This window comes from Gordionus sp. m RMFG-2023, chromosome 1, assembly GCF_954871325.1.
Source record: "Gordionus sp. m RMFG-2023 chromosome 1, tfGorSpeb1-WG-v2, whole genome shotgun sequence".
NCBI lineage: Eukaryota > Metazoa > Nematomorpha > Gordioida > Chordodea > Parachordodidae > Gordionus > Gordionus sp. m RMFG-2023.
The window spans coordinates 49,862,337-49,980,838 of NC_088775.1; the positions used below are offsets into that span (position 1 = coordinate 49,862,337).

A 118,502-nucleotide genomic window follows, 5' to 3' on the forward strand; every position below is an offset into this window, starting at 1 on the left:
AATTATTCGCCATATTTTTTGGGGGGGAAGTCCAAGAAAATTTAATAGGAATTTTAAATTTACAGTGTCTTTCTGCTGAAAGTATTACTGCTTGAATTTTATAGCAACTTAATGAGTTAAATATTAATTCACCGAATATAAAAAGCCAGACATATGATGGTACAAACTTTATGCCTGGCCAAAATAGAGAGTGCAAACCTTACTTCAAAAAAATATTAATAAAAATTCTTTTTATACATTACTACAACCACAAGTTGCATGTTGTGGGTCAAAATTTGTATGATAATATCGTTATAATTTCTAATAATATATCCAATGCATTGTATAATTTTTTTAGGTGTTTTAACGTATCCAATAAATATATAGGCCATACTCTTAAGAGACTTTTGACCAAAGGTAAACAAGTCATTTAGAAACATCATCATTTATGAGAATTTTAAGGCTATTGGTTAAGTATTATTTTACTTCTACTAGAACTCTTAATTCAGAGGTTTCCACTCATGATTCAGTCGAAGTCACTGGTCTTTTATCTCAATGTGTTAATATAAATTACGTTATATTAGCCATTATAATTCATGAGATATTAATAACAACTACTAAATAAGAAGCGATAATTATTTGATTAATTAGAATTATGGCTGAAAAACTTTTAGCAAAATTTAATCTCATTCCCCAAAAATCATCAAGGGTACGTAAAACGCCTATAAATTTTCAAGATTTTTTAGTCGATACCAAATTACAATTTGATTGTGAAAAAGACTCCTATTGGAGTTCTTTAAAAAGGAATTATGAAATTATTGATAATTTAGTTTATCGTTTTTTCGATAGATTTTCACAAGATGATTATAATCTTCTTTCATGTTTTAATACATTGTCCCCCTTTGACCTTGATTATTTTATATCAGATAAATGGCCCCATTAAAATCATTATTAAACTCAAATATGGAAACATTACATCATTAAATGAAGATAACAAAATAATTATTAGCATCAGAAGTTAAAGAAAAACATAATTTAGAAAACATCCTAAATATTGTGTATAAAAAAATATCATCGTGCATTTAAAGAATTGTATAAATGCTACTCAGCAGCCATAATCATTGGGGTATCAACGGCTTCTTGTGAGGCCTCGTTCTCTACATTAAGAGAGTTCTATCAAGCACTAGAGACGATGAAGTATCAACCAATGACATTAATACTATAGACTGCCGATTAATATATTTGAAGTGGCAAAAATTGAAGTGACTGGTGGCCATTTTGTGTTTGTATCTTTTACGAAAGAACCATATAATAATTTCATAAATTTCAGGTATATTTTTATTCTGTTTATATTTATAATATATATATATATTCTAATTAAACACCAATTTATTATTTACCTTATATATTATAGTATATATGAATCAAATAAAGGTCACTACTGAATATGAAGAAAAGAAAGTTAGATGTGATATCTGTTTACATTCCCTAATTAATAATTCCGCAAACGACAATAATTATACATTAATAAAAATTAAGAATTATGATTGATAATACCATCCCAAAGCGTGTCAAATTTATGCAAAATAACAGAGAGCTCATTCAGGGCTTTTGAAAAAGTAGATGAAATAACCAAAAGACATGCTGTTAAAAAAATAGAATGTCTAATATTGTCAAAAATATTAGGCACAAATATCCTTAGTGACATGCAAGATCATATGTTTGATCAAGAGGCAGGGTTAAGTCATTATCAAATTATAATAAGACTTATAATAACAAGGTATATATAATATTTACTTGATATTAATAAAAATTTATTTTCAGATACCTGCACATAAGAATGCATCATTTTGGTAATAAAGTAAATCAAAAATTACAATTAAATATCAGGCAAAAACTAAACAAGGCTATACTTTTTCAAGGGCAATAAACCAAGTAATATAAAAATATGTTATTTAACTTAAATATTTATAGGTGAAGAACAAATTATCTGAAAATTTCTAATGACTTTATTGGTTATAATAAATTAATTTTATTAGACATAAATATAACATATATATATTATTTGTATTTATTATTGATTTATAAGATTAATATTTTCTTTTCGCGATACATATTAATTATAATAATACAATTATTTTATTTGATGTAAATATAACATAATATATATTATTTGTATTTTTCATGATATATATTTACATTATTGATTTTTATACTTTAGTGAATTAAATTTAAATAAAGAAATATATTTAGAAATGGATAGTTTATATTTATTAAGGAATAACATAATTATAAGCAAAAATAAAACATAAAAGACATAAGACATAAATTATAAAAATACAAAAGAAATCTAGAATTGATTTCTATAAAAAAAATATTCATGTATTTTTGAATTAATCTGGCTTCTAGGAAACCTGCATGTTATAATTTATTATTCATTATTTTGTTACTTTTAGAAGATGCTTTGGAAAATTAAAAATTGTTGGTATTGCTCCCTCTCTTAATTGAACATGATTTGTAACAGATGGAATAAATGAATCTGGTGTAAAATGCTTTGAAAATAATTTACTATATTTTGTTACATTGTAGTTCTCTCTCTTCACAGCATGGGTCCACTTTTGTAATAATATTTTATCTTTCATAGGAAATCTGCCATAAATAATTTTTACAATAGAATAATTAATTTGAGATATTATACTTATGAAAGGAAATTTTGCTTCCTCAGCAATATACTACCATTTTAAATCTTTTAGTAATTAAAAAATATTAAATTGAATTCTTATAAAAGATATTCATTATTAATAATAAATTGCAAATGTTAATAAAGAGCAGAAATATTTCAAGTAAAATATTCAGTAGTGACCTTTATTTGATTCATATATACTATAATATATAAGGTAAATAATAAATTGGTGTTTAATTAGAATATATATATATATATATATTATAAATATAAACATAATAAAAATATACCTGAAATTTATGAAATTATCATATACTTCTTTCGTAAAAGATACAAACACAAAATGGCCACCAGTCACTTCAATTTTTGCCACTTCAAATTTGATTTTAGCATTACAATCGGCAGTCTATAGTATTAATGTCATTGGTATCAACGTAAGAAAAATTTAGTATTGATGGCTTATGAAATAAAAATAACACATAAATTATCCTTTGGTTCATTTATGTTAAAATTTAAAAATAAAAATGGTCGTATTCTATTATAATATTATTTTGTATATTCATATTATAGTATTATTATCTCTATTCATATTATAGTATTATTTTGTATTCATATTACATTATTAAATTTTTAATAAAAATAGGAAAAAATTTCTATGAATCCTTAATTATTTGTTTTATTTAAAAAAAATAATGGCCCCCTCAAATAAGCAGCTGGCCCCCTAGCTAAAAATTCCTGGATACGGCCCTGTTTAGAAGGGACTAAATTAATGATTTATATAAATAATTATAAGATTTATATTTTATAAATAATTAGACAATATTGTAAAATTCTAAAATACAATTTGCTCATTTTGGAGTTCCAGGTGCTCCATCAAAATATGAATGATTAAATTATTCAATATAAATGAATATAAAAAACAAAGAATGCTATAGATGTAATTTACTTATCAAAATTTAAAGCAGTAGTCCAACCTGAATTCATAGCTAGCCCGAATTCCGAAGTATACAAAATAGTTTTCGTTAACTGTGAATGGTGGGCTAAAGACGCAACGTTATCATTTTAATTTAGCTTATTATAACCGCTTACTGCTTAGTGACGTAAAACTGATTGATAAATTAATCAGATAGTAAATAAATATTAGCTCAACCCAGATATCGCATGTGTAGGAATCAAGGTCAACTAATAAATCTAATAAATAATATATCCTTAAAACCTGGGTTTTTAGTGCATAATTCTTATAAAATAAGACTTCCAGGATTAATCTAAGACAAGGTAGCATAAAATATTATATTCATATGATAAATTTTTTAAACAAATTCTAAGCTGAAGAATCATTATATAAACTTATTAAGATAAAAAAAAAGTAAAAGGTCATCATTGAATCAATCTTTCAACCTATTTTTATAAAATATTATTTATAAATAATATTTTCCTAAAAATAAATGTAAAAATAAAATAAACTTTCAGCCCGGTGTAGTATTGAAAATCAATATCATCCAAAATCAATACGGTATTGATTCTACAATATTGTAAAATCAATACCTTATTGATAATTTATGACCGAACTCAATTTTTACGAATAAAATCTAAAATATAATTTTCAAATCTTTAAATCGACATTTATAAATGAATCGACAATTATAAATTAGCATACCACAAAATTTTATAGATTCTCATTCAATCAATATGGTACATTAAATTTGTTTGAATTTATAATATCATTTATATAACTTTGAATCAACAACCCTCACTTGTCTGTGATTAGCTTAAGCTTTTGTCTATTAAAATTTTAAGGTTTGAGATCCCAATAATACGATGGTAAATGAAGAAATTTATTTAAAATTTTCTGCAGGATGGAGTTCAATAAACAATATAATTTTAAGTTTAACCATAAGAAAAGAATTATTAAAAATAATGAGTAAACAAATAAAAATTATATTGGATATCAAGAATTGTAAAATAAATAAATTCCCTGAAAAAATTATATAAAAGAGTAGAAAATCATTTTTATAATAAGGCCAAGCTTATTGAAAATAAAATCAACTTATGCAATGTAAATTCAGCTATCATAGCTTGTTCCAGTGATACTATGGCCCCCAATAATGATAAAACTTTAATGGCCATGCAATCCAAACATCCTCAAGATTTTTCACAATTGATCCTCACACCATCTAATAATCCCATTCCACTAACCGAGATGAAAATCTTGGATGCAATCATGGCATTCAAAAAAGATTTTTCTGGTGGCATTGATGGCCTTCGAGCCATTTACCTTCAAGATATAATTAAACCAACTTTACCCTTATATCAAAATACCCTTACACAATTTACCATAATGCTCAATCATATCTTTCATAATAATATACCTAATTCCATTCAGCATATTTTTGGAGCCCGTTTAATATCATTAAATAAAATCAATGGGGTCATCGACCTATTGCAATAGGGTCACTCTTCCGGCGAATACTTTCCAAAATAATTTGCTCTCATATAAAATCTAACCTATTCAATCTATTACAACCAACCCAGCTTGGTTTTAATGTTCCTGAAGGATGTAAGGCTGCATCCCACTCGACACGTGTCATCCTCCATAATACACATGATCAATGTCTTCTCAAAATCGACCCACATAATGCCTTCAATTCCCTTAGGAGAGAACATTTTATACCCTCTTTTTGTGAAATTATCCCAGATTATACAACATATATCGCTGCATGTTACAACCAACCCACCTTTTTAAAATTTAATTATTCTATCATTCTCTCTAAATCATCCAACAAGGAGACCCTTTAGGTCCGGCATTATTCTGCCAGGGCATTCAATTAATTATCATTTGTGATCTTAAATTAAATGTATGGTACCTGGACGATGGCACACTAACAGGCCCTTATAACGAAATCATAAAAATTCCATCAATTATAAATCACTTAGCCCCTATTACAGGACTGTCACTAAACCCTCATAAGTGTGAATTTTATTCCCCTTCTGAATAGGACTGCCCACCCGAAAATTTTATTTCAATGGACAAAGCTAACTTTACCCATCTAGGTTCACCCATTGGAGGGGAAAATGCTATATCTCATTTCAGAGATGAATTCTTAGTCAAATTCAATAGATTGAGAAATATTTTAAAACATTTGCCTGCTCATCAGGCTTTTTATTTACTTAAAATTTTTTTATTCATCCCAAAGATTTTACATACCCGTTCATCAACAATCTTCACTTCCCCCGAAATATTATTAAATCTCGAAGTCCATTTAAAAAATACTCTTGAATCTATTTTAAACATCAAATTCTCATCACTATCCTGGATGCAAGCTACCCTTCCACCAAAATTAAGAGGTAGAGGTAACCAATCCCCCCCCCCCCCACCATATCCTTGAGCATTTCAACCTTTCTATCCTCTGTTGCCACATTGATTTACACTTGGGACTTGGATATCATCGATCCACATCATACGGTAGCATTAGACCTCTGGAGAAAAATGCCCCAAACTGCCCATATCCAAATTCTATAAGACAAAGAGACTGGAATTTGCCATTGATACAGCATTGCGTCGAATACTTACACTCCAAAGCTGTTCAAAGAAAATTTCCATTTCTTTTTCTCCACCCAAACCCAACCCCAAGTATATATACACGAAGAACTCAGAATAGCTATTGGTCTTCGCTTAGGCTGTAAAATCCTAACGCCTACATCATGTGCCTTATGTGAAACTCACATTGAAAGTCTTGGACACTACCCCCTACACTGTCTCTCTAAAGGCAGACTTTCTAGATACTCTGTTATTAATTCAATCATCAGTAGAACCCTGAAATTCACAAATATTCCCTCTACGCTGGACTGGCCTTAGCTTCGATAATCAAACCAGACTGGATGGAATGACGATAGTCCCTTGGGACCAAGGCTTGCCCTTCGCTTGGAATTATACATACATAGATCTTTTTGCCACATCTTTTTCTGCCAACTCCATCACGAAAGAGGAGAATACAAAAATCAATAAATATTGCCACCTTAATAATGTTTTGTTCGTTCCGGTAGTCTCAGACACCTGTGGATCATTTGGACCCCAAGCCATAAAATTATTCAAAACAATAGGGCAAAGGTTACGTTTAATCACAGGTGATCCAAAAGAAGGCTTCTACCTTCGATAAAGAATATCAATTGAAATCTGTCGTTCTAACTGCATATCAGTGGCGTAGACAAGGGGGGGGTTTGGGGTTGAAACCCCCCCATCACCCCTCAAAAAAAAATTTTTTTTTAAAAAATTTTTATTAAATTTTATTTAACTGTTTCAATTTAGAAATAAAATAAATAATATATACGATATTAAAATGAAATATATTTTTATGAACTAATAAAATATTAAATAACAATTAAATATATATTGTAAATATATTTTTATTGTTTAATTAGATATTTTAAATTTAATAATAAAATTTAAATTGTTAAACTAAATTTAGATAGTTTTTAAAATTTTTATTTAATTCCCACATGGATATAAGAAAATTTTTACTAAATAAAGGTATATTTAAATTGATTTAGAAAATTAATGTAATTTGATTTAGAAATAACAAAATCCTCAAATGACGATGGTAATGGTATTCACTTTTATAATATCTTTTATTTAAATCTTGCAATTAGAAATACAACCAACATACTCAGGGAAATAAAATGAGTTAGCTAAAATAAAATCATCAAATGATAAATTATCATTTATAAGTTCTCTTAATTTTTTATAATTAGAAAAATTATGTATTATTAAAGAATATGAGCTCTCAGTTGATTTGGCTGGAAAATCATCAAATGATGGTATGGTATTTTATAATATAATTGAGTTCTATTTTTTTATTTGTAAATTATATTTTCATTTGAGTTATTAAAATTTTGCAATGTGCTTTATTTAGTTATAACCCTTTTTTATATGAAAAGCTCATCATTTTGATTATTGTAAATTCCCAAATAATCTTTAGATATTACAACATTCACAGGCAGAGTTGGGCAGTATTGTGAAAACTTGTATCTTAGATAAAAACAAATAATTTCTTTCTATGTCTTACCCTGTCTTTTAAATTTGTAATAGATAACTTGAATCTTTATTTAAGATATATTTTTAATAAACTATATTCTTTTCTTGTTGTGCTGCTCAGGTCTGAACTCTACAATTCACATTGAAATATATATTTTAAAATTTAAAAAAAAATATAGAAAATCAATGTCCTCAAAAGTATATTTCATTATACTTAAAATTTCAGTTTAAAAATGATAATGAAAAATTGTTGGCTGTGGAAAATATTTGGGCACCTGACAAATGCTATAAATTTCCATTGTCTTTGGATAAAAATAACATTTCAAACATCGTGGCTTAACAAATATAAGTGGCTTGCTTATTCAGCTAATGAAAAGGGAGCTTTTTGTAAAGTGTGCGTCATTTTTTCAACAAGATATGCTGGACCCGGGTTACAAAAACTCAAAACATTGGTAAGTCAAGTAAATACAAGATGGAAAGATGCTCTTGAAAATTTTAATTATCATTGAGATATCTGATGCTTTAAAAGCCATCTCTATGAATCAAAAGATATCAATATCTAATGTATTGAATAAAAAAAAAATTTGATATTGTTACAACCAACAGAGCCAGAATAATTATAATAATTGATGCAATCATTTGGCTAGGGAGGCAGGGCTTAGCATCAAGATCTCATAGAGTATCAGCTGGCCCCTTAACACTTTCATCTTCTCATAATGAAGGGAATTTTAAGGAATTGCTGAAACTTTTATGCAACAATAATGATAATTATATAAAGCTTTTTGAAAGCTCGGCTAAAAATGCCACCTACCTTAGTCCATGCATTCAAAATGAAATAATATCCATATGCAATAAGTTTATATTGAAAGAAATTTCTACAAAAGTGAAAGCATCACCATTTTTTAGTGTTCTGGGGGGATGAGACATCGGATGTTGGTAACATAGAGCAATTATCCATAGCAATAAGGTTTATTGATATGGAATCAGGTCATTATAATGAAGGAACTCTTTGTTCAATTTATTGATTTACATGACACTAAATCAGAGACGATAGCCAAAGAAATTTTAGCATCCATTCAAGATCTAGATTTAAATTAAATCTAATGAGAGGCCAGGGATATGATGGAGCTCCCTCAATGAGTGGTCATGTTAAGGGAGTGCAGTCAAGAATTAGAGAGCTTTATAGCACCGCTTTATATGTTCACTGCAGCTCACATTGCCTAAATTTGATGATATCCAAGGCATGTGAAATTCGAGACATCCGGAACAGTTTACGTAAAATTTTTTTTAATTTAATTGGAATTTATTAGATTTTACTATGTATTATAGATATCCTTTTATAATTTAATATATTTTTCAATCGTCGGTTTGTGACTTTTTCACACCACCCAAAAGAGACAGTTATTTATCCGAACATTTGATGATATTGATTCAAATAATCCAAAAAAAAAACTAAAAAGATTTTGCCCAACTAGGTTTATCGAAAGACAACAATCAGTGAGACTCTTCATAGAAAGTTATTTTTGCAGCACTTGAATCCTACGTATCCAGCAAAGAAAAGGATTCCTCAGATGCTGAAAATTTTTTACAGGCGATTACGAAGCCACAATTTTTAATATCAATTCAATGTGTATATTTTTAATTTAATTATACTTATGATTTTAGCAAAATACTTCAAAAAATTAATTTGGATTTAAGAGAGGTTATGAATAGGGCAAAGGATATTGTTGAAATATTAACAAATATCAGAGAAAATGTGGATGAAAATTTCATGATATTTACAAGAAAGTAAAGGAGATCGCTAATTTGTTTGGGATTGAAATTTTTAAACCTAGAGTAGTTTCTAGACAGTCAAATCGCTTAAATATTGATGCCTCTTCGATTGAGGATTTTTATAAAATAAATATTTTTATTCCCCTTATTGACACATTTTTATTTCAATTAAAAGAAAGATTTATTAGTCATAATTTTATTTTAAAAAGTTTTTATTTTCTTCTGCCGGTTGAGTCTGAATTGTTGATTACACATGAAACGCGAGAGGATATTAAGAAAATCTCAGAGTTTTATTCTGATGATTTATCAGGATCATATGATAAGTTACTTTGTGATGTCGAATTTTGGTATAAAAATCTTGACAGAATAGAGTACTCTTTGAGACCTAAAAATGCTTTGCAGGCTCTTTCCATGTGTATTTGCACTTTAGATTCCCTGCCAAATATCAAAACATTACTTTTTATTTTAGCTACTTTACCGATTAGTACCTGCACCAATGAAAGGTCTTTTTCAACTTTGAAAAGGTTAAAAACCTATTTAAGAAATAGCACCGGTGAAAACCGTTTAAATGGATTAGCCCTTTTAAATATTTATAAGGAGATTATTCTAGATAAAAATTTGATTCTAGATGAATTAGCCAAATCTCAGAGAAAAGTAGACCTCTCTTTATAAATTCAAATCTATGATTATCATATTTTCTTAATTATAAAATTTTTATATGCAAAACTTAATTATAATGGATTCTTAGTCATAATATTTATGTATTTTTAATAAAAGTATTGCTTTTGCAATAAGAAATATTTATAGATTATTTTGTATTAATTATAATTGTTAAATTATATTTTTTAAAATACCGTACAAGAATTACTTATATTTTATTGAATTATATATTTTTTAAATATAGTTATTTACAATAAATTTTTAATATAATAATCTACATAAAAATTTCTACATTTTGAAATTTATTTTATTGTATATTATCATTAAAATAAATGCATAGTTAAATAAAGAGATTTTATTTATACTACTAAAATTTAAAAAAGAATTATTTTTAACACTCAATCAGGCATATTGAGTGATCTTAAAAAATGTAAGGTTCGGGGAGCAAATTTTTTTCTTTCTAAACTATATGGATTAATTTACAATTGACTAAACATAGATTAAATTTTTAGAATAATGTTTTCAGTGTTCAGTCGCTTATTAATCATAAATTTAGCCAAAATTATTACTAACATTTTTTTTATACATGCTTGTTACTATAGTGATTAGACACTAATAAAGCACATAATATTGCCAATATTTAAAAGTAGAGTTAGGGGGCTTCGCACCCCAAAAATTCAATGCATTTTTTCAATAACGCTATAAATTTATTTTTTATAGGCTTTCTTGGAAGTTTTTTCAATGGCCATTGAAGCTTGGATGTATAATTGTAGAAAGAACATATTGATTTTCATATAAATATGTTCAAATCTTTAAAAAAATAAAATATATTGATAGTGATAGGTTTAATACCTTTTATTAATCCCATTTAATACTGTGTCTCTATCAATGGCTGTCCATATTTTAAGCAGTTTATTGGGGTCAAATAGCCTAAATGCATTTTTTCTTAAATTTAATGATTTTACTTAGTTATATTATATAAAATAAAATAATTAATATACAATCAAATGTCGTTTTAAATTGAAATTTGAAGATTTTGAAACTGATATTATACTTTTTGGGGACATTTCATTCGGTAAGTATTGAATTAGTTCCTTCTATATAGGATGTTACTATAAAATATTTATCATATTTGGGCCATGGTAATGCCAATTCATCTGATTTTAAATTTTCAGAATCAGATGATGATGAATAATAATATCCATGTTTATGCTAATCTATTAAATTAAAATATAAACAATAATATTCTAATTAATAAACATTAATTTGCTAATCGTGTGACACAGTTTATTTTAAGCCTTTTATTTATATAGATAATACAATACAAATTGATACTATAAAAAATTTGTGTAAATAATATTTGAGAATATACTATATTAATTAATAATAAAATAAATGATATAATATACTATAATGATATAAAAAAAACAAACAAGAATATTATTATTAATTGGAAAATATATTTGTAACGGTGTTATAAAAAGTATTGAGGTTAAGAAGGATCATCTTGTGGAAAGAGACTGCCTATGAAGCTAATATAATTAGCCTTGTGTATTGCAATGGCGAGCCTTTGTCTTAAGAAGAAGAAGTTATCTTTAAATAACTATAACACAAACTTCTTTATATCTTATCTACTATGAATGCTACCTTTATAAATCTTTTTTTTAAATTTTAGATCTTATATTCCTATACAATTTTCTATCATAATCTTATCAATATACAAAAATTAGTTAGAAATTTAAATGAGCTACCGTAAAATAATTTTTCTTTTTCAACCTACAACTTTAAAAATAATTCTAAATCTCTTTCTTCTCCAAATTTAATTTTAAACGATAAATTTTCTTCTTTTGTTTTTCCCAATACTTTAAATTTTAATTATAATTCTTGATTTTTATTAAACTATTTTTCTTACTTCTTTATTTTTCGAATTTTCGCCTTAGAATGCAGTTTGACAACCCTTCTTGTTCCCATGTAACCATTGCCTTAGACTGAATGTTGAAGTTGCCCAGGTACACATCCACGCATCAGCACCATTGTAAAAAATGAATGTCCCTTAAAGAAAAATAATTAAATATATATAATCATAACTTTTTTGCATAATTATAAATAAAATAATAATAATTATATAGTGAAAACATAATAAAATTAAAGTTAAAAAATGAAATTTTAAAAGAAAAATTAAAAAGAAAGAGATTCAAAATTAAATTATACGCGAAAAATAAGAAAATGAACAACTTCAATTGTTAAACTTTTTGTAATAAAATATTACAACAATAATTACATTTTAAATTTCGATAATAGTCAATCCGCACCTATTATTATTTTTAATAAAGTTTTTTAAATAATACACCAACTTGCGGATTTACTATTATTGAAATATTTAATTATTATTATTTTTAATATAATTATATTAAAGGATTTAATATTTATTATGAGATAAAAGAAATACAAATATATTCATTTATTATTGAATTGATCCTCACATTAAGTTGCATATCAAAATTTTGTTTAATAAATGGAGTATAATTATTTTTAAAATCATGTCAACATTATCTATAACTTGACCATATGTTTTTATTAGTTTATCTTTAATTTAGATTTAAGAATTTTGATTTCCCAGGTAAAGAAGACCTGAAGAATTTTTTTCTCCAAATATGGTTTTCCATTTTACAGAACCTTACCAGGTTACTAAATATAATTCTTAATGGACCCCTTCCACCACCTATCATTCCTATTCTCTTTGGTGCCCGGCTTATAGCCCTCAAAAAAAGGACGGAGGTATTCGCCCAATTGCTGTTGGGTCGTTCTTCCGAGATCATTTTTACGAATAAAGGAATCCCTTTCTTCATTCCTGTCGCAACTTTAACTAGGCTTTGGTGTTCCTGGAGGCTCTAAAATTTCCGCTCGCCTTGCTCATTTAACTATAGCTAACAGTATACCAGATGACGTGGTCCTAAAACTGGATTTCAACAATGCATTTAATACAATAAAACGCCAACCCTCTCCCCTCTTTTGCAGCCAATATCCCGAATACTCTACTTACATCCTCCAAGCTATTCGAGCCATAATTTATTAAAATTCAATACCAATATAATCGAATCTCAAGAGGGAATTCAACAAGGAGACCCCTTAGGCCCAGCCCTCTTTTGCAATGGGATCCACAAGATAATCCAGGAAATTTAATCTAAATCTAACCTTACCTTAAATTCCTGGTATCTTGATGACGGCATTGTCTCGGGCAACCTCTCCACAATCACATCCCTCCCCCTTATCATTGAGAATAACAGAACTATCTCTCAACCTCCCCAAATGTGAGATTTGCTTCCTAAATCTAGTTTCTATCCCTTCAGACATGGCATATCACGTCATCAACAGAGACGAGATGACACATCTTGGATCATCCATAGGAGGTGAAAAGGCCATTGAAACATCTTTAAACAAATCCCTTAACAATTTATCCAAATCAGTGTTGTTAAAATAGCGCGCTACTTTTTTCAGCAGCGGTAGCTTTAGCTGGCTACTTTTTTTAGAAAATAACGATAGCCGTATCTCGCTACTTTCAATTTTACATATTAAATACATCTAAAAAATATTTTTTATTAAATCTAAAATTATAATCCTTTTATTTAATTTAATTTAATTTTGAAATTTAAATTTATATTTAAAAATATTATAAATCTAGTTATTAAAAATGTCTGAGATTGTTGAAGATAGCGAAATTTCTTTGGAAAATGAGAAAAATATAGATTATCCTTTCTATAATATTAATATATAGTATTAATATAAAATTCAAAATTAATATATTATTAATTACCTTGTGTATAATAATTATATTTTTAAATCTTTATTTACCAAAATTTAATGCTATTTTAATATTTTTTTATAAATGAATCTAAATCTCAGATAAATTTAAATTCTGAAAATTAAAAAGGTATTCTTCTTTTTTTATAAATACAATCGCTTTATATAAATTAGATTTCCAGATCTGTATGATGATGATAATGTAATAGCTGCTATCGTTCATCCTAGTTTCAAGTTAAATTGGCCATACAATAATTTAACTGAATCTAAAGGGCAACTTGATAGGCTGATGGTAACGTTAAAAAATGCCATGCCTAACCACGATACTAATACTATAGCAAGATCGAAACCGCTACCTTCCATAGATGATTTTTTTGAAAAAATAATAATAATATTATTGAATCTCTAGATGCTTTTTTTAAATCTAAAAATAATCATTTAAATATTTTTATAATTTTTTTCATATAAAAAGTGTGTTTATTAAATTTAATACTGCGTTGCGCTCAAGTGCTAGTGATGAACGATTATTTAGTATCCCAAAGCTTATACTTCTGATCATCGCTCTAGATTTGGGGATGACACTACCGAAATGTTATTATTATTAAAGTGCAATAATAAATAAATTATATATATATGTCGTAATTTTTAAAGGGATCATGACTATCCGGGATCTTCACGGGATTTAAAGGGATCCCTTTAAAATTTCAATTTTTTAAAGGATAAAGAACTATACGGTATTATCACTGGGGCAGAGATTGACCTCCAGTTGAATAAATCTTTTGATTAGCTATCGAATGATACCCTATACAATACATATCTTATATCATAAGGCCAAAAAAAACAAAATTGAAAATTAAAAAGGCAATGAAACTCGTGGAAAACGTTTTTAAAATAAGATTCCTCTTTATCACGATTAAAACCCCCAAACATCACTCTTGTGCTTGCCACAATCTTAATTTAGTGTATTATCATTCCTTAATTATCAACCCTAATTTTTTAGTTATCCCTTTAAATCCCGTTAAGATCCCGGATAGTCATGATCCCTTTAAAAATTACGACATATATATATGTAACAAATTATAGTCATGTTTTTTATACCAATATTTTATTTGTGGAAATAAAGTTACGTAAAAAATATTTAAAAAAAAATCAAAATAGCGTAAAAAGTAGCAATAACGAGCTACTCATTTGAAAACGATAGCGGTAGCGCACTACTTTTAAAAGTAGCGTTTAACAACACTGATCCAAATTAAATACATTATTTAATTACCTCCCACCCCATCAATCTTTTTTTTTAATAAAAAATTATTTCAATATACCTAAAATCCTTTACGCCATGAGATCCTCTCCGATCTTTAAATGCCGCGACTTGGTCATTTCCCGTGAAACGAAAATTAAGGGTCTTCTTGAAAACTTATATTAAACCTTAAATTTTCCAATTCATCTTAGCTAGGCCACCCTTCCCAGCAAGTCTGGTGGTATTGGTATCCGATCCCCGATCAACTTTCCCTCTCAGCCTTTATCTCATCTCGTCTTGCTGCTCAATCATCATCGATAATGGAACCACTCCTTTAGATACTGACCTCTCGCAGGCCTTCACCTTTTGGGATAGCAACTGCTTACCTACCCTTTGTCGTCCAGCTTCCAGCATTTAAAAAGAAAGGGATGCTCCTCTGATCGCCCGTTCCATTGAATATCCTATTTCGAACAGGCCCTTTGAGGACAATCCCCATTTCCAATCTTAGCCTCCTCTTGACTGGCGAACCCATAGCTCTCCGCCTTGGCTGTAATGCTCTGGTTCATCGACTGATCTCCTCGAATCGAAGGCTTACCATCTCTTGCACTACAAGTTCTCCCATGGACGACAACCGCGTCATAAATCTATTAACAACATCCTAGCTGCTCTTAAAAAGTTAGTATTCCATCCACCCTCGAACCAGTGGGCCTCTCAAACGAAAACACCATACGCCATATCTCTCATTCCCTGGACCAATGGTCTCCCACTTGCTTGGGACTATACCTGTGTCGATTTTGCCGCCAAGTCCAACCTCTGCCATCGAAAAGACCGAAATCTAAAAAAAACAAATATGCTTGCCTCACCAACACCGTGTTTATCCCAATCGTTACCAATACCCTAGGCATGTTCGGAAGTGATGCTCTCAATTTCATTAAAACCATAGGAAAAAAATGAGGAAGATCTCAGGGGACCCCAATGAAAGATATACCTTTGTCAGCAGATTTCCAGGGAAAAATGCCGGTCAATTTTTTAAGCATTCACTCTTCTCTAGGGTGATTTGTACCCTTAAAAAAATTTTTTTTTCTTAGTTCTCTCATATATATATTTTTTTTCATATATGCTTATTTGTTTTTTAATATATATTTTTTTAATTATAATTTGTAAAAGAAAAATTTGTGAAAATTTGTTTTATCGTGAAAAAAAAAAATATATATATATCTAATAATTTAATTTTTATAAGTTATTTATATCATAAGTAAATGAATCTTACTCCAATTAATAGAGATATCAAAAATTTTTAACTAAGCATTTGCAGTTTACCTTAGCATTTGCAGTTTACCTAGGAATTTGTAGTTTAATCAAACCGCAATAAATAATTTTAATTATCTTATGTGAGACTTAATAAAATAATTGAATCCACAAGCCCCCCCCCCCCCCCGGTTTGGGACTTATTGGCGCAAAATATGAATTTTACTAGAATCAATATTGAGAAAAAAGTAATAAATATTTTAAAAATTTATTAATGTATGAGGTTAGGTTGGGCTATCTCATGGTATTTTGTAAATTTAAACGCAACAGTTATTTTCGGACCTATGATGATTTTAGCAAAAATTGCGCATACCTGGTATATTAAATAAGTTTGAAGTGCTTTAAAATACAAATACCTCATTATGTAATATAAGAAATATTTATTATTTAAACAAAATATTTCTCACAAAACTTTGTAAAAATAATTTTTATAAATTTAAAATGTTTAGTAGTCTTAGAAATTCCTCTTTATTTAATAATCATAACATTCACACAAATTCATCAACAATATTTGATAATTCCTATTTATCTAATAATTCTTTTTCCATACCAGCACTTTCGCAATCTGACATAAGTTCTAATTCTACAATAATAAACCTTTCACACTCACGCTAATTGAAACCTAAAAAGAGAATATAATTATTGATAAAGAGAAAATCGAAATAATAACAAAATTGTTATCATCACCTGAAATGGAAAAAACGTAGATAAAGGACATTGCCAAATATAACAATATGTAAATAGCTTCGGTAGGGGAGACCGGGGCTATTTAAGAAACTTTTGATTTAGAAGCCATATAATTGTGAAAATAATACTTTTCACAAAAATAACTATATGAGTGGGAACCCCCATCATTAGGAAATAATTTTATTATGCTAGACAATTTTGCCCCAAGCATTTCTCCGAACAAATTTAACGAGAATCATCCTTTGTCCGGATTTGTCCCAAGATCGGGTCCCGGACACAATCGGGACGGGATATTTATGAACTAATGTTTATTGGCTTTATTTAAAATCCAAAATTATATAATTAGACTTTATTAATAAAATTTAACAATACTTTAGGCCCATCATTGACCAAATATTTGATAAGGTTCTAAAAGATACTTTGTACTCGTGCATTTTTAAAATTTTGTTATAATCTTTATTAGTAATACTAAATTTTCACATTTTAGAAAAATTATAGAAAAATTTGAATGATGAAAACATTTATAGTGTCCGATAATTAGCTCGTCCGGCATATCCCCGGGGGTAGTATCTACATAAATGCGATCAGTATCAAATAAATCTTTGTTCAAAATCTTGAAAGTTCAAAGTTGTTTGCAATATCAATTTTAATGTATAGAACATAAATAAATTAATTTTAAACATAAAAATCTAGAACACTTTTTTTTATATTTAATTATTAAAAGAGGTTTTTGCATTAAAATTTTTCCAAAGTGGCCGAAGCTAATTTTTTTCTTCCACAAATTAACTTTTTATATAAACCTATTTTAGTTATAAATTATAAGCACCAAAGTCTAGGCGCGTACACAGCGGGGGGGGGGGGCAAAGCCAAAAAATGCAGATGCCGGATATATTTTTCAAAAATGTTTTTGTTTAAATTAATTTATATTTGTTAATATTTATTCCTAAATATTTAGTTGCATTTATTATCACATTCATCTACTAAGTTATTTTATCAATAAATTCGATTTCAAGTTTTCCGACGTGATATTTACTTATTATTTTCAAATTTTTAGTGACGTAATATTTATCTACCATTATCAAATTTCTAGTCAAATAATAATTATTTCTGAAACTCCTTGTCCAACAGGGCGAAAGAAATTGCAAGTTGTCCAACAAGATAGAGTCTTCACCATCAAGCAGTAACAGCTTTTATGGAGTTAGAAGAGCCGATTATTTGCTATTACTGAAATATCACAATGGCCTGAAAGAAATATTTCCTCAGAAGCAAGAAAATTAGATATAATACTTATTCCAAATTTTTTTTTTCTCATTAGAATGTATTATTTAATTATACAACTATATGTAATACTTTTCAAAAACATGACATTGACTTGATTAAGAAGATGAGAATAGCGGAGAGCATTTCATTAGAACTCAAGGAAAGTAGAGGTGTTTTTTTTAAAAAATTTCGGGCCCGACCTGATTATATTTAAAAAATTAAAATAAGGCCGGCAAGGGGGTCGGGCCTGCAGGTCTCTGATAAACATACCAAGAGTACAACTTCTGAAAGTAGATTGAAAGGTTTGGATCTTTTGAATAATTGAAAAATTAGCTCAATCCCAACGAAGATTGGATTTTACATGTAAATAATAACATACAAAATACAATTATTCCTAAGAAACTTTTTGTGTATTAATTTATATTTCCAACATTTAAATTTTTTATATATATAAATTTTAAAGGTTCAAAAAATTCAAATTTCTATTTTGGGTCATTTAAGTGATTCATATAGTGGTTATATTCACTTTATATTTTATAATTCACATTTATTTTATAGTTTTTTTATACCGCCAATTATCTCCGTTTAATATTTTTTAATTCACATTTATCTTATAGTTTTTTATGTGACGGTTTATACATATATTCCTGCGTACGCACCTGCCAAAGTCAAATAGTTTTTAAATACGAAGCCTGTCCAGATTTCCCCCATGACCAAAATAGCCTCAGTACACAATTTAGTGGACATCTTATCGATGGCTATAAAAATCGTATTGAATATATTCTGCCATATTCACCTCTACTTATTCCTATTGAAAACTTTTTAAGGGTCATGAAAAACATATATAGGTCTATAAATCCAAGGCAAACAATAGTGATTCGTGAGTAATGTTACTTCGATATTAAATCGGTACGTAGGATTTAACAAACTTTTATAATCATATGCATAATTATATGGTACTTGGTTTTTGAGGACAACCAATCAATTAAACGTAATATAAGTTTATATCTATTAATATTTTAAATATATTTTTATCTTTTCTCTATTTATGAAAAATAAAAGATGTCAATTTCGGAACACTTAAACTTAACAATAAAACGAGAATACAATTTTAAAAAATAAAATTTTTGACAAAATTAAATTATTATATAAATTATTATTCTTACTATTAAAATATGTATTGCATTTTACTTGTAATAGATTATATATACAAAATAAAATAGAAAATAAATTTGAAATTTATATTTTCTAAATTTTAAAAATTAATATTTTATTAATTGGTTTGGGATTCGTAAACTAAATTTTTTTAGAAAGGATGGGTTGTATCTCTTCAAATAAATAATTTTTATATTTCATTCTTCCGATGACTTTATATAGAAAAAAGCAATAGAATCGCAAACGGAAAAGAATGTTATATTAATTTTTTTACAAAAATTTTATTTTTATAAATTTCTTCAGATTTTTATATTTTTAAAATTAAAATAAGGTTTATAATTTGAAAAAAATATTCATTTGAACTATTTTTTTTCCATTACATAAATGAGGTATTTGTATTTTTTAAGCACTTCAAGCCTATTTAATATATCACTTAATAGTCTTTGTTTTAAAGGTATCTATATATATAAATCAAATTTAGCCAATAGTATTCCTTTAAAAAATATTCGTCCAATAAAAATCATCATAACTTATTCGGTCTAATGATAATATCAAAACATTCATTCACTTAACTTACCATTAACATCTCATAGATCATAAACATATATACTAAAATTCTTACAGTTGAGATATTCATTTTTCAAAAGTATAACTTAATTTTTAACAAATTTTATCTAGATAAATAAAATCTAAAAACTCTGGAGAACATTGTACAAGGAGTGCTTTGTGCCATCCATTATAAATATTCCCACAATCTAATAAATATTTTATACAATTATAAACCTTTGTTACAATCTTTAAAAAAATTGAAAGTGGTCCGAGCAAAAATTGGGATGAGTATTAAATAAATTCCCATTGGGCCTGAAAATATTGTTATTTGCAGACCTATGGTGGTAAATGCATGGAAAAATAAAAGTGGCAGACGCATATCATTTATAAATGGATTCTTTGGCAGAGGTAAAATCCATTGATCTGCTTTTCCGATGTTATCCTGACTAGAGGTGTGCAATGGACAGGTTTTGTGCACCTTCCTGCTCATTTATTTAAAAATTTTGTTTAACTTACCTGTCTAATGTTTAAAAATATTTGGCTCTTTATGTATTATTTTAATGTTTTTTTTACTAAAACTTAAAATTATGAAATTAAAAAATAATAAAAAAATTTAATTTTTTATTAAAATCTATATACAAATATGATAAAATATTATTATTCAAAAATTAACATTATAATATAGAGAATATAATAAAATATATCATATATCAGTTTAAGTTAAAAAAAAAAGATTGATACAAATGTAGATTTTTATAAAAAGAAAAAAACATATTTTTTTAAAAAAAGGAAAAATATGAAATGGCGAGGTCGGGCCATGATGTTTTAAATATTTGATAATTAGATCTAATTATAGATATGGTAATTTTCTACTTGAGTTAATAAAATGGAGGAAGGTATGATTTTTTTATTGATTTGTATATTAGCTGCTATGGGAACAAAGTGATTATCACACATTAGGTGTGTGTATTTTATATTTTTTAGAGATTCGGTTCTGTTAAGGGGGATCATGGGAATTATTAGATGGAGCCATGGGATTAATGCAGGTAAAATCTCACATTAAAGGCTTTCCCATGAAAAAAAGGTACGACGGTTTTACCATCAGAGCGTTTTTTATCTAAAAAGAATGTGGGTTCTAAAATACAGGGAAAATTGGCTTTATTTAAAAAAGAAGCTATTATTGCATTTTTTTATCATGTCGTCTCTGATTTTTGATATAAATTTACAATGGACAGCGTGTCTCCCATACGCGTCTGCCGATTGATTGCATTTAATGCTAATATAATGGTTTAGAAAAGGTACTCCCAAGAGTAAATTGATTGCATAACGAAAAGCGTCGTTATCTATTAGCTAGTTATTTATAATGCTGGGATATGAATCTTATCATTCTTGGCCAGAGTTGTTGAAATTAACAGATTTTAGGAGGGATTTATATTGGTGATCATCGCTCAAGTTGAGTTAAGCTAAGGAACGAGATACCAATCCTTGATCCCAATCTTTTTGATTCGTTGAATCTGGTGGGGCTGTGTTTGGTAAGACATTAATATTCCAACAACGTAAGGCTTCATCTAATAAATTATCTTTGTCGATGGTAATAATTTGCGAAGTAATGTCTTTTACTGATAAGGTTGATGAGATGAAGGAAACAAGTGCTACACTTAATGCCGATCTTAGGCCTAGTCCTCCGGATTTAAATGGAGAGTTGCCTGAAGCCATGAGTTAGAATCGAGTTTGATGTTTAACTCTGTCATCATTTATAGAATAATTTGTTCATATTCTTTTAAAAGAATTTCAAAAGAGAAGGCACCAGATGTTTTTAAACAATACTGGATTTGTGGTATTAAAAGGGCGTTTTTAAGAATGTAATATGTTTGATGGATGGGTAATTTTTTTATGATCGATAGTTTGGGGTATAGTGATTGAAGGTGATTATTTAAAAAATTAAAAACTCCCTCTGCACCTCCCAATGGGGCTCATAATATACTGAAATCTTGTAAGGGTGTCCATCTAAAGTTATCTAATATGGTGTCTGTTGGAGGCGGAGAAGGATAAATTTCGCATTTATTTATATAGGATAAATTAAGTTCATCAAAGTGTGATTATATCTAGACAATTCTGGATTGAAGAAATGGTCCCCGATATAGTACAATTGTCAAGGTACCAAACGTGTAGATTGAGTTTGCATGAAAGAGCGATATCACTTATTAGGTGTTTAAGGGTATAGCAAAAAAGTAGTGGTCCTAATGGGTCACCCTGTTGGAGGCCTTCTGCAGAATTAATAATATAATCATTAAATTTGAGTAAGGAAGGAATGCCATAGCTAAGATGGATGTATTTGTGTCAGGGAATGTTTCAAAGAAAGTATCGATCATTTTATTCCTATTAATTGAATTAAAGGCATTGGATATGTCTAGTTTTGCTATATAATCTTCAGGTTTGAGGTTAGATAAAACTAGTCGACTGCAATGAATTGCAGCTTCACCGCCTCCTTTTACTCCAAATCCCACTTGGTAAGATTTGAGTCGATTACAAATAATTTTTGAAATGGTTCGTCGGTAGAAAATTCAAATAACTATTGGGCGCACTTTATTTTCAGCTTTTTCAAGCGCAATTAGTTGAGCACCAAAGATTATTGGTGCTAGTTTATGTGGTAATTTCCCATTGATAATAAGATTAAATATTTTCGTTAAAGAATTAAGTAGAAATTCGGAACTGTCTAAATCCAAGAGGTCAATAATAAATGAGGGTCGATGGTAATCCAGTCCTGGAGCAGAATCGTTTAAAAGATTTAATAGCGGTTAAGGCTTTTCCGGGAGTGATATTTATCTTTGAATATATTATAGGCAGTATTTGAGGAGTGTATTTGGGCTTGGATGTTTTTCTAAAAGTTGATTTCTTGTGGTGATATTATCGGGTGCTAAAGTGTTTGCGCTAGCTAGAGCTGAGAGCTCCTTTTAGATTGAAATTATTAATAAAAAATAATATATAATAATAAATAGAAGTCAGTTGCTCATTTTGCCTGAAATATATTTCAAATTCACCTGCCCATTATTTTAGAAATATTTTTTAACCCTCCCACTCACCAACCCAATATCCTTTAGTCTATCCCCAGAATAGGTGGGTTTAAGTTAGGCAAAACCCTCTAGCAAGAAATATTTTTTAGGTTTTAAATTGCAAATGAATGTATAAAAATTCATTTAGGAATATTTTTTTTACTGAGCATATAAATATAATTTTTACAAAAATTCATATGTTCCGATTATATTATATTAAAAGTAATGAATATATCAGAGACCTGTAGGTAGCATTTACACAACCTGCCTTGGATTTTTTTAAAAAATATTTTTGGAATGGCCTGGTCTGGACTTTTTTAAAATATATTTTATTTATTTTCATTTTTATAGATAACAATGGCTATTTAAAATATACAGCCCGACCTGGTTTAAAATTTTTAGGCCCGGCCCGGGTATATTTAAAAAAAATAAAAATATGGCCTGACACCTGTACCTGTATCAAAATATATTTTCTTATAATAAAGATCATTTTGATTAATGGATCCATATCACGAGAAGATGCAAACTTATTCAAAACCTTGTGGATAACATTTTACCAAGGAATGCTTTGTGGCTTCCATTGATAATAATAAAACCCTTATAGAAGGATACATTCTCACAATCTAATAGATATTTACATTTCATATGATTACGCGCTGATGTCCCGATGTCCCACAAGTGGCAATACTATTCTCCTCAATTTGATGATGGATAAATCAGAAATAACCCTATATGAGGTAATCAGAAATTTAACTGAACAAATATTTAAAACATGCTTGAATACACTTTTTTTAATATTAATTCCCTTATTTTTTTAATTTTTATTTATGTAATCAATAATCTGCTAGATGAGGGTTTTGTATATTGTTGTCATGGACATAGATTTTGGATTTGGACTTATTAAGAATGAGTCTTTTAAAATTGGCTTCAAGAAATTGAAAACCAATTATTTTAGGAAGACCATCACAGATTGTTCCTTTATCAAGATACCAAATATTTATATCCAAATAAATTTAGATTTAAGATAATGGATGAGATAATGAATAGGTAAAATAAACGAGGACGTGTGCCCCCTGCTGGATCCTTAAGTCAGAATCTATGACATGTGGAATGATACATTATTTCTCTAGGAATTTTGAATAAACAGGAAATTTGGGTTAAAAACAATTTATGAAATGTTCACGTAATTTGCTATTGAAAGCATTTTTAAAGTCTACTTTGATCATGTTAAGAGGAGGGTTTTGGATATAATACAAATGGCATGTGAAGCTATTTTGCCTTCTCTCGACACTAAATCCTGATTGATACATATACTTAATAAGTTAAGACCCTGGGTTTTGACCCGTGGCTATTATTTTTGCTAATAATCTTTAATTAGTCCATTGTAATGGAGTTGATACCACCATAGTGTTTGTGAGATAATCAGGTTTGCCCCCATAATTGATTCGAATCTATAATGGCAGGTCTTTTTTAAATGAGTATTTAGCAGAGTTGTTAATCGCTACTTTTAAAAGTAGCGTTACCGCTATCGCTATTTATCAAAAAATTAGCGCGCTACCGCTTATCGCTATTTTTCAAAAAAGTAGCGCGCTATTAGCTACTATTTTTTAAAAGTAGCTTTAGCTACTTTTTAAGCTACTTTTTATAAAAAAAAATTAGAAACAAATTTGTTTTATTTTTTGCTTATAATGTTATTGTATAGTAAATATATAAAAATAAACATTTATAAATATTAAAATATAGTTAGTTTTGATTATAAAAAATTTTATGTAATAAAAATAAATATTTATGGTAATTTGTTGCATTTTATAAGTTTTTACCTTGTGTTATGTGTCTAACTATCTGCCGTGGTACATATATATGATATCTCTGATAACTCTACTATTAGAGCATCTTTCATCACTTTAAAGTTATTTGCTATTTTATTCATTAGTGTCTGGCCACATAAAATTGTTGTACCAGTGGATAGATTTTTAATCATCATAGTAAATGATGGATTAGCAACCAAAGTCATTGGCTGAACTGTATCAGTTATAAAATCAACAATAACTATCAGCAAATTTCTGAGAAATATTGGCATTTGTATTATTAATCAATTTGGTTTGAATTGAATTAGTCTTTTTGGGTAGAGTCGCCTATATCAAAATATTTAGATGTTTCTCCATTTCCTTAAAACTATTGGCATGAACAGTCTTATAAAATAAATACTATTAGAATGTAAAAATGACAATTTACCTTTAGGTGTTTCTTGATATTAACTAGATTGATTTATGATATATTTTTTCTACATTTTAAACAAATAAATTTGGAGCTAGTTTAGGTTTTAATATTTATTTAAAAAATTTTTCAAATCTAGGGAATAGGAAATTTGTATTATAGCTATTAAGAACATTTCCTTCCTGGTATCTTCCATTTCATTAATATCATTGTCTGAATCACTTTCAACGATTTGGATATCCATAGGCGATGACATTTTAAATTATTAACACGTGATTTAGGTTTATAATACAAATGAAAATATAAATTACAAATTGAAAATATATTTCAATTTCAATAATTATGATATTATATTTAAATTTTCATGTATATACTTACCTTCATTATATTTTTTGAAAGTAGCTAAGTAGTGCGCTAAAAAATTAAATAATTACAAAAAAAGTATCCGATATTAGCTATCGCTACTTTAACAACTCTGGTATTTAGGAAGGTTTTTAATGCATTTAAATGATTCATTGAGATGAATGTAGATTTTATACGAAATGAGAAGGCAAAACCATTGTATCTGGATGTGGAAAATTTGTTAAAAGAATTGATAAATATCATAACTCACAAATCATATTTTTTTTATTTCATATTTTCCATAATATATTTGGCCTTTTTTCTAAAAATTTAAAAAAATCTTGGAAGAATGAATACAGATAATCTATTCCTCTCATTTGACTATTCTGATTCATCCATCGTCAAATAAAGGTATAATTTATTATTTATCCATAGGGAAAAATTTTTGATTCCTCGTCATTCTTGACGGGCTATCAGCTAATAGTAAATATTTGTATAATTTTTATTTCTCATTGTTCCTGCTCAATAAAATTAGCTATTGAAAGTATAGTCATTTATATTATGGCAATACAAAAATTAATAATATTTTTATAATATCCGTCCTTAACCTCATACCCATATTATATTTTTATTTAAACTCTGATATCTCATGATTTGTGATCCTTCGCCATGTTATTCAGCACTATTTGTGATTCATGGGAATTTCTGATACCGCACCATTTGTAATTCCCTGGCTACACTCCCTCCGGCCGAAGGCTGGACATATCAAAAAATAAAAATAAATATTTTCTCAACATTCAATTCTAAATTGAACTCATATTCAAGTAAATTCAATTCTAATGGGTCATATGACGTGAAACCCAACAAAATCGACTAACATTGCAAAATAAAGTTGGTCATTATATTATATATTAAAATTCTTATATTTTCTTACATTTTAGATTATATCTATTTTAGCTTCTGATGAAATTCCAACTATTTCTAGAGAATTGAACCTAATATTGACTCCTCTAGGTTTAATGCATTAATATTTTTTAAATTTTTCTTTTGCTTTTATTTTGGAAAACAGACCCTTATGCCTATCGCTTTATGGTCAGACAGGATGATAAAAATATTATTTTAAGATCCTATACACTTTTGCACCAATTTAACCTGGACAGTTATGCCAAACATTAAACGCTTCGATTTACGTAATAATCAGTCCAAATTAAGCGCAGAACTCTATCAAGTCATTCAATGCTGACACTTTTGGCAGAAGAATCATTTTGCATTCTTCTTTAAATCAGCTTTATCGGGACGCAATAGCTACTGTACATAGCTTTAGTAAGGTGTCATCATTCAGTACTTTCACCTGCAACCAGCGTCTACATAACAGGATATTCATTGGATGCAAACCCCTCTCAAAAATCGCTGCAACCCTAAATAGGATGAAATTATGCGTGAATTATTTCCTAATCAGACTCAAAACGACCTCCCAATTTAGTTTGTGGCTTTTTTCATCAAAAATTAAAATGTCAGAAAGGATTTGCTCTAAATTTTAACAGATGCGCAAAATAATAATTAGTCCTCATTATTTTTTTAAAAAATTAGCCTAAATTTATATGGATTGACAAGAAAAACAAATTTCTTAAAAAATATATAAATAAATTGCAAATAAGTTTCATTAATATTGAATGGCATTTATGTAATTTAAATATATACCATTTTTTGTTTCTTAATATAAAGATATAGTCCTTATCAAATTCTTTAATAAATAATTTCTGAAGGGAAGACATACACTAAATTTATTTGAAAAAAAACAATAAACCAATAAATAAACAACAATTTATTTTCTATATATAATTTTAATTGATCAAAGTACAAAAAAATCATTTATTTATTTCATGGATAATAAATAATGATGCAAACATTAATCATTCAGCATATAAAAAATCAATTTTATCTGTAGAATTGTTGCAATGGAAGCAATTTCAATATATATTTTTCTCCATAACTTAAATTTGGGGGTTATCTCCAATAAAACGAGGTAATATTTGTTATTTCTTATAAAATATACTAGGATATACCTAATTTTATCATGATTCTCTAATAAGTGGTTTGCCCGGGCTTTCCCAGTTTTCCTAATTACGAATTAACTTCTTTTTTTTATATGTATAGGAGTTAATCAGTAAACTAACTGGTAAATCGGAGATTTGCCCTTCATTTGATGATAATTAATTGGAAATCTAACTATCTCCGCGCTTGAGAAAAATTTTTCAAAATTATTATGAATTAGGCTGGGCTTGGAAAATATTCCTCAAAATTAATATGGGCTTAAACCTGGCAAGGGAAAATCTTTTACAAATCATTATGGGCCAGGCTTGGGAAAAATTTAAAATTATTTTGAGTTGGACCAGAGTTGAGAAAAAATTTTCAAAATTATTATGTGTTGGGCTAAGCTTGCGAAATTTTTTAAAAAATTATTAAGGTCTTGGACACTTGGAAATTTTTAATATATATATGGACCAGACATTGGCCTAAATAATTTTTTTGCAGGCCTTGGCCGGTTCTGATCAAAAAACCAAGGACCATGCTAATTCTGATGGCATTTTTAAATGCAATATGAATTTTTTAAAATTTTATTTTGGTTCTAAACTATCAAAATTATTATAATATTTGACAGGACTTGGGGAAATTTTTTCAAAATTATTCTGGGCTTGGACCCGGCTTGGGATATTTTCATATTAAATATTAACCATAGATAATCAGTAATATTTTAAAAAAGAATTTTGATATGGGGTAAAAGCTAATGTAAATATATTTTGATTCAAAAAATGGTATTCACTCTTAGTTTTAATGAAATGGACTTAACCTGAATGGTAGGGGGAGGTGGTAAAAAGAATAAAAATTGGATATGATTTTTAAATAAAAGGTAACATCCATCGTAAAAGAACGAATAAAATTCTCATTCCCCATCATTTTTGACGGGCTATCTACTAGTTACCAAATAAAACACTTGCAACCCTATATCATCAAATCAAATCACATTGATCATACATTGACTTAAGTGCCATAAAATATTTTTTATTATTATATTTACTTATGTTATAGGTTAAATTTAATATTATAAAATAACGTTTCCTAGATTTTAAATAAAAATTTTATAAACAGGTATTATTTATTAATTTTTCTAAAAAAAATTTTTGATTATATTTAAAAAAAATTGGATAATGACAATAAATATATTATGTAAGGTATTAATATTTATTTAAAAAAATATATTATTTATTTATTTCTATTTTTCGTTATTAATAATTTAAACAAAATAATGTTTTCTATATATATAATATAATTTTATTTTTATTGAAATATATTGATTTTTTAGAATGAAACCATTTTTAAAGAAAGTTTGAACATTTTCATCTATTTTATTTACGTATAAAACAATTAAAATATTAAGAAATCAAAATTTTTTAATAAAAATTTCGGACTTTTTCAAGGGTTAGAAAAGGTGCCCAAGAGGAATTATAGCGTTATGGATTGTTCTTCATCTGATAGCGATCATTCTTTTATCAGTATAAAAGACGGTGCTATAAATTCGAATCTAGATAATGCCAAACAAAATTTAGTTTTTTCTGATGTACTGGAAAACAATGATCATAATGAAAATACTAAAGTGGAAAATACTAAATACAAGAAAATTATAAACTGGAAGCCAACCATTTCTCAGTCTATTGATGATAAAGTATGCATGCAATTCAACATTTTTCATGTGATTTATTGATATAATTTTTTTTAAAAAAATTTAAAATAGGGTAGGTTGGGTTTTGTAAAAAATAATTTTTAAAATGATATCATTTTTACTTCCCAGACCGGATTTGATTTGTCGTACTCTGAAATAAATCCTCAATATTTTTATTGTAAATATTTTTAAAAAACCCACAATGTTCAAAAAGTGTTGTATACTGATATCTATTAGTGTTTTTATGTTATGTATTTACATCCAGAATTTATATAATTTTTAATCATAAAAAATAAGTTGACATATACTGAAAAATATATTTTAAAAAAATCAGCCAATCTTAAATAAAATCTTAATTTTACCGATAAACTTGTTTTCTATTTCTATTGGATTCATATTTTTTATAGTATATATTTGAATCAACAAATTTGAAAATAATTTTCATTTAAAAAATTATCGATTGTTTTCATTATCATCTTTATATGAATTTAATTCTCTGGCCATGAATAATGAATTATGATACTACTAGATTACGAAATAGATTATGGCTTATAATATATTTATTTCTAAGGCAATTTTTGTGTGTGATTGTTTTATTATTGTTTAGTTAATTTTTTTTAAAGGGATATAATCATTTTCAATCACTATAAACATTGTTTCAATTTTATCTTCATTTTAAAGATAAGATAAAATACATATCATTTCTAGGCTAAAATTTAGATCATAAAAAATAAAGAAATTTACCAATTATTCTCATAAGGAAGGATAATTATTAATAATTATACTATAATCAATCACACTTATCAAAAATCGAATATCGTATTTTCAAATATCAAGGTATATTAAATTTAAAATTATTTGATAAGGAAATACCGGTTTCACGTCATTACAGAGATTACAGAGAATGTATTTTACAGAGAAACTTTTATAGAGAAAACAAAAATAGAGAATGTACTTATAGAGAAAACAATTATAGAGAATGTCGTTTATAGAGAATAATTTTATAGAGAATAATTTTATAGAGAATAATTTTATAGAGAATAATTTTATAGAGAATAATTTTATAGAGAATAATTTTATAGAGAATAATTTTATAGAGAATAATTTTATAGAGAATAATTTTATAGAGAATAATTTTATAGAGAATAATTTTATAGAGAATAATTTTATAGAGAATAATTTTATAGAGAATAATTTTATAGAGAATAATTTTATAGAGAATAATTTTATAGAGAATAATTTTATAGAGAATAATTTTATAGAGAATAATTTTATAGAGAATAATTTTATAGAGAATAATTTTATAGAGAATAATTTTATAGAGAATAATTTTATAGAGAATAATTTTATAGAGAATAATTTTATAGAGAATAATTTTATAGAGAATAATTTTATAGAGAATAATTTTATAGAGAATAATTTTATAGAGAATAATTTTATAGAGAATAATTTTATAGAGAATAATTTTACAGAGAATGATTTTATAGAGAATGATTTTACAGAGAATGATTTTATAGAGAATGATTTTATAGAGAATGTATTTTATAGAGAATTATTTTATAATGAATGTATTTTATAGAATTATTTTATAAAGAATGTATTTAATAGGGAATTATTTTATAGAGAATTATTTTATAATGAATGTATTTTATAGAATTATTTTATAAAGAATATTATTTAATAGAGAATTATTTTATAAAGAATTTTATTTAAGAATATGATTATTTTATAAAAAATATATATAGTCATAGGAAAAGAAATTACAGCATTTGATTACCTTATATAAGAGAATAATTGGGTAGTTTTTGAATTATTACAATCGGTACAGAAAATTAATTGTTTATCTTTGCACAAAGCTTTTCGATTATTAGCTGAATTAATGGTAGAACAAAACTTAGACATGATTTGTAAGGAAAATCATATACCAAAAGAATATAAAAATTTTTTACAAATTTAAATTTATTATTTATTATATTTATTTAAATTAAGTAACTAGTTACTTTTGGCAGTTACTTTTGGCAGTTACTTTCTAAAAAATGTAGCTAGCTAAAGTTACGATTTTGTAAATATAACTAGTTATAAATATTTTTTAGCTAAAATGTAGCTAGTTAATGGTAACCACTTAATTTGACAAAACTAATGTAGAGATTTTCATTTATAAGCTTTTTTTATCTTCAGCAAAATTTATTTAGTCTTTATATTATTATTCTTCCTAAAAATTTTCAATTATAGATGGGATACTCCGATAATCTATTCTTAAGTTAAAAGTTATTTGCCACTAAGAGATAAACAAATTTTGACATGATTTGTGGAATTTTACGAAATTTATTTTTAAAGATAAGAATACAAAATAAAATATATAGTGTTGTTAAAAGTTACTTTGGCAATGTGACTTAAAGAATATGTTTAATACTATTTGTATGTGAAGTTTTTATAAGATAAACCTTGATAATATACTGAGCTTAGCAATATTCATTTCGAAATATCAAATATATTTTTATTCATAAAAATCCAAATAAACATAGTATAAATAATATACCAATATAAAAAAATACAATTATATGATTAAATTAAACATTTAAATTTAAATTATGGGATAAAGCCCTTAAATAATTCAGCATGGTTCTCCAATAAAAATCTTCAACAATTAGAAAAATCCTTTTGGATCTTTCGCGATATTCTTTCTTTGACAGCGGAGCCAATAGTCCTAAAGAATATTGTTCCAATTTGTAACAATTCAGGCTATCTTCGTCTTTGAGAGCTAAAAATTAAAATCCTAAAACTTATAATATAATATAATTACTAACTTTTTATAAATTTCCAGATAGTTGAATGATGGGAACTTATATGAGACGAAAAACTTCTATGCCAGTCCTCTACTGAATTATTTGTATTCGGTTCAAGAGATAGTGTCGATTCGTAGCAATTCCATAGAGTAGAGAAATGCTAAATATTGGCGACTTCCTCTCCATCGTTATCATTTTTCCAATCCACGCCTCTTCAAAGTATTCTATCAAGGGGGAGAGAATATCCCTATTTTCTTGATAAAATTTAGAGGCCATAATTCCTCGAATCCATGAATTACATCTCAATTGGTACATATGCCAGTGACATTAACATTTTTATGTACATAGCAAAATTTGTTTTGGTTTTGTATGCATTGCAAATTAGCGTATTTTTTTGAAACCGTGCGCCATATGCATTGAGACTGATGAAACAGGCATCCGCGCAAAAGTAACTGGCTACTTAATTTATATATATTTCAATATATATAATTAAATAATAAATTTAAATTTGTAAATTTTTTTAACATTCTTTTACTAATTTTATTTTGTACTTATCTTTAAAAATAAATTTCGTAAAATTCCTTACAAATCATGTCAAAATTTTATTCTACCATTAATTCATCTAATAATCGAAAAACCTCGCTTATATAAGGTAATTCTAATATTTAAAATTATGTAAAATACTATAACTTTTTTTTCCTATGACTATTTGTAACATTTTTTTATAAAATAATCATATCTTTAAATAAAATTCTTTATAAAATAATTCTCTATAAAATACATTCTTTATAAAATAATTCTCTATATAAAATAATTCTCTATAAAATCATTCTCTGTAAAATCATTCTCTATAAAATTATTCTCTATAAAATCATTCTCTGTAAAATCATTCTCTATAAAATTATTCTCTATAAAATCATTCTCTATAAATTAATTCTCTGTAAAATCATTCTCTATATACGACATTCTCTATAAATGACATTCTCTATAATTGTTTTCTCTATAAATAAATTCTCTGTATACATTCTCTATAAAATAATTCTCTCAAACGTGTCTCTATAATTGTTTTCTCTATAAAAAATTCTCTGTAAAATACATTCTCTCTAAAATAATTCTCTATTAAAATAATACTCTAAAAAGTTTCTCTATAATTGTTTTCATTGTAATGGTTTCTCTGTAATGACGCGATACCGGAAATACCTGCCCCACACTATCCCTGGTCTCACTTACTATAGATATATTTAATTTTTTAATAAAATTTTTTAATAAAATTTTCAAATAATATATTTAATTATAAATTATATTAAAAAAACAGGACGCTTCCTAATATATGCTACAATTCTTATGGGATCAATGTTTGTTTTTTATTTCCAAATTTAAGGCGCACTTAATATTAGTATATTATTTTACTAAACAATTCCTGATCCTTAGCACTTGAGACTAAGAAATTATCGAATGTAATCGTTTTCAATTTTATCCATCTTATTTTTGTAATCGATTATGGAAATATTTCTTATTTCTCCAATAATTTCCTAAATAAGAAGTATGTAAGTTTAAGAGCTGATTCTTTCAGGAGTTTGGTGGGCTTGTGGGCTTTGGGCTTAAGCATTAATATCAGAATTTTTATTTGACTTATAATTCTATTACTTCTCTGTGATATGCGAAATTGATTAAAATTAATAAGTAAACCTTCATACCACAAAAACTCACACGATAGAGTAGGAGGGTTCCCCTGGACCACCATTTAGATATGATATTTTGAATCTAATTAATTTGTAGTTTTCATTTATAATATATATTAAATAAACTCTAATTTTGTGACTTATTTTGTTATTTTAAGATTTTATTACTATTATAAAATTTATGACAGCTATTGCAAAGAGAACAAAACTTAAAAATTATTTTAAAATGCCTAATATGATGTAAAAAAACATATAAATAAAATAATAATGATGATTTATTTAAGGTTCAAATATTAATACATAATTTTTTTCTTAAATATATTTTTCAAATAAAGCTTTTAAGATTATTTTAAAAAAATATATAATTTTTAATTAATTGAAATAATGGATAAAAAAAGGGCTCATTTAGTTTAATATTAATAAATCAATGCTAATAGAAATAAAAAGGTTAAAGGCATGATTAAGTGTGGTCCATGCGACTCCACACCAAAAAACCAGTTATAGCTCATGAACTAACAAACAAAATTAATTGTGGACCTATATTACCTAAAAATATTAAGCTGCTAATAGATTCAGTCAAAATAACAAAATATTTTTAAGTAATAACGTTATTTAATTACTGAGGACTGCATAATCCTACCTGTGCTAAGAAGGATTATGGCATTAAATATTAACATAAACTATATTTCTTCTATATTATTTGCAGAGTGTCGAACCTTTTGAAATATAGCCCAGGAAGAAAATATTATAAAGGTTTAGGTTATGTTCAGGTTAAGGAATTGAATTTTACAAAGGTTTAAGTTCGGTTCAGGCTCAAAAACCTTTAAATTAAAGTTCATAAAGGTTGAGAAATTATAATTTTTTTTTATACGGTGTCAAATATATAGGATTATTGTTACAGAACACCATATCGGTAAAAAATCACATATTAAAATGATATTTAAAATTGGTTAAAATAAAAGGAATCTAGATAAAGTCAAATGACTGTTGTTGGAGAGTGAAGTTTTAACATGAACAATTTACCTACATCTTGTGTTCTGTAACAAACGCCTATATATAACTGTAAAAATATTTTGAACCTGTACAGATATCGTTATTGTTATTGTAACTAATAGATAGACCTCGGATTACTATCCATCTTCTTTTCCAATATGAAAAATAATCAGTGTTGTATTTATTTTGGCTTTTGTTATTTTATCCCAATTGCAATAAGGGGGTTGGGATAATTATTTTGACTCGAATTAATAGAAGAAAATAAATTATACACCATTAAACCATGAACGAGTACCTAAATTACATATCATTGTATAGGATATAACATAGTTCTGTCATTTTCGACATGCGCAGAAGTCATTTTTTAGTTTTATTTTCCTTGATCTTATGGAAGAACATAGTTGGGAAAAAGGAGTATTAAGTTTCTTTATTTTAATCCTGCATTTTAGATAAAAATATTATAGTTATAAATTATCGATAATATAATATATAGTAGAGGACGCCGTGCCCGAGGCTTTCGGTAGGTAAAAACTAAGTCGGGTTAAAGTGCTCATGGCAGGAAACATTGGCGTCCCTACTAGAATTAGCGCCTCCAATTGTTTAGTCAACTTTAACGGAGGTGATATAAAAATATTATATATATTTTTCAAAAGAGTAGCCAAGGGGAAATTTTAAATAGCTAATTAGATAGGGTAAACGGGGATTTGAAGACGAGGGCAAAAATCCCCCCCCACCCCCCATATCATGGAAATCAAACTGAAATCAGCCCAAACCAGCTCAAATAGAGCACAAATCAATCCTACCTATAAACATTTAAAAATTCAATAATAAAGTCATATAAAAAGTAAATTAGTTTAAGATTTTTAGTTTCGAAAATTTAAAATTTAGACACTTTTCCACCAAATTTTTTAATTGGAATAAATCACAAAAAGCTAATTGCACAAATCGAACTGAAAACGGCAAAAACCAGCCCACACTATTTCCATTCATAGAATTTTAAAATTATAAAATGACGGGGGTTAGGCCTTTCTGACAAACTAATAAAAAAAATTTTAAAAAGTTAAAGAATCGTTAGAAAGAACAAATAAGTTTCTATCATTTTCAATTAAAAAAAATTTTTTTTATTTTTCCTCGCCAAATATTTAAATTGGACAAAACAGCACTAATTAATCCCATTCATAAAATTTTACAATCATAAAAAGGTGGGGCCAATTAAACGTTAGACGTTAAGGTTAGTATTCTAAGCGCTTCAGACAAGCTGAGATAGAAATATTTTAAAAACATGATTAGAAAAAACAAATGAGTCCTTATCATTTTCAATCTAAAATTTTATTTAAATAATAATTAAAGAATACATTTCCCCACAATTTTTAAATGTGTTAAAAACGGTAATTATATAAATCAAACTAAAAAAAGCATAACACAACCCACAAACTCGTTTATAAAATTATTAAATTACAAAATGGTGGGGCCAAGTCCAAAGTAAATTTTACTAGTTTGGCCTAACTTTCTGATACATAAATCATAAAATTAATTATAGCATCGATGGGAAGAACAAATTAATTTCTATCATCTCCAACTTCACGGTACGTTTTAATATTTGGTCTAGCATTCTGATACATGAGTCAAGATAAAATATAGCATCGATAGGAAGAAAAAATTAATCCCTATCATCTCCATCATAAATATTTTTTTAAAATATACCACGATAATGGTATCATCGCAGGCCCCTTTTCCCAAAATATTGAAAGTTTCTTGTATTATCAATAATTTATAACAGGACTCAATACTTATCTTATCAAAATGAGAGCTCTGCTCTCCGCCTTACCTTTCTCCTAAAGATGAACTATCTTTCAACCTAATCCACAGATCGGAACTAACCCACTTAGGAGCAGGGGCCCGGTGAACTGAAATGAACCTCCTAAACCATTATAAACCTTTATAAATATCTGAACCGTAACCGAACCGATATAATTATTTTTTGAAAAATTTAGACTGGGGTTAGGTGAACTGATTTTTACAAAATTGTTTATAGCTCCTGGGTTTTTTTAGATAATATAAAAAGCAATATATGATTGGATACCTAAAACTATACTCTATAAAGGTGCCTTATAAAAAAATTCTAGAATATAATCATTTTTTTGAAATTTTATTTTTTGTAAAAGTCGTAAATTTGCCCAACAAGCCCCAATAGCGGGGTGAGGCAAACCACTTCAAGGGGCTTCCTAAACCAATGGTTTTTTTAGGCCATAATAAATTGAAATGTATTTTTATTTATTAATAATGATACATATACTATAATTTTATTGTTAAAAATATAATACATATAAATTGAAGCTAATTATATATAAAAATTGAAACTTAATTTTGGTTAATTTAATACACATTTTGGACATATAAAAAATTTATCAAAATTAGCACATGTACCATGTGCCCATTCGTGGCATTCTGCACTGGTATCACTCTTCACCATTATGATGTTTGATATATTCCAGCTTACAACAAACACAAATATCTTTGTGAATAATTTTTTTCACTATTTTTCTCTTGTTAATATTTTCTTTTTCCATTATTTTCTTTTCTTTCTCAATTAATTTCTTTTTATAAGGAGATGATGTAAATATCTCTGCTCTCCTTTTAACTCTCTTGACTCTTTCCTTTTTGGGATGAGGCAAGGATATTGATAAATTGCACGATGGTCCAGGAATATTATCTAAATGAACATAAGACGTAGATGGAGTATCATTACATATATCTAAGTTTTTATTAGTATTTAAAATATCTTTTAATACCAAAGATACTGAGCTTATTCTAATAATGGGCTTTTTGGAAGTTCACATATAGAATCTCCATAAACTGAGGCCACATAATCTTCTTTATTGAATATATCTGTATTCAGTGGATATATTCCACATGCTTTAAAACCATTTGATATATTGAGAGGTGATGCTGCTAAAGGCAAGACAATAACTGATGGAATATCATAAATTGTAAATAATTTTCCTGGATGACTAAGCATCCAGGAATGAAGTGCATTATTGTAATATTTTTTGAGAGGCCCAAAAGCAGACCTATCAAGAGGCTATAATTTATGGGTGCAGTGGGGTGGCAAAGATAATAGAATTATTCCCGTATCTATACAAAATTTGACAGCTGAATAGAAGTGATGTGATATATGATTGTCAAGGATTAATAACAGTTTGGACATTGGAGTACACCGAGTGTGTTTAGAAAAATGTTTCAAAAAAATAATAAAATCCTCCTATTGCATCAGAGCCAGATGGACCATCTCTAACAAAATAATCATAATATTTTTTCCTGGGAAAAAGAAACATTAGAGGAGATGCATGGCCAATTGCATTTACTGATAGAGCTAATGTTATTAAGGTACCCCTTTTTGCAGAAGTCATAGATCCTACCTGTTTTTCCCCTTTTGTGCAATTATCTTGGATGGGGTTTGAACTGTGGTAAGTCCAGTTTCATCCATGTTGTAAATTGCCATAGATTCTAATTTATGTTCATCTAATATTCCTAAATATTAAATGTAAACATTTACTTAACAAATCATTTAATAAACTTTTATATAAATCAAAAAAGTATAGAACATTTTCTTCATTAAATCCAGTTGCCCTAGCCATACTTGTAGCTTCAGGGGATCTTAAGGAGAGAGTAGGATTTCTTGACATAAATCCTAAATACCAGTCATGGCCAGCCATTGAATTGTCCTTCCAAGATTTAGGAAATTTTTTCTTCATATTTACTGCCATTTGGTAGGCTAATATTTTTATCTAAAAAACAATATAAAATAATGAAGAATAAACTATACCTTTTTAATTAAAAGGCCATAAAAAATTTGACTAGATTGAATCAGATATTTAGTTATATCTCCCTCTTCTTCTTCTGTGAATATCCTCTTTTTATTATTTTGTCCTACACTAGTAAGTATGCCACTTTCTTGATATCTCTTATAATACCTCATAAAGTTTGATCTAGGAATACCTAAAATAAAAATGTCATATAAAATATATAATTATTTAATTATAAGTTTAACATTTAAGAACATAAAATTTAAAAATGATAATCTCTTTACCATTACCATTTAGATTTTATTAGCATATTCTCTATTATTAAATATTGCTAAAATTTGATTTTAATGTTTAAGAATTACATAAAATTAATACAATAATACTATATTTCATCTAAATTGTAATCAATCTAAAATATAAGATCATTTATAAATTACATTTAATAAAAATATTTACATAATTTCTATTATTAAATATTGCTAAAAATTGATTATATTGTTTAATATTGTGATTATATCTTAAAAATAAGACAGATAATGTAGATAAATTTACCTGTAAGTTGGCTAGTCTTCCTTGTTGATTTACAATTTTCATATACCCTAATAGCCTAATTACAATTATAATATTAATTCATTAAATTTTTATATACTTCTAAATAATTATCAATATTAAATGATTCTCCTATATTAATTTTTTTGGATTTATATTTTCGCACCATATCGAATAATGTAATAATTGCTAAAAAAAATTATTGAAATGGATTGACATGTATGGTTTAGCAAGCCCCGCTAGCTCTAAATTTACTAATCATGATTGAAATATTATATAGACATAATAAATATTCATAAAACTTTCCCAAATTATAGAAGAGTGTTTAAACTTTGCCATAAAATTTAATTTATATATAAATGAATATATATTTTAATAAAAATTAAAATTCTGTCATGTAAAAATCTTTAGAAAATTTCATCAAAATTTTATTTCTTAAATAAAATTTTTAATAATTAATCATTTCAAAAGATTTTTTGTCTATAGATGTAAACTAATAAAATCTATATTAGGATAAAATTTTAACCTTCTAGTGTTTATAATTTTAAAATAATATTAAATGGTTTGCCAAGCCCCACACCTAACCCCAGTCTCCCCCAAATATTTTTGAAAAATAAATATTTTACTGTGTTATTTATATAATTATATACTGGTACATTATTTTCGCTGATATCATTTCTCTATTCAAATTATTTAATTAAAATTTGAAATCGCAAAATTATTTTGCATAATAAAAATCAGAGACACCGGGCCGGGCCTGATTTTTTTGAAAAAATACCCGGGCCGAACCGTATATTTTATAACCAAATATTTTAATCGCCATTATTAGCTATAAAAATTAAAAATAAATAAAAATTATTTAAAAAAAAGGCCGGGCCTGATAATAAAACACATGCTGGGCCGAAAAAAAATTTTTGAAAAAAAAAATCCAAGCCGTACAAATGGTACTTCTGCAGTCTTAAAAATGATAATATTTTTATATAATTTATAAAGCTTGTAATATGAATTGTTCAAGAGTTGATTAAATTTTCCGATACTTTTTTAAATTTTATATGAAAAATTTCAGATATTTGTTAAAAATCAATAAAATATAAGGTAGTATCTTTTTTTTTAAAAAGTATCTAAGATTCTTTTTTTTAAAAAAACTCTAATTAGTCAAAATCAAATGATATCAAAATAAAATAATACGAAATAGTGTTGATAACCACTCGATTTGAGGCAATTTTTAAAAACGGCTAACTCAATATTTTTGCCAGAAAAATATTGCCTAAGCTTCGCGATTCCGCGAGTATATATCTAAACTTTTGTGTAGTGTTGTTAAAAGGCTCGATTTGAGCCAATTTTTAAAAAAGGCTAACTCAATATTTTACAGAAAAATATTCCCCAAGCCTCTAGATTTCGCTAATAGGTGTTAGGACTTTTGTGCCATCTATGGGCAAACTCTTCAGGCTTGTTGCAATATTATTCTTGATAAAATATTGAGTTAGCTGTTTTTAAAAATCGGCAAATCAATCCCTTTAACAACACTAATGCCAAATAAAGATATAATTGTATATTTTTTAAAACTGTATATTATAATAATGAAAATAATATCAGAAAAATAAATCAAATTACTTAGTCAAAGAATTTAACAATAAATCCTCATTATTTTTTAATATTATCCAAAACAATCTGTCATTACCTCTAATTCGACATTATTTTCTGCATTATTTGAACAAAATGTGCTACTTTAAAATAAAAGTAATTGATATTTTTTCTAATAACGAATTTGTTTGCGCATTTACTTACACATTATTTCTAAGAATAAATAATGTTTTGTTAATTAATAAATCTTAAAGGTGTTTTTTTTTCTTTCGTATACCATAACAATTTTTAAAATAGGGGTGAGAAATAATATTTAAAAATGCAGTTTTAAAATCAATATCAAATTCATAAATATCTTTTTTGAGATTTTTATAGTGAAATAGCTAATGGCTGGCAAAAATGAAAATCAATTTGAAATAATTTTTTGACAACATAATTAATTGTGTCTCCTCCTGCTATTATAATTTTACTCTGTAAAGGGAACAAATTTATTTTAAAAAGATTATAAATAATTAAATCATAATTCAATTTAACATTTTTTGGCCTTTTCTAGTTTTTCAATATTTATTTCATATTTTATTCAATTTTAGATGATATTAAACATCGTTTTCATTATCAATCATTAATATAAAAGTTTATTAAATTTGAAAAATTTCCAAATTTAACAAATAAATGATATAGAATATGAAATGGAAATCATTATAAATCTGATTTTAAATAAATTTATTTAATATGCTTTTTGATGCTTAGCGAAAGGTGAGTTTGCAGAGTTATTTTTAAATTTGTGGCATTCTTCACACTTTTCAGTTATTTTATTATTGGTATATTGGGTGACTTCAAAAATGTTCCATTTAATATACTTAGCTTATATTTGTTCCTTGTGCTTTGTTTCAGATTCTATAATTATATCTTCACCAACTTCTTCTATATCATTACATCATCCATAATTTTTGAGCTAAATAAAATCATACAAAATGATAATATATTATTCATTTAAATTTTAAAATACTATTAAATTAAATTTTAACTATAAGAATAAATTAAATAATTTTTTTCAAAGTATCTGTAGTATCTTTTTGAATGAAAAAATAATTAAGATGCAGATATTTTTAAATAATTGTATCCTTGATATAAGTTATTTTCAAAAAGTTAAAATAAGATACATAATACGCGATGCTGCCTAAGCCAAACCCTGGAATGGTTAGATATGAAAGTTACATTTAACTTATAACTAGTTATTTTTTTAAATAAATATAGCTTGTAACTAGTACAAGTTACAGTAGATATAATTATTTTGAAACAATATAGTAATAAATATAAATTATTTTTCTTTATAAAGGAAAATTAATTTCAAGCATTATTAATTATGTTATGCTATGTATTAGATATCAACTCAGCTCTTAAAGCTATTTTAAATTTATCAATTTATATTTACTTATGGCCAAGCGCGTTCTGTTGATATTTATTTTATTTTTTTAATATAAACCATTAAGGAAATTCTAGATTCTGCTATTTCTAAGCAAAATTGGAAGGGCATACTAATATCCCTCCTGGTAATTTTAACAGTCTGTTTTTTGATTCTGCTTGCTATCATCTTAGTAACCCCAAGTAAATATCTTTTAAATTTTAATTCATATAGTATAGTTGGTTGAAATATAATTTTAAATTATTTTTACACAAATTATTTGTAAATATCGGTAAAATGCATTCGATTTACAATATTTGACTGAATAAAAGTTATAGATACCAGACCAGTATCATCAACCTTTTGAGAATAGTTCAAAGCCGATACTCTCAATTTTATTAAGGGAAATGTGCCATAAATGACCATATTTGATGACTGGTCACCACCCTTTAACTTCTTATCTGGACAGATTTCTCTCAAAATTGGTCAAAATGTGTATATTTATGATATGTATCTTACATAAGTTCATAATAGAGCAATCTAATAAAAAGATATTTTAAATAAATTTTATTACCTCTTTCTAGAAAAATCACGTTACTTATTTTTTTTGTTTGATGATTATGATTAATGATATTTATATAAATCCTTAGGCATTAACCATTATTCGCGCTGTATAATAGACAGGTGAGTATTGTTTGTCATGTATTGACTGGCCACAATTTATAACATTCATATTGAAATGAAAAGCTCGTGCAAAGCAACATTTGGTGAAATTTCAAATGATGAACAAACTTAAGAATGTTTAACAAAAAGCAGTGGCGTAGCCAGGATTGATCCATGGATGGGGGGGGGGGTTCAATTTTTTGGGGGGCTTCGCCCCCAAACCGCATTTTCCAATTTTGTGCTTTATTGGTGTCTAACCACTATAGTAGCCAGCATAAATGAAAAAAATATTAGTAACAAAATTTTGGCCAAATTTATGATTAATACGCGACTGAAAGCATTATTCTGAAAATTTTATCAATGTTTAGTCAATTGTAAATTAATTCAATCCATTCGGTGTAGAAAGAGAAGAATAAAATCGCCTCTCAAACCTCCCATTTTTTATGATCACTCAATATATCTTATTCTATGTTAAAAATAATTATTTTAATTAAATTTTTGCATATAACAAAATTTTTCAGAGAATTTCATTATAGATTTTATTTATTATTAAAATACTTTAGTATAAATAACACCCCTTTAATTAACTATGTATTTATTTTAATGATAATATACAATAAAATAAATTTTACAGATTATATTAAAAATTTATTCTAAATAACTATATTTAAAAAAAATAGAATTACAATAAAATATGAGTAATTCTTGTGCGGTATTTAAAAAAATCTTATTTAACAATTATAATATAATTAATATAAAACATAAATAATTCTTATTAGAGATCCTCAAAAGTAGGAAAATCGGGATCAGGCTGGGTCGGGCCTAATATTATTTAAAAAAATTCGGGCCGGGTTGGGTCGGGCCTTGGAAATTTTTTTAAATATATCTAAGTGTATCAATATGTTAAATTTTTTAAGTAAAATAAAAATATTTGATTTTATTTATACAAACTAGACACCATATAACATATATCTTTTATTTTGAGTAATAATAAAAATGAATTTCTATATTTAAATAAATTCGGGCCAGACTGACAAAACTTTTTTTAAAAAAATTTAGGGTTCGGGCCGGCAAAACTTTTTTAAAATAATTTCGGGCCTGCTTGAAAAATTAGACCCGATGCAGATTACTAATTTTTAGTGCAAATGCAATATTTTTATTAAAAATAGTATAATATATAAATATTATGACTAAGAATTCATTATAATTACGTTATGAATATAAAAATTTTATGACTAAGATCATATTATAATAATATAGCAATTTTATAATTTGAATTTATAAAGATAGGTCTACTTTTCTGTAAGATGTGGTTAATTCATCTAGAATCAAATTTTTATCTAGAATAATCTCCTTATAAATATTTAATATTGTGAATCCATTTAAACGGCTTTCACCGGTGCCATTTCTTAAATAGGTTTTTAACCTTTTCAAAGTTGAAAAAGACCCGGTAAGGTAGCTAAGATAAAAAGCAATGTTTTGATATTAGGCAGGGAATCTAAAGTGCAATTATACATGGAAAGAGCCTGCAAAGCATATTTTGGTCTCAAAGAGTACTCTATTCTGTCAAAATTTTTATACCAAAATTCGACATCACAAAGTAATTTATCATACGATCCTGATAATTCATCAGAATAAAACTCTGAGATTTTCTTAATATCCTCTCGCGTTTAAAGTGTATTTAGACTCAACCAGCAAAAGAAAATAAAAGCTGTTTAAAATAAAATTGTGATTAATAAATAATGTGTCATTAAGGAGAGTAAAAATATTTATTTTATAAAAATCCTCAATCGTAGATGCATTAATATTTAAGCGATTGGACTATCTATAAACTACTCTAGGTTTAAAATTTTTAATCCCAAACATATTAGCGATCACCTTTACTTTCTCATTATATTTACCAAATTAAATGATTTTTTTTTTATTTAAAAATTATAAAAAATTAATTAAAATTTTTAAAACTGTCTAATTAGTTTAACAATATAAATTTTATTATTAAATTTATAAATATCTAATTTAACTATGCCAGAAAAAATTTACAATATATTTTATTTTTATTGTTATTTAATATTTTACATATAAATTTTAATATATATTTTTAAACCATGTTATAATTTAAAATTCTTATTTGTTTTTTAAATATTTCATTTTCATATCGTATATAATTTTATTTATAAATTGAAACCATTTTTTATATAAAATTATTTGCAATAAGAAAAAAATTTTAAAAATAAATTTACTAAAAAAGTTTTTAGAATTTTTTTTTAAATTAAAAAATTATTTTTTCGGTGGTTATGGGGGGGGGGGTTAAACCCCCCCCATCTTCTCTACGCCACTGACAAAAAGATAACTAAGATATTTATATATAATATTATCATTAAATAGTTGATGATCTTGAGACTATAATTAATTTTTTATATACCTAAAATATGAAGAAATATTAACATAGGTCTATATTTTTTTTTCCGTTCAAAACACTTTTTTCTTTTTTAATCGTAAGAATAAGAATAATTTTTATTTCTTTTTTTTCTAAAAAAATATAAAACGTATTTTTATTTCTTTTTTTTCTCTCTATCTATTTAATTAATGCAAAAAATAAAATAATTTTTTCTAATTTATAAAATAGCAATTTTCTTTTAATATATCACAAGAATGAATGCGCAAAAAAAATCAAAAAAAATATTAATCACAATAAAATGCTTATTATACAAAATGACTCCACGCTAACACGATACACATAACACGCCCCCACTAAATGAAAACCCAACTTCGCCTTTCACCTCTCACCCGGCATACCTATCGTCCCTTTATGGTGTTTTATGAATTTATACGATTGTTAGTGTCTTAAGTTCCTTTGTGTGTCGCTATTGTCGATTTCTCGTAGAAATTATCTTAGTTCGACGTGGCTTCATTTATCTTTTGTACAATCTATTAACTATTTTGCTAAATCAACCATTATATGGTTGATTCCCTTATTATTATTATTATCAATCACCCCGCTATTTTTATTATTATTATCAATCACCTTGGTATTGAGCTATAAAAGATACTTTTTAAATGGATCTAGATACAGATACATTGTCTTAAAAGTTATCTAGATCCATACATCGTCTAAAAGGTTATCTTGATACAGATACAATTTTTAAAATGTATCTAGATTAGGCCTATTCAAAAATAATTCGAATAATTCGAATCTAATCGAATAATTACGAATACGAATAATAAATTATTTGTTGTATCTGAATACGAATAATCATTTATTCGATTCGAATAAAACGAATTATTCGTAATATTTAATAAATTCTTTAATAAATCTAACATTTGTCATTTCTATTTGTTGACCTGCCAATCTGACAGGTGATGTGTTTGTGTTTATAAAAATTCTAGCACATTTTTATTTGCCACATTTTTTGAATCTCACGAAAAGTTTATTTTTTGAATCTCATAATAAATTATATTAAAAATTACATAAACCAGAGGTATATAAAAATATATTACATCTCTACAATAATTATTGTTAGCTAGCTTAATTATGTTAGAGGAGAATGCTTCTGATGAAATTATGCTTGAAGTTGAAGATGAGAAAATTTCCTCACAAAAGAGAGCAATCATATGGGATCAATATCAAATCCTTAAAGGTGAAAAGGCTGCCTGCAATCATTGCAAGAGTATTATAAAATGTAAAGGCAAAACACTCCTCTTATTAATCATTATAATAGGTTTCATTCACACCTTAGTAAAAAAAATAATAAAATAGACCTTTTTTTAAAGTCTACACCAAATTCTTCAAAAAAAATTAATTTTAAGGATAATTTATTAAAATTATTGATAAATAATAATATACCTTTTAAAATTATTAATTCAAATGATTTTAAAAATTTTATAAGTGATGATTGTTCTGTAAAATCAATATGCTCCAATACTCTTAAATTGCACATGTATAATATATTTGCAGAAAAAGAACAGTTGAGGAAAAATATATAAAAATAAAAGTCAGATTAATTTTTCTGACATTTGGACTAGCAACACAGGTTCCTTTTTTAGGGCTAACAGCCCATTTTATTGATGATAGTTTTAAAATAAATAACGTAATTTTGGATGTCAGTTCAATAAATGAAACACATTCAAGTGAAAATATATTTAAAGCCTTTGTTAAAATAATTAAAAATTATAATTTAGAGAATAAATTTTTTTATATAACTTTAGATAATGCAACTAATAATAAAACATTTATTGCTACATTTTCTTTAAAATATCCATTAATAAAAATAGGGCACATATGATGCTTTGCCCATGTAATTAATTTAATATCCAAAGAAATTTTAAAAATTTTAGATCCTTTAATTCTAAAACTAAGAAACATTATTAGAATGATTCGTATGTGGTGGAAGGCAAATGCATATCGGATCCCCATACTCTCGAAAATGGCAAGGGATTATCTATCTATACAAGGAACATCAACTGCTTGTGAAAGGCTTTTCTCAGTTGGAACTAATTTATTGTCAAAAAACCGCATGTCATATAAGAAAGAAAATAAAAGAAAAACTATTTGCCGTAAAAATGGCTTAAATTATAAATTAAATTAATTATATACATTTTAATTTTGTTTATAACTTGATTATATATTATTTATTATCAGATTATTGATTACATATTATTATAATGTTTTCTGTTTAAAATCAAATTTGTAATAAAAAAATTTGTCAATATATTTGAGTATGATTTATTTTATTAAAAAAATTTATTCGAAATATTAGAATAATTCGAATCGAATACAAATAGTAGATTTTATTATTCGTACAAATTCAAATAGTAAATTATTCGATTGGTTAAAACAAATCGAATAGGAATAATGCACTATTCGATTCGAATTCGTTTTTGAATAGGCCTAATCTAGATACAGCTACAATTTTTAATACTCTTATATAAGCTTTGCATAAACCTAAATTAGGATTCTATTGTGAAAATGTATGAAATGAGCTGAAAACATTATTGACTAGATATCGCATTTATCAAAATATAACTAAAGTAATGATTTTCAGATTTTAATATAATAATATAATATATGAAAATTTATGATTAAATGATTATAAATAATTATTAGATTTCAGTAATAAAATATTTTCAAAATTTTGGTCATTAAAGCATCCTCGTTAATCCGTGAAGACATTTTTAGCTACACTAAAATGCCTTTCTACTGGAGCACTTGAAGGGATTGTGTTGTTATATTTTATGAATACAATTTTATATCAGGATATTTATTCTCTTAAAATACTAAAATCTGGAAATTCATTTTTAAAATTTGATAAGTATCAAAATTTAAATCATTATTAACAATCATATCTGCTGCTGTGAGGTACTAAAAATATAGGATATTAAATTAATTGTTTTTTTTCGTAGGTTATTTGTTTGCAATCAGTTGAAGACCTTGATAATTCATCAACTAATCTTTGTATTAATTGTTTCAGTGTTTGATTTTTTCTCTTAAAATTAAAAATTACAATCGTAAACATTTATTTAGTATCTATAGCCTTAAATGTTTTACAATGTTGCAAGTTGAGATAATGCTAACTGAAATTTTTGTATTTTTTAGTAGATATGGCAAACATTTTACTATTAGAGATTTGTTTTATTTATTTTGAGATATTATTTTAAAATATGCTCAATAAATTGGGCATGAAAAAATGTCTGAACTTGTTGCATTGATTATTACTTCTTCCTCTTCCTCTTCCTCTTCCTCTTCCTCTTCATCACTATTAATATTAATCTAAAATACTTTTTAAAATTAGTATAATAAAATAAAATTAACTAATTCCATTGAAAATAAAAATGGCAGATTTCTTGAGTTGCATTGTAATATTAAAATTTGTCTGGTTTATTGATAAACTCTGACATAATATTTAATGTTAATGAATATTTATATCTATTTTTTTATATATGTTTTAATATTTTATACATATATATATAATTTGTAGCCTTAATATTTTTTAATATATATATATCGAAATTATATGCTCATATGAAATAAAATAAATTTTGAATTCAAGTATTTTTGTTTATTATATAAAAAGCGTTAAATAAAATTATATCAAAATGTATCTTAAAAAGTATCTAAAAACCGATACAGATATGTCCAAAAAAATTTCTAGATACAGATATTTTAATCAAAAATCTATCTATACCGATACCACATTTTTATATCTAGATACTTTAACAACTGATATTTATAATAAAATTCTTAAATAATACATTATAGCCAGTTAATACATAGCATATGGCCAGTCAATATATACCATGTTTTAACTGGTCAGCAAAACAACTTTCACATATTCTCATCTAGCTCATAAATTAGTATAGATAAAGCTTTGATTCAAATTTTATTTTAAAGATTAAGAATTGGGCTACACATTTATATAAAATTTGTTTGAACCCAAATCGTAATGCCTTTTTTTGATAAAAGCAAAAACATGGCCATTTATGGAACATCTCCCCTACACCTCAAGTTTTTTGAAAGACTTGATATTAGACCAGATAAATGTTTTGGGTAGTAGAACAGCACCGTAAATGATTTGAGAGTAGTAATGGGGATAGTAACAACTTTCTTTATCCCACAAGGAAAAATAAATTTTTTCAAACCACTTTGTTTTGGACCAGATAAAAGGTTTTGGGCAAGAGATGAGTATTATAAAATCTCTCGGAATAATTTGAAATGAATAATATGATTTTTATTATTCTACGAGAGAAAGAATTAAATTGACAAACTAAATCTTATTATGCAGTTTAATACCAAGTTATTAAAAAAATTGTATTTCGGAAGAAAAGATATTTCCACTATTTATTAACTACTCCTAAAGGTTTTGCTAAAATTATTTATTATCAAAAAATTTTATCGGTATCCTAAATTATGCTATTTAAATTTTTTATTTTTCCTCGTGGAGTCAAGAAAATGAACACAATCAACTATAAGTACTCTTAAAAGATTTGTAGTATAATAATACTGCCTATTTCTTTTTATCCGTTCCAAAAACATGTTTTTAGAAAAATATTGTTTTAACCCTCGTGTATGGATTGAGAAATTTCCACTATCAATCGAAAAAATTTAATAATACTAATTTAAAACCAATATTTTTAATAAAATATTTTTTTCACAGCCATGATAATTATCTTAAATTAATGGGCAATTCTTAAAACAAGCTTATTCGTGATAAGTCAAAGATGGAAGGTCCCCATTATGTCTAAGAGTGAATACTATTATTTAAATCAAAATGTATAAATTACCTTTTATTTGTTACTCATATCAAATTTTTGAATTCTAACCCCCCCTCCTCCAGACCAGGTTTAACCCACTAAGACAAAGGGAGAATTCTATTATTTGAGTCGAAATATATTTTAATTAGCTTTTATTTGATACCCATATCAATAATTTGTGTTGATAAAAATATTCCTGACCCCCCAAGAACAAGACCCGACTACTTAGAGTGATAATTATAATTGCAATAAAAAGATATTTTAATTGCCTAATTCGATACCCATATTAAATTTGTATTTTTTACCCCCACCTTCTCTCACCCCTAACCAAGTTCAACCCATTAAACCCAAGAGTGAATACTTCAGGTTAAAATATATTTAAATTAGCTTTTATTTGATACCCATTTTGTGTTGATTAAAATATTACTGACCCACTAGACCTAGACTCGCCCATTAAGGAGAAAATGTTGATCCTTTTTTGATAGATTCTTTTGATTAGGTATCGATTGATACCTATGTGGAACATATCTACTTTCACTAGACCCCAAAAAGACAATTTTAAAAATAAATTATTAGAAATATAATTTGAGAATCCGTGTGACAAAAGCTTTTTATTATATAAGCGATGACAATACACATCTAATCGCATCACATCTTAAAATATAAATATATATTTATTATGGATTTTAAATATTTAGATAATTGATTTAATTAAAAAAAATTACATAATAAATCTTCATTTTACTGATTTTGATAACAAAAATCTAATTTATCTATTTCAATAATAAAAGTTATTGATAATCTCATTATTTTGACACATCTTTAATATAAATAATATTTAGAACATGTGAATGAACCATCAAAATCTCCGCTATCATTTCAAGATTTTCTGAAATTAGAATTCGAATTAAAATCTATTCATTATAAGTGGATATCAGGTAATATTTTATTAAATATATCAAAAAATGAAAAGTCCCGATCAGAAAGGGAATTTCGGTGGCCTTAATATTTCTGCGGTACACTTCTGCCATATGTCAGATGTAGTGTTGATAAATGGCTCGTTTTGAGCCGATTTTTAAAAACGGCTGATTCAATATTTTATCCAGAAAAATATTACGCAAGCCTGAAGATTTTGCTCATAGAAGGAACAGACATGTATTATCGAAATCTCGAGGCTTAGACAATATTTTTCTGGCTAAAATATTAAGTTAACCGTTTTAAAAAATCGGCTCAAAATGAGCCGTTTAACAACACTAGTCAGATAAGTTAACCCTAATCCCATATGAGAAAGGTTTGCCCCTAGAATGTCAAATACCAAAACTGCTTTGACCGGCAGAAAAGGTGGAATCAAACAAATATCCAGCCTCAAATAACGTTTTTTGGTACTTGTGGGCATTTTCAGACTTTGTGATTTTGGGAACTAGGCCATATCTTTTTAAAAAATAATATGGAAAAAATATGTCTACTATCTATGGGGATTTTATTTTTTTAAATGTCTTATACAAAACACAAGGGTAGAAGTATATAAAGAGAAAATCTTAAATGATTTTAAAAGAAATTAGAGAAATAGAATGATTTTAAAAGAAGTTAGAGAAATAGAATGATTTTAAAAGGAGTTAGAGAAATAGAATGATTTTAATAAACATGAATTTAATTAAATGTATAAAATTGATTTAAAAAAGATAGATATAAACAAGAAATCATAGAAAGATTATAAGATTAAAAGAGAAGGAAGAAGTATTTTTAATTATAAATGATAAAAAAAATAAAAACAAAAATTGCATTATAAAAAGAAATGGACGATTAAAAGAAAATTATATATGGTAGGTTATGTGTGATAAAAATTTTGATAATAAAAATATAAGAACATCGAAGAGGGATAACAAATATTATATAATATATTACAATTAAGAGAAAATCTAATACAGGATAAGAGAAATAGAAAGATTCTAATAAATGAAAATAAAAGAAAAGTTAACAAAAGAGAAAATTTACAAAAAATTCGAAGATTTTCTGCAATAACTAATGATCAAAAATTATAGAAGATATTAGGAAAGAAATAATAATTTTTGAGAAATATATTATAGGACAAAAGATTGATAAAGTTGAAAATGAGATCGAGAATATATAAAATATTAAATTTAGAAAATTGGCATATAGAAATATGGACAAAAAATTAGAAATAGAAAGAAGATGATTAAAAATTCAAGAATAAAAATAATGATGATTTACACTTTTTTGAATAGAAGTTTTCTTTTTTTGATTTAACATTTTTCTTTGTCATATAGGGCTTGTTTTTTCTTTATGATCTTTTTCTTCGAGAAGATTTTTTTCTCTTTTATTCAACATTTTTATTACCCTTTGATACTTTCTTAATTAAACTTTTCACTTCCTTGTTTGGAATATTTCATGACAAAAAATGATTTAAAAAGATAGCAAAATAGGTCACAAAGTGCGCAGAATTCACAAACTACGCAAAATGTAATAATAATTAAATAAGGCAAAATGAAGAAAATCTAAAGAAAAAAAAGTATTGAAAAATTTAATTAAAATAAAAATGAATCATAGACACTCATAATCTTTCAGAAAATTGAAGAAAATTTAATTCTATTTAAAATTTTAAAAAAATCAAAAAAGTACTCATATCTTGGTTACTTACTCAAATAAAGAAATATTAGAGGAGGTATTTTGCTATATTACGCAACATTTAAATGATTCAATTAAGCTGAAATCGTGCTTTCTGAATTGTTGCATTAATTTTTTTGAATGCTTTTCTGCTATTTTGAGTAACTTTATCCAGCCTTTTGCATGTTTTTCTGAGGCCTTGCGTATTTTTGTGTCATCTTGCTTCATTTAGCCTGTTTTTATGTGATTCTACTAATTATTGGCATTTTGCATACTCTTCTGAAGTTTTGGGTAATTTTGCTTCATTTTGCTTGCAGCATAAAATTCTCATACTTTCTGCATTATTATATCCTTTGAGTCATTTTACAGGCTTTTTTAAAATTAACGTCATTTCCTGCTCTTTTATATTATTTTGAATTGTGCCATTTTACATACTCTTCTAAATATTTGCGTCACTTTCCATTATTTAAAAAATCCAATGCAAAAATCGTAATAGACATCAATAAACGCGTGGAAGGAAAAGTAAATTTCCATAATATATAATTTATATTTACAACAAAAAATTATTGATACTAAATATAATCATATAATTATTTCAACTACTGAAATTGTAGAAAATAAATTATATCACCTGTAGATAATGATATCATTTAAAAGAAGCATGAGCTGAACTACTCATTCTTCGATTAATTAATTTTACATATATAATCCTATTATAATATCAAATATTAAATAAAAGTGTATCCATTAAAAAATTAATATATTGTAGTTTAAGGCTTATATCTTATTCAAAATAATTTGTTCACATTTTAAAATTTTTAGCCAATTTGGAACATTTTTACAAATTCCTCAAAATTTCCCAAAATCCCTTGTAATTTTCCAAAATTCTCGGAAAATTCCCTATATTTTTACGATATACTCATTTGCGTGCTTTTCTAAATATGATTCATTTTTATTTTAATTCAATTTTTTAAAACATTTTTTTGTTTTTCTTCTTTTTTTGCCTCATTTTTGATCTTTTCCGATATTTCCTTTCATTTCAACTTTTTTATATTGATACTTTAATTTAAAATAAATATTTCTTTTGATTTCTTCAGGTTTATCTCATTTTTAAAAATTTTTATTGGGTTTTCCTCCCTATTATTTCATATTTTGTTCTTATTCGATTTATTTTCATTTTTTTAAATATTATTTTTGATTCTCTTTTGTTTTAACGTAATCGGTATATTTTTAATGTTTAAATTTTTATACCATTTTTTTTATTTTACTCAATTTTTGGTGACTTTTATTTTCTTGTTACTCCCTTAATTGTCCTTTTTCGATTTAATTTTGTTAACCGCTTTTTCAGAATACCTTAATTTGATTCCTTTTTATGTTAGCTAGATTTTTAGTACACTTTTATATCAAAATATATTTGAAAAATATTTTGGCAATAAACAAATTTAAAAAAGTTTTAAAATGACCATAATGACAATTGTCAGTTGTCATTTTTGTGGATTATATTAGCATTTAAATAATACCAAAATGAATTTAAAATATCATTATTTTGGCAAAAAAAATGTTTTTCAGAAAATAAGGTAACTGTGAAAAAAAGTCACCAAAAATTGCAAATACTAAATGAAAGAGAATATAAAAAAATAGGCAAAAAAAGGAAAATCGATCTCAAAAATTAATATAAAAGATAATAATCTAAAAATAAGTTGATTTCGATTTTAAAAAAATTGTTAGAAAATACTAAAAAATTAAATTCAAAAATATTCAAAAATTAAGTTGAAATAGTCGTTTTTGCGTCAATTTGCGTGCTTTCTAAAAATTTGCATTAGGTTTACCTCATTTTTCCTCTTTTTCTGAAATCTACATTTTGTGTGCTTTTCTGAAACTTTGTAATTTTGCTTGTTTTTAATTAGCATTTTTGCATACGTGCTTATCTGTAATTCTAGGTTCTTGCGTCATTATGAGTGTTTTTATAAAATTTAGCACCATATTGGCTTTTTTGTGATTTTGTTTAATTTTGAGCACCTTTTGCATCATATATTTTTTGAAATTTTGCCCATTTTTTGCGCTTTTGTGCTTTCTTTTATTTCCTACTTTTTGCTTAGTTTCGTTATTTGCGTGCTTTTTATATCATTTTGCATATTTATTGCCTCTTAGGTAATATTAGTAAGGTCCTCTTCCTTTATGGATCGTAACTTTTGCCTTTTTCGACAAATAATTTATTGTTTGGTTTACCAATCGATATTTTCTATCCGATCTTTCAGCTGTGCGATAAACACACCCATCTTATTAGGCTTTTGATATGCCCTTCAAATTATTTTCAGAAATTATAATTAGTTTTAATTTAATGCAATTATTTAGATAACCAGTTCGCTTACCACGATCAAAATCTTGGAATACAAGTGTTCAATACTTCAAATAGAATATATAAAACTGTTGTTAATAACCAATTTTTGGTAATAATTATGGATTAAGTTAATATATTATTTTATGAAGTTCAATATAATTACTGAATATTTTTATATAATAGAAATCTTCAAACATAAACGGTTTCGATTTTTCGATGGACTTGAAGTATATCCTTTTAGAATACGATAAAAAATCGGTAAAGTTTTTTTATTTCAAAATTGTTGAAAATGTACAACACAGGTTGAGAAAATTTTTCAAAAAATATACCATTTAAATATAGATACAAATATGTTTTAAAAGAATGTATTTCAAATAGAAAAACTAAATACCTATGAAAAAAATTCGAAAAAAGTATTTATAAAAATAAATTATAGTTTTTGCAAGTCGATTTCACCACTATTAATTTTTTTTTATATTAATCTTTTTCTAAAATTCTAATAATTATGTTCAAAGAATTATTATAACATAATATAAAAAAATAGTAAAATAAAGCAAACATAACAAAACTCTATTAAATCACATATAAAATAGAAAAATTTGGATATTTCATAATTAACTTGTTGGCATACGCCAAAACGAATTACTTTCAGATTTAAATTATTGGTATATTCAGTTTTTCTTCCATTTCCCTCTTTGGGGGAAATCGCCTTATCTACCTAAATATTTTTTAAATGCCCACCTCCTTTCTCCTTACCGCTATTCGTTTATCTAAACGTTTTTTAAGTGTTTTTTTGGTTGTTATTTTTAAAAATTTTTAATCTTCATTTTTTCCCCAATAATATTTAACTAAATTTAAACTCATTAATTTTTTACCATCACCATAAAATATCGAATATTCTAAGTAGTGCTGTAAACATTACTACAAAAAAGAAACGCGTTACCGTTACTCGTTACCATTTTACAAAAAGAACGAGCGTTACCGACTTTTCAAAAAAGTAACGGGCTACTCGTTACTTAAAAAAATTAAATATTATATATAATGCAAAAATATTTATTTTTTTCCGACAATATATAATAAAATAAAACTATACAAAAAGAACATATAAGATAACATCTTTTTATAATAAAATTTTCATATATAATTATAATATGATTATGAATATACAAAAATAATATATTATAAGATAACATCTTTATGTAACAATTTTTATTTATTTTTAACAACAATTGATTTTCAAAATTTCAGATAAACATGAGCGCTTAGTACTCAACACAGCTTTCGCCGTGCTAAACACATGTTCAATTGGCGCAGAGGATGGGAGAGTGTTGTTATATTTAATAAACAAAAATTTCAATTCGGGGAATTAATTAAAAATATTCAAGGAAATATCTTTATTTTGAAAAAAGCTTGAAAGATCATCTTCATAGAGATCTTCATTCATTTCCTCATCAAAAAAAAATTTATCATTATCTGAAAAAATTCTAGTGTGTGTTAGTAAAGGAATCATGTTCTTTCTTTATCAATTTCTTTTCTCAAACTGGAAATAAGTTCCAGCATTCTTCCTTTATGACCTCTAATTTTATCCAAGGCCAATCCAATTTAAATAGTGGGTGAATTATTGCCGATAGTATATATTCATCATCATAGATGTGTTTGAATCTATTGAAAATATGATAGTCAAAATATAAATTATAAGCAATATTTGAACAATATACCTTTTATCTATGCCTTCCAGGATTAAATCAATAAGCGGCTTACAACTTAAAATTTTTTACAGCCAATTTTTTAAGTTTTGATATTATAATGGTTATAGTGGGAGTGAGATATCCCAAAGCATATTTTCTTCGCTGTCTGCCATAGCTATCGGTTCCATAACCTATAAAATCATATATATACATTTTAATTAACACTAACCATACAATATTCATCTATGAACGACTTATCGTTATCTGAAAATCTCTGTAATCCAGATTTGTCGCAAGATTCATCAAATTTTTGGTAATTCACCTTAATAAGACTATTTATTAATTTTACAGAGTTATCGAAAGAATTCCATCTTGTTATAACAGGTTTAATCAAATATCTTCCCATATTTTCCTTAAAAATGGCTGCACAGTTAGAAGATTGCCCATGTTTATTCCACAAAAGCTTACATTTAGAAAATGTAATTTTTGAAATAGTTTTATAATGAACAGAAGTGGTTGATATGAATTAAAACTCGGCTTAAATTATTAATATTAAGAATTAAAAAATAAATAAAAGTAATTTTGTAATATAATAAAATATGTTTTTCTTTTTATTGATATTTTTTAAGAAAAAATATGTAACGAGTATAGTAACGTTTTGCATTACCGTTACTCAAAAAAAGAAACGTGTTACCGTTACTCGTTACCTTTAGATGAAGAGAATGGCGTTCCTTTTCTTCAAAAAAAGGAACGTCGTTAGTAACGACGTTACTTTTAAGACGTTAATTCACAGCACTAATTCTAAGTAATATAAAAGACAAATTAAAATGATATGGTTGGTTATATTGTAAGTTATTTTATGATATTCGACTATATAAAAAATTACTTGTAATAAGCTATTATATGATTAGTTTATATATAGTAAATGTTTTAATAACCTCTTCCTTTCTTTTTTTATAGTTCATATAATTTTGTTTATAAATTATAAAAAGACCAAATATTACAATAACTACCTAATCCATAAATTTTTTGTAGTAGGGGAAACCGAGGTTATATTGTACATAAAAAAATTTATGTGCTATAATAAATAGATGTAGTAAATTTTCCAAAATGTTTAGTTTTATTCTTTACGTATATCTCTACGGAAATAATATTTAAGAAAATAATATTTTATTTTTTTATTAATTATAAAATTTAAAAAAATGAAAATTTAACCTTTATAAAAAACATCCGATGTACATCTTACCCTTTTACGGTGCTTGTCGCAGTGCTTTATTTTTAGATTTTAAAATTTTTTTTATATAAAAATGCTAATCTTAAATTAATATATGAAATTAATTGTCAAATGTTGAATTTATAAGGTTTATCTATATTATATATATCACAAAAGAACTTGCTGCAACCTAAAAACTGTCATATAATTTGCACAATTCTCTTCATATTGTCATTTGTGACGTTACCCGTCAACTCAAGGTTTCTGACGTTCTTATAAATATAGTTGAATTTTTTTTTGTTCAAAATAATCCCTGCTTAAAAAATACACACCCAGTCAAATCCTGCCCAGGGGTCGCATTTAATTAAAATTAATTTTAAGATATTAAATTACCATAAATATTATCAATATTTTTATACATGATAAAATTGAGATTACTTTATAATATTGAATTGATATTTAGTTTGAGTAACTTTTATGTAAATTTTATTAGTAAAAAAATTAAAAAGTAACTTTTAACATGCAAAAATTTAAATTCGTGATTAAAACTTTTTACGACCATATTTCTGCTACTGGAGTTGTTAAAATAAAAACATCACACTTTATGAGTTATCACTTCTATGAAATATAATAGGTCTGTTATTTTTGCACTAATTGTTATCATTGGAAGCAGTTTGGATTTATTAAGAATGAGTCTTTTAAAATTGGCTTCAAAGAAATTTAAACTTCAATTATTTTATTTTTGATGAGATCACGAATACCAAAGTAAAATAAGAGAGGACATGTGATTACTCCCCCACCCCTGCTGGATCCTTTTATCAGAGTCTATGACATGTAAGCTGAATAAAGGAGAGTTTTAATGTCACAGTATGTCTAGGAATTTAGGAGTTAAACATTTAATGAAATATTCTCGAAATTTATTATTAAAATCATTTTTAAAGTATACCTTGATAATATCAATGCTAGGAAGAGGATACTGATTATAATATGAAATTTATGCTATTTTGACTTCTCCCTTAACATTTAATATATCTAATAAATTAAGACCCTTGATTTGACCCATGGCTATTATTTTTGCTGATAATCTTCTAAATAGCCAATTGCAATGATGGATACCACCACAAAGTTTATCTCAACTACACTGGTGGTACCCACCCCATTGCAATGAGCTATTATTCATTGTTAGGATTTGATAATAGGTCTTTTAAAATACTTTACCCTTATGAGAGCAATTCTTGAATCTGCCATCTGAGGGTTTTTCCGAAAAAAAAATCATTGAGTAAAAAAGAAAATTCTGATTCCCCATCATTCTTGACGGGTTATCATCTAGTTTTTATATAATTTTATTTTTAATTTTTTCATACGTTTTTACTTTTATGGTTATAAATTATGATTTATCATGAATAAACCAATGGATTTCTAAAAAACCAGTTTTTACAATAACATTTATCAAAAAGATATAATATAAAAATAATTAACTATTGTAAAAATTCACATTTTGATAAATGTAGAAAATGAATTATATAAATTAAACAATTTATAAGAAAATAAAATAACAAAAATATTTCCGCCAGGTGAAGCATTTTTTTAAATTCAATTTGTATATTTTTTATATAACAAAAATAGTGGTTTTATTTACAACAGAATATGAATATATATTTTATAAGATAAAATGATATAAATTAAAAATTCATGTAAAAGTTTTTTTAATTATTTTGGAAGAAAAGATAAATTGATAAATTACAAAATGAAAGAAAAATTATATATAACACTATATAATTCATGAAAACATAAAAATTTATAAGAAAATAGGTAAATATGTTTTATAAAGCTTTCTTTCATCGCAAAATGATGAAATAAAATGTTTTTAATCTAGGAACTACGAGTTTAATTAATCTTTGAAAATGACTAAGGGATCATCCCGATCTAGAAAACCACATTAATAAAGTGAGGATAAAAAAATAATAGAAAAAAAAGTCAGAGATATTAATATGTATGCAAATTAAAAAAATAGTCAAAAATAATATTAATTAAAATTACTCATGATACTATATATTATAACATCCTTATTTTTGCTGAACAAAAAAGCTTTTTCATGAATTTTTAATTTATGTCATTTTATATTATAAAATATATACATTTCATTTCATAAAAACGGAGATGGAACTGCAAGTTCCCAAAAAACATATAACTATATTTTAGGATGATAATTTTAATAGTTCCTACATCAGAACACAAATAATATTATTTTTTAAAGCAAAATATTCAAATTAGAGATCTGCAAAAGTAGAAAATCGGGTTCGGGCTAGGTCGGGCCTAATATTTAAAAAAAATTGGGCCGGGTCAAATCTTGGAATTTTTTTAAATATATCAATTTTAAGTTGAATTTTTTATGTTAAATAAAAATATTTGATTTTATTTTTAGAAACTAGATGTCATATAACATATATCTTTATATTGAGTAATTATAAAAATTAATTTCTATATTTAAATAAATTCGGGCCGGGGTAAATTTTTTTTAAAAAAATCTCGGGTTCGGGCAAACCAAACATTTTTAGGACCGGACCGGAAAAACTCTTTTAAAAAAATTGGGCTAGCCCGGGCTTGAAAAATTAAACCCGATGCAGATCACTAATTCAAATTACTATTAACCACTATTTTTGATATATACAAGGGTTTCCCATTCAAAAAAGGATAAGTCCCAATCAAAAAAGGGAAAGTTTCAATCATAAAAGGAAAAGGTCCGATCAAAAAAGGAAAAGGTCCAAACAAAAAAGGAAAAGGTTCAATCAAAAAAGGAAATGGTCCAAACAAAAAAGGAAAAGTGTCAATCAAAAAAGGAAAATTCCCAAAAAGAAAGGAAAAAGTCCGATCAAAAAAGGAAAAGTGTCAAACAAAAAAGAAAAAATCAAAAAAGGAAAAGTGTCAATCGAAAAAGAAAAATTCCCAAAAGAAATGGAAAAGTGTCAATCAAAAAAGAAAAATCCCACATATAAAAGGAAAATCGTAATTTTTTTAAATTTTTTTAAATTTTTTTTAAAAAAATTATTAATTTTTCAATTTTTCTTATATTTTTATTTATTTTTGTCATTCCTTCTTATTTTATTTAACTTTTTGCGATTTCTTTACTTTATTTGTATCTTTTCTTAATTTTTTTTTCTTACTATATTTTTTCTCAATTTTTTTTCTTCTCATTTTTGATAATTCTTTTGTATTTTTAAAAATAATTTATAAATTTAGGTCCAACAATTCTTTACGTTTTTTTTTCATCTTACATATGTCGTAATTTTTAAAGGGTCATAACTATCCGGGATCTACACGGGATTCGGCATTATCACGTTTGAATCATGATATAGTCTTATTTTAAAAAGCGTTTTCGCGCGTTTCGTTTTTTAATTTTATAGTTATTCATTAATTCTCAATGTTGTTTTTTTTGGCCTTATGAAATATGATATGTCTAATATAGGGTATAAATCGATAGCTAATCAAAAGATCTATTCAACTGGAGGTCAATCTCTCCCCCGTAATGGGCGAGTCTTGGTCTGGGGGATCAGGAATATTTTTATAAACAAATTATTGATATTGGTATCAAATAAAAGCTAATTTAAATATCTTTTGACTCTAAGCATTCATTCTTGGTCTTGATGAGTATGACTTGGTCTGGGGGGTGGGTGGGGGGGGGGGTAAAAAATAAGTTTTTATGATATGGGTATCAAATAAAAGCTAATAAAAATATTCCTGTCCCCCCCCCCCCAAACCTACACCCGCCCTCTATTGATTATTATTATTACAATAAAAAAATATTTTTGTTAGCTTTTATTTGATACCCATATCAAAAAAAATTATTTTTTACACCCCACCCCCCAGACCAAGTCATACCCACCCAATGAAGACTTTTAGTCAAACGATATTAAATTTAGCTTTTAATTGATACCCATATCAAAAAAAATTATTTTTTACACCTCCCCCCCTTCACCCTCAGACCAAGTCATACCCATCCAGACCAAGAATGAAGATTTTCAGTCAAACCATATTAAAATTAGCTTTTATTTGATACCCATATCGATATTTTGTTTTGATACCACCTAGACCAGCCCATTATGGGGGAAAGATTGACTTCCAGTTGAATAGATCCTTTTATTAGCTATCGATTGATACCCTATATTAGACATATCTTATTTCATAAGGCCAAAAAAAACAACATTGAAAATTAATGAATAACAATAAAAATTAAAAAACGAAACGAAACACGTGAAAACGCTTTTTAAAATAAAACTACATCATGATTCAAATGTGATAATGCCGTATATTTCTTTATCCTTTAAAAAATTGATATTTTAAAGGGATCCCTTTAAATCCCGTGAAGATCCAGGATAGTTATGATCCCTTTAAAAATTACGATATATGTATGATAAAAATACGTAAAGAATTGTTGGACCTAAATTTATAAATTATTTTTAAAAATACAAAAGAATTACAGGGTTTCCCATCCAAAAAAGGAAAAGTGTCAAACAAAAAAGGAAAAAGTTCAATCAAAAAAGGAAAAGGTCCGATCAAAAAAGGAAAATTGTCAATCAAAAAAGGAAAAGTCCCAAAGGTTAAGGAAAAAGTCCAATCAAAAAAGGAAAAGTCTCAAACAAAAAAGGAAAAGGTTCAATCAAAAAAGGAAAAGTGTCAAACAAAAAAGGAAAAGGTCCAATCAAAAAGGAAAAGTGTCAATCGAAAAAGGAAAATTCCCAAAAGAAAAGGAAAAGGGTCAATCAAAAAAGGAAAATTCCCATTCAAAAAAGGAAAATGGTAATTTTTTAAAAAAAATATATAAACTTTTCAATTTTTCTTAAATTTATTTATTTTTTGTCATTCCTTCTTATTTTATTCCTAACTTTTTGATATTTCTTTACTTTATTTGTATCTTTTCTCAATTTATTTTTCTTACTATATCTTTTCTCTATTTCTTTTCTTCTCATTTTTGATAATTCTTTTTTTAAATTATATTATTTTTTTGGCAGACTATTTTTTACATACATATTTATAATTAAAATATTAAATTAATCGTTTGGTTATAATAAATAAATTTGAACTGTAATACCAAACGATATGTAAATTAATAAATATAATCATTTTAAAATTCTTATATTTTTAAAATTTTAATATATTCAAAACGCATTTATTCTTTTTAGCAAGTAAATAATTATTTTATAATTTAATTATCTTTTAAACTATTTTGATTTATGAAAAATAGAACGCAAATGAGGTAAATTTTATAATCTTTTTCACTTCCATTTGTTGAGTATATACTTTAAAAATAAATTTTTTTGTTTTAAAAAATAAAATTATGAAGATATGGTAAAAAGGGGAAAAAATATTAACAGTGAAACAAAAGCTCTAATAATTGACGCGTTAAAAAAAGATAGTATCAAAAATATAGCATCATGTTTTAAAGTAAGCTATAACACAGTGACAAATATTAAATACTCTCATCTCACAAATGGAATAAAATATAGCTTACCCAAAGGAGGTTCACGCGCACGCAAGAAATTAAATAAAGAGCAGGAAGAATATATATTAAATTGTATAAATTTGGAATGCACTTTATCCTTAAAAAGGTTATGTGAAATCATTAAAGAAAGATATGATGTGGAAATATCAAAAAATACGGTATCAAGGTTACTCTCAGGATTTAGGTACAGCTTTAAAAGAGTATCATTACGTTCAGTTAGAGAAAATAACGAATCAAATATAGAGATTCGCAAAGAATACGCCAATTGGTTTGTAGATGTAGCATATATGAAGGAAAAATTTATATTTATCGATGAGAGCGGGTTTTCAATATCAATGAGGCGATTATATGGATATTCCCAAATAAATAAAAAGGCAATTAAAAATGTTCAAGGAACAAAGACAATAAATTACACTATCATGGCGGCTCTCACAATTGCAGGAATATTTCGATTCGAAGTTCTTGATGGCCCTTGCAATGCTATATATTTTAGCAACTTTATAAATGAAATATTAAATCATTTTGAAGAATCTAACATGATTAATATGATTTTTGTGATGGATAATGTTCCATTTCATCACAATCATTCAATTAGGGAATCGATCGAAAGAAAAGGACATACATTGAAATATTTACCACCCTACAGTCCGTATCTTAATCCTATTGAGAATGTGTTTTTTCAATGGAAGGATTTTGTCAGAAATCAAAATCCTAGTAACGAGGAAGAATTAATTCGTTATATAGAACATGGAGAAAAAGGAATATCTGAAGAAAATGCAAAAAATTATTTTAGAAATATGGAGACATATATCCCAAAATGTAGAAGGGGAGAAAATATTAATGATTAATATAAATTTTTGTTTCGTACTATATTAAATATATATCGTAATTGTAATTAAATAATTTCATATGTAAAAAATTATAATAAAAAAATTGCTGCCAAAAATTTAGTGAAAATTAAATATACTTAAAAGAATTATCAAAAATGGGAAGAAAAAAATTGAGAAAAGATACAAATAAAATAAAGAAATCGCAAAAAGTTAGAAATAAAATAAGAAGGAATGACAAAAATAAATAAATTTAAGAAAAATTGAAAAGTTTATATATTTTTTTAAAAAAATTACGATTTTCCTTTTTTGAATTGGAATTTTCCTTTTTTGATTGACCCTTTTCCTTTTCTTTTGGGAATTTTCCTTTTTCGATTGACACTTTTCCTTTTTTGATTGGACCTTTTTCTTTTTTGTTTGACATTTTTCCTTTTTTGATTGAACCTTTTCCTTTTTTGTTTGACACTTTTCCTTTTTTGATTGGACTTTTTCCTTAACCTTTGGGACTTTTCCTATTTTGATTGACAATTTTCCTTTTTTGATTGTACTTTTTCCTTTTTTGTTTGACACTTTTCCTTTTTTGATTGAACCCTTTCCTTTTTTGATTGGAACTTTTCCTTTTTTGGATGGGAAACCTTGTATCAAAAATGAGAAGAAAAAAATTGAGAAAAAATATAGTAAGAAAAATAAATTGAGAAAAGATACAAATAAAGTAAGGAAATCGCAAAAAGTTAGAAATAAAATAAGAAGAAATGACAAAAATAAATAAAAATTATAGTTTTTTTTTAAAAAAATTTCGATTTTCCTTTTTTGAATGGGAATTTTCCTTTTTTGATTGACACTTTTCCTTTTCTTTTGGGAATTTTCCTTTTTCGATTGACACTTTTCCTTTTTTGATTAGACCTTTTCATTTTTGTTTGACTTGATCGGACTTTTTCCTTTCTTTTTGGGAATTTTCCTTTTTTGTTTGACACTTTTCCTTTTTTGTTTGGACCTTTTCCTATTTTGATTGAACCTTTCCTTTTTTGATTGGGACTTTTCATTTTTTGAATGGGTAACCTTGTAAAAATATTCAAATTAAATTTTAAAAAATGTTCCATCTTGTGGATATTCTTTTATTACTTTATTGTCTTATTATATATTATTACTATAAAAAAAATTTAATTTATATTTATATCTTTTTGAAAAATATTTTATCTTACAATTTACATTAGAGACCTGCAGGCCCGGCCCTAAACCCGGCCGTATTTTAAATTTTTTAAATATACCTGGGCCGGGCCGGGCCTAAAAAATTTTTTTTAAACATATCCGGGCCGGGCCGGGCCGGGCCTAAGATTATTAAACCCGGGCCGGGCCGGGCCTTAATATTTTTTATAAAAATTTTTACATTATGAGTTAATGGTTATAAGATTATATTATATTACAGTTATGATTAAAATAATATATTGGGTGATGGCTAACACTACCTAACACCCACAGATCGATCTAATTATTAATTTCCTGCAAATTTATTCTAAGTATTAATATATTTTTTAAAATTCATATCTAAATTTTTACAACATATTTTACCAAAACAATCAAATAAAGGAATATCTTAAAGCCCCAATATTCAAGTATTATTAATATATTTTTTTATAATTCATATCTAAATTTTTAGAATATATTTTAGCAAAACAATCAAATAAAGGAATATCACTTCTTGAAGTTTGTAACACCTTTCAAAGCGAAAAAGGAGAAATAAAATTGATTTTACTTAATATAAAGCATTTTTTAATTGAAAAATTTATTTTACACAAGTATCATTTTATTTCTCTTTTTCTCTGTCCCAAATTCAAGCAATTACGTATGTAGTCAGGGGCAGATCGCAAGATGACGGAAAACTATATAAAAGATTATATTAAATTACAAGAGGCTCAGGAAGTAAATGAAATACCATCGACCAGTCAAATTACGACTGTTAAACAAACTGAATCGTTTTATGACAAATGGGGCGATGGTAATTCTGTTAATATGTCAATACCCGATGATGAATATTATAATTACATAAATAAAAAAATAGATGAAACATTTAAGGTGGATAATTTGTTAGAGTGGTGGGCGGCTCATCAAAGCGAATTTCCAATTTTAGCAAAATTGGCAATTCCTGCTTCAAGTGCAAGCTGTGAGTGGAATTTTTCTACTACTGGAAGAATTCTTGAAGAAAGAAGAAGTAATCTTCAACCTGAAAAGGTAGATATGTTTCTCTTTCTTCATGATAATTTGTGAATTTTTAATATCTTTCTTGAGTATAGGGTTTCGTCAATCATGCTGGTTTTTTACTTTGCAAACTGTCAAATATTTATTGCATTTATTATATTTACCTTGAGTCATAAAAGTTTTTAATCCAACATTTTTCATTATTCTTTTTTACAATATTATATAATACAATTATCTTCTTTTGTTAAAAATTTATATTATAAAATAAATTATATTAATATTGTGCAATTAGATTATATTTTCAAAATACTATTTATTATACATGCATTTTTTTTAATAGCGATTTATTTTTATTTTATAAATTAAATAGTAAATTAAATACAATATATTATATTCTCAAAATATTTTCCATTTTTATAAATTAAATATTAGTTTTATTTTTTTTTAAATGCAATATAAAATATAGTATATGCTCAAAATATTATTACCATTTTTATGAATATTAGTTTTATTTTTATAAATGCAATATAAAATATAGTATATGCTCAAAATATCCATTTTTATAAATAACAGTTTTATAATTTTTATAAATTCAATATAATATTCTCAAAATATTAGCTTTTTACATGTATTTTTTAAATAATAAGCGATAATATTCGCTGAAAAATATGGTAAAATACCTCATAGGTGAATTTTTGTATATACCAGGTCGAATATAATTTTAAAAAATTCCGAAGCCTTAATTTTTTAAATCCGGGCCGGGCCGGGCCGTAAAAAATTTTTTTTAAAAATATCCGGGCCGGGCCGTTAAAAATTTTTTTAAAAAATTTCCGGGCCGGGCCTAAAAAATTTAAAACCGGGCCGGGTCTGGCCGTGCAAATGGTACCTCTGCAGGTCTCTGATTTACATTTATATGCGATTTATATTAAAAAAATCATAAATATAAAATATTTAACGTTAAAATCATTTTAAACCTTATTAAAAAAAGGTTGCTGTTTGTTTTTACAACATTATAGAATTTAGTGTTAAGCAGTTTACGGTAATATAAGTCTATGATTATAATAAAATTTAGCCATAACATAAATAAAAATTAAAACATTTTTATAATTTTAAATATATTTTGGAATAATAAAATACTTCGTTCACTGCATTTTTTTTTATATTTCATGTAATTTGATATAAGTCACAAATTAACCAAAGATATAATATAAATATAAAAAAAATATTTTATAAGTATACATTACCAGTTTAAACTAACCTTGTTTCAAGCCCCACTAAATAACATCTAAACATAAATGTTCATAAAACTTTTTGTTATTTGCTATAAAATTTAAATTATTTATTAATATCTTGCACAAAATTTCCAAATTTGACAATATTTATTTATCATATAAAATTCATTTGATCAATTATTTAAAAATACTATTTTTTGTATAGATGCACACCATTATGATCTATATTATATAAAATTTAAATGTCCTAGCATCTTAAAAATGGGATTAAATAGTTTGGCATACCTCACAGTTTAACTAGCCGCGGTCTCCCCTACACAAAAAGTTACATTAAAAAAATATTCATTCATTAATTAATATGATAAAATAAATTATTTATATAGATATTTCGATTCAGCTATTCAGCTAAATATCTAATATATGACGTAGAAGATGGGTATGATACAAACAAATTCATGATAAATAATAATTATATATTATTTTAAAAAAAGTCAAGTGAACGCTCTAGGTCCTCAATACCCATCACAAGATATAGATGTAAATTTGCGATGCATTATCTGGTCTCCTGAAGGACATGCTTTAGTAAAATATTTACTTATTTTCAATTTATTGCATGTTTAACAATTTAATTTATCGGTGTTATTATAAAAGTTCATGCATAAGTAGGGTAAACCGGGAATAAATGGCCTCAGAGAAAATGGTTAAAATATGTATTAACCAAAACTCTATTTATTTTGTTGGAAAAAATTAAATTACAATATATAATAAAATTAATGTTTAATAATGCTATCAAATATATATTATAATAATATGTTATTACAAGGTAAGTTATAATAATAGTTTTAAAAAATATAATATTTATAAATCACAATTATATAAAGTCATCAATTCTTGTTATTTTTTATTGATTTAGATTTAAGTTTCCTTTTAGCGTTAACATTATAATAGCAGCAAAATGGCCAAAGTCTATCCTATGCATAGGATATTCAATTAGGGGGTTTCGGATATTGAAAAAATAAAACTGAGATAGTTATATTTTAGATAGTTATATTTTACTATGTTTATGGCTAATCTTTGGCAGATAGAATCCCTCGTTGGGATTCTTGGTCCTAGCAGAGATCCGTTTTCCCAGCTATTTAAGGAAGGCCAGGGCACGAGAGCCGAACGACGTTAGAGTAGTGGCGATTAATGGTAAGAATGTATAATTAGCGGGAAGAGATGGCGAATATTTATTCGCCTCGGCATCTAGTATGGCATCTCTATTTATATTGGAAGGGGCAAGAGGATCGATGCATGAGAAATCCCAGGTTAGGAATTTCCCCCTCTTCCAAGAGATCATAGTCGAACCATCGGGCCGCTTACCATCGGAATTGTAAAGGCCAGTAGGTTCGAGGGTTGATGGGATGTCGGCAGATTTTAAGGCCCTGGCAATGGTATCATTGCATTTTGAATGCCTAATGAATTTGCCTCTACAGTGCTTGCAGTGTAGAGAGTGACGGCCTTTGGAGTTGAGACGTTTGACAGAGGATACAGTGATAAGGCATTACCATATCGCAATTAAGTCTAAGACCGATGGCGTGACGTAGTTCATAATTGCTTAGGAGCTGGTCAAGGTTTCGCGATAGGAAAGTCTCAAGAAATTCGTATCCACTACCTGCGGAAATGGAGAAGTGTAGAGAATGGTCCTCTGGTTAGCTCCTCGATTTAAGGAATGCAACGGAGTTACCAACTAGAGGTTTATCCCAATTCTTAGTGGACTATGGAGGATCGACTAATTAGAGGGACTTCCATAGATCAATTGCCTGTAGGAGTAAGGGGTCAGGAAGTTTTGTGAGTGTTTGTTTGATGGGCTCGAAGGACAAGGAGGATATGAACGCACTAACGGAAAGTAGGGAAGGTGACCTTATGACAATGGCGCCGGATTTGGTTGGTAAGTTAGCCTGTAACCATGATAATTCCCCAAATTTAAGATTTAGTATATCTTCTGTAAGGCGTTTAATCTTCAGTTCGTGTGTAGCGAGGTTGACGTCATATTGAAAGATCCGTGACGATCGGAGTGTATATCTTGGAATTAGAAAGTAGTTCTTTAATAAGAAGAAAGCTTGGTGAGCTTGGAGGAGAGATAGAGTATCGCGCATAAGGGATATCTCTCATAAAATATCAGCAAAGAACTTGATAAAGGACTCGTCTTTACCTACTGGAGATCCGAGATTTAAAGCGTTCAATGGTGTATGATTGAACATAGTGTCATGGTTAAGATCGATGATCCCAAGAGGGCAATATTCGCTTTTGTCTTGATTGACTCGAATTCGCAAACTTTTCTCGCTGGATTTTATTATATGAATTGCCTTCATAACATCAATAGGTGGGCCGCCTAGTATACCATCGTCGATATACCAGTTATAAAGATTTAGCTTGCATTGGTCATTAATGCCTCGTATTAGACTATTAATGCCCAGACAGAACAAAAAAAGGAACCTAGAGGGTCACCTTTTGTATCCCATCGCAAGAAGGAATCAATCTATCTCCGAAATGAAGATGCGAGGGATTAGCATAACAATCGAAGATAAATTGTGAGTATTCTGGGTAGAGGGTAAGAATAGGATTTAGAAAAGCTCCAAGCCTTGGAGAATTAAAGGCGTTCGAGAAGTCTATTTTGACTAAGATATCGTTGGTGAGGTCCGTTTGCAGATACATCCGAATTTAATATCAATGTATGGCCAATCGGTTTATAGAATAAAATTAAAATCAAATCTCTATCCATTATAGTTCTCGAGAATATTGTTAAATGGCTCAATTTCAGCCGATTTTTAAAAATGAGTAACACAATCGAGATTTCTCTTTGTAACTCTTGTGTCAGCCATGAGCCAAATCTTCAATTTTGCATAATATCTGGATAAAATATTAAGTTAGCCATTTTTAAAAATCGGTTCAAATTAGTGCTGTAAAATCGAACGTGTTCTCGTTCAACGTTCATTGGCAAAAATCGAACACGTTCACGTTCGTTCAAAATTTTATGATATATATTTTTTTAACCGTGTTTATCCCAATTGTTACCAATACCCTCGGCATGTTCGGAAGTGTTGCTCTCAATTTCATCAAAACTATTGGAAAAAAATGAGGCAGATCTCAGGGGACCCCAATGAAGGATTTTACTTTCGCCACCCAATTTTTTTAAGCATTCACTCTTCTCTAGAATGATTTGTTCCCTTTTTTTTAAAAATTTTTTTTTTTTACTCTTTTATACATACATATTTTTTAATTCATTTTTAATATATTATTAGTTTTTATATATATATTTTTTTAATTATAATTCGTAAATGAAAAATTTGTGAAATTTGTTATTTAAATAAAGTATCTCATCCATTAAAAATAAAAAAATAAAATAAATGTCTTATATTTTTTAAAACTATATATTAGCCATGTTAAATAATAATATAGTTTTATTTTGATAATATAATTATAAATACAATATAATATAGCAAATAAAAAGATTTTTTATTTATAAACTTAATAATTTTTAATAATTATTTAAAAATTTTCTTCTGATAGACAGGAACGAATGGCAGTTAATACGGCATTAACTATACTAAAAACGCGATCTACAGGGGCAGATGAGGGGATTGCGGTATTAAATTTAATAAACATCCCTTTTAACGTGGGGAATTTATTAAAAACATTTATTGTTTTGTTCCTTGCTTCAAAAAATTGAGATATGCCATCATCCTCTACTTCCTCGTCAAAAAAAAGGCTATATCGAAATTAACCGTTCTTGCATTATCATTTCTAGGGTTTTCAATGCATTTTCCCAATAACGCTATAAGTTTACTTTTAATAGGTTTGTTCTGTGAAAGTTGTATCCATGGCCATTGAAGCTTGAATACTGGATGTATAATTGCAGAAAGAACATATTGATCTTCATATATATCTTCAAATCTTTAAAAAAATGAAATATATGTAATTAATTTAATAGATAGTTTAATACCTTTTATCAATCCCATTTAATACTGCGTCTATCAAAGGTTGGGCATATTTGAGGTCCCTAATTTTATTTAATTTTAAAATAACTATCTTATTATTGGGGTCAAATAGCCCAAATGCATTTTTTCGTCAAATTTAATAATTTTACTTAATTATATTGTATAAAATAAAATAATTAATATTACAATCAAATGTCGTTTTAAATTGTAACCAATATTTGACACTAATATAATACTTTTTGGGCTCATTTTACACTTGGTAAGTATTAAATTAGTTCCTTCAATATAGGATGTTACTGTAAAATATTTATCATATTTGGTTATGGTAATATTAATTCATCTGATTTTGAATTTTCTGAATCAGAAAATGATGATGAAATAATAATATCCATGATTATGCTAATCTAGTAAATTAAAATATAAACTATAATATTCAGATTAATAAACTATAATAATGACGTAATAAAAAAAGTGAAATGTTAAAAAGGAAAAACAGCTGATTATAAAATATAAAAATATTTTCTTAAAAAATTCGGATTAATATTAAATTTTTCAAATAAATAAAAATAAAAAGTGTTTATAAAATTGAACGAACGTTAAATTCGAACGCGTTCGTCATAAAAAACGAACTTCGTTCACTAACGCGTTCAGTTCGTTTACAACACTAGTTCAAATCAATCTGTCTAACAACACTATTTTCGATCTACATAATTTAATGTAAAAAATATTTTGGGGCTAGTCATCTCAGGCAAGATGTTCAATGATCATTTAAAAAATAATTAACACTAATATTAAAAATAACATTATTGAATCACTCGACAAATTTTGTAGTTTCCATTTTATTACATATATTTTAATTGATAAAAATTAACAGATGTATAATTTTGAATATATTTATTATATTAAAAGAAATTTGTAAATATAACATCATTATTCGTAGATTTTTTTATGTTTGAATTTATTTTAAAAGAAAAAAAAGGAATATCAATGTAAATTAATTATAAGGTATCACCATTAGCGGCAATACATCTTTAAATATATTTTTTTATAATTAAATTTAAGATACCTTTATATAAATGTTACCGCGAATGACGGATCAAATTTTTTGGGATACTGTGAAAATATCGCAATGATATCACTACTATATATCACTGTTTACCGTATATACTACGATAAATTTAAAAATAATTTATATGATCCCAACTCAGCACTGTAGAAATTTAACACTTAAACAAATTATTGAATTAAGACCCTACAAAAAATACCTCAATTTTAGAAATAGGTTTAAATTCTTAAGGAGCAAAGTTAAGAATGTTCCTATTAGAGGTTTAAATTATTTTGAAAATTGAGGTATTTTTGTATGGTGGTTGTCCAGTGTCTTTTTGGGGGACTTTTGTCAGGATTATTCAGGTCTTTTATCCAGGACATTTCTATATGTCCATTATTCCTTAATCTTAAAGACATTTATAATAAGATTATATTCAAATTTATAAATTTAACTGATTTAAAATATAGAATTAAAATTTCAATGATCGAACACAATTTTGTTGTTTTAAATTTTATTGTAACCTAATACCATTCAATATATCTTCGATCTAGAATTAGAGTGATCTACTTGCAATTTTAATATTTTTGAGTAAGGATTAAGAAATGGATTTTAATTGATTAATTTCTAATAAATATATAAATAAATATTTAAAATATGAATTTTTAGATATGTTAGAGCACTGTCAATTTCAGGCTATTTTCATAATTTTTGCTATCTATTTATGATATTATCATATTTTATAATCACTTGTTGAACACAAATTTAAAAAAAATTACGATAAAGTATGCAAGGAAAAGATTATTAATTAAGTATTGGCATAATTTTTTATTCAGCTAATTATTATTTCTAAGAATAAATTAGAATCACAGTCAGCCTGCCGAATTTGGGCTCTTGTAACAGGTTACTCCCTAATTTGACCAAAATCTTGAGTCCCAATTAAATTCAGACTAACTTCTATTGGAAAATGCCTTGATAAATTGGATAACTTTCTACTAAAAAGTAAGCAGATTTTTAATTTTTTGTCCCTTTGCGCAAAAACTTCCATAAAGTGGGCAATTCATAAGTTTAGCTTGCTCCATTTGCATTTTTATTTTATCAAATAAAATTTTTCAGGCTATCATTTGGAAGTAATATTATGAATTACTTTTCAATTCTTTACTAAGTCTTTTTACATTTGAATCTAAACTTTCGAATCGTTTTTCACAGTTTTGATAATTTTACACGTGAACTATATATTAATTATGGTAACTAATCTTAAACACAATTTTATAAAAAGATTATAATTAATAAATTACTTTACTAAGATTTAAGAAAATTGAATAAAGAGTTCAATATGATACTAAACACAATTTTATTGTTTTAGAGTATTCTATATATATAAATCAATATATGTTAAAGTATAAAATTAAGGCATATATCATGTATATAAATAGCAAATAAATAAATCAACATCTAGCACACTTAGAATGATCCCATTCTATATACTTAGTTGATTTAAGCCATTCTTGTCCTTTCCTACTTTGGAATACTCTTTCTAGCATATTATACTGACAATCCTCTTTATTATTATTTTCTATTTCTTCTCATTGGGTTTAATTATACTTTTTACTAATATGTATTTGTATAGTGACGATGTTAATATTTCTGATCTTTTTCTATTACTGTCTGTTTATTGGACAAGGTTTTATTAATTGTGGATCAAAATTACTTTATTCCAAAATTTGTCATTCATTTATTTTCATTAGCACTTTAAAACGAATGAATAAATTTGCTATGGCTACTCAACACCAGATCAATCTGTGCATTTATAAATTATTTTTAAATTAGTTAGCGTCAATGTGTTATTTTCGGCAATGTACACATTGCCTGATTTTTTTAGGCAATGTGTTACGGTGGTAGGCAGGGTGAATTAGTTATTTAGAATGTATTATTTTTGTAATATTATATTATTAATAATATTTTATTTATTATTAATAATTTTTTAAGATTATTATTTTACTTAATTTATAGATAATATAAATATAATATTTTTATAAAATGATTTTTGATCGCTAATTTTTAATATTATTTTTTACGTATTTTTTTCTGATATATCTTTTGATCGCTAATTTTTAATATTATTTTTAAATATTTTTTAAGATTATTTTTTAAGATTATTTTTTACGTATTTTTTTCTGATATATATTTTGATCGCTAATTTTTAAGATTATTTTTTACGTATTTTTTTCTGATATATCTTTTGATCGCTAATTTTTAATATTATTTTTAAATATTTTTTAAGATTTTTACGTATTTTTTTCTGATATATCTTTTGATCGCTAATTTTTAATATTATTTTTAAATATTTTTAAGATTATTTTTTACGTATTTTTTTCTGATATATCTTTTGATCGCTAATTTTTAATATTATTTCTAAGATTATTTTTTACGTATTTTTTTCTGATATATCTTTTGATCGCTAATTTTAATATAATTTTTAAGATTATTTTTTACGTATTTTTTTCGGATATATCTTTTGATCGCTAATTTTTAATATTATTTTTAAATATTTTTTAAGATTATTTTTTACGTATTTTTTTCTGATATATCTTTTGATCGCTAATTTTTAATATTCTTTTTAAATATTTTTTAAGATTATTTTTTACGTATCTTTTTCTCTCTTTTGATCGCTAATTGAGTTTTTTTAAAGTAAATAGGTAAAAATATGTTTTGTAAACATGTTAAATTAATATTTCAGTTAAATTGTACTATAGAAAAGTGACAATTGTCATAATCGATATTTTTTAACTTCTTTGAGTTTTTTTAAAGTAAATAGGGGAAAATATGTTTTGTAAACATGTTAAATTAATATTTCATTTAAGTGTACTATAGAAAAGTGACAATGGCATAATCGTTATTTTTGAACTTTTTTTAGTTTTTTTAAGGAAATAGGTAAAAATATGTTTTGTAAACATGTTAAATTAATATTTCAGTGAAAGTGAACTATGGAAAAGTGACAGTTGTCATAATCGATATTTTTGAACTTTTTTGAGTTTTTTTAAAGTAAATAGGTAAAAATATGTTTTGTAAACATGTTAAATTAATATTTCAGTTAAAGTGTACTATAGAAAAGTGACAATTGTCATAATCGTTATTTTTGAACTTTTTTGAATTTTTTTAAAGTAAATAGGTAAAAATATATATTGTAAACAAGATAAATTAAAATTTCAGTTAAGATGTACCATAGAAAAGTGACAATTGTCATAATCGTTATTTTTGAACTTTTCTGAATTTTTTTAAAGTAAATAGGTAAAATATATATATTGTAAACAAGTTAAATTAAAATTTCAGTGAAGATATACCATAGAAAAGTGACAATTGTCATAATCGTTATTTTTGAACTTTTCTGAATTTTTTTAAATTAAATATCTAAAAATATATATTGTAAACAAGTTAAATTAAAATTTCAGTGAAGATACATAGAAAAGTGACAATTGTCATAATCGTTATTTTTGAACTATTTTGAATTTTTTTAAAGTAAATAGGTAAAAATATATATTGTAAACAAGATAAATTAAAATTTCAGTGAAGTGTTAAATTAATTTCAGTGAAGTTGTATCTTAGAAAAATGACAATTGTCATAATCGTTATTTTTGAACTTTTTTAAAATAAATAGCGAAAAATATAACTCTATAAAAATTTCGGTGAGATTTATTATGATTGTGTTAATGACTAAAATAATAAAAAATTCTACTATTATAATTAAACTTTACTCTTCACAGCAATCAGAAAGTTTTTAACATAATGTATAATAGCTCGCAGAATATAATTAAGCATTTTTTAAATTAATTTACTTTTTCTAAATATGTTTACTCGGAAATATTAAATTTTTCAAATACGAACGTTAAATTCGAAACCCCCTCCCCCCCCCCCCCCCGTTTATACGCTAGAAAATAAATTACTAATTTATTTTACGGCTAAATTTTTTGTCAAAATACATTTTTATGCCATATTCTTAACAGAAATCTGGTAGCAAGCCTTCCCTATAAGATCTTGCAAAATTTTGTCTCTTGAAAATATAAAAAACAACATTTTTATTAATTTTTATTTTCACAATATAAATATAAAACAATCATTTTTTATTTTCAACAATATAAATATAAAATAATCATATTTTATTTTCACAATATAAATATAAAACAATTATTTATTTTGGCATGTATTATTTGTAAAATGACAATGAGAATTGCAAGACACATTAGACGCCTTGCATTTACACCTATTTGTCATGCAATTTTGTTTACATTGACAATGTTTAAAACCTTGACCAGATCCTATAAGATATGCCAACCATTGTTCTAAAGGTATAATGATTAGGTGGCACATCTCCAATGTTAATGAAATTATTTTTTGCTAGGTCTGATAAATATCCGCGACTAGTTCCTAATTTATAAAATCCTTCTGTGGATTTATCCGTAATTACTGCCAACAACATTTCGTGATCCAGTCTCCCTTGATCGACAGATGGAATTGGCAATAATACGGAATCACCTATTTCTCCAGGTTTTAGTTTTTTATCGCTAGCCCTTTTCATTCTTTTAGCTTGCACAATTAGACCATCTTTCGAAATTTGCCTAATTTTGTTGATCGCATTAATATGTTCTTGAATAGTATCGTCTTCGGTAGCTATAAATAATATTTGAATAATTTTTTAAAAAAATATGATTATGTAAAAAATTAGATGGCGAAAATTGAAATGTAATGTACGATTCTAAAGAAATATAGAAGAAAAATTTTAAATATTTTCTCATCATATAAAATAAAAAGCTCGCCGATAATTTCTCCCCCATTATCTTTAGATTAACAAAATTAGTTTTCAAAAAAAGTATTATATAAACTTGGGATATAATGATTCATTTTCCCAATTTATCAAGTATTTATGTTCAATATTGCAAAAAATTAATTCTTACTTCAAGAAAGCGCGCTAAAACATCTAATATATTCAAATGAATTAGATAATAAGGGTATTTAAAAAAATATATAAAATTTCATGAATATTTTTCTTTAGGTTTTTCAATTGGCCCAGCGCTGAAATTCAACTTCCGTCAATTACGTTATCACAATTTTTAAATTAATAAATTATAACTTACTTATAAAAAATAGATATTCAGACGATTATTACATAATTCATTTTGTAAAAATGTTTTTATGAAATTTTTATGTTTTAGGTCCCATCGATGAAATAAACTCAGAATCAGGGTCAGAAATAATGAATACAATCTGCCATTATAAACAAAATTGCATGACAAATAGATGTAAATGCAAGGCGTCTAATGTGTCTTGTAATTCTCAGTGTCATTTTATAAATAATATATGCAAAAATAAATGATTATTATATTTATATTTTGAAAATAAAAAATGATTATTTTATATTTATATTGAATTATATTGAAAATAAAAAATGTGTTTTTTTTATTGTCAAAAGATAAAATCTTGCAAAATCATATAGAAAAGGCTTGCTACCAGATTTTTGGTAAGAATATGGCGTAAAAATGTATTTTAACATAAAATATTTTAGCGTATAAACGGGGGGGGGGGAGTAAAAATCCCGACCCATTTGGTAAATATTATTTAAAAATTATAAACTATTTACCCATATGAAAAAACTAAAAATGTGTATATGATGTCATAAAAATAATAAGAAAATATTAAAAATAACGACCTTAAAAAATTTGTGAGAAATTTTTAAAAAAGGAGTATAAGTCTAATAAAATTTAAAATATAAACTGGCCAAAGGCCTTCAAAGAGGGAGTCTAACATTATTTTATTAAATTATGTAAAAAAATTACCCAAAGGTTTTCAACCTCTAGCAAAAATCTTAGATACACTTGTAATGTTTTGCATATAATTAGTTATTGTTTAAAATATTCCAATAAACTTGTAATTTTAGATAGTTCATTAAAGTGAACAAATATCTAAAATATATTTATTTATAGATTTTTAATAAATATGTCAAAGATATTATAGTTAGTTGATATACAAAATAACCTATATTTAGTAAACATATTTTGAAAAAGTAAATTAATTTAAAATTAATTATACATATGCGAGCTATTATTCATTATGTTAAAAACCTTTCTGATTGCTGTGAAGAGTAAAGTTTAATTATAATAGTGGAATTTTTTATTATTTTAGTCATATACCGAAATTTTTATATCTAGAGTTTTTATAAAATCAAGGAACGATTTGCAGGAAAAAAACTCATCATTAATTTTGATTATAATAATTAAAAGCGAATTAAGGAATTTTGTTTATAACTATATGACAATTGTCACTTTTATATGGTATATCTTCACTGAAATTTTAATTAAACTTGTTTACAATATTTTTACCTATTTACTTTACAAAAATTCAAAAAAGTTCAAAAATAACGATTATGACAATTGTCACTTTTCTATGGTACATCTTCACTGAATTTTAATTTAACTTGTTTACAATATATATTTTTAGCTATTTATTTTAAAAAAATTCAGAAAAGTTCAAAAATAACGATTATGACAATTGTCACTTTTCTATGGTACATCTTCACTGAAATTTTAATTTATCTTGTTTACAATATATATTTTTACCTATTTACTTTAAAAAAATTCAAAAAAGTTCAAAAATAACGATTATGACAATTGTCACTTTTCTGTACATCTTCACTGAAGTTTTAATTTAACTTGTTTACAATATATATTTTTACTTATTTACTTTAAAAAAATTCAAAATAGTTCAAAAATAACGATTATGATAATTGTCACTTTTCTGTACATCTTCACTGAAGTTTTAATTTAACTTGTTTACAATATATATTTTTACTTATTTACTTTAAAAAAATTCAAAATAGTTCAAAAATAACGATTATGACAATTGTCACTTTTCTATGGTACATCTTCACTGAAATTTTAATTTAACTTGTTTACAATATATATTTTTAGCTATTTATTTTAATAAAATTCAGAAAAGTTCAAAAATAACGATTATGACAATTGTCACTTTTCTGTACATCTTCACTGAAGTTTTAATTTAACTTGTTTACAATATATATTTTTACTTATTTACTTTAAAAAAATTCAAAATAGTTCAAAAATAACGATTATGACAATTGTCACTTTTCTATGGTACATCTTCACTGAAATTTTAATTATACTTGTTTACAATATATATTTTTAGCTATTTATTTTAAAAAAATTCAGAAAAGTTCAAAAATAACGATTATGACAATTGTCACTTTTCTATGGTACATCTTCACTGAAATTTTAATTTAACTTGTTTACAATATATATTTTTACCTATTTACTTTAAAAAAATTCAAAAAAGTTCAAAAATAACGATTATGACAATTGTCACTTTTCTATGGTACATCTTCACTGAAATTTTAATTTATCTTGTTTACAATATATATTTCTACCTATTTACTTTAAAAAAACTCAAAAAATTTCAAAAATAACGATTATGACAATTCCCTTTTCTATGGTACATCTTAACTGAAATTTTAATATAACATGTTTACAAAACATATTTTTACCTAAACAGAAAAAAAAGTACTATTTTAAAAATCCTTTAAAAAAAATATATATTCAAAAATATTTATGATTAAAAGATGTACCAGAAAAAAAGTACGTAAAAAATTAAAATATTGATATTTACGATCAAAGATGTATCAGATAAAAAGTACCTAAAAAATTTATATATAAAAAATCATATAAAAAATCATTTAAAAAATTTATTTTTAAAACAATTATCAATCAAAAATATTAAAAATAATAATATAACAAATTAAAAAAAATTATTCAAAAATATATTCAAAATCCTTTAATAAAAATATATTCAAAAATATTTACGATCAAAAGATGTACCAGAAAAAAGTACGTAAAAAATTAATATATAAAAATATTTATATAAATCTCGAAAAAATATAAAAAAAACATTGACAATCTTTAAAATATTACTTAAAAATATATCTAATAAAATCTTTAAATTATAAAAATAATAAATTTATAAATAATAAATTCCTCTCAAATAAATATTAAATTAATATTAATTAAATAATAAATTAATCTCTCAAATAAATAATAAATTTATTAATTTATAAAATAAAATACATTGCCTAAATAACTAATTCACCCTGCCTACCACCGTAACACATTGCCTAAAAAAATCAGGCAATCGAAAATAACACATTGACGCTAACACAATTTTGAGGCAAAATAAATTTAATTTATATTCAGTTAAGTGGGTATGACCACTCAACTCCTAAGGCCACATATTCCTGGTCTCACAAATGTTCATCAATATGAGATAAATAATTGGATGTAGTGCCAGAGAGCAAAGCTATACAGAAGCTTTTTAGCCTCCTTACAAAAAAAATCTATTGTTTGGAAATATTCTGAAGTTAGTATCTATTCCAAATGTTTTTTTTTTCAATTTGATTTTAAAAATTCTCATAACTCTCATTGTAAATAGTCACAATGAGTCTTGCCAATTATTAATAAGAGAATGACCGTTGACAATACGAAATCTTCTTTAATTAAATTTGTTTATATATTTTATGTTTCAGCATTGGTGATAATTGACTTGAAATCTTTTATTTCGTATGTAAAAGTCAAATTCACGAGGTCAATATTAGGCATGAGCATAACTACCTAAAAATTACAATTAATTCTAATAATTTGTTAATAATTATATCGTGATTGTTTAGGGTATTTATAATTACATAATTCCTATTTCTTAATTGATAAGGATTAAAATAACGATGAAATTTTTTTCCCTTATTATTTCCTTAAAATTTTATATTCTCTGAAATGATTTTTGATTGCCATAGAATTCACTATATTCTAAAATTTTTACATAATGATCATCTTATCTTTTTTAAACAGTAATTTTATGGCCAATTTATATTTTAAAAAAAATTTAAGCATTTTAAATATAAATTAGCAAATTATAACTAGGCTCAGAAATCATGTATATTCTTACTTATTTAATATATATCCTTATCATTTTTTATCCCCTCCAAAATTGATAAATATGGATATCTAGCTTCATTTTGCCAATTATTAGATTATGTTATAAATACGTAAATGGGATAAAAAAAAATCTTAATCCCAAATTTACTCAACACGTAATCCAAAACTTGCATACAAATATATTACCCTTCCTCAATTAGATTTGATATAACTTCTCTAGTCTGTTAATAGGATTAGGATACGAATAGTTGGATTCTCATCTTAATCGTAAACTATGCAATCTCTTGCCAGCTGGCTAGGATGTGACATAGTCTAACCGCTTATCTCATAAACGGTAAGATTGGATCTTTAAGGCGAAGCATGAAACTGTTCATTTAATAAGGGTCGATACCAACGTCACATCTCAATAATCTTATTATTATAGACTCCTAGTAATTCATACGCAGAACATTTTTAAACCAATCGCTCTGTCATAAGAGGAAGTCTGAGACCAGTAGGGGGAAATCTTTTGACAATGAGAAAAATATCTTATGTGATGTATCACTGCATTTCCAATAAAAATCTAAACATCTAAAAATAGGTGGAATCAAAAAATAAATATAATAAACCTAATAATTATATTTCTAATCAGATAGTTTTGTCCACCATTATACATTTTTTTCAACAAAAAATTCTAAAATTTTTATCTTAGATATTAAAAATTTTATCAGTAAACCAATGAAATTTCTAATCCTTTTCAATGCAGATTGAGGCTTTTAATACGAACGTCGGATTAAATATGATTTGTTACACAAATCCCATATATACTTCTAAATTATATGTAGATATATATTAAATTTACTTTGAATCAACTCACGAAGTTTTTTTAAAACGACAAAGGACTTCGCATCGTATCATACACTGGGGAGACATCCCATAATTAAGTGGGCACTCCACCGCCCTATAGAGAGCATTTTCAGTGCAGTGGATTTGCATCCACTGTTTGGCAGTAATTTATTCTACTGTCATAACCCATTTAATTTAGAGACTGACGATACCTCTTGTGGATAAGCTAGCATCCACAATTGATAGTAATATACCTTACTATCAAGGTAAGATTTAAGTAGATTATATATAGTATTAATGTATTATTATAGAAATGTATGAATAAAAAAGGAATATATTACGATGGTAGAGGTAGTAAAATTATAGGGTGCAAAGTTTAATAATAAATTGAAAATCTTTGATTGGGATTGGGTAGTTGTATATTGGGAAAAAAAGGAGAGTGTATGATTGTTTAAGTGTTTGTAGAATAATTATTTTTGTTTATTATTAATTAGTTTATTTGTTTATATATTAATATTAATTGTTATTTTTTTATAATTTAATTTTTATAATAATATTTATTTATATTGTATATTTTTATATATTATTACACATATGGTAGCCAGAATTTTCCTAAGGGGGGGGGGGGGGATTAAAATTTTTTAGGAGCTGCGCCCCCAGACCCATTTCGGGTGAGCCTTGGGCCTGTTTTTGCCCAAGCCTTCGGCCGGGTTTCCTTAGTCTAGATATATAGTCATAAAATGTTTTTACAAGATAGGAGGTTATATAAAATATATTTTTATTTGTTTATATAAAATATAATAAATTACTTGTATATGTCGTAATTTTTAAAGGGATCATGACTATCCGGGATCTTCACGGGATTTAAAAGGATCCCTTTAAAATTTCAATTTTTTAAATGATAAAGAACTATACGGTATTATCACTTGGGCAGAGATTGACCTCCAGTTGAATAAATCTTTTGATTAGCTATCGAATGATACCCTATACTAGACATATCTTATATCATAAGGCCAAAAAAACAAAATGAAATTTAAAAACGCAACGAAACTCGTGGAAAACGCTTTTAAAATAAGATTCCTCTTTATCACGATTAAAACGTGATAATCCCGTATTATCATTCCTTAATTATCAACCATAATTTTTTAGTTATCCCTTTAAATCCCATGAAGATCCCGGATAGTCATGATCCCTTTAAAAATTACGACATATATACATTAATTTAAAAGCATGTTAATAAATTATTCCAAACAAGTATATAAAAAGTAAATAGACATATAGTTGATAGTAAATAGACATATAGTTGATATTCTTCTATTATATAGAAGTTACAAAATATTAGGTAAAATTCTGCTTTTACAGACATATTTGACAGTTATAGAATATATTACAGTTAATATATTAATAAACTTTACTAATCAATGCTTTTGATAATAAATATAAGTAACAATTTGCATTCAATTATTTAACGTATTTAAAATAAATGATATTAAAAATTAACCTTCATATTATTCATCCCACAATAGATGCACATTATTAGATATTAACGATACTGAAATATAGAATTATTTTTTTCATTTACATTTTAAAAGATATTTTCTGATGTCTTTATCAATATTTTATAGTCTTCTGCAAAATATATAATTCACTATTGGTAAAAATTATTTGATTGATAATTGATAAAATTAGATATAATATTCCGCTGTTTGTATTGTGCCTTAATTTTTTTTATTTAATATAATTTAATTTTATCAATAGTTTTTGTTGTAATAATACAACTTAAATGTTTCGCATGATCAATTTGTTGTATTTTATTTTATATAATGTACTTAAAGTTGTTGATGTTATCATATAGTTCGCGTCATTTTTATTCAGTTACATTTACGTTTAATATACTTTTTGACAAATGTTTCACTTATGGCGAAAAGAGATATATATATTTCAATAATACATTAATTTAATATATATTTTTGTCAGATATATTTAGATTGTAATAATATATTAAATGTTGATAATTGTATAACGTGATTGGAAACAATTGATTTACATTATATATATAAAAAGAGATTATTTTTATAAGAAGAATTATTCTTTATAAATTCTTTAAATAAAGACGATTTGTCATCATATATTCTAAACCATTCTCACATTATTATTACAAGTTTTCCCGCTTGTAATAGTTTATAATTATATTTTACTTTTATTAAGATAAATAAATTAAAGATACTCACTTTATAAAAAATTATATTTGATATATTATATTATTTAGTAATTTTATGAATCTATTATTAGTAATTATAATACATTTCACTTTTGTCTTAAGACTTATCTTTGGCTTATGTTTCAATTCTTAAAAAACATTTTTGGTTTCACTATTTTTTTATATACATGCTTTTCACCAAAAAATAATGAATTATGATGAATAGTTTTAGTTTAAAAAAATATTAACTTTTACATTCTTTCTTTCAAATTATTGTTTAAGATATATGCATACATTCTTGGGGAACAGGGAGTGGAAGGAGGATTAGGAGGATACTTTTTATTAGCTTAAAATGATATAAAGCGTGACCATACCACGGTTTATAGTAGGTGTAGTATTGTCTCAATAAATGGCTTCACGATCAACCTCGCAGCCCTTTGAATCACAATAATTCAATATGATTGACATCATATTGATGTTTAAGATGTATGACATATAATATTGTCATAAGATAACATATAAAACTAAATATATAATCTACGAATCTACATTCAACCATTACTTGATTGACATTGAATATTCTATAAAGTTTTTTGTACATATAATGTAAAAGTGCACAATTACAACAATATGTACTTTGTTTTTATGTTTAATTAAATATAATATAACCTATATAATTTTAATATTTAAATGGTCATGGCAATAATTATTTATACTTTAGATTTACACTTATATCTTATTTTTCTAAACTTAAGTAACAGCACTACATCCAATTATAGTATAATCAATTTGTGACATCAGCTTTAAAAATAATAATTATGGGGTTAATATAAATTTTTAACTTATACTAAACTTAGATTTAAAATAACAAAAATATGAACCAAGGTTTTCGTTTATGAAAACAATATTTATTATTTACCTGACGTTATGACAACTCCAATCAAAATTACTAATAGTGATCCTAATGATCTAATATATAATGGTGTTCCAGATTGGATTTACGAAGGTTAAATAAATATGCATTTGATATTTTATTAAAGAAGCTTTTTCAGTTTAGCTTATAAATTACTAATACATTTTACATATATACTAGTTCCACTTCATTACAGAGAAACCATTACAGAAAATGTATTTTACAGAAAAACATTTATAGAGAAAACAAAAATGGAGAATGCACTTATAGAGAAAACAATTATAGAGAATATCTTTTATAGAGAAAATTTTATGAAGAAAGATATATATAGAGAATGACGTTTATAGAGAATACACTTATAGAGAAAATAATTATAGAGAATGTCGTTTATAGAGAATAATTCTTCAGAGAACAATTTTACAGAGAATGATTTTACAGAGAATGATTTTACAGAGAATGATTTTATAGAGATTGATTTTACAGAGATGATTTTATAGAGAATGATTTTATAAAGAATGATTTTAAGAATGATTTTATAGATAATTATTTTATAAAATATTTTATTTAAAGAATATGATTATTTTATAAAAAATTTTATATCTATATAATATATAACATTTTTGTGTAATTATTAATTAGGCACTATCTAGTCATAGGGGAAAAAATGACAGAATTTGTTATAATATTAAATATTAGAATTATCGTATACAAGCGAATAATTGGATAGTTTTTATTGTAAGAAAATTATTACAATCGGCACAAAATTGTTTGCTTATGTTTGCACAAGGCTTTTCGATTAAAAGAAGAATTAATGGTAGAAAAATTTTCGGCATGATTTGTGAGGAATTTACGAAATTTATTTTTAAAAATGAGAATACAAAAATAAAATAGAGAGTGTTGTTAAAAGTTACTTTGGCAATAATGCAATTAGTTAAGTTAGTAGTTAAAATTAAGAAAATATAACAAGTTACAGTTACTAGTTTACTTTTTCTAAATATAACTAGTAACTAGTTACAATTATTTTTAGTAGATAGTAGATTCAGGGCTAGCCGGATCGATTAAATTACGTTAAATCGAATATATTATAATATATTTATATAAATTCATTGGCTATGATTTAAATCATATAATAATGTAATGGAATTTAAAATAATTATTGCAAATTTAAATTTATTATTTAATTATATTTATTATTAAGTAACTTACTTTTGGCAGTTATTTTCTAAAAAATGTAGACAACTACAGTTACGATTTTGTAAATGTAACTAGTTTTATTTATTTTTTAGCAAAAGTGTAGCTAGGTAATGGTAACTATTAATTTAACAACACTAATGTAGAGATTTTCATTTATAAGCTTTTTTTATCTTCAACAAGATTTATTTTAGTTCTTACTTATATTAATATTTTTCCTAAAAATTTTAAATTATAGATGGGGCAAACGGATAATCCATTTTTTAGTTAAAAGTTATTTGTCAAAGCGATGAACCTTAATCGTACAATACTTCATTGTGATATATCAAAATATTTTTATGACAGTAAAAGTGTTTATAAATTGAAAACAATCAACATCGTTCAGCTCTCACGCCCTTGCCTTCTTTAAAGAGCTGGGGAAACGGATCTCTACTAGGACCGAAGATCCCAACGAGGGTTACTACCTACGCCAAAGATTAGCCCTCAATATAATAAAATCCAATTACCTCAGCTTCATATTCTCAATGACTGATACCCCCTAATTACTTACAATTTATATCTAAATTTTATTCATTAATTAATATTGAATTTATGATTTTATTTTTATATTTAGTATTACATAAATTACTAATATCTTATTTTATTTACTATATGTGTAATATCAAAAAATTTAATAATATCAAAAAAAATTAACAAGCAATATCAATGTTATTCTATATAAATGACATTTTTTATTATTATTTTCTCTATAAAAGTTTCTCTATAATTGTTGAATGTTTGTTACTAAAGACCATTTTAGAATGTTTAAAGTAATAATTTAATTAATTTTGATAAAATTTTTTTAAAAATTATGGCTGAATTTATTTTAAGTAGTCGAAATATTCAGTTACTATTTTATGATTTTTACCTATTTTAAAAAGAGAAAATATTTAACAAAACAATCTATTGGAGATGTATTCAATTCCATGTGGATGATGCAGTGGGCATGCCAGAACTAAGACGGAATACCTATATTCCACAATCAAAAGAATAACCATGTACCAGAGATTACAGATATCGAAACAAGAAGAGAGCTAAATAGAATTAAACAAGAGGTATCTAGTTGCCAATCTCTGCCCTATAATATAATGGCCGATTCAAGCAATATATCCATGGACGCCATTGGAAAGAATGCCCAGTTGTTCCTTAATTAAAAGGAAAATTCAAAGAAATATTCAAAGGAAAATACGCTAAGTAGGAAGAACGCCTGTCCCGTGAGTCTGATTGACTTGGTCATACTAATTAAATATCATTATCTAATAATAATGAGCAATTTTTGTTATATGATAGTGGTCATCGTGATCACCGATGTATCATATTTTCAACCATCAAAAATTTACAGTTTTTATTAACATGCGATAATTGGTAAAGAGATGGCACATTCAAGACATGTCCTCCTCTCATCCATAAAATATACACCATCCACAAGAGAAACATAAAACCATTATCCCGACTATTTATGTTCTGATGGCATCACATCGCCAACAAGATTACTTTAATATTTTCAATCAAATAAAAAATTTCCAAATTTTTTTAAACCCTAAATTCATCATGATCGACTTTGAATTAGCAGCGTTATCTGCTTTTAAACAGTCGTTTCCACTACTGCAATGTGCGGGTGCCTGTTTCATATGTCACAATGCATATGGCGCAAACAAATTTTGCTAAGTACATAAAAATGTTAATGTAAATGGCATATGTACCAGTTGAGGATGTAATTTATAGATTCGAGGATGTGCGTCTGAATTCTATCAAGAAAATAGGGATATTCTAGCCTCCTTGATAGAACACTTTGAAGAGACGTGGATTGGAAAAATGATAGCGATGGAGGAGAAGTCGCCAATATTTAGAATTTTTCTATGGAATTTCTACGAATCGACACTATCTTGTTAACCGAATACCAATAATTCTGTAGAGGGATGGCATCGAAGTTTTTAGTCTCATATAAGTTCCCATCATCCAACGATCTGGAAATTTATAAAGAGTTAGTAATTATATTAAATTATAAATTTTAATTTTTAGCTCTCAAAGACGAAGATTGCCTGAATTGTTACAAATTAACAATATTCTTAAGGACTATTGGCTCCACTGTCAAAGAAAGAATATCGCGAAAGATCCAAAAGGATTTTTCTAATTGTTGAAGATTTTCATTCAAAAACCATGCTGAATTATTTAAGGGCTTTATCCCACCATATTCATTTAAATGTTTAATTTAATCATATAATTATTTTTTATATTGGTATATAATTTATACTATGTTTATTTGGATTTTTTATGAATAAAAATTTATTTGATATTTCGAAATGAATATTGCTAAGCTATTATTTAGTAAATTATCTAGGTTTATCTTATAAAAACTTCTTATACAAATAGTATTAATCATATTCTTTAAGTTACATTGCCAAAGTAACTTTTAACAACACTATTTTATTTTGTATTCTTATCTTTAAAAATAAATTTCGTAAAATTCCTTACAAATCATGTCAAAATTTTGTTACCATTAATTCATCTAATAATCGAAGTGCAAAGATAAGCAAATAATTTTCTGTGCCAATTGTAATAATTTAAAAAACCCCCAAATTATTCGCTTATATAAGGTAATTCTAATATTTAATATTATGTCAAATACGCAATTTTTTTCCCCTATGACTATGTGGAACCTAAGTAATAATTATACAAAAATGTTATATATTATATAGATATTACATTTTTTACAAAATAATCATATTCTTTAAATAAAATTCTTTATAAAAAAATTATCTTAAAATACATCTATATAAAATAATTCTATAAAATACATTCTTTATAAAATAATTCTCTATAAAATACATTCATTATAAAATAATTCTCTATAAAATACATTCTTATAAAATACATTCTTATAAAATACATTCTTATAAAATACATTCTTATAAAATACATTCTTATAAAATACATTCTTATAAAATACATTCTTATAAAATACATTCTTATAAAATACATTCTTATAAAATACATTCTTATAAAATACATTCTTATAAAATACATTCTTATAAAATACATTCTTATAAAATACATTCTTATAAAATACATTCTTATAAAATACATTCTTATAAAATACATTCTATAAAATACATTCTTATAAAATACATTCTTATAAAATACATTCTTATAAAATACATTCTTATAAAATACATTCTTATAAAATACATTCTTATAAAATACATTCTTATAAAATACATTCTTATAAAATACATTCTTATAAAATACATTCTTATAAAATACATTCTTATAAAATACATTCTTATAAAATACATTCTTATAAAATACATTCTTATAAAATACATTCTCTAGAAAATCATTCTTTATATAACATTATCATTCTCTGTAAAATCATTCTCTATAAAATCATTCTCTATAAAATCATTCTCTGTAAAATCATTCTCTAAAATCATTTTCTATATACGACATTTCTATAAATGGCATTCTCTATAATTGTTTGCTCTATAAAAATTTCTCTGTAAAATATTTCTCTATAAACGACATTCTCTATAAATATTTTCGCTGTAAAAGTTTCTTTATAATTGTTTTCTCTGTAATAGTTTTCTCTGTAATAGTTTTCTCTGTAATGGTTTCTCTTTAAGGACGCGATACCATATATACTATATCAGGCCTGCATGATGTTCTTTTAAGTGTCATATTATAATATTTAGTATTTCTATTTTATACAAGAATCGGGAAAAATGGGTTTGGAGTTTTAAATGTTTTTAAGTTCAGTTTTTACAATGGGTTCAGAAAAATGTCCTGAATTCAGGTTTGCCTTAGAACTCTGTAAATTAAAAAAAAATATTATGACCAACTTTTAAAAGAAAATTTATGAATTATAAGAAAATATAAAATTTCATGTTCAATTATTTTCATCAGTTACAATAATATCAAAAATAGTCACCTAAATATTTTCGCCATTTTATTTAAAAGATAATATTTTTTTGCTTATTCTGTAGCATTATTTATATGAATTCTATAAAAGTTTTGATTATTTTATTAATTTTATATAAAAATTGGTTCCCTAAAATTTTATTTAATATTTTGTTTATATTAAAAAAAATGGTCAGTTTTTATTTTAAACCTTGGCTCTTATTCCATTGACTTTAAATCAAAATTTTTCTTATTTAGAAGAAATATTAATGTCACCATGTGCAATCTATTGGTCTATTAATAGCGCTCTATTCGCTTATGTTCAAATAAATTTTTCTTCAGTACCTAAACAACCAATTATTGAATATGGAAGTAAAGAAAGGATATACCCATTGGTCAAATCTGTCCCATATCCTAAAGTTTTATTTTTCATTAATATATTTATAATCTAATATCAAAGAATTTGCAATAATAATAAAAATAAAAATGATCATAATTAAATATACAGTTTTATAAATATAATTATTATAGTTACTCTTAAATATCTATTCGAATGAAATTTTATAGGTTGGCCATGCAAATCCAAGTTTCAAAATATTCGTGGTTGACCCATTGGAGCCATTTAAACAAATATCATTAAATATATCTGGGCTTAAATTTGATAGAAAAATGTAATTAAAATAATTTATACAATAATAAGTTGTTTAATAAGAAAGATAATTATAATCATTTATTAGGGTTGCCAGATTGCATAAAAAATGGAAAAATAGAAATAATTTACACTCCCCCCTCCCACCGCCCAATAAATAAATATAATAGGCCCTTAAATTACCATATAATAAAGATTCGAATAGTATTTTATATTTTTATCTTGTAAAATTAAAAAAGTCGGTTTGAAATACTATTTTAAAATGAAACTTAGCAAATCTAGAATGATATACTACAGTTAAATAATTCACTTTAAGTTTGGAAATTACTTTACAGTGTAAAAAGCTATATATTAGGAATATGTAATTCTAGTTATTTAAAATTATATAGTTTCACCAAGAATAAGATGATCCATTTTATTGCTTAGAATCATAACGCTCATTGTTATATCTACTCTTTTAAAAACATTTTCCCTTTTTTCGGAGACCATTTTTTGTTAAAACATTTATAATTCTATCAAAATTTACCGGCATTACAAACTAAGTAAATTAAGTAAGCATGCAAAATGACCTAAAATTTATATAAATTTTTTAAATATGAAAAATAATTCCTAAAATAATAAATAAATTGTGTAAAATGGCAAAAAAGCCTCAAACATGTAAAATTACAGAAAAATAAAGAAAACGCTGCAAATTGGTAAAATCATAAATAGGCATGAGAAAAGATTTTATAAAAATACGCAAAACAGAACAGCACTCAAAATAACGCAAAAAGAGAGCAAAATAAAACAAAATCAAAGCAAAAAACGCAAAATATTGTCAGACATTTAAAATTTAAAAAAAATTTGGCGAAGTTAGTTACTTATGGATATTTTAAATAAATATTTGGTATGATTTCAACTATAATGTTGAATTCACAATTTGACATTGGCCATAATCGTTATTTTGAAATTTTTTTATTTTTTTGACAAAAATAGTTAAAATGTATAATTTAAATTTTTGGTATGATATCAGTGATAATTTAAAGTTACAATTGTAATAATCGTATTTTAAAACTTTTATAATTAAAAATGATAATTTGGTATAATCTAAATGACAAAGTAATTCATAAAGGAGAAAATTTTTTTTATCGACATTTTAAAGTTTTTAAGTATTTTGACGATTTCTAATATATTTTATTAAGATTTGATAATATAATTCATTAAAATAATAATAGTCATAATTATTTATACAGAATATTTAACTTTCAAAACAATATAATTTTTGTTTCCCTCAGCAGGCCCATGTATAGGATACCTCTTCTCCAAGTCTGGCTCACTCGATCCACAAAAAATTTCTTCCTTAAAAAATAAAATATTGAAAAAAGTAATCCTATAATAATTTTAACCTATTATAAACCTATAGAGATAAGTAATATAAGATATTATTTATGAAGTAGTTTTTTATGGTTTGCTTTTCGGGCTCGACCAGCCTTAGTAATATCTCTTTTGCTACTATGATTTCCATTAAACGATGTTATACAGTATCATCATTTCCTAATTAATGACTAAACTCAAATAGGTTCTTCTAAATTATTTATTTTTAATATTTAAATATGTTATAATTTTAAATTAAAAACTAATTAATTTATTTTAAAATCAGTTTTTATAAAATATAAATTCTTCTCCAAAATATCGTGAGAAATCATAAATTATCTTAGCTCGTATTTTAGCAGAGTAAAAAATCATGGCAACCGTTAATAAATATTTAAATCATTTTAAAACAAGTTTCTTTTCTTATGATTTTTGAATAAACGAATTATATAGAGTGAATGAGAAAAAAAGAAAAAGAAGTAAAGGAAATAAAAACGGTACAAATAGCTCCTACAAAACTACAAATTTTAAAATTATTGATGAGTCATCTATTTTAAAGTATAATTTATTGCTAATCATAATAATAATATTAATACCAATCAGTCAAAATTATTTCACAAATTTATTATGGATTGATGATGGCTCATTAATTATTGAAATAATGGATCGTCAACAGATAAGAAATCATCTAATTTTATGTAAAACTAAAACTGGCCAATGTAAATCAGTTTTCAAAAGAGATGCATCATTTTATGTGGTGCCAGGTTGGATAGATAACGAGCATATGATTTTGGAGGGCATTGCCAATAAAAGGGATTTCCATTATGACATTCATTTACATTCATCCAAATATGAAACTTTTGCCAAATTTAATTCTTTCCATCCTAATGTTAAAAAAATGATCAATCTAAATAGCCAGTTGAAGCATAAAAGTCAGATCGATTTAAGTTCATTAAGCTTAAACAAGAGTAAAAATATGATCAATATTTTAACTATCCTACCTTTAAGACATGGAATAGATCAATATAATCAAATTGCTCGTGTTACTATTAATGTAAGTTGTTGATAACATAATATATTTAAAAATAAATTTTGCTAGGCATTTCTAAAGTGACAATATTATCTCATCCATCCAAAAAAAATTGCGATTATTCCCCTCACCCCCCACCCCCCCCCCCCCCACCCCCAAAAAAAAAAAATTTTTTAGCAAAGAAATGGGAATCGAATTTAGCAAAAAGTGGGAATCCAAATATAAATTAACAAAACTATTCGTCACCTCTATTTTCTCTTACCCCTATCATTTAAATGACAATCTTGTATCATACCCCCCGCCTCCATAGTAGAAGAAAATTAATTAGAATTTTAGGTTGTTTTTTGTAAATATTTGAGTTTTTTGAAAAAAAAATCCCTCTCTCAATTATAAGATACTTAACAGCTCGAAAGTCTAATCATCCTTTTAAATTTTTTGTATTATTTTTTTTATATTGACAATTAAATCAAAAATAAAATGTAACCAGTTATATATTAAATTGTTAATTTATTTTTGTATTTTTTAAAATGTTTATTTTATTATTTTGGATTTTTTTCTGAAACACAAATAATGCAATTTCATAAGAAATAAAATAAAAGATATGTATACTTCCAAAATATACTTCAAAAGATTGGTACGACTTATTTAAAGAATTTAAAAACACACAACCAAGTTTAACATCATCACAAAAAATATCACAGTTATTAACAATAATAGAATGTATACTTATAAAATACTGGTAAATTTATGTGCACCTTCATATAGAAGGGGGTAAGGAGAGACCAATTGCATTGCCTCAAGAAAGTTAAATGCAGCCTAGAAAAATTATAACCAAATAGAAAAAGAAGCTCTTGCCATCATATTTGGGGTTATAAAATTCAAAGAATTTATATATGAAAAATGTTCACATTAAAAACATCCAAGAAAAGATATACCAACAACATCTACTGTCAGAATACAAAGATGGGCTTTATTATTAGTAGGTTGCCAATATGAAATAGAACTCAAAAGTAGTCGACAACTAGCCAATGCTGATATGCTATCTCGATTACCTATACAGAACCACAATTCGAAAGAAGAAATACTAGATTGAATATAGGTGGGAGAAAAATACACCATTAAATGCAAGTGAGATTGAAAGAAAAACAATGCAAGATGATGTACTCTCTAAAGTATACAAGATATGCAATAGATGGATGGCCAATAAACTATGCATGTTTAAAGGAGTATAGCCAAAGGAGAGAGGAAACTACAACAGAGAGAAGTTGTTAACTGTGGAGAACTAAAATAATAATACCAAAACAATACCGAAACAACGTATTAGACATGATGCATCAAAGACATATTGAAATGATAAAAATGAAAATGAGAGCAAGACAATACGTGTGATGGCCTAATATAAACCAAGATATAGAAACATGGTTCGAAAAATGTAGAGATGCCAGGAACAACACGATATGCCTCAAAAAACATCAATTCAAACCAAAAGCCTGGCACCGAGTACATATTGATTATACTGGACCATTTCAAAATTATTATTGGTTGGTAGTGATAGATGTTAACAGTTGCTGGCCAGAAATAGTTCCCATGACTAGTACTACAACGAAAGCACTATAAAAATATTAAGAAATATCTTTGCCAGATTCGGATTTCCTAAAATAATCATTTCTGATAACAGGCCACAATTCAGTAGAGAATTCAATGATTTTTGCGAAAAAAATGGAATACAAATTAGTGCACGGAAGTCCATACCATCCTCAAAGGAAACGGGGGAAATTTAGAAACAAGTTTGGCTATTTTTATCGGAATATACCAGGGACAGAAAATGAAAAAAGTCCTGCAGAAATAATACTAAAAATTAAACCTAGATGATTGTTAGACCAAATATTCTAACGGGGGAACAAAAAAGAGAAGTAAGAATACTACACTCAAAAAATTTGAGATAAATAAAAAAGTGTGGTCGTGCATTTACAATAATAAAGAAAAAAAATGGGAAAAGGCCATTTTTAAAAAACTTACTCGAATCACTATGATATGAAGTAATTATAAAGGGTAAAACGATTATATGTCATACTGATCAATTAAGAAAAAGAAACTAAAATTATTAACTGAAGAGTACGAAGTAGAAGTGAGAACCGAAGTAGAAGAGAGAACCAGAGATAGTAAACAATAACGATGAAATGAACCTAAAGGAGAGGGAGGAAAATGATACAAGTCAAGAAGCTAAAGGAAGTATTACACAAAAGTTAGAAACTACAAGTCAAGATTGATATCTGAAAAGAATACGAAAGAAACCAATTAGATTGTTGATAAATGTTTGTATTAAATTGTTTATTTTGTATTTTTTGTAAAATGTTTATTTTATTATTTTGGATTTTTTTGTGAATTTCAATATACAAAAAAAATGCTATCATATAAGAAATAAAATAAAAAATTATACTTCAAAAACATACTTCAAGAATTACATCAAATATATATATACTTCAAGAATTACTTCTAATAATATATTTCAAAACCCATATTCAATTCTTTTTTAAATTAAACAATAAGAAGAATGATATTTAAGATTGCATATTAATCATTTATATTTTGTTACTTAATATCTCTTTATTTTTGCTTTTAGCATCCTTCTTGATAAATATTTTATTTTAAGATAGTAACTAATAAAATTTCAACAAAATTCAGAGGCGAGATTTTGTTTTTACCACTAAATAAATATCGCTGAGTTTTTTAATAAAAAAAAATAACTAGAATTTGGTTTAAAATAAGGTCCATTAAGAGTTTTTTGGTTCTAGTTTGTACCTAGATCTACATATATACACATTGAAAATTTTTATAATCCTTAAAGTATATAATAATTTTTGAAGACACAGAAAATGGGACAAGCTCGTATTGAATACTTGACTAATGGGGATTACGATGTAACAGAATTATCAGGATTTGACATCAAAAATAGAATTTTGTATTATATAGTAAGTCCTGCATTTAAATCGAGTGCCAGGTATATTTACACATTAAAGATTGATTCAAAGCCATCTTCTAATCAAAGTATATTATATATAACCAAATTTATTTATTTTATTTTTAAAATTTAGCTGAATCTTGTTATAGTTGCTCAAGTGGGGTTAAAAATTGCGATTTCTATTCACCATTATTTAGTGCTGATTATTCATGGGCACTCTTTTGGTGTTTGGGTCCAATCGTACCCACTGTGACTTTGCATAAATTAATTGCAGATGTAGACGAATATAAAAAGCATTATAATATAAGCCCATATGAAAAGAGTCATAAACTTATGAATACAAATCGATTCCCAAAAAAATATAATGCGACAGCAGTAAAAGATTCTATCTACATAATTTTAAACAACACTAAAATGAAGCAAATTATATTTGGTAAAGCTTTGCCTTCAACCATATATATGGAAATTTCTTTGGCAAATTACAGTATGTAATTTTTTTTACAAATTTTGCTTTATAAAATTAAAATATTATTAAATCACTTGAAATTATTTTAGCACTTCCTGCTAAATTACTATTGCCTCCAAGTTTTAAAGAAAATGGTTTAAAGAAATATCCTCTAATGGTAGAAATGTAAAAAATTATAATTTATAAAAAATTCAATTATACTTAAATAATTATTAAAAAATATATTATTAATATCATTTACATTTATTTTTAATATCCTGGTTATTATTTCTATTTTTAGAATAATTTTTAAATAAATTGATATAGATACGGGGGACCCCAAAGTCAAATAGTGGATTCACAATTTAGTATCTCTTGGAGTACTTTTCTTTGTAGTCATTATAATGTTGTTATAGCTATGATTGATGGAAGAGGAACGGCTCATAAAGGTAGGAGCTATATGGTGGGAGTTTATAAACGCTTAGGTGACAAAGACTCTATGGATCAGATTTTTGGCATAAAGTAAATAAATATAATTTAACGGATTCCTTATTTACCAAAGATTGTTATTTTATCAATAAGAATAAGTAATAAGATCATTATTATAAAAAAATATTTAAAATATGTTTTTATAATTCATATCAAGAAGAGAAATAAATTTTAATTAATTATTTCTTAATTATCTGGATCATTTAATTATTATAGGCATATTCTAAAGAAATTTCCTCTCATTGACTCTCATAATATAGCCATATGGGGATGGGTAATACATATTTTTAATAGTATTATTTTAATTTTTTTAAATTTTTCCCATATATGACATAAGAATTACAAAAGATTTTGACATTCTTAGGAAAAATGTGATCAAAAATCTCTCTTCTTTAAAAAGAAATCATTAAAATTTTCTGATGATTTTCTTCAAAATTTCTTTTTTTAAATCTAATTTTTGTTATGTTGATTTTTTATATTTAATCTTTTAGTAAGGTTTTAGACTAAGGCCTGGAATTATTTTTTCTATTAAAAACTAGATTATTATATTTTGTATCTTTTGACATGAGGCCATTTATTATTGTTCTAAAATTATGAGCTCAAAAATTATGGGAGTCAACGTTAAAAGATATTTAAAAAAGTAAATAAGAATAGTTTTTAGTAATAAAAATTAATCATCATAGGTTTTACCCTATTACATTTCGTTGGCAGAGGATTATAGTATTCAATTTGTAATATTTGTAACTGTAAATTAAGCTTTTAAATTAATTTAAATGTCGCATTTTCAATAAAGAAGAAAACATTATAAATTTTCTTTTATACTGTAAATTATTCTAGACTACCTATTATATTTTTTTTAGAAAACATGTTTTTACTCTTACACAAAGTCGAGTAGGATAGAAGATGATACTAAATTAACAAAATTAAGTTATATATCAAAAAATTTTACAAAAATTATTCGAGATCTGTAATTAAATATATTTTTCCAAGCATATTTGGTTTGAATAAATGATTGGAATATATTTTGATAAAACTCAAATGTCATAACTTTTTTTTGCTCGATTTGATAATATAATCTTGAATAGCTTAAATATTCTTATTATATAATTTTATCCATAAAAGTCAAGAAGCGTTATTAGCAAATGGAGTTGTATATTTTTTTGAAACTATTACAAAAATAATCTTTATTATTAAGTTTAATAAGGAGGAAATATATTACATGATTTTAATAATTTGAAAGAAATACCCAAAACGTCTTTGATGAAAAATGGGCTGCAAATTGAACCTTTGAATGTCGCACCCATGATAATTAGTATATATATTTGTATATACATCTTTTGACCAAATACCTTTAGCTGCAAAGAACAAAATGTTATTTGTATTAGCCTTTCTACACCAACGGCCAAGTAATCCTGTGGTTTCTTCAGTTCATTATGTGGCTCAGTTTTATAACTTTCATTTTACTCATTTTCCAAATTCATAGTGTTTTTTTTCAATATATTGCAAATGGACACTTTATGTATAAAGAAACTAGGTTACTAAATAAAGATTAAAAACACATAAAATATATTTATGTAAATGTAATATTATATTATGTTAATAATTAACTAAGCGTAGGTGATTAAAATATTTTATGCCTTATAAAAAAAAATTTAAAGTTAAGAAAGTAATTTTTTTTATATATGATTATAATATTTTATTTTTGAATTGTTTTAAACTATGTCTGGCCTAATTTCTGATATTACCATTTTTAGTATACATGAAATGGCTTGGGTTAGTAACTTTCTCTTGTTTTATATAATTTTAATTTGATATAAGAAATAAGACACAGATATCTTCGTTGAAAATCATACTGAGACTGACACTATCTGGATAAATTTTAAAAAATATAAAAAATATTGATAATTTTTATTACCTATTTTTAAAATTTTTTTTACCCGGGTGAAATTTAACCATTGGACTCCGGCTATAAACGGGCCCCCATATCCTTGTAGGGTTATGAACTAATATATTTTATAATTTAATTTTTTTATAAGTCATATGGAGCCTTCTTAACATCCTCAATTTTAGCAAAACAAGATAGTTTGGGACTTATAAAATGTGGGATCGCTGTTGCACCTGTTACTGACTGGCGATATTATGGTAAATTCATTATAAAAATATTATTTTTTAAATAATCCGTTTTATTTTATGTAATTTTGTATAGAATTTTAAAAAATGAAATTTATTTGAAAAATGTTATTGTAAACTTCGTGGGAACAAAATATAGATTCTCAGAAGTACATATTTCCCCTTATATATGACAGTGTAGAAAAAAATATTATTTACTTAAGTTATATATTTTTTTTATGTAGAGAGATGTTATAAAAATGTAGTTATTTCTTATGCATAAATACAACCCTTTCTACGATTTGAGACAAAATAACAATTGAATAATTTTCTGACATATATCAACAGTGGAATCATTAGATTTTTCAACTGCCCGAAAAAATTCTATAATCGCAAAATAAATTAGAGGGGCTCCTTACGATACTATTTTTATAAATAATTTAAATATTATTTAGATTACTTATGAGCTTATTTTTTTAACCGCTAACTTAAGAAAATCAATTGTGAATTTTGATTTCAAATATCAATATATTTTATTTAAGCTTTGCCTTAAAAGAAAGTAAATAAATAACATAATAAAATAAAAAAATTTTTCCTCTCTAGCTTTCACCTTTTCTGGTGGTAAGCTCCTTCAATATCTCTCCCCACTTTATTTTATCATACTATCTCTTTTATCTAATTTATACTACTGCGCACTTTATCCTTTTTGTTACCCCAGCAAACATCCTCAGCATTCTCATCTCCATAGTTTGTAGACTTCTCTCGTATGATTCTTTGGTTGGCCATGTTTCCTAACTTTATATAACTATGGAACTGTAAATTTTTCCCTTCAATTTTGTCAAAGCACTAACCACCCTTGATTAATTTTACTTTATCTCTTTCTATATTGTGCCGTTTGTTTGTATAGTGGAGCCCAAATATTTGCAGCTTTCAATTGCTGATATCTGCCATTCACCTGTTTCATCTCCTCCTATCTCACCACTTGGATTCGGCAAGTATCACAATATCATCTGCAAATATCATATTCCACGGGACTGTTTGAGGAGACTGTGATAATACATCTATTACTGTAATGAAGAGAAGTGTGAGAGCCGATCCTTGATGAACTCCCTCGGCTATTATTGAAGCTGAAGTACCTGTTGTGCTACGGACCATTGTTGTATGGCCCATACACATATCCTGTATTATTCTTATATATTTTTCAGGAATTTGTGGCATAGCACCCTTTGGGATTCTATCGAAGGCCTTTTCTAAATCAAGAAAGACCATGTGTAGCTTTTTGTTCTCCCTGTATTTTTCGCTCATTTGCTAATTGCGAAGATTGCATCAGTTGTTGATCTTCCAGGCATAACGCCAAATTAAGTCTCTCCTATTTCGATTTTAAGATAGTGTGACATTAGTTTTATGTTTGACATGGGGAGTGTTGCTTCTGAAAATATTCTTTCCTATTCATTATTTCTTTTCCCTTTATTATCAATCTCCCACCTTTATTTTTGATTAATTACGGAGCTCCGTTTATATCCCTAGAATTCTTTTCTCGCTGTTTGGCATATTTTATTTTGCCATTCTTTGGTATGTAGTTCTTCATACATGCCACTCCCCTTGTCAAGCCTAAAGTCGATTTGGCAGTGTCTGTCTTCCTTTTTTCACTAACTTGTGAGTTTCATGTTTGTATTGATTGCAAATGCATCTGTCATTTTACCCCATTTGATGCATGGTTCAAATTTTATCTTATTTTGAGTGGATTTATTTGAGATGTGTAAATCCATGACTAGTTGCGGGCTATATCTTCTCCTGGGATGACTTTGCAATCTATTTATTACATCTTTTAATCTTCTGCGAGAGATAAGCATGTAATATATCTGGGTTTTCCTTGCACCACTTTCATATGTTATTAAATACTGTCCTTTTTCCTATAGTAGGTGTTGGTTAAGACAAGGTCGAAGTGCGCAAATTTCAGTATATGTTCATCATTTCTTTCTCCATATCCAAAACCACCATGATGCCTTTTGTAGCTGTCTCTTGCTTTTCCCACATGCGCATTTATTCAAAGTCATCTATATCTTCTTCTTTGCAGCCCATTTTAGGAGCATATACTGAAGGAATGTGTATTATTGATTGACCAATGCAGAGTTTCTTTTTCATTAGTTTATTAGATAACCACTGAGGAGGATAGATCTTGACTGAGGATGATGCCGACATATAATACAATTTATACCCATCTCTAATTCATTAAAGGCTTCTGACCTTTCCATTTCGTCTCTTGTATGCACGCTATATCAACTTTTCTCTGCCAATTCTCTCGTCTTACCTAGTGTCCCAATACAGCTAACCTTGTCTTCTTTGCTTTGACCTTTATTTTATTTTTCACAGGATAGAGGTCTACACCCTGCGCTTTCATATTCCTATTTTTGTTTGTTTCGTTCATTTCCCGGCTGTCCAGGCCTGACGGTGACCGGGGGTGTCATCTCTAAGCTCCGAAATTTATCTTACCATATGTCTTTACACATAATTCATCGAAAAAAAACCTTAAAATTTTTATGTCACCAGGATTGAACCTGGGATCTTCTGTTTCCAAGCCTACATCATAACCCACTAAGCCACCCGCCGATAATATAATAAGATAAATATCAATATATTATTTTATTTAAATTTTTATATAAAATTTAAAACGGCATAACTTAATAAAATTTTTTAACTACTAACAAAAATGAATGAATATAAATATGAAATTTTATTTAAAATCATTTTTTAAAAGATATTAAAAACTTAGACCTCCAAAATTTTTTCCCCCTCTCTCTTATTGCCTTTATCTCCTCATTATTGAGCAGTTCATGTATAATATCTACCTCATGCTGCCTAAAAAGCGCTATTCACAATTGGCGAGCAATTGTCAACCTGGCATTAACAGACTTACATTCATCCTTCAGAATTCCTGGGATATTCCCATAATGTTTTACTCTATTGATTCCTTCTTATCGAGTGATTTATTGGAACAATGTCCCAGCCAATCTATTCCAAATTCTAAATCGGGCTACGAATCGCTGTTGACTATTCAAGCAAAAATTTCGAAAACTTTCGGCGTTCTTCTCACTAATGAAGAACTTCGTAGAGCTATTTCGCTTCGCCTCAGGTGTGATATATTGCTTACTTTCAAGTGAATTAATTGTTCTTTACCCTGATTCCAAAAAACACCATCATTTAAGATATAGATATTCCAAAAGTGACTTCCCACTGCATACAAACATAAATAACTATCTCAAAAGCTCTTAAAAGGGCCAATATCCCAAATATCCTAGAACCCAAATATTTAGGCTCAAGCAACAACAGAACACCTGATAATATCAGCCTATCCTTGGTCCTCCAGTTGCTTGGGATTACACATGCATCATTTGGCTCGATCCAACAGAAATGTCTCATCAATTTGTTCGGGAAAAATCTTAAAAATAAATAAATATTCAGACATTTTTAACGTAATTTTAGTTTTTGATGAAGAATTCCTTCCAACACATTATATTAGTGAGAAAATTAAGTCAATTATTTGGCGATTGTAATGAAGCCTTCTATTTTAAACAAACCATTAGGATACTAATCATCAAAGTAATTACATTGCTGATCTGGTTTCATATATAAATGCAAGTAAGCAGATCCAACCTTTGTTATTACCTAATTTAATTGTTTTTTTAATGTAATTTTGCGCCAATTATACCTTAAATCGAATACGAATTAGAAAAAAATATTGTTCTAAGAATAATTTTTTATCACTTAATAAATCGAATTATATGTATAATTTGATATTTTTAGCATTATTCAAAATTTCGTGAATATTTGTAACTATAGATAAATTATAAAACTTATTCATAGATATTTAAATTTATTTGCAAGTATTTAACATGTTCCTTATAAATAATTATATTTTTTAACTTTATTTCCACATCTCTAAATCACTTTTTAAATTCATGAATCACATTTCAAATTTTAATAAAATTTATGTTTTTTCAAGAAGATAGATTTTTGATCAAATTTTTCCAAAAATTCCAAATATGTTTAGTAAAAAAAATTTACAAGTAAATATTTTATAATTTTCATGCAGAATAAATCTTTCATGAAATCACAAATTTTTTTAACAAAAATATTCAAATATTTATTTTTATAAATTTTGAAGATTATTTCATTTTTGAAAATATTTTTTAGGAATTTAATTTTCGAATTGAATATTCAATGAATTAAATCGTTAATGTTTTTATTATTCGTAAATATTAATAATGAATTATTCAATTCGTAAGAATGTGAATGATATAATTATTTGATTCGAAAATACGAATTGAATAACTATATTGCAAATATTTTATTTGATTCGTATTTTTAAATGTATAGCATCAATGCATTTTTTCCGGCAATTTGTTATTTTTTTAAACTTTAAAATCAATTTTTTAGGGCTAAAATAAAATCTGATTTTACCAGAAATGATTCCATCACATTTGGAATATCTAACCTATGAATTTTAGACAAATTTGCTATAAAGTTTTGAACTTATTATAATTTATATTAATTTTTTCATAGATATTTTTACAAAAATTGTCCACAATTTATAAAATAGGTATTCTAAACATGTTGGAATATATTTCCGATAAAATCAGTTTTAAATTTTAAAAAATGCGCTTAAAAAATGATTTAAAGTTGAAAAAATAACACATTGCCAGATAAAATACATTGACGCTAACATCTATATGCGTTATATCTTTATAATCGTGGTTTGTTTATTATATGACCCTTTGTTTTATTTTTTCAATATTAAAAAAACCCCTAAAATAAAAAAAATTTAATATACAAAAAAAATTTAATATTTATGATAATAAAATTTGTTTTCACTAAACTTTAGACACCAATTGCCAAAAGATGAACGTTACATATAAAAATATCTTTTATTCACGTTAACATTGTTACCCCATCAATTGCTTTACCCCAATCTCCAGTATATAATAATATTTTGGTTATACCCTAAACTAGAAATATAGATAATGTTATCCAAACAAAATATGGAAAATATGTTGCCAAAATCACGAAAATGTAAAAAAAATGATATTGTTGATAAAAACTTCCACTTGCTGAGCAAAGATTTTAATTGGATAGAGCATCTCTAATTAATAAATATATATTTACATGTTTAGACTTCTCATTAAATTTGCAATTTTATCATATATATCGATATATAATATTTAATTTAAAAATAAAATTTTTCAAATTAATTAAAAATATTTTTGTTAAGTTTTTAAAATATATATATAGTAAATATTATATATCGATGTATAATTATTAAATTGCAAATTTAATCAGGATTCTAAATATGTAAATATATATTCATATTTATTAGATGCTCAATTATCGTATTGCAATCTTTGCTCAGAAATTGGAAGTTTTAACCAAAACTATTATTTTTTTTTTACATTTTCGTGATTTTTTTCCATTTTCGTGATTTTGACCAAAACATTTATTTATTCTAAGGGGGTAATAACACGTAATATTTTATATGGAGGAGATTCCTAAATTTGTATTTTCTCAAATAAATAGTGCAATTTTTATGTAAAATATATATTAATATTTATAGATTCAGCTTATAGTGAAAAATATATGGGATCTCTATCAGATAACATAGATACATACCAATTATCTAGTATTTTAGACAAAGTTGAAAATATAAAATTTCATAAATTTTTATTAATCCATGGGACAGGTGATGGTTTATAATTGTTTATTTTTATTAATTTATTGGAATAATTTTGTAGATAATGTACATTTTCAACACACCGCTCAAATGATCAAGTCATTAGTTGAGAAAAATATAATGTTCGATTTAATGGTTAATTTAATTATAGTTTTTGTTTATTATAGAATATAAATACGGATTTAATATTTTACGCTATATTTATGAATGATTTAATATTATAGGGCTTCCCATTCAAAAAAGGAAATGGTTCTACTAAAAAAAGGAACCACGCGAAAAAGAGGTTCAATAAAAAAAAGGTTATTTATTACCTTTTTTCTCAAATTATCTTGAGATGTAATTTCTTTGGCATTTTTTTTTCAAATATTCATTTTTAATTTTTTTCCATATTTCCCCCCTTACTTTTTGCGATATCTCTTTAATTCGATGTCATTAATCATTTTTTTTCTTAATTTTTTTTTTCATATTTTTTTTACTATTTTTTTTACTATTTTTTTGTTTTCCTCTAAATATTTATTTTCCTTGTCATCTTTTTTCAATTCTCTATTTCATTTGCCATTTTTAATCCTTCCCTTTTTTTCATCTTAATTCCCATTACAAATTCGGAAAATAAATTTATCGATATACTTTTAAAAAAAGTGATAAGTAAATTACTATATATAGTCCGGAGACATACAAGAGACAGGATTTGGGCTGAAAAATAATATTTTTTTAAACAATTTTCATCTTTTTTGGTCATCTTTTACAATTTTCTTAATTTTTTAAATTCATTTTTTCTATTATTTTTAATTTTATTTAAATAATTTCTCGATTTTTCCCGTCATCTTTATTCAATTCTCTATTTTTTTTAATCATTTTAAATCATTCTTTTTTAACACTTTACAATTAAGGGAAATAAATTTAGACTGGCCAGAATTTTGAAAAAAAATTACACCCAGTCTTAATTTTGTTATCTTTTTAAGCGTATAAATTAAAAATAAAAAATATCGCAAAAATGAGACAAGAAAAAAAAATTTAAATAACCAATATAATAATGCTAAAAACATGACATTTCAGAATAACAAAATATACAAAAATTTATTAATAACTATTTTTCTTTTTTTTCACTGACACTTTCCCTTTTTATGATCAGACTTTTTTAATTTTTTTTAAATGGGAAACCTTATATTATATTAATGCCGATTTGAAACAAATATTACTAATTAAAATTCAGGTATATCCCGATGAAAATCACGAGCTCCACAATGTAAGAGAACATTTATATTTGAAAATGACCGATTTTCTGATCAATTCATGTTATAACCATGCCTTTCAGCCTCATATTGATATTATAAAACAATTTGATTTAATAAATGATCAACTACTTCATCAGCAACAGCAATCACTAAACGAAAAAATTACTGATTCTAATGATGATTGAGAAAATAGAAAAACTCATTTTTCCAAATAGTTACCTGCTGTTATCTATTTTTCGGTTCTAAACTATGTTTTTAAACCATCTTAACTTATATAGAAACATTAAATCTATTCAAACATTTATAACGCATGCATGTTCTTTGCAATTTTATTTTAAAATATTTATATAAATTTTATAGGTTGATGTAAGAAAAAAATTAATTGCTATAGAAAATATAATTATAAAACCAACTTATTTAGTCACTAAAAAAACAATGTATAAATGATCATTAAGGTTAGCTTATTAGATAAATAAATTGTTAATAGGAATTCATTTATAAAACTAACTTATTTAGGTCACTAAAACCAAACTATAAATGATCATTGACATTAACATATTAATGATGTTTTCCGTTAAAATATTATTTTTTTCATTTTTAAACCATTTATAGAGCGCGTTTTTTTAATTTATAGTATACGATTTTACCGAAAATATATTCCAACAATTTATACAATACCTACCTTATCTTTTGGATCATTTAATTTATCTACATAAAGTCCGATAAAAAGGAAATGACCCTGTCTAAATGAAAAGGTTGGGTAAATGGAAATTTTTCTATCAAAAATTGAAATTCCAAAGTTTCAAAAATGGTAGGATCAAAAGAGCAAACAAATAAGGAAAAGATCCGATCAAAAAGGAAAAGTTCTTTTCAATTAAAAAAGGAAAATTCTTATTCAAAATAATAAATCGTTATTTATAATATTTGAAATGACATTTATCTTTGATTTTTGGTTGTTTTACTTTACTTGATAAAAATATTCATACTTAGCCTTAAACTCAGGGGTTCGAACCGAACCTGAACCCGGAGAATAAAACCAGGGTTTTGGGGAAAAAAATTTAAACCCGAACCAAACCTCATCCCCGTTTATAATATTTTCAAAACCCCGAACCGTACCCAGGAATTTTATTTGAACGGGTTCAACCGGGTTCAGTGTATTGTTTAAATGAATATAATATATTTGTATAATTGTAAATACAATTATTAATAATTTACTTGACATTTTATAATATTTTCAAATTTCCAATTAAGTGAAGTGTTAATAAATTTTAAACAACTTAATTAATTTACTCCATTTTTAAATTTGTTCTCAAAAATTCCTATATAAATTTTGAACAATTAAATTCATTTACGCCATTTATTTTTAATTTTTAACTTTTTCTCAAAGATTATTAATTAGAGGAAAATGAGTGAACAAGTCAAAGTAAAAATTATTATATTGGATATTGTTAATTTAAAGAAATACGTCTAAATAAAATTTTTTAAATCTATACATTATTATGCTTTGTATTTTTAACTATATTTTCCCTATAAATAAAATAAAAAATTTATTTTTCTATAGCAAATTTATGTCTAGTTTTTTAATTATGATTTAAATATAGAATATATTTTTTTTTATCTATTCAAAAATTCTTAAACCCGGAACTAAACCCGGGATCAAAAATATTTCCCTGAACCCGAACCGAACCACATATTTTTTTTAATCTTAAACCGAACCCGAACCGAATCCGGGCAAAAATTTTGCCGGGTTCGCATCCCTGCTTAAAATTTTTATTAAATTGATTGGAATTATTAATATTTTCATTCTGATAAATTATAAATTTGTATAAGAATAATTATAATCTTTTTGTTCATTCACTAGACAAAAAGTGCAAAATATAATCTTCCGAAATTATAACAACATTACAGTTATTGAAATATCAACTTAAAAATAGGATAAAAATTTAAAAATATAGGGTAAATAAATGCTGATATTGTATTATTTATATTTGCTGCAAAAGTTTTATTAGAGTAGCAAAAAAACTTCCAAAAGTCATGCATTCTTGTTATACCAGTATGCCATTGTTAAGATTATTGTATCGTTTTCAAACAATAAAAATGAAATATTTTATATATTTAGATTTAAATTTTAAATATGCCATCTTACCACAAATGGTTTGCTACGTAACCAGTGATCATTAATAAAACAGTAACAAAATTGTTTTTACTAAATCTGAAACTCATTAGAAGACTATAGAACAGTAACGAAGCGTACATAGAAGCAAGGGGCGCATTACTTCCCTTGAAATTATTCTTAAATAATTAATATAATCTTTATACTATGTTAAAAAAAATACTAATTTCATTTAAAAAAATGAATATTAAATAGTATTTTTACTACGTTAAAAAAATATACATGAGGGAACCAAATATTATTGCTTAATTGTTAATAAATTAAATGAAAATCATATAAATGTATTCTGTAATTTAAAGTTTAAAATGAGGAAGCAAATAAGTAAATGCTTATTTTTTTTATAAATAAAAAAGAATGAAAAAACTTAAATAAAAAATTTCTTCTTTTTTAAATGCAATAAAAATAATTCATTTAATATATCTAATAATTGTATTATTCAAAATTTATTAATTATCATTTAGATCAATAAATATTGATTTGAAGAAATTGATTATTGAAAAGTGTTGTGTTTTCAAACGATAACTTGTTTATCATTTATATTTTTCTCTTTGTTTATACCATACTCGTATATTACCATTCACTTTTTTCTATGTTCACTTATACCACCCTGTTTTAATTTCATCCTCAAAACTGGTTCTAGCCAGTTTTCGAGATGGGCATGATGGAAATTAATATTTGTTTATTATCATTTAATAAATATGGGGACTATTCGGAAAAATAAATTGTATTGATCAAATATTTGATTTTAGTTTTTTTTATTTTTATGTCCGATAATATGATAATAAAATTTTTACTTTTGATTAACAATTAAAATAAATTCGTGTTGTACTACAACACTAAGGAAACCCAAAACCAATTTTATAAAACTTGAAAAAACAAATCAAAACTTGCATTCATAATTTTTCCATCGATAAATATGAAAAATATGAAAAATTTTCTAATGCTCTATATTGTCGGTCATGTCTATTATTCCCAAAGGAAAAATATATAAAGGATTTTCGATATGAATAGTTTTTTGATGGGTGTTTTACAGCATGAAGAATTAACCGCTTTCAGTCAATGATTCAATTAAAATCATTTGGCGTTGATCAAATGGAAAATATATAGATATTCGATGTGCAAAATATCAATTAAAATTTTACTCAAAAACAAAGACGAATTCATCTTATTTATAAATCTTAATTTGTTCTATTTACTAATAAAAATTAAAATGTTTTTCAATTGCTTCCCTAGTAGTAAATTTGACGCTTCACCCTATAAAAGTTAGTTCGTTTTATTTTGCGGTCTAATAATGAGACTATAGAATAATTCACTAGAATTACATTCCGTGCTCATTATTTTTGAAAAATCTATTTTTTAATAATATTTACTTCGTGTTTCAAATAAAATAGACAATAATATAGATTCAATGATATAGGATTAATCAACCAAGCACCAATTAATCATGCTGGATAAACAGATCATATCATCATTTTCCATTTAATAAAAAAGGAAATTAATATGTATATAAAAAAAATGACCATCATTAATTTCAATTAATTTAATATATTTGAAGTATAGTATAAATATTTTATCATGTATATTGATAAAATGTAATTCACCAGAATTTAAATTTTAAAACCAAATATCAATATATTAACTATTAAAATTAAAAATAAATAAATAAAATATATTTTAAAAAAATCCGGGCCGGGCATGAAAATGGTTCCTCTGCAGGTCTCCAATGTATATAAACATTTATGACTTGGGGGAGGTTTTAATCCTCTTCCCTCTATTTGCCCATAATTGCTCATAAACTTAATTGAATTTTATTTGTCAGATGAAAACAAATGGAATATCCAAGTGGGTGGGTCTATTTATCGCTCGGCTAACCACACAATAAATCATCCATACTAAATATCGCTTGGAAAATGTCGCTCGGGTAACCACATAATAAATCATTTATTATTTAAACATGCTCGGCTAATTACATAATAAATTATTTATTACTAAATATCGCTCGGCTATAAGTACTCGTTTACAGTGGGCTTTCACTTACCTAATATTAATTGAGAATTAATTAGTATTTATAAATAAAATAAATTTTGGACAAAAAATTATCTTTTAGATACTTTAGCTTCAATATTTTTATAAAATTAAACTTACTCATAACTTTTTTTTATTTATATAAGTAAAAAAATAATATTCAATCTGCTAGATGGCGTCTTTATATTTTAAAAAAATTTTATAATTTTTTTTATACATCTATCCATCGAAATTGTTGTTATATAGATCGTATGCCTGATTCCATTGAGTACCTGACCCTATTGACGATCATTAGAAATCATATATATAACACCTGATTGCTCGCTCTCTTTCAAGGCCTAGCTTACCATTGTAATTCCTTCACCTTAATTACCAACTGATTGATAAACCTACCACATCTTATCTTGTATATAGCCAAAGCCAAAATATATTGAATCTCCTCAATATTATCCACATCTTATGAAGTATATGAAATAGTTTAAGTCCATTCAAAATATTTCAAACAAATTCTGCATCCTCTAATAAATTCTCCAATATGCTTCCAATTAATGCCCACAGAACCTTATAAATATTTCATGCAAATAGAGCATGCTCCAATAAATACTCCAATATATGTTTCCACTTAAGGCATACTTAACCTTACATTTAGGTATACCAATATCTTTAACCTTCAGATCCCTTCATCTTATCCACAAACTGATTGATAAGCCTACCACATCTTTTGATGTATATGAAATAGCCAAAGCAAAAATATATTGAATCCTATAATACTACCCATCATACAAAATTCCCACAATCATGTCCATTCAAAATATGTCATGCAAAATCTGATGATGTATATGCAATAGCCAAAGCTAAATATATTGAATCTCTACAATACTACCTATCATACAAAATTTCCACAATCTTGCCCATTCAAAATATTTCATGCAAATTTTTTACAACATCATCAAACAAATACTCCTAGACATGTTTCCAATTAAGGCCCACAGATCTTAATATTTATTTTTTTTGTCAATATTTTGAACATTCAGATTCCTTCTTCGTAATCAGTTAATTTTATTTTTATTATAATATTTTAAAGGTAAATCTTTATTTTAAACATTACTCAATCTTATAACCCCTAATATTCATGAATCTAGATACTACTAACTCACATTTTTAATATACCATAATTGCTTATCATAATTGCTTTAACAAACTTCTTTTTTTTTTAAATTTAAATTATATATTTCGAATAACATTGTTGGGAATTTACCAATAAATCATTCTATCATATACCCAACCTTTTTAAATCATATAGATATTTTGAACTAATTTAACTCTTATATTATACATTTATTTATTTATTTCTTTTTCCCATAATCATAAATTTTCTTTTCATATGCTATTATTTTTTTGAACAAAGTTAATCCTCTCGTTCATTTATACAATAAGTTAATTTATTATTTTTTTTAATTTTTTTATATACCCTAAGACTCAAATTATCCTATGATTCTCTCTACCAGCATTTTAGTATTCTTTTAACTTTTGTCAAACAATTTTTTTTTTCTATCATTATATTCAGCTAAGCTGATATCCAAAGTTACATCATGGTAAACGCTTGTTGCCATGTGTGCTTAAAAATAATTTCACTTACTTTGAATGGCACTTTTAGGAAACATGGTTCACCCTCCTGCCTTAATTCCCGAGAATTCCCCCTCCCTTCTCTCCCAAATCTTTTTATTAGATCTCCCCACTCGTACGACCCCAGTCCTGATTGTCGTTCCCCAAATTCTGTTGATTTATTCCTTATTTCCCTTAAACCCCCAGTTTTATCTAGGATCCCCATAGCTGCCCGAGAGTCGATTTCAAAATTCCTCACATCTCTTATAAATAATTTGAATTCAGATTTCTCCTCAACCCCTTTATGGTTAGACTTGATCAGTTTTTGTTTTCGAGTTCTAGCTAAGCCTAAAAATAGAATAAATAATTTATCTGCCTCAATTAAGGAGAAAGTGTCCAATTTTGGAAATTCCATTATTGATGATTTCACCCCTTCTATTTCTTTAAATCCTAACTCTTTCCGCTGTAAATTGATCTCTGAAAAATTAGATCTTGGTGATATCAGTGGTGCTGCCCGTATTCTAACTTCTGATGATACCATTTCTCCTATCAATGCTTCTATTTTTCAACAGCTTCTCGAGAAGCATCCACCTGCTTCCCCATTTAACATTCACCCTCTCGGCTCTTCTCCTGCTCCCTTTTCCTGCGATGAAATTCTCAAGTGCTTGAAGTCCTTTAAGAAAGGGACGACAGGTGGATTAGACGGTTTCAGACCAGGGTTCTTTGTTGATCTAATCCGTTGCACTGATAGTGGTTTCATTGACCCTTTGCTTAAATCAGTAACCGAACTTTGTAATAATATCCTCATATGCGAAGTTCCTCTTGATATCCGCCCCATCCTTTTTGGTGCTCGTCTTGTTTCCTTAACCAAACCGGATGGTGGTGTTAGACCAATAGCCATAGGATCGTTTTTTCGTAGATTAGTAGCCAAGGTCATAGTCAATAGGATCCGTTCTAAGGCCAGTTCCCTCCTTTTTCCCGCTCAGTTAGGATTTGGAGTCAGAGGCGGATGTGAAGTGGCCTCACATGTAGCTCGTATTTTTATAAATACTGAGGCTGAGAAGGTTTTCTGTAAGTTAGATTACAGAAATGCCTTCAATAGCATTCATAGGAGCTCATTCCTACCCTCCTTCCTACAACATTTTCCTAAATATTGGCTTAATTCTTGCTACGGTTTTCCCTCGTTGCTTAAATTCGGGAAATTTTTCATATTCTCTGAAGAGGGGATCCAGCAAGGTGATCCACTAGGTCCCTTGCTCTTTACATTAGGTATTCAGGACTTTATAAAAAATTTGAAACCAGATTTCAATTTAGATCTAAATCTATGGTATCTCGACGATGGCTCGTTTGGCGGATCTTTACCCAATGTTTTGTCGGCCATCGAGTACGTTGAGATAGAAGCCTCTAAAATTGGTCTTTCCCTTAATAGGAAGAAATGCGAAATCTCCTCTCTTAACAACGTAGTTTTTATCCCTCCCCCTGATTTTAAAATTATCTTGCACGAGGATCTCTGTCTTTTGGGTTCTCCTATCGGCTCCTCATCTTCCTTCTGTCAAAATTTTTTTGACAATCTGATCCAATCTCTCTTTAACTCTCTTAAGATTCTTCCTCATCTCCCCAAGCATCAGTTCTTTTTCCTCACAAAAAAATGCTTGTTCTTACCTAAATTCTTACATATCTTTAAATCTTCTCCTGCTTTCCAATATGATCACCTTCTGAAGTCCTTCGATTTAAAATTTAAACATTTTATCGAATCGCTTTTAGTCCTAAACTTTTCCGACTTTAATTGGTCCTTTGCCTCTATGCCCGCTTTCCGGGGTGGTCTTGGATTTTCTCCCCCCCCCCCCTTTAATGGCAATTGCCACTTTTCTTTCGTCTCGAATTTCATTTAACGATTCCATCTCCTCGCTTATAGGGTTGAACGATCCCCTTTTAAACTCTGCCAAACAATCTTGGCTAACTCTAGTTCTTGAAGGATCCGGGCAGCCAGTCTCCAGCCATCTAAAGAGCTTCCTGGTCCCCATGCTTCAATGTGCTTTTGAAAAACTTTGTTCGTTTGCCGATCTAACTAACCTTCAACTACTCAGAAACGCAAAAAAAAATTCTAACGGCCATGAATGGCTAGACGCGATTCCGAGTGGTAAAAAGGAAACGTTACTCACAAACGACGAGTTCCAAATAGCCATTGGTCATAGGCTAGGTTGCCTTATCCTTTCTATTGACACCTGTGCGGCATGTAATAAGCAGGTGGATCTATTCTCTAGACATTGTTTCTCTTGTCTCAAAGTCAGTGGCCGTTTCTTGAGACACGACAACATAAATAGGTTAATCGGCAAATCTTTGATTTCGGCCGGTTTCTCCAATAGCTTAGAGCCGTTAGGTCTCCTAAATGAGGATGGTAAGCGTCCCGATGGCATGTCTTTGACATCTTGGCACTGTGGAAAAAGACTTGTCTGGGATGTCTCTTGCGTTACCTCTTTCCCTGCTAACAGAAACTCTGACCCCTTGGATCTCCAAGAAACTAATAAAATCAACAAATATAGATCCCTCATTAATTCTTTTATTTTTATCTCCCTAATTTTTAGCGTTTTGGGTATTAAATTAAAAAAATAAATAAATAAAAAAAATAAAAATAAAAAGGATAATAGTAATAATAATAATTTTTTTTCTCTTTAAAATTAAGAAAATAAAGGGTCAACAAATAGTTATATTTATATATAAATTTCTTTTGTTCGGTGCAAAAAATTGAATGCTTTATATTATTATACTCATTCTGAATTTACTTTTAATCATAAAATATAAAAATAATATTTTTGAATGTGTTTAAATTTGGCCATATTCTATCATGATGAATAAAATATTTACGATTTTTATAAAATAGCAATATCTATATTTTAGTAAAAAATTAGTAGAATTTTTTAAATTTTAAATTTTTATTAATCAGATAAATTAATAACTTTAATAAATTTATAATATAATTATTGAGTTAATAAATTATAATTTATTCGGCAGAGAAGATTTAAATATAAATTTAGGGTAATAAAATTATATATAATGACGAAATATATTCAATATTCTAGAAATATAGGAAATAAGCAGAAGAATAATGGGAAAAAATAGGGATTTAAAATTTATAAAAAATATTTTTCGAGTCCTTTCTGCTTTAATTTGAACGTCGCTAATGTGGTTTTTTGAGCCTTTTGGTTTAAGTAAAATTATGTATCTGTTTTAACTAAATTTTACAAGTCTTTATTATTCTGGGCACCGAACCTGAATCCATACCTGTTTCAGAGATTTTTTGCAACCTAAACTAGAACCCTTTTTTAGGAGGGTTCAAAGACCTATAACAAACTATGTATATTTATTTAAATGAAAAGTAAAAACCATAATAAAATTTATAAATCATTTCATAGGGAAAGAAAATATGAAGAGTAAATGAATATTAACCTTAATAATCCTCCATTTAATCTGAATTCCAAAAAAATTGGTGATATGTCATAAATGATTTTAATTTGAAATAAATTGTTTGAGACATCTGTCACTGTTATTTCAATTGATATATTTTATTTTAAGTTTTTCTAAAAATCATTTATTTCATTCCGGGAATTAGCCTTATTTCCTATCGCTAATTATTTCTTTTTTTTATTTAAAATCAACTCGACATTTCGCGGAACCAAAACCCTATTTTAAAATTTAGGGTTCAGAGTTTCAAACTTTTTTTTAAAAAAATAATTTTTGTTTATTTTTAAAAAATAACAATATTCTTTATAAAAGATTTCATATTTAAAATGTAGTATTATAATAAAATAGACCATGATACCAATGAAATATTAGGGCATATGAGATTTAAAGAGGATACTTATTTAAATAATAATATTCTTTATGCACCACTATATTTCGACCCCAGATATAAAATCCTATTAACCATTGATTAAGAAGAGGTTACCAGAGCTCATTTAACGAAATTATGAGGAAAACATAAATCATTAATAGGGCTGTGCCAAGATCGGCACCGATATTTAGCGTTTTCCAAAAATTACGGATCGGGCCGATACTTGTAAAAAACCAATCCGATTTTTTTGCTTTTATTTTTTTTGTTATGTATATTTATTTTACATTTATAATATTTTAATCTTTGAGAATAAGTTAGAAATTATCCAATAGGAATCTTTGAGAATAAATTATAAAGTTGTTTAAAATTTATTATGGAAATTTGAAAATATTATAAAATTTCAAGTAAATTATTAATATTTTTACAATTATACCAATATCTTAATATATGATTTTAAACAATACAATGAACCCGATGGAACCTGGTTTCAAATAAAATTCTCGGGTTTGGTTAGGTGTTTTGAAAAACGGGGTTCAGGTTCGGTTCAGGTGATATCATTAAAAATTAATATATTATAATTATGATGATAAATTATTTTTATGGCAATACTAATAAAAATAAAAAAATTATAAAAAATGATGTTTCTGTTATTTTAACTAATTTTTATAAATCATTATTCTTTAGTAGTAGAATTCACAGTTCTGATATAATATATTGACTAAATATATTCGATATTCTAGAAATATTTGATATTTACGATTTTTCTATTTTATGATAAAAATTAAATATATTTGATATTCTAGAAATATTATTATTTACGACGATTTTTTTATAGCATTAAGGCAAAATTTATTAGACACATTCAAAAATATTATTTTATATTTTATGATTAAAATTTTTAAAAATGTAAAGACGCCATCTAGCGGATTGAATTATTTTTTTACTTCTTTAAATAAAAAAACAGTTATGCGAAAGTTTAATTTTATAAAAGTATGGAAGCTAAAATATTTAAAAATAATATTTTATACTGTATAAAATTTATTTTATTTATAAAAACTTAGATTAAAAATATAATACATAAATAAACGAGTACATAGCCGAGCGATATTTTGTATGGATAATTTATTATGTAATTAGCCGAGCGTATTTAAATAATAAATGATTTATTAAGTGGTTAGCCGAGCGACAGTTTTCAGCCGAGCGATATTTAGATAAAGTGATTTATTGTGTGGTTAACCGAGCAATATTTTTACCCGAGCTATAAATAGACCCACCGTCTTCCCTCTATATGCCCATAAGCTGAAGCTCTGGCCTATTAATTGCTCATAAACTTAATTAAATTCTATTTGTCAGATGAAAATAAATGGGATATCAGGCAAGTGTATGCAGCTCAAAACCTTCTGCAAATACGATTTCTATGCCGCCCTATAGTCTAAATACAACCTTCTTTTGAATTTATATTTAGTTTTTGATAAGAAAATTAACATATATCTACCCATTCAGGGTACTAGTGTTGTTAATTAGTTGGTTGTGAAAACCCAGACCCGGGGTTTGGGTCTAAAAATCGACCAAACCAGCTCTGAGCATGAACGCCGAACACAGACCCGGGGTTGAAATAAATGAAAAGTAAGAAAAAATAAATATCATTTTATAATCTTAAATTAAATATTATTGTACATTCTAATCTAATTAATAATTAAAGCTATGTTTTTTATTTTATTATACATTAATCTTCTTTCCATTTAAATATTTGTTTGGGTCTAAAAATCGACCAAACCAGCTCTGAGCATGAACGCCGAGCACAAACCCGGGGTTGAAATAAATGAAAAGTAAGAAAAAGTAAATATCATTTACTAATCTTAAATTAAATATTATTATACATTCTAATCTAATTAATAATTAAAGCTATGTTTTTTATTTTATTATACATTAATCTTCTTTCCATTTAAAATACTTTTGATTGGAATCGGTTAAATTCACTTCACATATAACATAAAT

The 118,502-nt window shown here is 25.9% G+C and overlaps 2 protein-coding genes across 2 annotated transcripts; both read left to right on the forward strand.

The window, feature by feature from the left end:
• Window positions 1–29,137: 29,137 nt before the first annotated feature.
• Window positions 29,138–107,054, forward strand: LOC135926883 (prolyl endopeptidase FAP-like). The gene is made up of 18 exons (XM_065462817.1): window positions 29,138–29,460; window positions 42,351–42,465; window positions 51,016–51,111; window positions 55,154–55,248; window positions 55,323–55,397; window positions 68,179–68,231; window positions 68,287–68,377; window positions 85,721–85,841; window positions 91,134–91,294; window positions 96,772–96,952; window positions 97,000–97,350; window positions 97,422–97,497; window positions 97,639–97,833; window positions 98,017–98,074; window positions 99,837–99,942; window positions 105,518–105,649; window positions 105,696–105,769; window positions 106,848–107,054. The coding sequence occupies exons 1-18, from the start codon at window positions 29,251–29,253 to the stop codon at window positions 107,052–107,054; spliced, it is 2,397 nt and encodes a 798-aa protein (XP_065318889.1). The 5' UTR covers window positions 29,138–29,250.
• A 5,605-nt stretch (window positions 107,055–112,659) lies between these two features.
• On the forward strand, window positions 112,660–115,285 carry LOC135926888 (uncharacterized). The gene is made up of 2 exons (XM_065462823.1): window positions 112,660–114,490; window positions 114,588–115,285. Exons 1-2 carry the CDS (start codon window positions 112,660–112,662, stop codon window positions 115,283–115,285), a joined length of 2,529 nt encoding a protein of 842 aa, XP_065318895.1.
• Window positions 115,286–118,502: the final 3,217 nt, after the last annotated feature.

Excerpts from the sequence above, each read along its gene's own strand:
- LOC135926888 (XM_065462823.1), top strand. The coding sequence starts at position 112,660 with ATGGTAAACGCTTGTTGCCATGTGTGCTTAAAAATAATTTCACTTACT. Across the intron at positions 114,491-114,587 it reads CTCTATGCCCGCTTTCCGGG|GGTTGAACGATCCCCTTTTA; the intron begins GTGGTCTTGGAT and ends CCTCGCTTATAG.
- LOC135926883 (XM_065462817.1), top strand. The coding sequence starts at position 29,251 with ATGGATTGTTCTTCATCTGATAGCGATCATTCTTTTATCAGTATAAAA. Across the intron at positions 96,953-96,999 it reads AAAGCCATCTTCTAATCAAA|CTGAATCTTGTTATAGTTGC; the intron begins GTATATTATATA and ends TTTAAAATTTAG. Across the intron at positions 97,834-98,016 it reads GATCAGATTTTTGGCATAAA|GCATATTCTAAAGAAATTTC; the intron begins GTAAATAAATAT and ends TAATTATTATAG.